This window comes from Haemaphysalis longicornis, unplaced genomic scaffold (assembly GCF_048455015.1).
Source record: "Haemaphysalis longicornis isolate Haplotype H1 unplaced genomic scaffold, Haemaphysalis longicornis Haplotype H1 scaffold_4, whole genome shotgun sequence".
NCBI classification, from domain to species: domain Eukaryota; kingdom Metazoa; phylum Arthropoda; class Arachnida; order Ixodida; family Ixodidae; genus Haemaphysalis; species Haemaphysalis longicornis.
Genome location: NW_027526361.1, coordinates 220,873,705 through 221,016,230, shown reverse-complemented (window position 1 = coordinate 221,016,230; position 142,526 = coordinate 220,873,705). Strand labels below are relative to the sequence as shown.

The 142,526-nt window shown below is 46.9% G+C and overlaps 2 protein-coding genes and 1 long non-coding RNA gene across 5 annotated transcripts; all 3 read left to right on the top strand.

Moving 5' to 3' along the window:
- The first annotated feature begins 47,354 nt into the window (after positions 1 to 47,354).
- LOC144180225 (beta-1,3-galactosyltransferase 5-like) lies at positions 47,355 to 53,811 on the top strand. Its single transcript, XM_077708605.1, has 3 exons — positions 47,355 to 47,378; positions 49,357 to 49,790; positions 52,898 to 53,811. The coding sequence occupies exons 1-3, from the start codon at positions 47,355 to 47,357 to the stop codon at positions 53,571 to 53,573; spliced, it is 1,134 nt and encodes a 377-aa protein (XP_077564731.1). The 3' UTR covers positions 53,574 to 53,811.
- An 8,834-nt stretch (positions 53,812 to 62,645) lies between these two features.
- Positions 62,646 to 67,004, top strand: LOC144179646 (uncharacterized). 2 transcript variants are annotated; one of them, XR_013324319.1, is made up of 5 exons: positions 62,646 to 62,781; positions 64,002 to 64,143; positions 64,332 to 64,491; positions 64,575 to 64,697; positions 66,983 to 67,004. It is a non-coding gene; the product is annotated as an uncharacterized LOC144179646 (long non-coding RNA). The 2 variants fall into 2 exon arrangements; XR_013324318.1 differs by lacking the exon at positions 66,983 to 67,004 and adding an exon at positions 65,186 to 66,913.
- Positions 67,005 to 79,846: 12,842 nt separating this feature from the next.
- On the top strand, positions 79,847 to 123,997 carry LOC144179644 (ATP-binding cassette sub-family G member 1-like). 2 transcript variants are annotated; one of them, XM_077708077.1, is made up of 13 exons: positions 79,847 to 80,209; positions 83,001 to 83,142; positions 84,170 to 84,287; positions 85,944 to 86,130; positions 86,419 to 86,564; positions 90,534 to 90,657; positions 93,898 to 94,012; positions 95,000 to 95,148; positions 97,029 to 97,130; positions 107,457 to 107,625; positions 109,491 to 109,591; positions 120,130 to 120,285; positions 123,523 to 123,997. In XM_077708077.1, exons 2-13 carry the CDS (start codon positions 83,010 to 83,012, stop codon positions 123,877 to 123,879), a joined length of 1,857 nt encoding a protein of 618 aa, XP_077564203.1. In that variant the 5' UTR covers positions 79,847 to 80,209; positions 83,001 to 83,009; the 3' UTR covers positions 123,880 to 123,997. The 2 variants fall into 2 exon arrangements, with proteins under 2 accessions (XP_077564203.1, XP_077564204.1); XM_077708078.1 differs by lacking the exons at positions 79,847 to 80,209; positions 84,170 to 84,287.
- The last annotated feature ends 18,529 nt before the right edge of the window (positions 123,998 to 142,526 follow it).

Sequence of the window (142,526 nt, the reverse complement as noted above, 5' to 3'; positions counted from 1 at the left end):
CGCCACCTGCTTGTTGTCGGCGAGCCTCACGTCAGCCTTCCAAGGGAGGGCAACTTCGTATCTGCCATTCGACTGAGTGATGCTGGCTTCAAAGTTTCGCCTAACATGTTCCCCCGGAGGGTCGTCATCCAAGGCGTCGGTGACTCCCACACTTTCGAGTTCCCAAAAGCTCCTTAGAAGCGAGGAAGACTCGAGATCTGGCGCCGTTGCCTTCAGCACGATCGCTTGGGAACAATTCATTCTGCTTGTGCGTGACCCCGTTCGTCCCTGGACTGCCCATCCGAATACGGATTCCACCGCAGTCAAACTTTCCGTCAGTCGGTGGATCCGTCCGGTCATCGCAGTCCAGTAGTGGTCGGATCCCAGCAGCAAGTCAACGTCTCGATCGCTCTGTCCACTCAAATCGTCCCCAACTGAGAGGCCAATCTCATCTAACTTGATCAGAATGCTTTCATCAGGGCTGGGAAGGTCGTGCTCACAGATCTTGGGCGTTTCTAGCGCGTCGATCTCAATTTTTTTTGTCATTCAGTCGGCTTCTCAAGGTTACCAGAACCCTCCGAAAGGTGCGTTCTTTGCTTTCACCTCCGAACACGCCAACCGCCAGAATCTCTGTTCCGAGGAGTTTGCAGTTGAGTTCCCGTGACAGCTTTTCCGTTATGAAGGTGCGTTGGCTGCCGCTGTCAAACATTAGCCTGGCCAACTTCATCTGCCTGCCACTCTCAACCCATGCTGTTACGGTTTGCAATAGAACGGCTGGTCTCACGCTGCCCTTTTCTGTAGTCTGGAGACTGACGGGCTCGTTCGGATTCTTCTCTTTTTTCGCGTCGTCCGATCGGTCAGAGATCCGTTTAGGCGGAGTGTAATGCGGGTCACACATGCTGGTAGCGTGCCGGCCGTGACACTTGCCGCAACTCAGTACGCACGTGCACATTCTCGCTGTATGATGCGGCATTGTGCACCTAAAACACCTCCTGCCTTGCTGCAACATGCGTTTCTTCTCTGTCAGAGGGATTTCTTCGGTGCAGTCTTTTGTGGCATGCCTTTTGGAGTTGCACAGAAAGCATTCCATCCCTTTAACTGTGCCGTGCAGCGCGGCCGCTGATGGTTGTCGTGACTTCACAATCTGCTGTGGCTTCTTGTCACGTTCATGCGTAGGGAAGCGAGATGGAGGCTTACCAGTTCCGTCAGGTCGCTCCATGATGGACTTTTCCAGGGTCTCTACCTCGATGCGGAGAAAGTTCAAAAGGTCGCTCAGCATGCCGAGGTGCACCGGTTTTTTTGAAGTCTCGGAGCTGGTATCGCTGCTCGATGTTCCCGCAGAGCTGACCTCTTCCGCATTCCTCGATGTCACCTTTCTGTTGTAATCCAGGCTCAGGTCGGATGGAAGTGCGCGAAGTAGGCCGAGATACAGCATGGCGCAGTACGACTCCTCTCCCACACCCAACGCCTTCAGGCCTCGGAGGTGAGCTTGGACGTTGTCGTACATGCGGCGCAGTGCTCGGACGTTCCGTGGTGACGAGACCGGTGTTAGGTTCATTAGGCTGTCGATGTGGTCTTGGATGAGCGCCGCCTGGTTTCCAAACCTCTGCTGCAGGATGTCGATGGCGTCATCGTAGCACTCCGATGTTGGCTGCAGACCCGCAATTGCCGCTGCTCCGTCTCCGATCAGTGCAGCCCTCAGATAATTGAACTTTTCTGATGGCACCAAGTCCGAATTTTTATGAATGGAGGTCTCGAACTGCTCCCAAAAAGGCTGCCAATTCCTTCGGTTTCCGTTGAATTTGAGAAGCTCCAATTTTGGGAGTTTGACTTTTGCCGCCGTTGCTGTCCTTGTTATTGTTGCGTTGCTGTCTTGTTCGGAGTTGCCACCACCTGAGTTATTGTTGCAACTTCGTTTGACCCGGCCTTTCAGTCTCGCCAGGCAGGTTACGATCTTGTCACTGTACTCGATGGCATGAGTGAACTCGTCTTCTGCGTCTTCATCGGTCAGTAAAGGCTCAATTGCCGCGTTGACATCTTTCAGCTGAGCCTCCACAAGCAGCAGACGTTCGATCAGGACTTCAAGTTCTTCGACACTTGGCATAGGCAGCGGTAGCAGCTTTTCTGCCTCGCCAATGAGTCGACTTACTTGAGCCCGCAGAGTCTTTCGTTTCTTCTTCTGCAGCTCCATGTCGATCGTCGTCCACGTTCAACAGAGCAGTCGATCCCTGTTGCTCGCCGATGCACTCACAGTTCGGTCATCTTTCAAGATCCCGGGTTTCGGCACCAAAATTTTGTAGTAGCGAATATCTGTAGTTCCTTTCGGTCGCTGTCGTTAAATAAACACCACTACTCGTTCGAGTGCAAAGGAAAACAACAGGATTTCTTTATACAGAAGTACAGAAGGTTACACCGTTCCGTCTTACATGCTTTTCACGAACCCACTGGCCCCCCCGCTCCCCGCCGCCGCGGTCCCTTCTTTCGAGGGAGAGAGGGCCACGTTCCCTGGTAAACAAGAACCATATGTGGCGCGCGCGCGGACCCCGCCGGTGGTCCCAGTTGACAGCCCCCGGCGGCGGCGGCGCGCGCTTTGCTTCGTCCATTCTCCCGCTTCTGCGGGGTTTCTTTCGTCTTCGCGTTCTGCGACTGAATCCGTCGCAACATCCACCATTCTTCATTGACAAATGTTATAAATGTTGCCCGTCGGCGCTGCACGAAGTATTTTTGAAGTTTAAATAAATTAAATTGAATAGTAATGGGAACGAATGATTTTGACCGCGCTAGGGTAGAACGAGTATATAACTTTATTGTGGTCAGAACAAGTGCCGTGAGTGAAGCCCCCAGTACAGGGTGCCGTTCTAGCGACAGCCGCTGACTTCGCCCGTTCGATTAGCTGTAGCTGTCCACCGTGGCAGGAGATGGCGAGTTCTCTCTCCCACTGCTCTTGGGAGGGGGTTCGGGGCAGGGTGGATGTCGCGAAGTGGGGCGTTTTTCTGACATTTCCGTGTCACGCGGTGTGGCGTGACCGGAATGCTGCTGTAGCGGACAGGGATGTACACTTTGCGTGTGGCCTCATTTGGTGGGGGAACGCATTGGTCCGAAGTTGACGAATACCATTTTCTTTGGAAATGATAAGCTCCTCTAAATGTTGAAGATGTCGCCTGCGTGGCTGCGCCCTATGACCTGTGATGCTACGTGATTCCAACGTATGCGAAAACGCGGTAGACTGCCCTTTGCTCTTTTCTTGGACTCTTTTCGCAACAATAGCTCTCGAACAACTCGCGTTTTAACAAAGCTGTTTAGCGAATCGTCATTTTTCGTGTTCGCAGTTAAAAATACAGTAGAATCTCGATAAACGGAAATCGCTTAAACGGAATTGCCGCTTAAACAGTACAGTTGCCTGGAATTTGGTTGGTTTTGTATTCAGATAACGTAAAAAGAAAACTCTCGGTAATCGGAACTAAAATTTCCGCATCACCGTGTAAACGGAACCAGAAATGGAACTTCTTGTGAAATCTACTGGCATGAGAATCAGCTTTTTATGGTACCGGCTGTTTCGTTTATGTTTTTTTTTTCTTCCTCCATGCTTTTTTAGCCTTGTTGGCCTCGTAAGCCTCGTTTCGTAAGTGGCTACCCGTATTAGCGCAACGAATGCAACATCGCAGTTCTTGTTCCAGTCGTTCGGTCTCGATTCTAGACGCCGAGGCTGCAGGGCTCACCTCCTGTCGCCTCGTTCGTGCCATCGTCGTGCTATTCGTCCTTCATTACCACGTTGCCGCCTTCTAAATTCGGTGGCTCGTAAGCACTCGCGACGTTGAGGCCTCTAGCCTCCGTGAAGATGCAGTTGCAAGGACTCAAACAACAATAATCGACGAATTTTGTAGTGCACATCGCGACTCATTGTTGCCAAATCAACTTTGTGAATGCTGTACCTACGCTTCTTGTAGTTTTCTTGCTTTCTGAAAACTATCAGCTACGGTCACTTTCTAGTGGTTAGAGTTCCATGAAATGCCCTTAGAAGTGTGTACGCACATAAATTTGCACCTTAGAACATCTCTCTCAGTAAACGGAACTCCTGTTAAACGGAACTAATTTTTCCGGTCCCTTGAAGTTCCGTTTATCGAGAGTCTACTGTACCAAGAAATTGCCGAGCGCGTGCACGTGAGCGCGGGCCTCGCGGTGGCCGCCCGGGAGTTAACACACACAAAAAAATGCCCTTATAGTTTGTGCGTGCCTAGCGACGACCGCCCAGCGTCCCCTGCGCATGTTTGTCAAGCCCAGCATACCCACTTAGGGAGATTGACCAAGATTGCGCCGACCGCCCAGCAGTTAAAAAAAAAAAACAAGAAAATGCCTAGCGCTCTTAGGTGCGTGCTACGCGGCGACATCCAAGCGTCTTCGGCACATGTTTGTCATGCCAAACGTACCCAGAGAGGTTGACCAAGATTAGCAAAAAAAAAAAAAAAAAACTTCAGCGTTCGCCGTAATCGTGGCAACACTTGCTCGGAGCGAGAAAGACACGTCATAGCGTACGCCTTTCCAATGTGATGTCCAATGATTATCCCTTTCAAAAAAAAAAAAAAGGAAGTGAAGGAAGCTCGCATTAATACAGCAACAATGATGGAGTATAGGTCGTTGCGGCAGCGAAAAAGACGCAAATCGGTTGCAATCGTGGAAACGTTCGTGATAGTCGTGGAGGTTGCGTAGAGCTTCGCTACCTTTAAATCTTGCGCGTGAGCTTTCTTCATTTTTTGACATCCGTCTGGCGGTTACCAGTCAATCCTAGCTCTCCGCGAACGGCTTACGTTTTTTCGGTAACCATAGGAGATAGCCCAAAGCGGTCAACGTGACCGAGTCGCTCTGTATGGGTGTACGGGCGGCAACTGCATGGGACAGGCATGCTCTGTGCGCGCAAAAGCGCCGTGTCAAATGTTTTGTGTCGGCATTCTAGTTGCCCGGTGTTCGGAAAGCGCGCACTGATATTCCCATTTCTACCGCGCGAAAAGTTTCTAAAATCTTCTTTGTTCCTATCTGTATTGGTGGCGTAATCAACGTTAATACGGTGTGGGTGTGAGCACTGACGTACGCGACAAAAGAAGGGAGTAGGAATCACCCCCTACCCGAGTGGCCGAGCTCGGCTGGGAGTGGACAAGGCCGCTAACTCCGCCAAATATAAAAGAGCGACTACGATTAGGTATTTCTCTGTAGCAAGCTACTTGCCAACCATACGTGGTTTCAATGCCTCATCTCACCACGGTGATCATACATTTTGCAGTGCACATTAAAGGGACCCTGCAACACTTTCGATAAGTGGTTTCACTTTTTCCTTTGCGTCTGGAAGCACTGCGAAAGCTATAGTTATCGCAAGCACGGAGCGGCACTGCGTGATTTGCCCGTCGCGCCACATACGCCTTCCATTTCGGCTTTGTTTTTGTGGCTTTTTTTTTAAAGTTGCCATGGAAAACCGTTCATTGCTGCGAATGAAGGAAATACACACTGAGAACAGCCAGTTGGGCTTTATACGTTCATAATTGAAAAAGTGCTACTTAAACACGCGTCTTCTGTCTCTTCATTCGTCTTCGTGTTTATGTAGCGCTTTTTCAATCATGAAGTGAAGGAAAACCGGCCAATTAAAAGCCGCTACATGGCCTTAATGACGTAATTCGAGCCGTCGAAGAACGTCAAGACCGGGAAAGAAAGAGAAATCTGAGCTAGCTCACAAGTTATCTGATGGGCATAGAGCAGTAATTTTTGGCTGAGGTACATTGCGACCCCCTCAGTCTAAGTACTGGCTGTGTTGGGTGACTACGTTCTGCAAGCATTTATGATTTCAAATAAAGTTGAACAAAGTGTTTGATGGTCCCTTTAAGAGGAGTAAAAACGAACAAAACAATCGAGAGGTCATGTGGAGTAAACCTGCGCCATTATAAAGTTTTTTTTTAACATTTAATTTAAACTTGATTCCCAGTTTTAGCTTTCTTGTTTTTGATTGCATTTTTTCCCCTTTGATCTCCTTTCCTGTTCGCTCTCCCGTTCGGGAGGTACGCCCTCCTCCCTGAAACCAAATCCTACTAGGCCCACTGGGTTTGGAAAAGTTTGTAATAAACGCTACACCCTCCACAGCCCGAATCAGAGAGAGGGCAAGAAAGGGGACTCGGTGGAAGCCCTGATTCGACAGAGCGCTTGCACTGCGTCGCGTTTCTGTGTCCTTGTTTGTTCTTTGCGGTGCTCAGGGCTGATTAGTGGCAAACGTTGTCATTATTTTGATTTTATTCCTACCACACAAGTAGAGCGAGCGAGTGAGAGAGAAAAAAAAAACCTACTGAAATTCAGAGAGTTGTGTACCACGTCGATGTTCCAGAGTGGTACGTTGGCTGCATCGGGGGAAGTTGGGACACGGGAAAGTGGAGGGGTCAATGTGGTGTACACGAGTTCTTCGAGAAAAAAAAAATCCGTTTGGAAGAGTCGGCTTCAGGAAAAAGTTAGAAACCCCATCGGCGAACCACTCCGCGGCAATTGGGTCGAACCGCCGTACATAAGTTTCCTGCGTTAGGGATCATCACCGTGAAACAATGTTGTCCAATCGTAACGTGACGGTACCAGACTTTCGCATGTGGCGGGAGCCCACGACACATTTGCAAGCTCGACCAGGGGCGTCAGCTGAAAAAAAGGCATGCAGTAAAGGGGAAGAACGGGTGACGTGGGGTCAAACAACGTTTGGATCAACAGAATCCTCTGCTCACCAACTGGAACCCTTGTTTGTGCACTGTCATTCTTCTGGCCTAACAGCGCACTTTATTGGATACATGTTGTTGGGTATACAGAACCTGTGCCTTGCTTCTGATTTGTCCCGTCGGGTCGCGCTGTAATTTACGTAGACCCACCGCGTTCCTCTGACACTTCAGAGGCTAAAGGCAACGGCCTAATCTCGGAAGGAGTTTACGAAACGCTGATGATCATGTTATGGCGCAAGGGCTTCTAGGCCAAAGAGCGCCATAAAAAGGAGGGGGAGGAGATAGCCTTTATTACATCAGGAAGACGCTAGGTCAAGTGGGGGAAGTGGGTGTAGAAGGTGGGATATTCGTAGCTTGAGACATCTTGAAAATAAACCGTTCAAGTTGAAGCTGGTTGGCTCCTTACGAAGGCGGAAGAGGCCACGTGGAGTGAGGAGAGCAGGCTCACGGCTATAACAGGTGAGTTAAATGCATGGTTTCGTTAAAAGATGGTGATGTAAAATTGGTGTATAGGGCAATGATTAATCATAAAAAAATGAATAAAACTGCTGCGAGCGCAGAAAAAGATTTGGGCTTGAAATCAGGGTGCCTCGCGGAGAGGTTTTGCCTACCAAAAAGGGATAGAGTGTTAATACAGTGATAAAGTGATAAAATGGATAAAGGATAAAGTGTCGCGGGAACTACCTCAGCACTGTCCTCATTACTGATGGACAAACTGTGGCTATGTGTGCTAAGAAATTTTCCTTGAAAAAATCAACCTCAGCCAACTAGTCTCAAACGTTTTTGTAATTGATTATTCCTTCATCAGAGAGAAAGTGCGCCCGGTGTAGTGCTATGTGCTGTGCGTATATACTGGCGAAGTGCCTCTTTCTGATTGTTTCGACTGACTTAAATTCAACTAGGATATGGAGCACAGAAAGATCTCCTCCACATTTGTCACATGTTGGTCGTGGTGTTCTATTCGAAAGGTGTTCATGTGTGCCATGTGTGTGCCCTATTCTTAAACTACAAAGAGCAACTTCTACAGACCTGTGTTGTTTTTCTGTTATGTGTCTAGCTATTCGTGGTTTAATTGCATAAAGCTTGTTTTCTGTTTGCGTGTCCCAGTGTTTGTGCCAGCGTTCCCGGAGTAATCTTTTAATGAGCGATTTCAGGTCACAGTAAGTCACAGACATAATGTCCACATTTGTCTGTGCCTTACCACATAATGTCCACGAAACGTGTAACGAAAGGAACATTGATGCACGAGGAAGGAATGAGCAGTCTAAGCAGTGCTCATAAAGGCACAAGCCCGAAGTTCGGGCCACCGTCGGGTGCAAAACCGGACAGCTCAGTTCACGGCAGAAGCGCAATACGCAGGTAAGAGCCATTGGCATAAAGCGGTTATGAAGACAGAACACAAGTTGGAGTCATTAAAGGGACTCCTGTGTCCCGGCAACAGTGATACCGATTTAATCGCAAACTTCAAACAAATAGCGGAGATATCAAGGAAAACACATAAGCAGGGCCTGTTCCGCAGCCATTTTCCGACAATTTCTCTATGTCGTCAATGTAGTGTCTTGGCCGCCGCCGACACGAGCCACCGCCGAGAAACATGACTGGACGTTTGTATGGGGCCTGTAGTCCCGTTCGATCGCATCACCTGCATAACGGTCGTAATCACGCATCACGGTCCTGATGTTCAGTTCCCGCGCTTATAACTGTGTTTTTTAGTGCTGGCCGATATCGCGTCACTCGTGTCCATATTACGTATCTTTAGCACGAAATCTGAAAGTTTTTTTCAATATTTCTTCCTTTTTTAAAACGTATTTAATCTTTAAATGTCTTTAAGACGTCTTTATTAATAAAAAAAATACCTCATTCTGCTCTGTAAGGGAACAGAGTGAGTTACGAAAGGCTAGTTCTTTCAAACTGAACAAGGTGGCATTTTGATGATGATTGTAGGGTATAACGTGCCGACGCAACGAAGGCGATGAGGCGCGCCGTATAGTAGAGTGCTCCGGATTAATTTCGACCACCCGGGGATCTTTGACGTGCGCCGAAATCTCGTACGCACGGGCGTTTTTGCTTTTCGCCTCCATCGGAAAAGCGGCCTCCACGACCAGGAATCGAACCTGCGACCTCGTGCTCAGCAGCGCAACGCCTTAGCCACTGAGCCACCGCGGCTATACAAGGTTGCATTTCGTATTCGTGCCCCTTTACGCGTAGAAGCCTACGCTTGAGGAAACGATAGGGAGCGGTGGGAGTACGGCACACCCATTAAAGGTGTGGGAGCACTGAAAGCGGCGAGGAAGGCCAAGGGCGCAATTTGCTAACGGCTGAAGAGAAATACAGGTAGCTGGCGCAACCAGGAAATTACGAAGGCCGCAGAGCGGTGCAGGAAAGCGTTAGATAATGATTGTAAGGAAACAAAGATTGACGTGCAAAAGCTTGCATTGCAAGAGAAAATAAAAAAGTTAAAGGGAACGCTTCTAGTCGGAGATAGGTGAGAGTGATTGCGGCGTGGCGAATAATAATGGCAGTCTTTTGAAACAAAAGGACTGAGTGAAAAAAAAAAGGGAACCCAGCAGACTAGAGGGTGACCTTGAGGAATACCAAGCCAGCTTCCAGCGAAGGTGCTATACTTCTGCTACTATGGTCTCATCCGTTCGGTATAAAACGGCCGTAACTGCTCCTGCAAGCAACTCCGAGTGTTGTGCACACAACTGATAACGCGGACACCAGTCCTTGCGAATGAAAACTTGAGGCCACATACAATCCGATCACAGTTCCTGCAACCAATGAAGAACTTTTTCGAACGCTTGCATTTGTGTTTTTTCGAAAGGCATTCATGCAGGTCAGAAATTTTAAACTTTGCCCGCGCATCACCGATGACATCTTGCACGTTCCTTACGCATTTGATCTCGCTGCTACACTTAGTTTTTTAATAGTGTGGGGAAACGTTTAACATGCATTGTATAATTGTATAAAGTTGGACAGGCGCATTCGGCATTAAAAAAATACCGAGTGCGCTACAAAATTGAAACGTTTTCGACACATACAACCCCTGACGCTCTTGAAATACACACTCAGGACAAGGTATACCTTTTCAGGACACTGGGAGAACAGGCCTACAACGGTTGTGTAACCCGCTCAAGTGCTCCATTACAAATTTTTGGCAAAGCTGATAATTTACCCTCACACCTTATTCTTTTTTCTGTTCAGAACACATAACACGGCCACAATATCTTGTAAACTTAAGCTTCGTGCCACCTCAAGTTCTTCCACATCAAAGGGGCGAACAGACCACCCGCTACTGACTTTTTTGATTGAACGCCTGTATGAACTTAAAGGGGCCCTGCAACACGTTTTCAACTTTTCGGAAATCTTGAATGCTTGCAGAGCGTAGTCAACCAACACGTCCAGTACTTAGGTTAGGGGGTCGCAAAGTACCTCTACCAAATATTACTTATGATTAATTAAAACAATGATTAAACCAATTAGATATAATTAATCTAATGAAATATGAATAAATTATTTAATTAATGTGTTATGAACAAAAGTGACTGCTGTATGCCCATCGGATAACAGAAACTTGCTCAAAAGACTATTCTCTCTTTTACGGCCTTGGCGTTCTTCTACCGCTGGAATTGCGTCATTACAGCGGTTCAGCGATTTGGCCGGCTCTTCTTCAGTTGAAGCAATGAACTCATTCAGTAGCCACTTTAAAAAGGAAGCCGCAAAAGCAAAGCAGAAACGGGGGCGTATCTGCTGCGAAGAGCAAATCCCACAGTGCCGCTCCGCGCTGCGTTAGCAGTGCTTCCAGACGCTAAGGAAAGAGTGAAAGCGTTTATCGTAAGTGCTGCAGAGCCATTTAATACTGAAACTTTGCCCATGCATCAACCCTGAAACGCCGATTCCCGCCAAACTAAAACTCTCAGCATCATTTGGTTTTCCAGCGTGCCGGAAAGTAAGGGCACACGGCTGTGTAGGAAACGAAGGTTAGATTCAAAGAGACAGCAGGAATTGACTTATAAGAAGACGCATCGACTTCTCCGAAAAATTGCGGCCGTGGTCACAGCCAAGTAAACAGAAAAGTATGCAAAATCATACTGCCCACAATGGACGTTTGCATGAACGCGCGAAATGTTCGAGATCACTATTCCACGCAACTACTGCTGCTTCTATTTATATAAAAAAATAACGCGAAACACACGCACATGCACGCACGGACGGACGTTTTCTGACTCACTTGCGATGCGAGTTTCCTGCTGGCTTGAACGCTTCCGACTATATATATCGTCATATATAGTTTCTGGCTAAGGCCAAGTGATCCTACTTAGGCCAAGTTGTGACCCCGAATCTTAACCATGAGGCAGAGATAATTAGAAGGATAAAAATGGGGTGGAGTGCATTCGGCAAGCATTTTCAGATAATGAATTGCAGCCTACCATTGTCCCTGAAGAAGAAAGTCTATGACAGCCGCATCTTACCGGTACTCACCTACGGGGCAGAAACCTGGAGGCTCACTAAGAGGGTTCAACTTAAATTCAGGATGACTCAGCGAGCAATGGAACGGAAGATGATACATGTAACATTAAGGGACAAGAAGAGAAAGGAGTGGGTCAGGAAACAAACGCGTGTTAAGGACACATTAGTAGAAATTAGGAAGAAGAAATGGACGTGGGCAGGGCATGTAATGCGAATGCAAGATAACCGTTGGTCATTAAGGGTAACAGAGTGGATGCCTAGAGAAGGCAAGCGTGGCAGGGGGCGGCAGAAAGTTAGATGGGAAGATGAGATCAAGAAGTTTGCAAGAATAAATTGATCTTTGGGAACAGCGCGAACTAACAGGGACACAAATACGAAAAAAGTGAACAGGACAAGCGCTGACTTTCAACTCGATTTAATGGAAAAGACGTCGTAACTACTTATACATACACAGATTCATCCTCCCCCACGCCACAAGCCCACACCAGCCAATGACATACTAAAATGACCAAAACATTCCACTGTTGATAACTCACCCTTCTTAACACTGGAACACCTTATCGCAACGACCGCTCCAAATAAACAAATTGTTTTTCGTGCAGGACAACTGATGATTCACTGATACAATCACTCCCCCATTTTCTGATGTATGATTCCAGCAACTCTCTAGTACGCCTGTCTTTGTGCTTATACAGGATTTCAGTCTCGCGGAAAAACGGATAGCAACAGTGTCCCTGTTAGTTCGCGCTGTTCCCCAAGATGCAAGTACTCCAACTAGCCCAACTCGCCACCCTGGTACGATAAATTGGTCGCAGTTAGCTCAGGACCGGGTAATTGGTGAATAATGGGAGGGCCCTTTGCCCTGCAGTGGGTGTAGATAGGCTGGTGATGATGATGATAGTTTCTGGCACAGCGACCTGTTCTGCAGTAGTTGCGAGCAGTAAATTGGAAACGTGCCCGTGCCCCGCCGCGCTGTTCCGGCTGGATCTCCGGAAGTTCAATACCCTTTGGTGTCGCATTTTGATCCAAGCATCTCTCATCGCTTGTATCGGCCAGCATCGGGACGCACGCCTGGAAACAAAAGCGTGGCCTTTATATTATTTATCACGACGATGTCGGGATAGGTGATAAGTCGGTCCCTCGCGGATCGAGCACCATGGTAGGGGGTGATGCTAGCCCCGGCACGGATAGTAAGCCCTCGTGCCACATTGTGGGCCGCCTCGTTCCCTCCCAGACCAGTGTGCGCCGGGGTCCAAATGAGTTCGACCGGTGAGGTCGGGGGATTTCTACAGAGGATTTTGGATGCCACGAGGGAAATTGACCCACGGGCGAAATTTTGAATGGTCGTTTTCGAATCTGTGATTATAATTGTTGGGGTAGGCCGGGTCGTTAGCGCAAGTGCAATTGCAGCCTCCTCCGCCGCCGCTGGGGAGGTGGTACGCACGGTAAGAGAGGTAACAGGGGGGCTATCCGGGCTGTTGATTGCCGCGAGGGCATAGCCTTCGTGATGGCGGTATTCTGCCGCGTCGACATACATGATGTCTGGTCGGATGGGCAATTTCCTCGCCAGTGCTCGCGCTCGCTCCTCCCTGCGAGCCCTATGGTACTCGGGGTGCATGTTGCGTGGGAGGGGACGAACGCGGAGACAGGCATGGGTGGTTCTTGGGATGGTGACCTTCGGGTCGGAGATCTCTGGTGCGCGGATACCCAAACGTTTTAGAATGTGCTCACCAGTGGATGTAGTGGAAAGTCGTCGGAGTTGGTTGATGTGATGGGCTTCAATCAGCTCCTGAGCCGTATTGTGGAGGCCTAGGCGTTCAAGTGCGGCAGTGGGTGCATTCTGGGGAATTCGCAGTGCTGCTCTGTATGCCTTTCTAATTAGATTATTAACTTTCGCCAGACCCGCATTGGTGACTCTAAGGTATGGGAGGGAATAAGTAATCCGGCTGATGACAAACGCCTGTACGAGCCGTAGCCTCTCCTGTTCTTCGAGCCCATGATTTCGACCGGAAATTCGTTTAAGGAGTCCAATCGTTTGATTTACATGGGAGCTTAATTTTGAGATGTATTGTGTGTTGCCTCGGTTGCGTTGTATTACCAGCCCTAGCACTTTAAGGGCAGGCACCTCTGGGATCAGGTGACCATCTAAGAAAACTGCGATGTTTGGGGGGCTTCGCGATCCGAATTTAGATGGTAGAAGGAGCAGTTCGGATTTGGCGGGTGAGCACGCAAGGCCTGCCAGCAAAGCTTCTTCGGCAACTGCTTGGGCCCCTTGCTGCAAGGTGTCCTCGATTTGTGCGTCACTACCGCCTGTTACCCATAGCGTTATATCGTCCGCATAGAGACTGTAGTGAAGGTGGGGTATTACTTCCAGGCGTTTGGGAATATTAAGAATGGCCAAATTAAAGAGTAGGGGTGATAATACGGCCCCTTGCGGGGTACCAATGGAAGGAAGAGTGAGAATTTTCGATTTGAGATCTCCTACTTGGAGAAACGCCGTGCGCGACGTGAGGAACGCACGCACGTAGTTGTAAGTGCGTTCCCCAGGGGCCATCGATTCTAGACCGCGCATGATGGCGGCGTGCGAGACCCGATCGAAGGCTTTTGTAAGGTCCAGAGCCAATATTGCTGCTGTGTCGCGCTTGGTAGTAGGTGTTATTACGTCTCGAGATAATTGGAGCAGGACGTCCTGGGTGGATAACCCGGGCCTAAAGCCAATCATTGAATGCGGAAGAGCATCAGTAGAAGTAAGGTAGAGCGTGAGGCGAGAGAGGATGATGTGCTCCATGACTTTACCTATGCATGAGGTGAGTGAGATGGTCTGACTTGGGAAAAATGACCAGATCCGCGTTTTCATCCATGTTTAGAGCAGTGTAGTACGTAACGGCGTTCATGGAACTAGTTCCTTTTTGGAGGAACGAAGGAACGCCACCGTTCCATTAAGGGTCGGTGGAACTGTAATGATAACTCGTTAGGTTTTGAAGGAACGGCAGGAACGGTGTTCCTGCTGCAAACGTTACATTCGTAGAAATTGGCTGTTTTTGATGCCAAGGCCCGAGTACGAAAATCATCGAGTCGCTGCTGTGTTTCTCTTCCTATAAGCTGGGCAATTTGGTTTATTGGTGCCAAAAGAATCGCTCATACCCACTCAGGGGGATTGGCCAGGAAATGGGCGCTAACTGAGAGAAAAATAAAAAACTGGACTTTGGATTAAAAGAAATAAAGTGAATTCACGAAGTACTCGGTTAGGAAAAAAGGTGTGTATAAGCGGGAATAAAAAAGATAACTGCCAGAAAATGAGATGCGGCAGCAGATAGGACGCACCCACTGTCACGTGAACGGATGGTGGGGTGGTCTTAACCAGCTCGGAGCAATGGACACGGGGAGGCCGTTGGCGAGTTTGACATAACACACATTTATTGTACACACAAAACAACCCTCACGCAAAGTACTCAATGATTAAACTACACACAAACGATAAACAATCAAACCTCAAACTAAATGTCACAAATACAAGTTCAAAGCAAAACACCAAAAGATTCTACAGTAAAGTCCTACACCATTATCTCAAATAGACTCATTCTATCACCTTCAAGGTTATCTGTCTACACCTACAACTATGTCCCTATAATGGACTGGCCTACCCCGGTCGTCGGCGCTGACGTGTCGCACCCTTGCTTGGCCGCGACTCGGTGGTAGCCGTCGTCGTCTCGCTTCGTCGGTGCCGGCGTGCGATGCGCGCGGTCACTCCTTGGACGGCGTGGGCTCCGCGCGTCCTGACGTTCCTCTGCGGCTACTTCCTGGTAGCCGCTCCCGCTGGATGTCCTTGATGCCGGCGTTCGATGCGCGCGGTCATCCCTTCGGTGGCGTGCTTCCTCGGTGGCTACCCCCTGGTAGCCGCTGCCGCTGGAGGTCTCAGGTAGGCTCGGCACGAACGTCGCCTTTCGGGGCCGTCGAGACGAACGTCGACGGAGCGTGGACGCTGGCCGCTGGTGCCCGACCGATGCCGCTGGGGCCACGAAGACACAGGTTCGTGGTGCACCGAGGATGACGGTGCCGATGCGCAGTCGGCCCGCTCCCGCCCAGGCTCAGATGGCGTGGTCGATGGCCTGGCCGCGTCCCCCTGGCTCGTTCGTTGAAGCGCACGTGCTCCGGCCGCCTCCTGGTTTCTTCGGTTTCTTGCCTCCCCCTTCTCTTTGTGCGCCCCGCTTTTATACCCTCTGGGCTCTCCCGTGGCGCACTCCCATTGGCTTCTTGCTTCCTCCCTGTCCTTATATGGCCATCTCGCCACTTGTCACCTGCGTGGCCTTCCCCGATTGACCGACCAGTGTGCTGCCACCTTTTCCCAGGATTCCTTGGTGCGTCGGCGCTGGCGCTTGCTGATTGGCGCGCTCCTGGCGCGCACTTCAAAATTCTCGTTCCTTTGTTCTTTTCTTCCTTTATTCGGGGGTTTTCATGCATCCCCTCTCGGGGGGTGCCCTGACACATGACACCCACTATAAAATCAACACTAATGAAGAAGGAAAGGATAGGCAGAAGGACAGCCGTGAAAAGTACGTAAAGAAATAAAGCAAGAAGATACAGGCACAGACAGGCGCAGGCGCAGACATGTTGGGTACAGGCGCCGACATGTTTTATAGAGCAGCCCGCCATCTTGATCTAGCGGCTAGCACGGTAGACGGCGAGATTCAGAGATGAATGAATGTACAATGCGGCAAAGATCCCCCCGGCAAAAACCCAGGACTTTCGTCCCGAATGATAATATTAGAGGAACAGAGATTGAGTGGGCCAATTGATTAAAAGTGATTTCCAGATATCTTTTTCGTATAGAAATGAACCGTCGGCAGGAGAGGAAAAAATGCTGTATTGTCTCTAATTCATTGCAAAATGCACAATAGGTGAAGGGGCAGATCAAAGTGGTGCAAATAATACTTTAAATTTGGTACGCCACAGCGAAAGCTAATTAGGCTAACTTCGCATTCGCGTGATTGACTAATCCGGCACTTCCATGAGAACCGTAGGTGCTCAAGCTCTGAACCCACGCACGCAGTTTCAGCCATGCTTTGTAGGAGGCCTAATCTACGAAAACGTGCCGAGGTGAAAAAATGTATGGGCGGCAGGATTTCCACCACTGGGCCATCCAATGCAAGTCCCGCCAACGTATCTGCGGATTCGTTAATCCAGATGCCAGCGTGTCCAGGCACCCACACCAAACGAAGTTCTCGTAATGATGTAGGCAATAAATAATTAAGGGCTCGATGTAGAGGAGATCTATCTGGGGACGAAAGAGCAGTGCAAACTTAAAGAGAGTGCCAGTAATCCCTATTACATGTTGTTTAGCAGAATCTAACTTTCGAAGGGCTAAGATAATTGCCAAGTATTCTGCATGAAAAGAACTAGTGAAGTCAGGTAGTCGGAGGGAAAAGGCCCAGTCTAAATCGGGAGAAACAATACCCACGTCTGCCGTCTCATTACGGACGGAGGCATCAGTGGCGATAATGACATGAGAAGGAAAACCTGTAAGGTGATCCTGCAAAAGGCCGGATAAGAGATTCGACGGGAGCAATTTAGGATTCCTGGGGAAAATTTCATCGAAAACTAAATCTAAGGATGAGACATGACGATTAGGCACGGTAACAGATAATAGGGCCACACGTAACGGGTCTAGTAAGGATTGTGCCAATATCACTTGTAGGCGTTTGTACCGGGGCCATGGGCGGCTGAAAAACAACGACGGCCATGTTACAAAGGCAATCTGCGGTCTGGATATGAGCGACGCCATAACTCTTAGGAATGCATCAACAGCAAGGGAGTGCAGGCGTGGGATTTCGAGCTTCCATGTATAAAACGTTTATTGGCACATATCGTTGGAGACACAGACGTAGTCTGAGAGCTTGCCGTTCTAGCGTTACCAGCTGCCAAAGTTTGTAATGTCCGCTTCCTGAGAACAGAACACATCCAAATTCAAGGATTGGTCGGACGTACATTCAGTAAATCATTAATAAGGTGTCACGGCGCATACCAAATTTCTTGTGACTAATGCTTCTCAATAGTGAAACAGACCGCGCACCCTTGGAAGCAATATATTGAATGTGCGGACGCCAATTTAAAGCGTATTCGTATATTATTCCTAGGTATTTTAGGGAATTGACCCAGGGAATGGTTTGCTGACGGTAAATAAGAGAAATGGAGACTGGGCCGGAAAGAGAAGGAGAGCACATTTGTCCACATTTAAGTTCAAGCATAGGCCATCTAGCCAAGCCTCTAGGGCGCATAGATAGGTCTGAAGACGTTGGTACAGTATGTGAATGTCTTTGGCTGACTCAAAGAAAGCGATGTTGTCAGCGTAAACGTACAGCTGAACGTCTGGGTGTATTGGAATGGAGCTCACCAAAACGTTAAAAAGCATTGGGGACAAAACAGAGCCCTGAGGAACACCGCGGGTCTGACTGTATACTGGGGAGGACATACCTTGCTGTGAACAAAAAAAATTCTATTAGGCAGAAAATTGATAATCCATGAGATGATGTATTTCGGGAAAGGATAACGCTTAAACGTATTAAAAAGAATTTGGTACTCAACGCTGTCGTAAGCCTTGGCGACAACCAACGTGACCAGGGCTGCAGCTTCTCTTCGTGAGTGCGCCAAATGAATACGGCTCTCCAAATCAATGTGGCCAGACCAAATTGAACAGCCCGGCCTGAAACCTACCTGTTTGGGGCTTAAGATGTTGTGACATTCCCGGGTATTTTTTATTCGGGTGAGTAGAATTCTTTCAACCAGTTTTACTAAATTCGACATGAGGGCAATGGGTCTAATATTATCAATTGCAAAACTCAAACCTTGTTTTTTAAGGAGGGGAACAATCTTAGCCAGCCGCCACTCCGGTGGGACCCACGAACGCCGTAAACAGTGATTAACCACGTGTAGTAGGCAGGCGGGGGATGCGCTGAAGAGGAGTTTCAGCATGCTAACTGTAATGTTATTAGGTCCTGGAGCCGAGTTAGGGGCTAGACGCTATCCCTTCTCAAGATCTTCCATAGTGGCTTCCTCAAAGTCATCCTGACCATATCCCATGAGGATTGATGGCACTACTGATGTAAAACGCGTGTGCAATCCTAGAGCGATCCAGTTAAGAAAATCTTGTGTTTCATCCGGGGAATCGATAATTGAATCAACATTCTGATCGGGAGGAGCCACTTTTCAACTGCGTAACAATTTAAACAGGGTGCTTCTTTTCCGTGGGTCTGATAGAAGAGAAAACCGATGCGACTTACATTCCTCTTTAGCCTTAGCAATAGTTCGTTTAAAAATTCCGCGAATAATTTTGCAATTACTCCAATTCTCAGGGCATTGATTGCGAATCAGCCTTTTCCACGCGGCATTTCTACGTCTGTACTCTCGCGTGCACTCATCATTCCACCAGAAACTGCAAGGACCATCTCTAACTGACGAGGCTGTGAATTTAGATCGTACTGCTGTATCGGTAATCACATTTAAGACCTCCGTAGCCACACGGTCTTCGTTAACGTGGGTTACTGAAGAAAGAGCACTGCATAATTGTTTTATAAACCAAGTCATGTTTACGAAAGATTGGACTCTGCGGCTTGGAGTTAGGTCAGAGCATACTACTTAAAAAAAGGGAAGGAACCTGATAACTGTTGGTTACATCGGGGACCGTATCCAATTTGCCCGCCCTTCAGCGGAACGTGCTTCTTCGAAGGTCAAAGGCAGAAGAATGCCCACGCAGCGGGGCGCAGCTTTTGCTTACTTTCATGCCGGTTGAGCTTACGCGGCATTCGACGGGTGAATAGCGCAGCCGCGAGAATTCTTTTGACCTTTCATCGTTTTTCCGGGGAGGCCAGGATGCGCGTCTGGCCGATAGAATGTTCCCTGCGGGAAAGGTTCCAAGGTCACAGCGGCGCTGCAGCTGCCTCGTGAAACAACAGTATATTGTCAGGGGTAATTACCGCATTAGACGCGCGAGCCGCGGGTGCGTTGTTGTCGAGGGAGCTGCTCTCGCTGTGAGGTCATTCGAAGGGTCACTGGGATTGCCGAAGGAAGGGTCACCGGAAATCGTTCGGGATTGCAGGTTTGGACCCCTCAAAGGAAAGCGCAAGCTCGTTGTCTCCAGTTGCTTAATCCCAAGGTTTAAGCTATCATGGATCCCAGACAGTTCTATGTTAGACAAGGCGGCCAACGACATAAAGACAGCTGGGTGCGGTGACCGAGCCATCCAGCGCAGAATTTGCCACCTCATCCGCGCCCGAGGATTTCTTTTCCTTTGGGCAGCAAACCCTTTTAGCCGAGGCACAGGATGACCAGTCGCGCTATATGGTGGTACCAGTTGACTACCCGCTGTCGCAAATGAAGAACTTCGAGGGGCTGAACCAACGTTTCTTCACATACAACACCCCAGTACCCTCAAGCGCTTCCGTGGAACGGCTCTTCAACATTGCCAAAGAAGTGTTGAGGAAAAAACGGGTTCGTCTGTCTGACTCCAACATCGAGGTACAACTTTTGTTGAGTTCAAAAAAGGGACTCTACTTAGTTGCGACTATACATTCGGGCATTTTTTCTCACTAATTGTTTTCATATTTTTTTCATTCATTCTACATTTTTTTTTCTCTTCTGCCTTATCCTGTAACTTTGTTATGTACTTAACTTTTTTTCTGCTTGAAAAAGCAAAGAATCTGTCGTTTATGTACCACGGCACGTGTTTTCTTGTTTTCTTATTACTTTTTATTTATTTGTGGTCGTTTCTTTTACATTATAATGTCACAATTTATGCCCGATTACATTTTCTATAGTGTAAATGTTTTTTACGCGCGTGATTAGGCTCCGCGTTATTTTCTGTGTTTTTCCCTTATGCGTATTTCTAACCACCGCAACTGCTTTGTGCGTCGCGTCCACATACTTGGCTATCTTTGGTTGTTTCCTTTATCTACTACCCTGATTGTGTTCGGCATACTTTGTAATTCTTGCGCGTAGATTTCGTGTGTGACTACGCTGTTGGCTTATTTTTTGTTGTTGCTATAGTCTTCCGACAAATTTTGAATTGCGAACCTCGTAGTCATTACTTGTTCTGCTGTGTTTTGTTACTCGCAAATTTGTGCTGTATGATCCGCGAAGCTTCACTTTTATAACCCCTTCACTAAATTCCCTGCAACGGGGCCTGTAAGGTATTTTAAATAAACTGTAATATTAAATCAGCATTCATTAAAGGCCTATGTATTGTTCCTTTCGACGCGGTTTCTAATGCAAAACATTTAATTACGCTCCTGCATGTGAGTAACTTTCTATTCGCATATCTGAAGCGCAGTAATTTTAGTGCGCATTCGTAAGACCGAAGTGGGAAGTGTCATATGTGTTGCACCTATAATAGATGAGCACCAAAATCTCAGTTAGGCATTTCTGGAGTTTGTCCGGTGCTCCCTGGAAAAAATCATCTAGGAGCGTTTCTTTGGATTCTTTTTATGCCCAGATAAACTGCGGCCGGAGGTGTTCATATTCTTATAAGATAGGTAGGTCCATGTGAGTATAAAATTTCTCACTTTATGTCACCTCAGGAATATCCGACACCATTTTTTAATTTAAAAAATGAGATGTAACGTTAATCTAACGAGACGTTCCAATGTTGTAAGTGGAAGTGGAACGCGTTCCTTGGCCCCCTGCTCGTCTCAATCGTTCGTTGCAACAGAGACAGCAGGACAATTTCGCAAAGAAAGCAGTGCGCTGCGAGTCATTGCACGGCAAATACAGGTAGGCCAAACACTCTGGAATTACTCTAAAAAATACTCTCATCGCTTACTTTGACTCTTTGTTACCAGAACGAGAAGAAACATTTAGAGACACCCCCGCACTTGCTTTACTTTTATTACATCACCTAAACGAGTCGAGGGAACGAGCAAGAGTTCAAAACGAAGCTCTGCGAGCCAGTTAAGGAATATACTACTATTTCGACAACTTCGACTATGAAGCTGAGCTTTGGCGTCGATCGTGAAAGAACGCGGACTTCAGTAAATACCAGGTGGATTTCGTGGCATTCGCTGTGAGAATACATGCCGATATCAGTCGTACTCTGAAAACGGCCGTCATAGTCCCCGCGAGGACGTGTTGTTCCGATAGTTTTCAGTTAACGTGTTTCGGCGTGTTAACACGTGGCTTCGTTCGACGGTGTCCGACAGCCGTCTGTCTCGACTCGGCATGCTTCAGATGCGTCGTGGAAGTACTTGGACAGGCAGAACACTCGCAGAGATAACCACTTTGTCATGTGCGGGCCTGTAGACGCATTGTATTTATATTTATGGATTAATGAACATAAGAATGGGTTTTCACATTGTAAATATCAATTTTTCTTAGTCTTGCCTTACATCAGTCATTTTACTTGGTTATGGGATCAGTGAAAGACAATTGCTTCAAAATAAGTGTATTCGCTCGTTCTGTTTAAAGGAAATGTTGCCGTGATGTAATTAATAAGCGGTTTGTTGTTGTGGTGTTTGAGCGCTAACAAAATTTCGAAACGTATTTATTAAAATGTCGAATTCTTAAAAACTACGTTTTCTCGTTATATCCCGTGGATGATTGGGGAATTTTTATTAAAATATTTTTACTACCCCCCCCCCCCTCCCAACGGCTGCGCAAACGGGTTTGCCCCCCTCAAGACAAAGTCCTGCCAACGCCCATGCAGCGTGCCGAAAAATGTGTGTAGGGACGGCGCGCTCCATCAGTTGGGGCTTAGTGTAATCCTCAAACTCTCCAGCTTCGCTTCGCTTGCTGTGCGGCCTGCGACTGCTCGCATAAAAAGTAGCGGTCACACTCCGACGGGGCTCCGTCAGGGTGGCTTACAAGCCCAACAAATGACAAACTTGGGTATGGCAGCCAGCCGTCCCGGCCAATGCTTGCGTTGAGAACCTTGTTATCTTCGGGATACCCGCCGCGGTGGCTCAGTGGCTAAGGCGTTGCGCTGCTGAGCACGAGGTCGCGGGTTCGATTCCCGGCCGCGGCGGCCGCTTTTCAGATAAAGGCTAAAAGCAAAAACGCCCGTGTGTACGAGATTTCGGCGCACGATAAAGATCCCCAGGTGTTCAAAATTAATCCGGAGCCCTCCACTACGGCGCGGCTCATCTCCTGCGTAGCGTCGACGCGTTAAACCCTACAATCAATCAATCTTCGGGATATCTTTTTGGACCACTGCCCCACGGGCCGAAGCTATCGGAACCGGGTGAAAAATTGTCTTTGCCTGGCCCCTGCCGGGCTTGCTAGTGGTACAAAACAATGCCATCGCGTGAGATATGTTCACTAAAAGTACGATGCAAAAATATTGCGCGATCTATCGGCATATTCTTTCACGAAAGCGTTTCTTTTGGCTAGGTTTGTCGTCGAGCCTCTTGCCTAAGCCGGCTATAACCTACAACTTCGGCATCAGGCTCAATGTAGCTACTTTTTTTTGAAATATTATTCATGCTGCTGCTACACTGCTTACACGGAAGCTGAATGTCAACCAAGACTGCGCGGGAAATTGCTGACGCACTTTAGTTTTTTTACTTATACTCATGCTCTGCGTCGTAATCCAACGGGAATTGATTTGATTGATTGATTTTTGGGTTTAAAGCGCCGATGCAACAGGCGATGAGGCGGAGTGGAGGGTTCCCGATTAATTTTGAACACCTGGGGATTTTCAACGCGCGCCAAAATCTCGTACACATGGACGTTATAGCTTTTCGCATTTATCAGAAAAGCGGCTGCCGCGGCCAGGAATCGAACCGGCGTCCTCTGCTCAGCAGCTCAACGCCTTAGCCACTGAGCCACCGCGGCGGGTCCAATGGGAATGGACCGCGCGCCGAGTGTTTCTTCCCTTTTTTTTCTTTTTTCTTCTGATGCACTATGTGAAACAGTGCGCGCACAGTGTTTCTGCCTGTTAATTTTTCTGTAGAAATTTTTCTGTTCTGTTGAAACGCGCTGAATATTCTTTGGGGTTTAATACTTTCTGATGTACGCGAGCTATCGAACGCGTGGAACGCCATGGAACGCGTTATCAAAGGGTTAGCAGCTGTGGACAATTTTTAGCGGACGAAATTCGGGTGGTTGCGCGTTCGGTGGACGCCTGCGGGTTGCGTGCTTTCGCTAGCATAGCCATGCAACAATTCCGAGTTAAAAAACTGGCTACAATTCACGCTGTGAAGGCAGAGATTCTACCAGGGATTCGCGGAGGCGCCGAACGCAGCGGCATAGGGCACGGCCGGGCTAGAGCGGCGGACGCCGCCGCTCTAGCCCGACTAGAGTGTACTAGAAGTTTTAGAGTGGCCGGAGATGCGGCCTCTCCCATTGTTCCGCCAGGTCGACTTTCGCGCAGAAAATAAAACCGGTATAGCCGGTATTCAATGGCGTGGAATGCATGCAGGCAACCATGCGAGTGCGCCGCCATATCTGTGGCCAAGCGTCTGTTGCTAGGCGACGTTGTGCGCATGGCCTGCAGATCAGGCACCCCTCTTCTCCTCCGTGCAACCGTGTGAGTGCGCCCACGGCCGGGCTAGAGCCCTAGAGCAGCTGCGTGCGCGCGTTGGCGGCGGAACTTTACGTCGAGACTGGGCTGCATTGTTCTCGCCGCCGCTACGAAGTCCGTATCAACACATCGCGCGCCGCCGCTCAAGCCCGGCCGTGGTGCGCCGCACGGCCGGACTGGAGGAGCGGCGAGCGCGCACTTTCATGCCCGCCACTCCTCCAGCCCGGACGTGGTGCGCCGTCACTCGTTACGTCGGGCTCCGCGGGATGGCGGTACTTGTCCATGCTACGACTGTGAAACACATGACTGTGTTTCACGTTAGAAACTCTACCTCACCTCACCGAACGCAAAGTATTGCCTGGAGTTTAATGTGAGCGATTAATAACATCTCTGTTGACACTACCGTTTAGAATCGGATTGGAACGGAGCAGATGACGGACGCCGGTGTTTTCTTCGGTGTGCGGGCGCAGTGGCCCAAGCCGCGCCGTGTCCGTGGCGCATCGGCCATGTCTGTGGCTGTTTCCAGTGTTGCCAAGCGAAGAAATTGTCCGCTAAACTTTTCAACGAATACCGCCTATAGCGGCGGCGCTGCTGTCGTCGACCACTGAACACCCGGCGCTCCCCGGCACCAGCTCCCAGCCTGCGCGCGGCAAGATTTGCGTTACTCGCTGCGGTGTTTCGCGTTTGCGCAGCTGATTTATTTTGGATTATGTGGTTTAACACTCCGGCGCTACACAGGTGATGAGGCAAGCGGCAGTGGAGGGCTCCGGATTAATTTTGACCACCTGGGAACCTTTAACGTGCGTCTAAATCTCCCTTAGAAAAAACAGCGCCAAAAAACGATACGACAGGGAGTAAAGAGAAACAATGCGCTGAACTGCCAACTGAGGTTTATTTAGAAGAACAATGAATATATATTTGAATCAAAAACAAGGAGGAGAGAAGGAAATCCATAACGCAAACACACACACACACACAAAAATTCCCCCGCACCTCCCCGAAGGGAATCGTGCAGAAATGCGATTGCATTGGGTGCACCGATGAGTGTGTTGCAAGTAATGGCGTAATTAATGACGAGAGTGTGAACGTAATCAATTATTCATCAGCACCTGTTTGTGTTATCGTTGTACCTGACGGCCACAATCACTGCCTTGTGATCGCTAAAGTGCACGGTCAAAGGGCCTTTGAGAAGCATACGCGCGTCACAGTTTCGCGTAAAGACCAGATCAATGCAACTCCCGTGAATGGTAGTGGGGCACGTGTCGAAGCCGGCAGAGAGACAATGCATAGAGTGCCTGGTCTGCATGTACTCGACCAGCCACTCGCCACTCTCCCTTGCGCACGTCAACGTTGAAGTCGCCAACCAAGACTATGGGGTCAGAGGGTTTGGAGCGCACGCGCACACTTTCCATAGCCGCGTCCAGCTGCGCGGCAACGGCGTCTCGAGCGAGGTTGGGCGCGAGGTACACGGTCACCACAAAGACTCCGTCTCCGGTGTAGGCAAGGGTGTACAAGTCCTTGTACGGAGACGTGTCTCGAACGGGAGACGTGGCAACGGCGTGCGATATCAAGTTCCCATACACGTTAGACACGAGACTAACACCGCAGTACTCGCCGTCCTTGCCGCTTCGAGCAAACTAGTACAGCTCGCTTCAAGCGCATGCGTTCGGCATTGAGCGCGGAGAGATAACACCTGCGGGCGCACGCCGACGGAGCACGACAACCCCCGACTAAGAAATGCATTCGCATTTACGACGACGACGACGACGAAGGCAGAACTACGAGGCGCGCGCTCACGTGCGCTCGCGCTGGAGGAATGCAGGCGCACGCCGCTCGATGGACGCAAGACAACCCCCGACTAATAAATGCATTCGCATTTAAAACCCTTGCTGTGGTCTAGAAAGCCATCGACGGGTTTGGCGCAGTCCGCTTCCAGAACGCTTGCGGGACCAGCACCAGTGGCTTTATGGAGCTGCTTCACTTTTACCTGCGCTCCTCTTTGGTGGAGCTTTCTGGCGAACATTACGTTCAGAAGTCAGGTGTGTGTATCGGGTCTTGCCTGGCACCCGTGTTAAGTGACCTCCTGCTGGCTTGGTATGACCACGCCCTCTTGAACAGCCTGGATGAAACTAACATTGTACGCGTATTTCGATACGTGGATGACTTTCTAATCTTATTTCGTCCCAAACTAGGCGAGTCACGAGTGCTGTCATGCGACATAGTGACCACCTTCGAGACCACCGTTCGCGACTTCACCTTAACCTATGAGCTCCCATCAGAAAACAGCCTTAGGTTTCTTGATCTAGTGCTGTACTTTAGCCATGATCATGTTTGCTGGAAATACGCGCCTGGTTCAAAGAAGAGCCTGCTGCCGTACACATCAGCCCATTCCAAGTCAGTGAAGCGTGGCATTGCTCTCTCGGCAATGCGGAATGCTTTAGAGAGGTCGTGCCCTCATAGTGTGCAGGACAGCTTTGGGGACCAGATAGCAAGGCCGACCGATGCAGGTTTTCCGCGTGAGCTGCTCAGCCCGCTAGCGGAGACTTTGATTTCGCAGACCCACAAGCAACGCACACCATGCACAAGGGAAGAAGGGGCCCCAAGAATTTCGGTGATACCGTATGTCCATAGCGTGTCCCATCGGATTAAGAAGGCGGGTGCTCGCGCGGGCGTGCGTGTTGTTTTTTCGGCGCCTATAAAACCTAGCGGTTTGCGAACGCCAGGGTACGTGTATAGTAGCGGGTAGGTGAAGTAGTAGAGTCAAATAAACAAGTTAAGCGCAATTAAGGGACGCGAAACAATCACCAAATCGCCCATTGGCTGCCGGCTTAGAAAGCTGCTAACATGTACCCCACAACGGTTTCATCTCCGTTGACAAAAACGCCAAGGCGCCAAGAATACGCTTATACACTGCATGCTTCGCCCCTCACCAGGTTTCACGTTAGTGGAGATGGCCCGGGATTTTTGTATCGCGGAGACAAGGTCAGAAAACTCCCACCTCCCCTCGCGGGAACCCCTGTGTAGATGCGACGCATAGGGGGTTCACGTTGCAGCGTTGGACAGCGGAGGAACGGCGCTGGAACGATGGAGCGGAGCGGCGCAGGCACCGCGTTTTATAGCGCGCATAACGGTGAGGGGACGCGCCGGCGCCAGTGCGTCTGCCGCGGCTATGACGAAAGACAATCCAACACAATCCACTTTATTCCAATCCAATCCAATCCAAATCCAAGCCAAGCCAAGCCAAGCCAATCCATTCGAATCCAATCCAATGCCCCTCGCCAGAGAGGGTGCGTTCCAATTTACCATGGAATTTACCGTTTATACAGCTTCGTTGTCGTCTTCGCGTACACGACAGCATCGAAGTCGGCAACGATGCAGGCTACCTTCCTGTCTAAACTAATAAGTGACGCCAGCGCCGCCTTTTTGTGTAAAAATGTTAAAACAAAAACCCTTGATTCTTTATTTAAATATTTAGTATAAATTACTAATGTATAAAATGACTTTGTTTAATTTTTAAATTATGTAACGTTTGTAACAACAACGGTAATATTACTTACAAAACTTGCGGCTTGCGCAACTCAACATGTCTGCTACGACGCTGTCGTCTGCGCTGGTGTTGCGTTTGCGACCGCGACGCCGTTCCAATTTTGTTCCTTTAGACGTCTAGTTAGACTGCTTCGTAGACTGTCCACCAAGCTGTCCGCGAATTGGAACGCAGCCAGAGTGTTCGCTATCGGAGAGGAGAGGGGGTGAGCGGCGGAGAGCGCAGCTCACGCGGCGAGGAGAATGGGGGAGGAGAGGAGGAGGACGCCGACAACAACCCCGACGCCGGATGCAGGGACAAGGCGAGTGAATGAGATGCAGTCGCACCTAAAAAAAATTGGGCCCATCTCCCCGCGAGGGGGACTCGAGTAAATGCGTCACATAGGGGGTGGGTGTATTGCGTTTACGTTTAGTGTTTGGGGAGTTCGTGGTAGTTAATGCGTTGTATCAGCAGCTTCTTGACGTAGTTTGAATGAGTCAAGGATATAAGGCGCGTTCGTAGCCTCCCATTCTGTGTTGGCTTTGTGGCGCAGTGGGTAGAGTACCATGTACATTGCGTTCCGGCCGCAGGGTCGAGGGATCGAAACCAGGCGCCGGATAGTATTTTTTTATATAGTGTAGGGGAGGGGTGCGGACTACGACTACGGACGTCAACGCGGGTGACATCGTGAGTTACTGAAATGCTCTGCATTTAAAAGGCCAGCCAGAGCTGCACCACGTATTCCTAACAGCGGCGCAAACCAGCAGTGTTAATGAAAGTCCACGCAGAAGTGCACAGGTGCGCAAAAGCGCGGCGCACCGCAGCAGACGAGCCTGCGGTTCGCCGGACTCTCGCTGGCTAGCACGCACGATCATAGCCGTTTTTTTTAAATGCAGAGCATTTCAGTAACTCACGATGTCACCCGCGTTGACGTCCGTAGTCCGCACCGCACCCCTTCCTACTATATAAAAAAAAATACCATCCGGCGCCCGGTTTCGATTCCTCGACCCTGCGGGCGGAACGCAATGTACATGGTGCTCTACCCACTGCGCCACAAAGCCGACACAGAATGGGACGCTACGAACGCGCCTTATATCGTTGACTCATTCAAATTACTGCTGACGAGCGCTCTCTCGTCAGCACTTGCCACAAGTACAACAACATTAACGTAACGCAAACTACTTAACGTCGTGCTCCCCCGGAAATGCTCTGCATTTGATCGTGCCCCTCGCGAGGGGGATGTTTCACTGCGTCTTCTCTCGGTCGCGGGACCCGTGGCGCCATCTGGCGGAGGCGCGGCACAACTCGTAGCACTTTCTTTGAAAAAGCGCCTCGAAAGCGCGGCAAATATGAAATAGGGATGACGCGCTTTCGAGGCAATCCGCCGACGCGGCTGCTTTGTGTACAGACTCGGCGGCGAGCGTCCCGGGATTCTGGTGCCGACCGAACCCCATTTCGCTTTGCAGAAGTTCATGATAAGCTGAGTCTGTGTTGTTCTTCTTTCAGTTTTTGTAAAATAAATACAGCCTTATCGCCCATATAAACGATGAAAAGTGTGTTTATTTGTTATTGTTTACTAGCGCCAGAGGGAATTCCGCGTCCGGGTCCACACCGGTGGCAAATGCACGCAAGTGCTGTTGTGTTACGGTGAGCAGGCGGTGGTTCTCGAGGCGCCGAAACTCGTCCATCATGTTCTTGTCGATGTTGTCTCTGTGGTAGAATCGGTAGTCTCCGTCAGCTTTGGTGAGGTAAAGGTTGTTGACATTGGTGCACCGGCTGAGAGCAATGTACGCGCCCTCCTCGTCGCAGATTTGTCTTCTCGTTCTTCTTCTTCTTCGGCGGTTCCCCTACGGGAAGATGACGACGGTGGTTGAACGCGAACCTATCTCGTGATGGATTCTTTGGTTGGCCAATCCCTAGGGGCATCCTGCCACAATCAGCATCAGAGGCGCTGCGGACGGGGCTGGTTGAGCTGCAAGGCGCGTGGTGCTTCCCGCCACAGCTTTCTCATGGGAAATTCAGCATCCCGTCTAAAGTTTTCAGTTCGTCGTTTCCGTTGACGTTCAGCTTCGCGTGCTTTCGTTGTATCAGTAGCTTTTTGACGTAGTTTGAATGAGTCGAGGACATAAGGCGCGTTCGTAGCACTTGCTCCTGTCCCGGATTTGTAGCGTAGTGGGAAGAGCACCGCGTACCTCCCGTTGCGGCCAGAGAGTCGTGGGATCGAAAGCGGGCGCCGCTAACTATTTCTTTTTTTTGGATCGGCTGTTGTTCAAAAGTCCTTTTCACCAACTGCATTGGTTTAAGCAAGAAGTTCTCCCTTTATATTCTACTTCATACGACCATCGATCGGTGAACCTGGAAGTGGCAGAGCGCCGTCACCGTCCCAGCAGTTTCCTCGAAGCTGTAAACATATTTTGCGCTGCAAAGCTTTCCTCTTGTGCCAATTTGATTGCCGGAAGAGATCGGACGCGCCAGGCATGGGCTGGGGACCATGTCGCAAAACAATCGGGAGTACCGAGCTCATTTTGCTTCTGTCAACACGGGATCCTATGCAACCCCCGCAGCCAGCTTTGTTCTACCCGGAAGTCGGCTTGGCTTCCTCCCATACAGTGCCGCCTTGGCAGCGCAGTACCCCTATCTATGTAGCCGGTTGTGTTTTATGCTACACTGGAATAACTCACAATGTACCTTATTTGTGTCAGAAGTTTCCAGGATACGCCAAAAATTTCCAAGTCACGAAAAATTCGGAGAAAAAGATCAGCGTTCGAAATACCGAAATATTTCCTGCGAGTAAAAAAAAAAAAAAAAAAAAAACGGAGTGTCCTTTGCAGCTTTCTGGCGTATATTAATCAAGAGGTAAGCTTCCATGTTAAGTTACTTAGGTCCGAAAAATTGTTGGAACGGCCTAGAAATTTTCGGAAAAGAACACAGATGACCATTTGTTTATATCGTGTGCGTGACAAAATATTCATTAGGCTATTTTTTGTTAACTTACTGCTGCACTTCTTATGTAATGTGGATTGCTTTGTATGAGCGAAATTGTGAAATGCAAGCTATTTACACGCAGTGTCATAATTGTACTTTAATGCCCTACAGGAATGCAGTGGTTCTAGTATACTAGCTCCAACAAAGGTTTATTGGTTTCTGGATCTGAGATAAGATATTGAATAACACCGAGTCCGCCTTCTATCCTCCCCTCACCCCAAAAATCAACGCCGGAAATACCCTCCTTTATACTGGAGGAAAAATACACACCGAAAACAAAACGCCAGTTCTGCCTCATTGTGTGGAAAGCGCTGAAGTATTGCGTAATGATATTAGAGATAACAAAATGTTTAGCGTTCCTGTGGCGTCGCTGCCTTGAATGCGTTGCCCAGAGGGAGATTTTAATCGAAGAAATGTCCTGCTAGTCTTCCGTAAAGAGCGATAATTGCTCACAATTGGCACAACTAAGCAGGCGTAAACGGCAACCGATCAAATAAGGGCGTCCTGTTAAATAACCTTTGTATCAATAAAGAAAACGTGAAGGTAACCACGGACACTTCAAACCTTCATCGATAGTGATGTGGCTCAGCGCATAAAATTGTTGCCCCAAGGTTAATGACATGTGCGCCATAATTACAGCATCTCGCATTTACCGCACGAAGGACGGTAAATGCGAATGACGGGGATAGCAGTGCACGGTAAAACGTGCACTGCTACCACTTCTCGTTGCCCCCTCTCTGCGAGCTTTGTTTTTTAATTCCTGTCTTAGAGACAGGGTCGAACGACACGTGTGCTACTGCGCTCTCGTCTGCGATAACATCACCGGCCGATTAATTCTGAACGACTTTCCGTGCCCTCGGATGAATGCAGCTTCTTCTGAGAACGTTTTTCCGCTTTCGATAAGTATCGCATACTATAGCGACTTGGTGCGCTGTCTCCCGTACTAATGTTGGTTTCTTTTTCGAATGAGTTACAAACTGCGCTGCAACACTACGATGGGAAGATCCCACAAACACGGCGCCGTGTTTGTGTGATGCTCCCATCGTTCTGTTCCTGCGCTGTTTGTGATTTAGTTATGTACCAAGTGGCCCGCCTACACTCTGTGTTGCAGTCAATTCTTTTTGCGACTCTGTGACCGTGAGACGTAAGAATTGTAACTTTTCCGTCGAGACCCACTGCGATAGCCTTGTTCAATAAGCGCTAGAATACCGATATGTTCGTATGACGATGTTCTTCCCCATTTAAATCTTCGTGAACGAAATCACCTTGAGTTAACGAAATCAAGCTGAACAAGTTCCGTGGGCCCTCTGTAGGCGCAGAGGTCAACACGCGACAAAATAAAATCTCAGGTTTGCGTTTGCCTCCCCTACATAGCTGCCGTGGTACGAACTGTGTTGTGGGTGATAATTTAGGTCCCACGTGGTTGTTTAAGCCGCTCGAGCCCAAATATCATTTACATGGTCCTTTTTTTTTTTCGTTCAGGAGTACATCAGAACACCAGAAGAAAGGAGTAAGAGGCACATAGTAAGTACCGCAATCGTTCAAAACCGCGAATCAATCATGCGGAGTAAGAGGTACATCAGTGCATAAGAGAAACATCAGAAGTGCTGTGTCCCAACGTCTGGGCAGGCCCTCGGTTTAGTTGTTGGGGCGTCCTACATCGCGGTTTCCCGTTTCCCCGCCGGAACGGCTATTTTTGGTCGCTCTTTCCTCCCCTCCCGCACCTGAGTGAACTCGTATTTTAACAGTGGAGCTGTTTGAGCTCTGGGGTGCACCTTCGATAAATAAAAAAAGAACAAGAAAATGCCGAACGCACGTGAGCGTGCGTCTCGTGAGAGTGCCCGGCGGCCGGTACCCACGGGGGGGATTGGCAAAGAATCTGGCATAAGGAAGGCAAACGCGCCCGCTACACAAAACAATAAATTAAAAACTTAAAGGGACCCTGCAACACTTTTGTCAACTTTTTTGTAACCTTAAATGCTTGAAGAAGGTAGTCAACCAACACAGCCAGCACTTAGATTAAGAGGGTCGCAAAGTACCTCAGCCAAAAATTACTGCTCCATGCCCATGTGATAACTTGGAAACTCGCTCAAAAGATTTTAGATGCGAAGCATCTCATGCTCGGGGCTTTGTCCCTCTCTCCCTTGTTGTTGTTGTCCACCGTCCGCACTCTACTGCGCATGCGCGTCTCTTCAGCCCCGTCAGTGTTTGGCCCAACGTCAGCGCAGTCCACTATATATAAAAGGAATAGTTAGGCGGCGCCCGGTATCGAACCCACGACTCTCTGGCCGCAGCGGGAGGTACGTGGCGCTCTTCTCACTGCGCTACAAACCGAGACGGGAGCATGTGCTACAAACGCGCCTTATGTCCTTCACTCATTCAAACTACGTCAAGAAGGTACTGATACAACGAAGGCACGCGAAGCTGAACGTCAACGGAAACGACGAACTGAAAACTTTAGAGGAGGATGTTGAATTTCCCGTGGGAAAGCTATGGCGGGAAGCGCCACGCGCCTTGCAGCTCAACCAGAGAGGAGGACAAAGAGGGCGGGCAGCGGGGTTAGCACGCAATAAAGAAAGGCGAGAACCAGGAGGTGTTCGATCAGGTAAGGCGGGTGTCGGTCTCTTCGCTGTCTCTACATTTCTCTACATTTCTCTGTCTCTACATGGGGGTTCACACTACGTTCCCATTCGTGCTCCGATAAATAAAACAACATAACGGAAACACAATGGAACCTATAAGAAACCCCCATGATGCTTCGCATCCTCCTCATGGTTCCCCACAGGAAGATGGTGTAATTTTTTCTCTCTTTCTCGGTCTTGACGTTCTTCGACTGCTCGAATTACGTCCTTAAGGTCATGTAGCGGCGGCTGTTGGCCGGTTTTCCTTTATTTGTAGCAATAAACGCTTTTCGATAGCAACTTCAAAAATAAAGAAACCAAAACAAGCAGAAACGGAAGGCGTATCTGTGCCGACGAGCAAATCACGCCGTGCCGCTCCGTGCTGGTGATAACTATAGCTTTTGCAGTGCTTCCAGACACGAAGGAAAGAGTGAAAAAATTTATAGAAAGTGTTGCAGGGTCCCTTTAAGCATTTGAATGGAGAAAGAGCATATAAAAACAAGCGATTGAGCAAACAGCGTCGTCGACGAAACGGCTCTCGTCTGCTCCTGACTTCACTCACTCCGCGTTGCTAGTGGCAACCACCTGCGCTCATAAAACTCGGACCAACCGCGGCGGCAGCGGTACAACTATCTCCGACTCTGTGCCGCGCACATGGGGCGACCAAAGAAGATCCGGTCGCCTGAGGAAGAGGCGCCGAGCTGCCAGGCGAGAATGCAATCGCCCTGAAGAACAAGAAGAGGAAAAAGTAGTGCAGGTCTTTAATGGCGAGCCAGCACTGGACGAAGCCTTCGCGGCGGCGGACGATGAAGTACACGAAGACTGAAGAGGGCACTGCATAAATGAGGCACTTGTACACTTTACTTTGCGTTTAATTTGTATTCCGCTGACGAGCTCCATATATATACACAGGGTAAACGGTACGGAGTGACTTATAAGGCGCTCGTCGAGTTTAGCCTAGTGAGACCAGAGTCCCTCGATACATTTGAAGGACTCTGGTGAGACTAACAAAACTCTGCTGAGACATCAGGCTTGCACCGTTGCCCAAGCTGGCTTTGATTTTTTTAGTATGTTTTTCTTTCTTTCCTTCGTCGTCGCTCCGAAAGGGGTATTGTGACGGGGCCGCGGGGAAGCCTGATGCACGCGCGGAGAGCTCGTTCACGGGAAGGCGACGTCAGCGAGCCAGGAAGGCGAGACCGTTAACCGTTAATCTTCCGTGTTTGATAAACATTTTCGAATTTAGTTTAAAAGGATAGGGTGGCTGTGAGGATGACGTACTGTGTGAGCGAGCGTTTTCACACGTGCAACTTACGCATTATCTGTTATGTCACAAGTGCAACAAAACTAATGTTTATAGCAGCGAAAGAACACGGGACACAACACTACCCACCAGTGGCGCTTGATTAGGAAAACCAAGAACTCATGCAAGTAGCACCAGGCAATACCAGCTTATAATTCGAAGCAAATTTCCCTTTAATAATAAAAACACCAATATCACATCCTAATAGATGTACCTTCAAACAAAGGAGACCACACATTTCACAGGTGGGTGCGTATAAAAAGGATGGAATGTTTATGCCTCCCGCTTCTGTCATGATCAGCTTTCATTAAACCGTTTCTTTATTCTCGCCTTTGTGCTTGAAAGGTGTCAGGGGGAGTCACTGTAAACGAAACAACCGTACTAAGCAGAAAAAGAGATCTGGAAGATGATGACAGTAAGAATGTCATTGTTGAAAACAATTTTACGCTCATTTTAACTTACCCTCGAACAACGACCATCCTTGCTACGGCGGATTAGTCTACATGCCAGCGGCAACAAGCACAGCAGACACTTGCAGCGGAGCACGTGTTTTGGAGCACAGCTTTTGTTGTGGAAGAACATCTCTAAATCTTGAAGTCGCATCGGCAGATCTACGCACACACTTGGGGACTGATAACACTCAAAACGCCGTTTTTTAGCGTGCAAAAAATTTTTTGCAGCCTTCAGTTGTGTTAGTATTGAGGAAGGTGACATTTTTTGTTTTAAGCCCTTAAATCACAAAATGGAGGTTCTGGGCCGTGTCGGGAAGACAGGAGAGGGGGAATGTGGGATGAGTTTGTATTTTTTAGAACTGAATTTTTTGGGTTTTTATTGTAGACCTTAGGCAATCCGCAGATGCCATACGGCTCGAAGTGATTAGTACGCCTTGACGTGTCACATCTCAGACCACTTTAAATTTGAATTCAGCTATGGCGAGTAGGGTGGGGCTGTCGAGAGAGAGTGGGTCCCCACGAGTGTTGTGATCGGAGGAGAGTGGCAGGAAGAATATTGTCACGTGCCGAACTGTGGGAGGACAGCATTATCAAGTAGGACGGACATGCTAATCCCCCGCGTGGGTACGCGCCATGTGATGCGGCTCAGCAGAGGACGACGAAGGAGCGCGTTAGCTAGCGGCTCGTGTGCTTGGTTTTTGTTCGCCATATTGCTAACCACCAACCGATGCTCTTTGTCTGTTTCACATGGCAAGTTAGGCACCTCGCCTAATAAATACTTTGTGCCTGCGTCTTCGTGAAGACAACTTTCCTGTGTCCCGGTTTGACAGGGCGCAACAATATATATTGCGTGGTTTTGGGGCAGCACCAAAGACTACCCAAAATTTACAAGAAATAAAGTATAATAGTTGTAGCATGACAACGCCAAAAATGTTCCTTCAAATGTTATTACTGAAACCCTGCAGAGATAGCTTAGTGAATATTTCTGCGACAGCAGAGATTGTAGAGCAAGTAGGCAAAACGGCAATTCAAGGACGTGGGGTGATGCGCTGTCGGTTAGTCTGCCGCAGCGGCCCGCGGGCGTTCATGGAACGCGGGCAATTTATTCCTGCGAGAGGTCGCATACAGGCAGCCCCGCCCGTTTCAAGTGAACTCCAAGGTCAACGAGACGTAGGCCGGGCATATGCAAGTATATATGCATACACAGCTGCTTACACAAGTCCAAGGTCAACGAGATGTAGGCAAATATATATGCATACGCAGCTGCTTACACAGCGGCGGGCGGCGCGCCACGGCAGATGACAGTTGGGAGAGTGATACATTGCGACAAACTTGCTGTGCCAGCTTTGTTAATTTTTACGAAAGCATGCCCTGAAGAGACCCATGAGCGCGAGACTGACGTGCAGATAAAAGAGCAGTTGCCCGCTATAGAGCGGAATAGGCTGGTTAGAGCCTGATGTATATCAGGAATGCGAAACATGTGACATCGCGGGAGTGTTTTATTTAGCGCGGAGCTCAAGGAAAACGTTTTTTACTCATAATAAAAATATTGTTTTTCACACCAAAATAGTGATATCACAGCTGGGTATTTTACTACAGATGAAAAGTAAATGGAAAGCTTGTAAGGAGTGAACCAACCGCTTTCTGGTGCATATAAGCAAGACAGTCAATGAACTATGCGAAAAAACATGAAATTACATTTATAGTTGTGCATTTTGAAAACCAGAGAGACCAGACAAATCGCAGGGATATAAAGAAATGCTTACTGCAGAAAAAAAGCATCGTCCACTGTCAGGAACTAAACATTATTTAAATTTAGAGGATCTTCATTTGCAGTATCCGAAGTGGTACTGTTTTATTGTCGTATCTTAATTTAAAAGGCTCCGACTTAGCGGCTCAACTGAGAAATCTGGTCCGGACCAATAGTTAAATTCCTCACTGTGTGCGTATATGCAAATTAACTTGCCTGGACGTATGCATCCATCAGAGATGGTTTCTTAAAACAGCTGAAAAGAGCGGCATCAGTTTACGATCTTTTTTTTTTGGATGAGAGCCTCTGAATTACAGGTAACGCTAAGTTCCTTGGGTACATGAAGGGCGGAAACAAATACCAAAGGCGAGAACAGATGGAACGTATGTGATGTATACAGGGTGTCCCAGCTATCATGGACCAAGGTTTTAAAAAAGTGCAATGGCGTTACGGGAAGAAAACCTAGTGCACAATGCTTCCAGTACTGTGGAGAAGCGGATCGTAATTTTTGGAGTATTTGATTTTTAAAATTTTTTATTTCTTTGCAAAACCAAGGGGAAGCTGAGACTAAAGGCGGACGTGGCCTGACAGGGGCCTCAGCCACCCGATTTACAGCGTACATAATAACACGTCTGTTCACAAATTTAAGCATAATAGCACAATCGTAATAGAGAAGTAGCACAAAGCAAAGTCATTACTACATTTCCTATGTATTATACAAAGCATAGGTCTAAAATTCACCGAAGGATCGTAGTGTACACATAAAAGCAGTAATTCGTACCCGTGAAGTTTCATCAGTTACACTAGTATGTCACAATTACGCATGAATGTATTTTTGTTAGTAATTGTTTTTAATTTCGACCTTTAGGGGAACATGTAGACATATATTTCAAACCCTTATCATATATATATCAGTATTGCAAGCGTTTTGCTTAAGTAACACTTCTTTGACCTGTTTTTTAGACGTAAGTTCACTGGCGTCGAAGTTTAATTTTTTCCCAATTTATTTAATATTTCAGTTGACTGGTACAGGAAAGATTGCTCACCATAGTTCGTTCTTACTTTTGGAGTGTGCCGTATTGTATGCCTGAGATGGTAGCCAGAAGATTTATTGTTAACTTGATTGTGGGTCTTTTGCTTATAAATGGTGTGTAGAACCTTTATGTAATAGATTTGGTCAACTCGAAGCATTGAATATTCAGTAAATAAAGGACTTGTCCTCAAATCTGCGTAACAGCTATGATAATCTAAATATATGCGCACAATTTTTTTTGCAACACAATGAGCCTGTTATAATTAGTTTTAGTTGTGGTCCCCCATACCAAAATCCCGTAGCATAGTTTCGAATAAATGAGAGCATTGTATAAGTTTGTTTCAACCATAGTGGTATCAAATGGTCGATTCTATATATGAAACCTATACTTTTAGAGAGTTTGGTGGACAGGTGAGCAATATGCGTATTCCACGAAAGTTGTTCTTGAAACCAAACACCTAAAAACTTCTGTTCTGTCACTCGGTTTGACTTGGTTCCGTTGAATATAATCGGGATTTCTTTCTCGACCTTTTTATTGTACGGCCTAAATATCATGTAAGGTGTCTTTGTAGCGTTAAGTTGCAATTTATTATCTAATAACCAGGGTGTCGAACCGGAACCGAACCGAACCGAAAACCGGAACTGAACCGGTTTTTTTGCCGCAACTGAACCCGAACCCGAACCGTTATTTTTTGAGCACGCTGAACCCGAACTGGAACTGAACCGAAAAAAGAAATAACGGTTACCGGTCCATGCCGAAACGGTTCGACCCTCCGTTCTTGATATTGCACAGTCAATGCAATTCAGGTCTTTTTTCTTTCACGTACCATCAACTTCGTAAACGCTCGCGCACATTCCACGCCAGACAGTTGAACACTATCACGCTCTATGAAACAATGTAGCAATGGTCTGTTGCTGCTAAAACCGCGAGCATAGTGCAAGCTGACCAAACGAAATTTCATTCTCGGCAGCTTGCAGGGGATATAAAACGACTTTGCCCTTCCCTAGCTGCGACTTTATCGGACCAATCGGGCTGCAGGAGTGCTCCACTGCGCAACAGCGAAAGCACGCACCCGATGTGTGCAAATCTTTTGCATTTCATAATTTGTTTAAAAGGTCCGACACCTGCAACTTGTTAATACTTGGCAAGTGTGACCGCAGGAGCTGCTCAGTGGCTAAGCCGTTTGCTGCTGACCACAAGTGGCCTCGATCTCCCTTCCCCACGACCGTTTTTCTGAAGTAGATGGAAATAGAGAACGTCGGTGTATCAAGATTTTGATCCATGTTTAATATCACCAGCTGGTTAAAATAAGTCTGCTGGCCTGCAACATAAGCTACGCCTCGAAGCAGAAATATAGCACGGGGCATCAAATGCGCCAGTTTTTTTTAATGTGTTTACACGGAAAACAACAAAAAGGAAAAGGCGAATCACGTTGTACTAAAATATTAAGCAAAAAGTAAGTAATACCGAATATGTAAAAAAAACCTCCAAAACGTGGATATTGCTCAATACTTTTCTTTGCCCTGCCTTTCACAACCAAACGTGTCATCAATGCGAAGGAAGTGAGTTCCGTGGTCAGTTTTTGGGGACAGTACAGTGGACAAGTTCCGTTTTTTACAGATACAAATAACAACAGATATGTCAGGGAAAACTGTTGAGGTGCGCACTTAATCCCTTGGCAAGAAACTGCAGCCCTCGACCTTGTCTTGGAAGCAGAAACAGTAACAAAGCAGATGACACGTACAGAAAGGCAGGCCGGTACCTCACACTGTCCCATTCGCCCAGCGATCATCTTTTCTGCTTGTTCTGCAGTTTTGTCTCTTTAAGATCTGCTTTTTTCGAAGGTGCACTTATACTGACTGCCCAACTCGCTACATTACTTCTACTGCTACTCGTTCCGGAGGGGAGTACTGCTGTGCGCGAATTAAAGAGCGCCTAACCAAAAAAGTTCCATCTCATACTCCGCGCGTCAAATTTCCCTTTCATTTTGTAACAGCATAATCTGTTATAAGATTCCGCAATGTAGCACACGGAACGATGGCCGGGGTCAGGCGATACGATGACATACAGACTGTAATGCGCGCATCCGGTATAGCTATCGCAAAAAGAATTGCAGTGGTCAGAGCAATAATGCAGTGACTGAGCGTTAACTAAAGCTTACTTTTAACAAAAGTGTGGCTAACACATTCGATAAGGTGACAGCTAGCAAATTATTCAGGGTGACCAAATAATCTAATTCATTAGTAGTATTTACGTGCCTGTTGTAGGATTTTTCTGTTTTGTTAGAAATATAAAAAAAATGTGCGTCATTGGTATTAAGCACGCACTGGCATTTGAACGAACCAGTACGCAGGCCTAAATTTAAGGCTTCAAGGTTAGCGTGATGGGCGGTTTCATAGTGACGATTGCGATTTCAACAAAAAAGGAAACGGCAGAAAATATATCCCCCCGTCATATCTCTTGGCGGTGGCCTTATGAATAGTCGCAAGGACAACATAAAGTCTGAGCGAGAAAGTAGGGGGTGAATCGTCGCCGCTTCATCTTTTAAAGACGATAGTCTTTCTTGGGTTACTTAAACCCAGAAATTTTAGTCTGTCTGCATGTCTGTCTGTCTCTCCGTCTGTCTCTCTGTGACTCGATTCAGCCACCCGGCCAAAGTAAAACAATGCCTGCCGAATTGTCTTATATAGTCACAGCTAAATCTACCCGTCTAAGTACAGTGTAATGTTCATACCTGTCAACATTGTTGAAGAAGAACAAGACATTACGCAAATATAAGACAACAAATTAATACAGAAGTGATGTATGGAGTGTTCCTTTATAAAAAATTATACATGCTTGACTTTGGCGAAATTAAATACTTCATCAACTCCAGAAAACAAATTCACTTCGCTGTCGCCTGTTGTCGCCCGCGCCAATATAGCTTCTTGCGGCATTTTAAGGAATCAACTGGCAAGAGTTACGAAAGGTTCCACTAGATAGGTTCCACGTTCTGCTTTCAACGCACGTGGAGTAGGGAAACGCGGTTCTATAAAAGTTGAAGTAGGGCGCCTCGATTCACGCGTGTCTTCGCCGTACGGCAGCGTTGGCATCGAGACACCCGGTTTGGAGCAGTAGAACGCGGCAAATTTAAAATGATTTAAGCAAACCTTTGGCGTCTTTACCTTGGGAGGAGCGCGACGCAAGAGGAACAACATGAGAGGTGAGCGGGAAAGCGAAGGGAGGCATTTACTTGGCAAAAGTTAATAAAGACTACCGTCTTCTGACGATATTTGCAACGAAAGAAGCAGATACGCGGCCAATTTTTTTTTCTAATATATCGTGATTGTTTAAAGTTTGCTTTGCGATTGCGCCACTGCCTTTGGGGAACAGAAGAATTTTGAATTTTTGTTTGTGTTTTGATTTGACTGTCGTTTTAAACTACTAAGTGATTTTTTCTAATTTCAATGATAATTCAACTCATCGAACCGGTTCGCGAACCGGTTCAAGCTCCCGAACCGGTTCGCGAACCGGTTCGGTACGTGATTTTGTCGAACCGAAACTGAACCGGAACGAAATTATTTCACCCGAACCCGAACCGTAACCGAACCGGTATTTTTTTCGGTTCGACACCCTGCTAATAACCAATTTGATAATTGTTCGAAGTAAACATTTACCATTGAGTGAAGTTTAATTATATTATCAGATGTAAAGAATACGTTAGTATCATCCGCATACATTACAGGTTCTTGCGTACCTTCTATATTTATGACGTCATTTACATAAACTATAAACAGTAACGGGCCTAACTTGGAGCCTTGCGGGACACCTTGTTTTAGCTCTAATATGTCTGATGCAATGGAGTTTAGTTGAACAAACTGCTTTCTTTGAGTCAAATATCTTTTTAAAAGGTTACCTGCCGTGCCACGTATTCCATATCTCTCCAATTTATTTAGCAAAATATTATGATCTATCGAATCAAATGCTTCTTCAGGCCTAAAAATAGTCCAATTGTGAACTGCTGTTTTCAATGTTTGCAATTAGTTTATCTTTAATGTACAGTAATGCTTGCTCTGTTGATTTAGATTTTTGGAAACCATATTGATACTTCGAAATTACGTTGTGTTTAAGAAAGAAAGTCGATAGTCTATTATAGTTTACTCCCTCAAATACCTTGGAAAAAATTACGCCCATCTTCCCGCGAGGGAACCCTGATGTGATGCGACGCATCGGGGGATTCAATTGGCGTTTCCATTGGGTTAATTCTCTAAATCGGGTGAAACGTGTTGTGAATGCGATAATGCATTCCATCACATGCGGGTGTTCTCATTTCAGCATCGGCCGCTCGCTTTAACCGCTTGCGTTCGGCATCACGTGCCCGTCGCTTCGCAGGCTTGCCTTCGGTGGTCGTAACGTTGCCTTGAGCGTTTGCGCTGACGCTGGTATTGGATTGTGTCAGCCCACTCGCTGAAGGGACCGTCGCTTCCATCACGTCGTCATCGGAAGAATCAAGTCAAGCACGGAGTCGTCAAGCAAAGGCACGCGGCGTCGAACGAGAGCGAGCGCTGACTGAACCGCCGCAGCACGCTACCCGCTTTATATTCACAGCGCCTGAAGGAGAGGAGACGGCGGAGGAGGGTCGCGCATGCGCGCACTTGCGCGCCGGAGCAGACGCGAGCGGAGCGAAGCGCGCGCGCACAGCTGTTGTTCATGATAATGAGATGCAGTGAGAGTGTTGTGCCATCTGTCGGTGAGAAGAACGGAGGAGAGTTGCACATGCGCACGTGGCGTGCGGACAACGCCGACGCCAACGACGCAGAGGACATGCCCCAGAGCAAGAGATGCGTCGCATCTAAAAACTGTCAGGACAGATACATTGTCGTGTGCTCCCCCTTTATGAATCGGCGCCACACTAGCAACTTTAAGTTCCTCAGGAAAAAACACTGATGGACAGACATGGATTAATAATGTGCGCTAACACGTCACTTAATTCTAGTGCCAAGCGCTTAATCACACTCGATAAAAACCCAACTCCTGCCGCTGCATAATTAGTTATTTTTCCGATAAGGTCCCGTAATTTGGTATCATTCATAGGTTCGAGAAAGATAGAGCTGGACAATCGTGGAATGCCAGTCGCGTCGCGGCCGCCGTTATCAGTGTGTGTTGGGTGCGCACCAGCATAAAAAAAATGAGTATTCATACAGTTGGCTAGTAGTTGAAGGCTCTCTACCAGTTCTCCATCTAAATGCGTGAATTGCGGCTGTGCTATTGTTTTTCTACTTGTTATTTTGTTGACAGTGTCCCATATCTTTTTAGGCTGGCCTCGTATGTGAAAAAAGCCGTTAGTAATATTTTGCTTTCGCTCTCTTTAAATCGCTCTGTAGCTTCTTTCTAAACTTGTTGTACGCCTTGCGTATTTCGGGATCCTTCGTTTTTATAAAATTGTGTAACATAGAATTTTTCTTTTTTGTGCGTTTATACAGATCTGGATCCACCAAGGGTTTCCGCACCTTTTTAGTTTTTTTTACTTGCAGGTTGTAGCGGAAAGGCTGCATCGTAGCATTCTCCAATAGATTGCAGGAAAACATTGCAAGCGATATTTTCATCGCTCTCCCGATAGACGATTTCCCAATCTAACGATTCCACTAATTCTCGGAAACGTTCGATTGTGTGGTTGTTGACCTTACGGAAGAAGCGTGGTTGAGGGGATAGATCATCTATAACAGAATTAGTCTCGATAAAAAAGAAAACTGGGAAATGATCACTGATATCCACGGTCAGAGCTCCTGTCGATATATCACAATCACAAAAATTCGAAATACAGACATCTAAAAGTGTGGCACTGTTAGTGTCAATTATAGTTGGTAGCATTATGTGATTAACACAACCATGACAAGATAACGATGTTTTCAGTTCAAGAGACGCTCCTTCTTCCAAGGTCATATCGATGTTCAAATCACCCATTATAGTGCACGATTCATTGCGCGAACAAGCATATGTCAATAACCGCTCCAAGAAGGTGTAAAATGTTCTTTTGTTACCCGCAGGAGGTCTGTAGATTACACACATAGTCATTTTCCGTACGTGAAAAGCCAAACATTCGAAATCACCGGTAATTTCCGAATTCTTCAATACCCATGAAACTAATGTGTCCTTTATGTATACACTGATGCCTCCGCCTCTTTTCTTTTCCCTTCTCAGGTGCCTTGAACGGTACCCGTCTAGCAGTGGTATCGGGTCACTCCCAGTCAACCAAGTTTCAGTAAGAATTAAGATGTCTAATTCACATGTAATTGAGTGTAATAATATATCCAGTTCATCTATCTTATTTCTAAGGCTTCTCATATTCATGTGCATACGAGAAAATGAGTTATGGTTGGGAAAGTCTGCGTTGAAACTCTTAATGTCATAATAATTACCGGTTTCTTTTGAGCTTGTCATACCAGATTGTGGAATCAGATGCTTAGCTAGAAATGCCGGGAATTGATTTTGGACTAAGAACTATACGTATTAAAGGCACCAGTATTAACATAGGGCAGAAGTTCGGCGACAGTTATTCCTACAAAACAGTTGGAATATCCTACGAAACCAAGTTTGGAAGGATCGCTTTGTAACAAAACGAACATTTCCAAGTACTGCAACGTACGTAGGTTATTCCTTTAGATAGGTGTGCACAGGTGAATATGAGCACTTGAGGTGGGTTTCATAGCTAGTTCTAGTCAGTTCTTCGCTAGGGGTGCTCCATTTGAACCAGAATGCGCTGAAGAATCTCTTTCTTCTTCTGGAGGTACACCAGGCACTAAAAAGACATCATGGTATGGTAGGCGTCCTCTTCGGTCACATCCGGCAGCTCAATGCAGGAGGCACAGCACTCTTCCGCTGCGTTGCAGTGTTTATAGTAGTGTCTCCTTGGGCACTGCACACAGCGAAACTCTGCCTTGTCGGCCGGGCAGTGGATTTCCGTGTGTCCGATCCTTGCAAACTTCACACACCTTGGTACAAACGTATTATCGAAGACTGGACAGCGTGTGCAACCGACGTAGAGATGCTTCCTTTCTTTCGTTTGCTCGTATGCTTTCTTTCCAATTTTGATGACCGCTGTTTTTCCGGCTTTTCCCTTCCACGTCTTCACGAGTTGGATGTCTTCTTTTCCAGCATTGATGTTGTTTTGTCCCACTATCCTTTCGACGATTTCTTCGTCTTCGATGTTATCCTCGATGCCGACGATCTTGGATTCCGGTAGTTGCATCCGTGGCTTTCTTGCTGCTACGTCTCTTAAGTTCTTGTCCTTGGTTATGTGCTCTTCAAGTCGTTTCAGCCCTTCTGCGGATGTAGAGGACACAATCACTCCTTCCTTGCTCTGGCGGAGCTTGACATTCCTGAGACCAAGCTGGCAAGGGTCGACGTTCTTTTTAATCAAGTTTTCTAGTGCAGCTGGTTTTAGGTTGGCTGCCGTTAAAATTAGTGCTCCTGTGGGTTGCACTTCTGTCGTTTTCGCTGTTTCGAAATATTCAACTGTGGGGGCCTTCTGTAATGCCTTGCTGTAGTCCACAATGTGTCTTTGACATTGTGTTGCCAGTGCCTCAGTAAGTCCTTCCACTTTGCCTCGAAGTCGACAGTTCTCCTCCACAATGTCGAGATACACCTTTCTCATGCTGAGGAAGTCATCTAATAACGAGTCTGTTAAAGATGACATTCTTGTGTTTTTGTTGCATTGGACTCCAAGATCCTTTGTGACTCTCCTTTCTACTTCTTGAAGTCGTTCCCTGAGAGTGGAAACCTCTTCCCCCTCTCCTGAGCTGTCCAAAGGTGGGTAGTCCTCTGCCGTGTTTGGTCCACCGTCCTGGTTCTGCTAGCCCTGGGCCGTGGCCGTAGCACAGTGAGACAGCTCGTTCATTTTTAATGTCGTTTTGTATTTCGAGCAGTTGGTTTTCTGTCCCGCATCTTCTCCATCTGTTGTGCCTCCGTTGATCTTGCTTGGGGTGTCGAAGCATGATGGAGTGGACTCACTGCTCCCGTCCTCGTAATCTATGTCTGTTGGCATCGTCATTTCTTCACTTACTTGGTGGTCTTCTTTTCCCTTGTTTTTTCTTTTGCTTCTTTTCATTTTGCAAAGTCTTCCTCGTTTCCTTCAGTTTCCTTCAGGCAGGTTTCCTTCAGGCAGGTTAATTTCTGCCTCTTTGGCGCTTTTTTCCTTTTCCTGCCAAATTTGGCGGAACCGTATTTCTGGTCTCGCCACGCTATTTCTCAGAAATGGCTGCGCCCATGTTTGTTTATTTTTTGTTTTTCTCTCAAGCATGCATGACGACTTTTTGGGCTTTTTCTCGATTTATGAGGCCGTTTTTCTTGCAACAAACGTCCACAGACTGTCATCGAGCTCTACAATTCCTCATTCGACCATTTCGAAACGTTTGCATGCAGTTCTTAGCTTCGAAAATACGTTCTTTGTCGCGTAGACGGAGGTATGACACAGAACCTAGGTTGATTTTGCTGTTCATGCAATATTCCACTCCACTGAGGGAAAATTGCCGCTCACCGCCTGCTGTTCTTGTATTCTTCATTTTTGGAGAGTCTTCTTCTCCCGGGTTGTCGTCGTTGTTTCCTTGTTCCGCAGGCGATTTGTGGTCTCTTGTTGTACGCGAATCGCCCGCGGCTGTCAAGTCCTTCGATGCTTTAATTAATGAGACCTAATGAATGAATTGTAATTAATTATCTAACTCCAGATGTACTCTCCTAATCATTAAAGTGTCAATGAGGCACATATAGGTTCCCACGAGAGGCATCTAACTGCGGTATTTTCAGCGACGAACTGATTGCGTACTCATTTATACTGAATGATATGGAAACCCTGCGAAGAATGAAAAATTACTCCCACCTCCCCTCGCGGGAACCCCTGTTTAGATGCGACGCATAGGGGGTTCCGTTGTTGTTTCCGTTAGGTTGATTCTCCCATCGCGTGAAACGTGCCGTGAACCCCCTGCCGCGGCTATGACGCAACGTTGCGCGACTATGACGCAACACAATCCAACACAATCAACTTTAATCCAATCCAAATCCAATCCAATCCAAGCCAAGCCAAGCCAAGCCAAGCCAAGCCAATCCCATCGAATCCAATCCAATGCCCCTCGCGAGAGAGTGTTCGCTATCGGAGAGGAGAGGGGGTGAGCGGCGGAAAGCGCAGCTCGCGCGGCGAGGAGAATGGGGGAGGGGTGGGGACGGACAACGACAACGCCGTATGGAGGGACAAGGCGAGTGAATGAGATGCCGTCGCATTTAAAATACCACGTGGCGGCGCTCCCGCCCGCCTTGTAAAGCAACGCCACCAAACAGGCTGCATCTGAGTTAGCCGAAATGAAATAAAGAAAAGAAAGAAAGAAGAAATCACGACTGTTAGTGCCTTATCTGCCATAGACTCCCCGCTAAGCTATGCTAATAGGTTTTGAGGGAGGGGGAAGAGGGGGAGAAAAGGGCCCGAAACTGTCTGGCGTGGGGTGCCGACACCTTATCTGGCCCTACACTCCCTGCGAAACTTGCTGTTGGTGCACCTTCCTTGGATGCCGTTATCAACGGGAATGCGCTGTCTCTTTGGGCGGGTGACAGGCGAAACAGTTGCTTTCATTCAGCTTATTTTGGGGCGCTGCTTTATGAGGCCGGCGGGAGCGCCGTCACATGGTATTTTGCATATTTCGCGGGGAATCTTTATCAGTCAGAATAAATCAGCACGGAATTAGTTTGTTGCTGAAAATACCGCATTTAGATGCCTCTCGTGGGTAACATCAAGTGCCTCATTGACACTTTAAAGATTAGGACAGTACTTCTCAAGTTAGATAATTATTTACCCTTAATTAAGTCCCATAACGAAAAAAAATTACTGTTCGCTTCTCCACAGTACTACAAACATTATGTACTAAGTTTTCTTCAAGTAGCGGCATTGTCTTTTATAAATCTTGGGGCATGACAGCTGGGAACCCTGTATAATGAAGGTACTTAGGCTTCGTAAAGATCTTGTATGTGTCGAGACCATGATAGAGAAAGCATCCTTTGTCGTAAGTTCCAAGTCCACATTTGCGTGAAATTAAGACCGCTTGTGATGATAGCCCTCGGTGTATTCTATTTAATCTGCCTGATTTTTACTGGGGTACCATGAAGAAATATTCAGCAGCCTTTGCAGCACTGATTAATCTAGTGAGTAAATTCAGGTTTTACTGGAGTTTGTTTCATCCGACCTTCAAACTAAACACAACCAGTAACTACAGTTAATTCTTTTTTACCTATTCATAACAGTCAACAATCTCACCCAATTTTAAAAACGCAAACGACAGAAGAATTGATCTTACGTTGCGCATGAGTAGTGGAACTTTTGGGATATACAAGCAGCTTTTTACTTTCCCACCTATGTGGGTAACTTTTGGATTCAGTCGGGTAACGTGATATCCTTTTACAATATAAGTATACATCCCTAACTTCCTTCCAGTGAAAGATAAACGAGAGCAGAGGCACAACCTGTAGACCAAGAGCGATGTGATGTAAGCTAAACGTCCACTTAAAAATATTACGACGACCAATAAAAACGGGTACGAAAAGCCCAGCACGACCATTGAAGTTATCAGGTACGTTAACAGAGCTTTAACAAAAGCTAAAGACACTAAAAAGGCCGAAGTCTTCTACTTCAATTAACCTTTGGAGAATTATTACTAAGAGTACGGACAGGTTGTGTACGCATATTTGTAGATCCGATTCGCCGATTTCAGCTTCATCGTGAGAAATTTCTACACAGATTCTCTGGCCACCTACGTCCATTGATTTTTCTCTTTATATTTGTTCTTGCTTTTATTTTTTGTTATAGATTTCATACGCGTATTGTTTATTTGTTTTTGCAGCGAAGCTGTGTTGCGCTACATTCGAACCAAAATTGCATGCGCCTATCTGGTAATGTCCACAAAGAATCGCACTTGCTCAGGGTAAATGCTGTGTAGCTTTCAGTACAATGTAGGTATCTTAGATAAAAAAAACAAAAAACTTACTGAGGCTGGCCGCTAAGAGACTCTCAATAAGCCAAGATTTACGTATACTGTCGCAGTTAGATAGTTCACAGTGGAGTTGTAAACGCTACAAAATTACCGTCTGCTGTCTACGGAGGGAGTATGGTTATAGAAAACCAGTGCAACTATAGTTTTATATAAAAAAAAACTATCGTGAAAAATATTCCACGAAAATAGGCCGCTAAGACCTCTCTATAATTACGTCAAGTTTCAGTGCTTGCAATAATTATATCATTGTGATGTTTGTAAACGTCACAGAATTTCCGTATGCTGTAAATACATCTCCGTCTGGGTAGGGGGTACGGTTACAGAAAACGACTAACTCTTTTTTTATCGAAACTATATCAAGAAACAAATTATATTGAGAGACGGCGTTTCGCAAGAAGACCTTTATTCGGTCGCCGAGCCCAGGCCGTCATCAGTATAGTCGGAGCGAGGTAATGATGATGATCATTTACAGATAATGGGCCTCCTCGATTTTCAGTCCCGGATCGTCCGCGGACTGTCCGAGACCCGATCCGGCGCTCGATTTTTTCATGCATTCTTATGGGACTACCGGTCCGAGGGCAGTCCTCGAATTGCCCGCGGACCGTCCAGGACTGGTAAATCGAGGATGCCCAATAATGGCGGCGGGTGCACGGATACGACTAACAGCGAGAAGCACATCCCTTGGTGTTCACAGTGCAACTGATGATGGTGATGGGCATTCATGGGTGATGGGTGATGGTACGGGCATTCATGTCCGACTATAACGTCCATATGCTCCAAATATCTGCATAATTTAGGATTACATCTATAACAGTTGCGTGTCTCTGTCTTTACTCGATCCTCATAGTAACAACACAATGTATGTACTCATCAATACAGATTTTGTGGTCTTCCATCTCCCCATGCAGTATTGAAAGAACCCTAAATTTTTGCATCACTTTCATCTCCTTATTGTGTCATTTTGAGCGTTGCCCTCTCTCTCTTTTTGACCTAGAGTGGGTATGAACCATGCCTTTCCTGCTGCACCACATTCGACGACACCGTCACCATGATCATCGTCATCAGCATGAACTGGGCAGTCCGTGTGTGTGCCGCCTGCATTTTCTGCCTGCTGGTCGGCACAGCCATTCTTCACCAGATGCTGGTCCGCATGCTTCCGGACTGGGAATGGCAGCTACGCCAGCGGGACGTCCACTTGTTGGTGCAGGCTGGCAACCGTTCCTTCCCCTTGCTTCCCCGGCAGCCGTGCCCGCGGCACCTGGCCATAGTGGTGCTGTCAGCAGTGGGACACTTCGTCGAGCGCCGAGCCATCCGCTCCACTTGGGCGGGAGACGCCGTGCGGCCCACCGCCCGAGTCTTTTTCCTCTTGGGAACGACCGCCAACGGGTCCCTCCAGCGACGAGTGGAGGAAGAGAGCATCGCACACAGGTAGGCACGGCTTGTAAAAGTGCAACGAAAAGAGTCACCATCCACTCACCGAAAGACATCGCAATTAGATCGTAGAATTCATCACGACAGATATCACCGTTTGATACGCGAGAGGAAGACACTTGTGGGGACGCAGGGGAAGCATGCAAAAGAACAGATGTCATTCCTGGTTGCGTCGCAGGAGCCCAGTCAGTGACATGGAGGAGGTCTGCATCCAGAGGCTAACGACGGCCAGAAGATCGGACATGCAGCCTTGCCAGAGGCTCGTTATCGGTAACCTGATTATGGAGCCAGGGCGGTCTAGCGGCGGAAAAAGGCTGGATTAGTACCTGGAGGATTGCCCAAGTACGTGCAATGCTAGAGCTGCAAAAAAAAAAAAAAAATGTCAGACCATACAGTCCCCACTTCATGCCCACCTGTCCTAACCTAAGCTTGCTATTATGTTAAAAACTGTGAGAGGGTTAACGAAAAGCAGGAAGAAGATGGCAACGATGGGACAGGTGCTTGGCTTGAAATGGCTGTTATAAAAGAATCGCCCTAAGCAGGGTGTTGCGGGCGAAAGGGGACGTACGGTTGTGAAAGGCAGGGGTAAGGACACGAAGTTAGCATGCGTTTAATTCAACAGAAGGTAGAAAGATGAACTAATCATCAAGCGGAATAATATATGAGCTTTAATGCAGTTTCAATATAATCGGTTCAAAGCATCTGGGAAAGCTTTCAGGCCGTAGTGCTGCGGTACTGCATAGATATCTTATGCAGTGAACAAACACTACCATTTGCTTTTTTTTCTCAGTGCGTCGTTAAATTCGCACAGATGGAAAATTTCCGGCGAACTGTTGCTAATCTAAATTGCATTAGCCTAGGCCAGATATTTTGCAGGTAGAATGCATGAGTTCACCCACCGTGGTGGCTCAGTGTCTAAGGCGTTGCGCAGCTGAGCACGAGGTTGCGGGTTCGATTCCCGGCCGCGGCGGCCGCTTTTCTGATGGAGGCGAAAAGCAAAATTTCCCCACGATAAAGATTCCCAAGTGGTCAAAATTGATTTGGAACCCGCCACTACGGCGCGCCTCATCGCCTGCGTTGCGTCGGCGCGTTAAACCCTACAATCAATCAATCAATCAATCAATCAATCAATCAATCAATCAATCAATCAATCAATCAATCAATCAATCAATCAATCAATCAATCAATCAATCAATCAATCAATCGATCAATTGATCAATCAATCGATCAATCAATCAATCAATCGATCAATCAATCAATCAATCAATCAATCAATCAATCAATCAATCAATCAATCAATCAATCAATCAATCAATCAATCAATCAATCAACCAATCAATCAATCAACCAATCAATCAATCAATCAATCAATCAATCAATCAATCAATCAATCAATCAATCAATCAATCAACCAATCAATCAATCAATCAATCAATCAATCAATCAATCAATCAATCAATCAATCAATCAATCAGGATGGATGAGTTAAATGTCTTTGTTTCTCAAGGGCTGCATAGGTACTAGCCGCATTTGGACCACCGCCTATACGTGCAGTCTGTTGAACTTGTTAAACGTCCTTATACCAACAATAACGCTCGTGGAGCGCCAGTATAGTCGTATGCTGTCATAAGTTGAGGGCGATGCAATCGTTACGGGAGTTACCCTAACACCGAAATATTGATATCATGATCCTCAGGCAAATGCAATAATCAGGTCCCGATGCACCAATGCCTACACTCTTTCCTTCTTGCGCGCAGAATAATAAAAGGAGCTACATTTATTTGCAAACATTCTGGCTTTCTGCCTTACTGATGGCCAAATGACTCCAGTAAAAAACCGTTGTGCCATGCTGCATCTGCTTAGTGCCGCGCACGTGGCGTGGTGGCGTGCCACCAGATGGCATGGCGAACACAAAAGCGGAAATAAAACGGGAACTGCCCAGAAACATTTTAATACAACGTCATAGTAGCATCATAAGCGGGAATGGACGTGAGGAAAATATCCCGCTTCTTGTAAAGACAGGGTTTTGGTATTACGAACCAGAAAGTGAGCCTTAAAGCCATAAACGTGAATAGGGCGGGACTAGTTTTGCAGAGAAAAAAGCAGACGATATGATAAAGTAGACCGAGTAACATGGTATGAAGAAAAGCAAATGGCCTTAATCGTGTTACTGTAGCAGCGCAAGGAGAAGGATGGCTGAAACTTGAGTTTGGGCCAGTTGATTGCATGACATATGGGGACATATGTACTGTCTTTTCCTCTTTCTTTCGTCCCCGTCTCTGCGCTGTTTTTACCGAGAAGGATGGCAGCCGAATGTAACAATAATTTGTAATTTTTTTCCGATACCATGCTTGGTTCCTATTACACTCCGGGCCCTCCTCCAGCATCATCCTCTTCGCCAAGCACGATTACTCTGCTCCATGAACAACGCAGTTTCTCCAGCTACTAAAAAAGGCATTTTCATCAAAAAAATTTCACCATCTTCCCGTAGGGGAACCCTGAGTAGTATGCGAAGCAGCCATGAGGTTGACTCAAGTACCCATTAGTTTTCAGTTCGATCGCGGCGTTGCGGGAAGAGAATGAGGGGAGCGGAGCACGCGCGCGCGTCATTTATACCGCGGGGCTACAGTGGCGCCCCCCAGCGGAGTATCCAGCGGCTACCGTCGCGCCTCTAACCCGAAGCTGCTCCGCATTATCGCGCGCTGCGCCGCAGGTGTTCCCATTCGTTGCGCAATCCCGGAGAGGAGAGGAGGAATGCCGGAGAGGAGGGGAGCGTTGGAGAGGAGCGTCGGAAAGGAGAGAAGGAATGCCGAAGAGGAGAGTAGATGAGATGAGACAAGGAGAGGAGGGGAGCGGGAGGAGGATGCGCATGCGCAGTGGGGGTGTGGACGCCGCAGAACGGCGGCCGCACGACGGCGGAGGGAACAGGCGCGACCATAAGCTGCTCCGCATCTAAAACTTACGGCTGATTTTAGATGGTTGACTTCGCTCACAATCTCCTCCTTCCGGCGTCTCCCTGGGCGTCGAGAACGGTTCTGATCCCGGTGTCGAATAGGGCTTCTAGGCTAAAATGTATCTAATTTCGCCTTCCGTAAACTTTCCAGGGACATCATTCAGGGCGAATTCCTGGACAGCTACTACAACTTGACGCTCAAGACCATACATTTGCTGAAGTGGGCCAGCGAGCGCTGTCCCCAGACTCGTTACGTCGTGAAGACGGACGACGACATATACGTGAACGTCCCGAATCTCATCGCCTACCTCCGTGAAAGCGCAAGCGACTCCCGATTTCTGGCCGGCAAGCTCGTGACCGGCGAAAAGCCCGCGCGAAATCCCTTCATCAAGTTCTACGTCCACCCCAGGCTGTACCCGGCCGACGAGTTCCCGGACTACCTCTCGGGCTCCGGCTACGTCATGTCCATCGATGTGGCCGCGGCCTTGCTGCGCACAGCGATGCGCATGCGGCTGTTATACTTCGAGGACGTCTTCACCACCGGGCTGGTGGCTGAGAAGCTGGGGATCGCGCGCGTAGACTCATCGTGCTTCACGTACTGGGAGCAGGAAGATCAGTGTTGCCAACGGCGGCTCGTCACGATCAACTTAATGACTCCAGAGCGCATGCGCAGGACGTGGCGAGTCGTGCACGACGCAGATCTGCCCTGCGACGACTCGGCGAGTGTAGAGGAGAAAACAAGACATGGAGAGGATGGGTCAACGGAGGAACAGTGTGAGCGCTGTCGCAACATCGCGGTTCCCGTTAATGCACGCTACGAGATTTGATATTCCGGAATATCCCAGCAATATTTGTGTATGATCAAGAAGATGTGTCGGTCCAGTGGTTTTCCAGGTTCATGAGAAGGCCAGTACTCGAAATGTCATTAATTGAGCTTACGTTGTAAACTTCAGGTTGAGCACGATGAAAATGAAAGTAATGTGGACATATCGAGGGTTTGTGCGTAATTGCGTTGAATGTGTTGAAAGTGTAGTGTTTTCTCGCTTTCGGCTGTTATGTGTTACTCATGCCACAATAGTATCCACATTAAAGTCTATGGGGACGTATCAATGAACTGTTGAGTAACATTGTATGAACATTGTAACATTGTATCATTGTATTTCGCCTGAAGTCGCAGTTAAGCTCAATTGTAACATCTGAGCAAGATGCATCTATGACAGTCATGGTTGAAAGCGGGCGAACTATGAGTGAGTGTGGCACTCCAAGTAGCGCTACCGGTCTTATATATTAGTCTATAAGGACAAATATTTGATTGACAGGGTCAACACACAACACGGGAGCTTGGGTGAAAGTATGGTATAGCTTGTATTCACTGGCGAGGCACGCATGCAGGCAACCATGTGAGTGCACCGTCACTGGTTACGTCGGGCTCCGCAGGATGGCGGCACTTGTCCGTGCTAAGCACACGATTTGTGTCGGACGTCCCAACGTTCCAAACTCTACCCTACCGAACGCAAAGTAATGCCTCGGCCTCAATGTGAGTGCGATTAATAACATCTCTGTTGACACCACCGTTGGGAATCGGTTTGAAACGAAGCAGACGACGCACCCGGTGCTTTTTTTTCTTTGGCGTGCGGGCGCAGTGGCCCAAGCCGCGCCATGTCAGCGGCGCATCGGCCATGTTCATGACCGTTTCCAGTGTTGCCAAGCGAAGAAATTGACAACTAAACTTTTCAATGAATACCACCTATACGCGACGTGAGCAGCACAACGACGTTACCGCAAGGAACCATTTTTGGAGGAAGTGCTAGGAGTCTCTAGCACTTCTGCAGGAAGTGCTAGGGGCTTTTGTTTAAGAAAATAAATAAACAGCGGTTTATCTGGCTGGCTGTATGGAATGTCCTTGTTCATAAATCGACTCTTCAGGCTTTGTTCGGACCACCAGTTCATTTCAGGTCACGCACGCTTTTAAAAAGGTGCTCGGTTGAATTTTCATCCCCATTCTTTGCTGCGTTTTTCATAGCCTCATTATTGCACTTTCTTTCATACGTACAGTGCGCGTCAGGCTTGTCTAAGGCAAGCGAGTACACTGCTCCGGAGCATGCTGGCGACATCTGCTGATAGCTGCTGGGTTGGAGATAGCTTGACATTGCGCATGCTTGGAACTGGGAAATGCTCGGGCTGGTCGTCATTTAGCTTGGAGGAGCAGGAATAAACATATAGTGATTCCTATAAAAGCTTGGGCCTTTGAAATTTTCAGACGCCACGACTCGCGAGGGGCATTCTGTTGTTATGCAGTGCGAGCCGTAAGCGGTGACACCGGAGATAAATGCGTATTTGACGCTGTGCATTACCACCCCAGAATGTTACGTAATCTCACAAAACGTTCGACGGAAAGAGCTGCAGTGCATTCTTTTTGCGTGCTTGTTCGTTTGGTATGCGTGCAATTCAGAAGATTTGCGCACGTCGTTTGCGCGATTACGTAACCGCCTGTGGTGATGGTACACCACATCGAACTACGCGTCTATCTGGCCAGACACCACTCATGGCTGGCACTGTAGAAGACCAGCGCCCCCCGTTGGTGGTGGCGTCTGAAAATTAGAGTGGCCTATGCGATAGGACGAACGGCCCGACCCTGCCCAAGATCCGCGCACGCTCAATGGCAAGCTATCTCTAACCCAGCACCTATCAGCAGACGTCACCAGCACGCTCGGGAGCCGTTCGCTCCATAGAGTTTCTTAGTAAGTATACCAGAGAGGAAACTGCGCCTCGTAAGCCATGTCGTCGTGGGGGTTCATGGGAAGACGTCCCTTTTTGTCTTGGGCTTGGCATGACAATTGGATTCTTAAGCGATTTTTGGGATTTGCTTTGTTCGCTATGCATTAACACGTTTACGAGCTACAAGGAAGCCGACATCCTCCCTGTTCTGTCGTAGCCGTGTTCGGTGAAACAGCAGGCAGTGCGTAATCGCACCTGACGTTGCTCATGCCGCAGTCGAAGGACGTATGGCTGAGCTGTTAATATGCCGCCGCGAAATTTGTAGCCGACGAAAAGAAGAAACAAAACGTACTTCGACGAAGAAAAGATACGACAGATACGGGCGTTTGTATGCGTCCTATCTTGTCATCGTCCACGAATGTTTAACGCCACGTTTTCTTTTTTTTTTTGTTAAACTAGCTGGCGGTCGGTGCACCGGTTCACAAGGAAGGCAACGTTTTAATAGGCACGCTGAAAACACTTTCCAAACTTTCCAAGCAACTTAATATTTGCAATAATGGTACAATTAATAAAATCAGAGTTTCTAATGAGTTTCCCCACCAAATATTAACCTTGGCCCTCGCGAATAGCAGGCACAATTGTTCCGGCAAAAATACGCTATACTTTCTTTTTCCTTAGTTTTAAAACAGCCTGTTTATATTTTCCGCTTACATAATTGCACACTATTCTTCGCGTTTTTGTGGCACTTTGTTTAAATTTACAGTCACTAAAATGTTTCAATCCAAGCCAATGATGAAACTAAGGCGAGCGCGATGTATAATGGCGGCCCATGACGACACAGACGGCCTTGATGTGAGCCGCGTAGACGCTAGCCCCAGATTCCGCTCTAGTGTATATTGTAAGAAAATCTATGGTGCGCTCGCTTGCCCTAGACAAGCCTGTACACACGAAAATCTTCGCTTAGTGTTCTGGATGAACAGCGAGCTTAAAGGAGCCATGAAGACAAAACACAAGTTTGTCTTATTCGAAAGATTTGGCGTTTTGTAATGCCCCCAGCGCTTGTCCGAATGCAAACGATGCTTTATTCACTGAGAAATTAGTTTAAGTTAAATTTTGATTTTCTCGCTAAATCGTGCGTTTTGTGATCCGCAATTGCATCACAGGGCCTTGTTTACCGTTAGTGAACCTCGATGGCGCCACCATACCGCGGCAAGCCGTTTTCTGCCTTTGGTTTTCTTGTGAACGTATTTGTCCCCGGCTTGTTTTGTTCATGGAGACAATCGTTTCGTGAAACATGGTGCTCGCTCAACAACTACGGTCACGCAAGACATCGTCGTTTGCGTCAATCGGCCAATGTCACCTGAGGCTACCCCAAAGCTCCGCAGTCCTGTGCAGCTAAACCAAGCATAGTGCGCGCAGTACAACCAGCAGCACACATCGGTACTTCTATGTTTAAGTGTGCTTTCATAACTTCCACTGTTTTTCCCACCATTCTTAGGACTTTAAAAAGAATTTGCCCTAAATTTAAGCGCAAATAGCTCGTTCGGCAAGCTTATAAGCCCTGCCTAATTTGCGTTTGCTTTTGCCGGCATCCGCCAATCGCAGAGCTGTCTGGTATGACATCATAGGTTCTCTTGCGGGAAATGAGCTAGTGGGTCGCATGGGCATTCCATTTTTTCCTTTTACGTTGAAAGTGGTGTCAGTATGATTCTAACGAGGCGATCTTTTGAATGAACCAAACTTGTGTTTTCTCTTCATGGCTCCTCTAAGTGGCTGTTGCTGGTGGGGAGAGAGACGTTTGAAATAGCTTCGCCTATATTTATTCTTGTTTTCAGCAGAAGAAGCGACAAGCACAACACAGTGCAGGCTGCAGCGCTTTTGCCAGAGCCCCTACCTAAAAAGGGAGAGTAACCTGTGAACACCCTATGGGACTTACCTCTTCATGACCCACGGGCTTATAAACCATCATGCACCAATACGAAAAGTTGTACAAATACATAAAGACTTTCGTAGCGGCATAGTTTGCTTACTATAGAAATATGTCACTTCTTTACTGAAATAAAAAAAAATAAATCTGTTGCTTGCTAGTCAGCTAGTGCCATCTATAGTGAAAACGAAATAAACCAAATCGTGTTTCTTGTGTATGCTTTATCTCAGTGAAGAAGTGATATATTTCTAAATGAAGCAAACTACACCGGTAGAAACATTTATATATATTTGTAGAACTTTTCTTATTGGTACACGATGACTCCTAAGCCCGTGGGCGATGAATTAGTAGCTCCCATAGGAATGTGATCAGACGAGTCCCCCTTAAAAAAATGACACCATTTTCCCGTAGGGGAAGCCTGAGTAGCATGCGAAGCAGCCATGGGGACTACTCAAGTTCCCATTAGTTTTCAGTTCGTCGTTTCCGTGAGGTTGAGGTACGTAGCTACCGTTATATTTACAGTTTGGTTTCCATCGTAACTACCACACTTTTCACGTACCGGAACTACGAAATGGGAAACTGCATGGCGCCCATGACTGTTTCGCATACTACTCAGGGTTCCCCTACGGGAAGATGGTGTAATTTTATTGGAGGGGAGGGGGGGGGGTATTAGAGTGGAGAGGCATTAAATAGATAGATAGATAGATAGATAGATAGATAGATAGATAGATAGATAGATAGATAGATAGATAGATAGAGAGAGAGAGAGACGTTGTACGCGGTATGAGTGTCTTTATTTAAGCGTCATCATCATCATGTTCAACGTCGGTGACGTCCAGCTGTGGTTGGTGTTCCGCTGTGATTATGACCGCCTTATGGTCTGTGAAATGTAAAGTCAAGGGCTTTTGTAGTGGATGAACCCTAAAGTTGCTGAAGATTAGGTCGATGCACGTTCCCCGGATGGCTGTGGGCTGCTTGTAATCAAGGGCCGCCGAGACTCGTCGACGCAAGCCGCTGCCGACGACGATGAAACGTCGAAGGCGCGTGAAGCGTGCTCGTCTCGTGCCGGCCCAGGAAGACACCGGCAACACTGTCGCTCCAGGAGCCATAGAAAGGACCGGGCGTACAGCAAGCCGAGCATGCGCAGTGGGGGTGTGGACGGCGCAACAACGACAACGACAAGGGAGGGACATACCAACGACCATGAGATGCTTAGCATCTAAAACTGCAAAAGCGACCAGCTTCAGCAAGATGCCCATAGCGAGCACAGTGGCGGAGTAAGCGAACAAATAACTTTTAGGGCGTCCGACACGTCCAGAGTAGAAGTAGAAAAAGCTTTATTTCGCCCTGAATGGATTGATTTCATTGATTGTAGGGTTTAATGCGCCGACGCAACGCAGGCGATGAGGCGCGCAATAGTGGAGGGCTCCGGATTAATTTTGACCACCTGGGGATCTTTAACATGCGCCGAAATCACGTACACATGGGCGTTTTTGCTGTTCGCCTTCATCAGAAAAGCGGCCGCCGCGACCGCGAATCGAACCCGCGTCCTACACTCTTAATCTGGTTCCATGTAAGTTCCAGTTAAACGGGGCGATCCACATATTTCTATCTGGATCCAAACGAAGAATAACTGGAACGAGAGATATAAGTGGATCTTATCTGGAACTGTCCATTTGTTTTCTTTAGGTTTGTGTTTATTATGTGGAACCGAATAAATGAGGGGATGCGCTGTCGGCCGTTCCAGTTACTGTTCCACTTATGTCCCAGTAAAAATTTTGGACAGTGCTTTTGTATATTTTTTGCTCGTGTCTTGTTCCACATAACTTGTGCGCTGCAGTGAAGTATGCACTGAATCGTGCATTAACTGGAACAATGAACCACATATACAGGGTGTCCCAGCTATCATGCACCAAGATTTAAAAAAAGAGTAAAGGCGTAACTCGAAGAAAACCTAGTGCATAATGTTCGCAGTACTGTGAAGAAGCGGAGAGTAATTTTTTCGTTAACGAGACTTAATTAACTAATTGTAATTAATTATCTAACTCGAGAAATACTGTCCTAATCACTAAAGTGTCAATGAGGCACTTGTAGGTAACCACGAGGGGCATCTAACTGCGGTATTTTCAGCGATGAACTAATTGTGTACACATTTATTCTGACTGATAAAGAAAACCCGCGAAATATGAAAAATACCACGTGACGGCGCCTCCGCGCGCACCGTAAAGCAACACCCTCAAACAGGCTGCCTCTGAGTTAGCCAGAATGAAATAGACAAAAGAAAGAAAGAAGAAATCGCGACCGAGTTTGTTCCTTATCTGCACACGCGTCCCGCGAATCTTGCTGCTGCTGCTCCTTCCATGCATGCTATTATCAAGGTGATGCGCTGTCTCTTCGGGCGGGTAACACGCAAAGCAGTTGCTTTCAATCAGCTTTGTTTGGGGACGCTGCTTCACAATGCGCGCGTAAGCGTCGTCACGTGGTATTTTTCATATTTCGCGGGTTTCCTTTATCAGTCAGAATAAATGAGTACGCAATTAGTTCGTCGCTGAAAATAGCGCAGTTAGATGCCCCTCATGGTTACCTACAAGTGCCTCATTGACACTTTAGTGATTAGGACAGTATTTTTCGAATTAGATATTTAATTACAATTAATTAATTAAGTCTCATTAACGAAAAAATTACTCTCCGCTTCTTCACAGTACTGCAAACATTATGCACTAGGTTTTTTTCGAGTTACACGACTTCTCTTTTTTTAAATCTTGGTGCATGATAGCTGGGACACCCTGTATATTTGACGCGCTTTGGCGCACAAGCGCACGCACAAGCACTTGCACGCACACGCCCACAGACATAGATACAGACACGAACGCACACCCGCGCACCCACACATACACACACGCATGCATGCAGTCACACACGCACACACGCACGCACCACATAAAATTTAATAAACTTCGTCGATATCTATGGAACTGTCTTAGAGCAGTTTACTTATATAAGACGGCTAAGACGTATTTTTAGTGACGTTATTTGACAGAAAACAATATGTCCACTGCTATAACAACACCGTAGAAAGCATGAAAGGTGCGAGAAAAGGGTATCTTAGCAAAAATAGAAATTTCACGAACCCCTTTCAGGTTGTCTGCGGCGCTCAGACCGCTTTAGTGAATATCGTCTTTTGCTAATTGCAGACGCGCAGTACGTTTGAAATCACCAATGACTTGAATTTCAGAAGGACCAGATGTCCCCAGGTTCTCCTTCTGCGTTTGGGATAGAGCTGTGGTAGTGCTGAAGAATTCATTGGGCTTTTGTGGATACCTCATAAAGAAATATATATAGTTGTTGAGACTATTGCAAGTTCTGCATTTGGTTCACAAAGCGTCGCAGAAACATTGTTTTTTGCTCAATGCTCAGCCATCATCTCGCTGTGTTGTAGTACGTGCACAATTTTAAGTGCTTTACAGGAACGTATGAATGGCTACAATCTGCTGTAAAATAGGTACTTAGTCCACTTTATTTATGCCCTGATGCGGTATATACATTGTGTTAACCGACTGTGCCGCATTTTACACTGCACGCAGCATGTCACGAATGCAGTTATATATGCTTGGATGTTCGTTAGCATTTTTCGTCTCGTGCATGCTATTAAGGGTGACTCACCTGATCCAATTCATATGGGACTCACTAATTCATGACGCAAATTCATGAGACTTACTAATTCAAAAGCACCATGTACCGATACAAGAAGTTTTACAAATTCACAGAAATGACACTAACGACCTGGTTTGCTTCTTCTAGAAATACAGTAGACCCTCGTTAAGACGAACTTGGTTAAAACGAACACTGATTAAGAACCACAACATTTTTCTCTTGTAACGTCCACAATGCAATACACCTCCGCTTAAGACGAATTTCGGATAATACGCATACATTTTTACGGTCCGTTCGGGTTCGTCTTAACGGGAGTCTGCTGTATATCATTTCTTTGCAGAGATAAAAAAAAACAAGAAACGCATTTTGGTTTATCCAGTCTTCACTGGAAGGTGCTAGCGGTCTCACCATGCGAGAGTTTTATTTCTTGTTTCAGTAGAGAAGCGACATAGATCTAAAATAAGCAAACTAGGCCGTTGTGAATATCGGTATGTATTTGTAAAACTATTCGTATTGGTGCACGATGGTTTTTAAGTCCGTTGGTCATGACGTAGTAAGTCCGATAGGAATGCTAACATGTGAGTCCCTTTTAATTTCCACAAGCAAAAACAAGAGCCTCTTTGCAAAGAGCGGTTGACTGGGTGAACGGAACTAAACCTAGATATTCCACGTGATACCTGCATTATTTTGTATGTATTAATGCTGAAATGACATTGTAATTCCTAATTATGCTGTGCAGTAACGGCAAAAATACGCAGAGTTAAATTGCTGTTGTTGTGTCTTGTCATAGTAATTGAAGTTCATTGAATGACCCGCCTTCTCCAGCTGCTTCCCCAGTTGCTGTTTTCCTGTAGTATTGGTGTTCAGGAGGGAAAAGGGCTGGGAAACGGGCCGATGTATTATTACTTACTAATTAGCTGTAAGTAGCTTTATATAACGTGGGTATCTAAGAGCGTCGCAGTATATTTTATTGACTACGGAAAGGCTTGTTGCCAAGAAAAGCAGTAAATGAAGCCACGCCCTTTTGCATTCATTGTAAACAGTAACGGAGAAATTGTCATCCAAAGTTAAGCTCGGATATCGCACGCACTCACGGCCCTCCGCGAGAAACAACTTTAGACAGTACTAACGCGCTAACGCGGCTATTATCTGAGCTTTGTTTCGGCCTCAGCGGGCGTAAACATCCGCTTATACGCATACGCCCGTTTTCCGAATCCAATAAAAGCCATCACGTGTGCCGAGTTTGTGTGAGTTCTTATGCGGGCGCATCGCCAAAGCCTCCGCGAGAACGAAAGTACGCCGAAGCCATGAGGAAAAGACCGCCACTCCAGTAGCGCATTCAATGCGCATGCGTCAGCAGCAGCACGGCAGAGCTGTTTTTGCGTTGATTCACGGTACAGTGGGGCTGCAACGGGTACGATGACGACGGATGAAAATCGGGACTGCGTCAACACTTTAAACAACAGCAGCGCTCCCATCTTCCAGGATTCCCTCCGCTAATTTTACGGTCTTCCGTATGCAGCGCCACCAGTGGCACTCCCAAGCGGGTTTCTCAATTGCTCGCGCGATGCGCCTGATATTTACTAAAGAAATTCTCGGTCGCGCTGGCGAGAACCGTTAGCGCCGTTAGCAGTTTAAATTGGGTTGATTGCGGCGTGCAACTGCGAATTTTTTCATATCCCTGGGCTGTATTTCCTGCTCGACGATGTGGAGTTTTGCCAGGAGGCGCAAAAAAGGTCAGTGCTGCTTATTTATGTGCTGGTAACGGTTGTTGTTCAGTGACATCCTTGTTAACTGCGTCCGATAAACATACCGCGTCTATGCCCGTTGTTCGTGTGTCGTTCATGCTTGTGGTCGCGGCGTGTAACATTTTGTGTTGGAGAAACGTTTGCAGCCGTAATTTACCAAAACTCCCATGTTCGTGGGTCAGAGTCGGCTGGACATTTCTGACTGCGTACGTCAGAAGTTCCTGGTTTGCGCGTTTCATGAGTGGATGTTCCCTTACTGTGTGGCTTTGCTTAGTTGTATATTGACGGTAGCTGTGTATGTCTGCGGTAGCGAATCTTCTCGGGTTAGTCGCTCGCGATAATCGCGCGTGCACACGTGTACAACTTCGAAGCAAGTTTGTCGGAGCGTCCGTCCTTAGATTTATTGGTATTTTTAAACCTTGCGTGGTAATTGCGGCGTTGTGTTAGTCTGATGAGTAGAATGCCATTTACTGTGCTTACCAGACCGGGAGTCTTCGACCTTGCCCGTTGCGCGCAAGGTAGACGCTATTTCGAGTTGTGTTGATGTGCTTTCAAGGCGTCAGCTTACGTTTATCTGTGCAGTGTGTTATGCAGTTCCATGTTTCTTCCAATTCCTTTGACCAATTGAGATGATCTATTTTACATTGCCTGAAGTGTAGAGAAATGGAAGGGACAGTGGTTGTCTTAGCAGTACCGCAGTAACAAACGTTTCTTTTGTAGAGAGGAAGAAATATGTGGAAACACGCAGCGGGTATATAGAAAGTGTGCTGCCGTTTCTATGCTGTTAATGTCAGTGGTAACTTGAGACTTCAGGATGATTATCCAATATCCATAATTAGTGGTTGCTACTTCACGAACCGCGTTAGAAATAAGCCACTCTTGCATTTTTATGCCGTCAATGTCGGTGGCAACCCGAGAGTCGAAATAATTTCCGACAACGCGCCGGTGATAAGTTCTTGCATCACTATGTGCACCCAACATTAACCCATTTCTGTGCTTCCTTGAACTTAGAAAATATACTGCGAAAGCAGATTGCTACATTCTGTATTCGATCTGTGTAACCTGTCCAGATGCAGACTATGGCTGACTGTGGAGAAATTTGTCTCTACACTGGTAGTTTGCGACAATTGTTTTCCTTTGTCTGAAGAACAAAAATTAAAACGAATTATTTCCATTCCTTACATATACCTGTGAAATCGTGGCTGAAGACATCTTCGGCACGCCGAGGCGTCGTCGTGACAAGTGTGACAGATTGTGAATGCATTGTGGAAGTCATAAAGCCACGAAAGAGTGCCTCTTGAGTGTTGCGTATTATACAGACGTTCACCACTCCGCATGGAGCAATGACAGGTGAGCCTAAAAATGTTCAAATATTTTTATAATTAAAATTGTTTCGCCTGAAAACGTTACCAGGGTTCGTGATGCAAAATAAATTTTAGCACAACTAATCAGGCCTTGTACGAGATCTTGTAGTACTCCCTTTTTAGAGGGAAGCGTAAATTTATGCTTCGATATTTTTATACTGTTTTTATTTCTAGGAAATAGGGCGGACCGGGACTTAAAACAATGGAACAAGGAATGCATACTGCCATTTTCCTGGTTCTTGAAGGCGTGTGTTCACCGTTCTTGAAGTCGTGTGTTCACAAAAAGGAAACACGTGAAAGCCGTTGTACGGGATGAAATCATTGCATTCTACAAGTACGCACTCCCAGTTCTGGAACTTTGATGGTCCCTTTTTAGGTAGTTGCATTATACGTAATGGCTTCGGAACACCATTTCAGTGACAACTTGACCTGTAGGTGAAAACGACAGTAAGAGCTTTTGGGAACACGTTGGCAAAACTTTCCTGGAAAATCACTCCGAGGAGGCCCTGCCAGGAACGCCTGCATCTTAATTTTAGTTGGGTAAGTTGGCATTTTATTTTTGTGGGACTCAATTTATGGTAGTGTTTATTGAAGCTGGCATTTTATTTTTGCAGGACTGAATTTGTGGTAGTTTTCTTTGTAGCAAAATCTTACTGTTAAGAATAAATCGTGAACTTCAAATTGGGAAATACCTTCACATTCAGCCTGTTTCGGATGCTGCAACATGTGGACAAAAAGTCTATTATTTTGCATTCAAGTTTTGCAAACATTTTGCTTTCACATTGAGAGTTGCTGCTGTGATAATACGGCGCCACGGCCACGCCCAATGCGGTTGCTTTCCAAAATTAGAGAGCTGCCATTGACAGTCTGTGCTAATATTTTTTGTACATTGTTAGCAGCATTCCCAGAAAAGAAACCAAGAAATCGCTGATATTTCAATCAATTACTGTGCTATAAAAGGGGTATCCTAAGCAACTCACTCATTTAAAGCCATCGTCTAACAAAATTTTCTTGTTCCTTCCTTAAAGGTACATGACGTGGTCCAGTTATTCTCGACGTCCAGGTATTTTGATAGAAGAGAATGGCAGCGTAAATATTGTCTGCAAGAAACACGTCATGGATTTTCCGCCTGCATTGTCGCATCAAGATGTGGTCATCCTCCTCGCCGTATATTTCATCTTAATCTCCTGAAACTTATGCGACTTTGGAGAGTTCTTGGGACTTTTGCAGAGAGTTCTTGGCCATTTAACAGTGGCCTGGTGTCATTTAAGTTTAAAGCTCTGTTGAAAGACTTGATGTGGTCACTCTACTTGGAGTTTTAAATTATTGTTAGACGTTTAAGCCTATTCGGAAAGATATGTCGTGGTTCAAATGATTGGTAGATGCAAGCGGCATGTCAACTGCAAAAGTGAAGTCGTGCTTTCCTTTGCAATTTTTCATGATTGGCACAAAGCGCAGGCTGCCTTTGCCGCTGCTCTGTTACTCTGTTAATGTAGCTAATGGCACTGCACTGTAACGTTTTTATTATTCAAGTGCAGCTCGAACTTTTTTTCCATGGCAGTGCTGCTGTTGATGGATGCAAACGTGAGAGTAATTATTTACACAGACGGTTTGGGGTTTTATTAATCAATTTTTGTACTGTATCTTAGCTGACACCTAAGCCCTAGAAGAATGCGAAATATACATATTTGGCTTGAAAAAGTTGTTTACTTTGGACAAAGTTGCATTTCTCGCTTGTTAGAGGCAGTGCTTTGGTCACAAGCATACTGCCGTCTTGATAGTAGGGTTTGTATAGCACGCAACTGAATTTTACCTCAGATAAATGTTTCGGCTGGAAAAATGCTTCCAAGTTCGCTTGGTAAAATTGGTCACCTGTATGTTTCAACGCTACCTGGCTTGGTTATTTGGGATGTCTGAATTGTTCTTGAGGGAACTAATAACGTCTTTAGAGTTAGGCTGCTTGATAAATTTTAAAATGCGTAACATGCTCCGAGCTATCTGGTTTGTAAAATTTTGTAAGATTCACACTGGGTGCTATGAGCGTTTTTTGGATAAGTTATTTTAAATAGCTACAAATTGTCGGGGAAAGAACGCGGCTTCAGTGAAAGGCTTTTTCAGGGCGCGTATATAGTCGGTTTTGGCTACAGTTAGCTTGATATTACAGTTAGCTTGATATTGATATATGATGTATGTTTTAGTTGTACAATAGTGCCACATGCTTCCGGTAATTTTTTCTGTGCAAATGTTAAATTGTTAGTATTGGCTCCGGTGTTCTTTTCCTACACTCTTGCAGGTCTTGTGATAATCCAACCGTGTATGGCTTGTATTTTTGGCTTTTCCCTACAATTTAATAGCAAACTGCATTTTTTGGAACCGGGATGCGTAAACATGGTATGGCAAGCGCTGTGGGTACTTCCGCATTTGCGGTACCTGATTTCATGTCATAAAACAGCATATTTTATGCTCACTGTTGTGTAATGCTTTTTGAGTTACTGCGAGGGTAGATGTACAAGTCTGTTTGTGACGCTGTTGCGCTTAAAGCCATCTTTATTACCCACGTGTTTTTAGCAAAAAAGAATAGTAAATATTAGCAAAAATAGGAAAATGCCACTTAGATCGTTTTGGCCACTTGATATCGTTTTGGTATTTGATCCTGTACGCTGGTCATTTTCTGCCCAAGTGGAAACAGATATGTCTCCGTATCTCAAATGTACGCAATAATACGAGCGAATAAAATTTCCTTAGTGTTTTTAAAAGCATTGTATCAGTGCTAATAGTTGGTTTGGTGTGTATTTTAATGCGAGTCTTGTTTCTTTTACATGCAGCCAAAACCCAGAACAGGATTCGGCGGATGAAGCCAAAGTCTCTGTGTGCCGCTCCAGGTATCTCAGACCAACTTTTATATAGAACTGTGCTCCGATAGGCAACTGTTTGGAACTGTCAGGGACCACACTGCTGCGGCGGTTTCTGTTTTCCAATTGTTGGTATCACTGTGGGCCATATGTCAAGGCTGCGTTAGAATGGTGCTTGCGGTTTCCTTCTGATACCAATGCATCCGCCAGCCTGGCAAATGACCTCAGTTTATACCAACAGGAAAGCAGATATGTTGGAAAAGTGGAGTCCCATAGACAGCTTCTCAACGTCTATCGGAACACCGTTTTATATAAACAGCTGGTCTGAAGGTACCTGGAACGGCGCACCGGATAAATCCATAATCATTTTACGTGGATCAGTGTTCCAGTAACTTACACTACCAGTTTATTTGGAACAGTGATCCGTATATTTTTATTTGGAACGCCGATCCAGATAATATAGCTGCAAAAATATGTGGTGCACTGTTCCACTTACATTTTCAGGATATGTGGAACACGGTTCCAAATATATAAGTGGAACTTTTTTGCAAAAAAGTTCCAGTTACTAAGTGGATCTTATGTGGATCCAGATTAAGAGTGTATACTCAGCCGCACAACGCCTTAGCCACTGAGCCTCTGCTGCGGGGAACAGAACGGAGTCAAGGGAAGGAGAATAGTGGGGAGATCCTGTCTCCTTTTCCGCCCTTCTTATTTTCATGCCCAGCACGTCGTCCTCGACGATACGAAGGCAGGCGAAGTCGGCGTGGCGCTCGCCGCAATCGGACTGGCCGCGACCTCGGCCTAACAAAGCGAACAAGGTCGGGTCTCCTTGTGGACGGGAAACCCGAGAGATGTGCACGTCAACCTCGAGACGGCTGGCCGCATTTTGCGAAACTGCGCGAAGTAGACGCTCGCAGACGAAAAACGAGGGTTCGATTTACGGCGAGGCCAGGGAAGAAGCCGTATGCTTGGAGGCAGGGAGTGGTTTTGCGTCCGGATGTGAGAAGATGTTCCTTTTTGCCTAAGAAAGAAAGGGGGGGGGGGGGGGTTGTATAGCTTATACTCAACAACATGCCGCGTACGCTGACTGTAACTAGGGGTGTTAATTGAGAGCAAATGTCGCAGGCACCGTGTGAGCAGATAGCTCAGTTCTTATTACGAACAATGGTTAGAATCCTTTTTGGAAAAAAAAAAACTGTAGGTCACCTGATCAATTATTTTGATGCAGCGAATGCAAAGGCAATAACATTCAATTGCCTAAAGCATATGAAAAATTGTCTTTCTTTGCGGCTTCCCGCCGCCCCACTGCGTATCGCAGAATTACCGTGGCCGACCACGTTTCGCTGCTGCAATTGGATGGAGTATAACACAAGATGGCACGATATAATTCAAAGGGCAAGTGTCGCGGCGTGCAGCGCAGCGCGCTCATTTCATGCGAAGTCGTTACGAGGTGCATGCAGTGGCGCCAACTTCTTCATGTTGGATGGACGACACATGTCCACTTGTGCGTCTGTGTCCTCTCATCATCATCATTGTCGTCATCACCACTACCACCACCATTCTTTTTCCTCTGGGTCATTTTCTTTTCTCGGTTACTGTGACTGAAAGGCTTGTTAGGCTTCATGTACAAGTGCCGTCATATAATTGGAACAAGGATTTGCGAATATCGCCAAATATCTCTCTTACTGGCTTTATGACAGTCGTAAGCGGTTTACAGGAAACTTTTTTAAAAGGGAGGACTCTCTTAAACGCACACCAATGAACCACGCTGTTTCTGGAAGAAGAAATTCCTGTAAATGTACGAGACCATGCTCCAATTACTTTTGACGGCCCCTGTACGCTTTGGCACGAGCGCACTCTACTGCTTACGTAATTAGACTGCTCAAATTATTTCTGTAGGTACACCAGGGCATGCCTCGAACACATGTCCCTATGTCGACGGGGAAAAGGTGGGCTCGCATCCGTAGGTCTTATCGACTCGATTACTTTAATTTTATTCTCATCGCACCATTGGCCATTCTTCGAGCAATTTTTAGGTGACGCGGATGACGCCGCCGGATTTTAGGCTTATCGAGGGAAAACGAGAAAAAGAAGGCTCATTTGTTAGAAGATGATTGTCTGCGGGGATGGGGACTAAACATAATTTGTACTACCTTATCGTGCCGCAACACAACAGCACGCTACAAAACAGCACGGCGCAAGGGTACCTATCCAAACAGCGTTTCATCAAGGCGGTCGTCCGGTATGCGAGCAGTCGGCCTTCATTTTTACCCAGCCGGCCAAAGCGATTCCCCTCAGTGACAGCAACTACTGGCATCTAGGGCATCGGTCGCCCGGTCATCACCTGCATTCCCGGACTAGAGAACCGCTCCTACTTTATGGCTCATTAAAGTTTCGTACTACTGCTACTACTAGCCAGAGTCTATTAATAATTAGCGTTGCCTCTTGCTCGGAAGTGAGTGCCAGTCGTTTGGCCAGTTGATTTAAAATAAAAGCAGAGTGCTGCAACTTGCAAGGGAGCAGTCTGACTTGAGTTGTACCTAACCGTCCAAGCCGCTTCCACTCACTGGATGGTCGGTGTCTCTGTTAACCATTGATAGTGAGCACGTTCAAAATGTAAATAATTTCCCCTTAAGGCGTTACATGAAAACGTGCTGTTTTGTTCGTGCTGTTTTATCGTTTTGCTGTTTTGTCGCGTGCTGTTTTGACGCGGCCCCCCACCTTACGCCAAAATGGTTTTGCTGGGAACGTCGCGAAGCATTTTCCCCCGCACTTTTAGCTTTGGCGACGTTAATTTGGCTGATTTCTGCAGTCAAAAGGAATCCTGGCAAAAGTGGCGCTCAACTGAGATGCAGCCTGCCGTATTTTTGTGTGATTGGGAAATGTGACGCCAGGTAACCCAGCCATGCAATTCACATTTTTAGGATTCTCGGCTCAGTTCGCTTCACGCGTTCGCTCATTGCGGCGACAGAGCATTCTACCCGTTCTACCAGAAACCATGTTATTAAACCGACGGAAAAGTTAGAGGTATACGTGAAAGCTGCCTATTATTCCACTCCCACGCACTCAGCTACATAACCTGAGTTATAGTTTATACCAAAGGGCGCCCAACTCACCGCGAAGGAAGCGACAAAAGGCGCCGGGGCCTTGCGGTGCCACTTGCCGAGGGGGGAGAAGGGAATGTTCTTTCAGGACCCCCTTCACGGCGAGTTAGGCGCCCTCCGTGGGCGCCCTATTGATAACAATGTAGCCTCCACAGTGCTGCAGCTAGCTTGTGGTATGAATTATAGATGGCCAGGGATTCGGAACTGTCAAATACGTTTTGTTAGATGTGTGCTGGGTGGCACATACGCCGTGATACCCGTGCCACAAATACACGCCGAGCTACTGGCGACGCACACACGGCGGCGGGCACCTCACACCCGTCCGCGGGGACAAAAAACCCGAACCACCCCCCCCCCCCCCCGATAAAAATCCATCGGGACGCTTAAGTCTGCCTAAATGCTTCGGCAGTGAAAGCATTGCGTCTTTCTCTGGCGACACCAACACAGGATTTCTTTAATGATACATTGTGCTTGCGCCTCATGCGTGGAGTTCTTTGCAGGGTGTCCTCACAGCGCGAACCGCGTAACGAGAATTGGCTCAAGAATGCATCATTGGTGGAGATAACAAAGTTATTTGTTCTAGTAACGCAAAGAGAGATAATTGGGGGAAGAGAATAAAAAAAAGAAAAAATGCAAATGTTACAAAAATGAACTAACGAAATAAAAAGTACGCACCGTGCACACATCACCATCAAAATAGAGACGAAAATCAAAATCTGTGAAAAGAATTACGGACGCAAGAATAAAAAAATCAAAAGAACGAACCAGCCGTGTAACGCCGTGTCTTAGAACAAAAATATATATACAGTCGAACCTCGTAATAGCTAAGTATTATTGGGGCAGTAAATTAGTTCGTTATATCCGATATTCGTTGTAACCTTAGAGGTAAAAATCGGCTGTAATAAATCGGCAATCTGGCGTACGCAACAATCCTAGATAACAAACGCGTTGTTCTAGGCTTCGAACCCACTATAAACGAGGTAGTTCTTATCGGTCTCCTTGTGGCATTTCAAACTAAACAGACCGCAACGTGAGGTCGCGAAATTACAGCAGAACGAAATTCGTACGGCAAAACAGGCCTGCATTCTTATTTTTCTTGAAGGACGATGGGGCCTACACCTGATGACTTTTCACAGTCTGAACAGAATGAAGTTTTTCACAGTGTCCACACAATAAAGGGCCTTTTTCACTTGTGCAATTTTTCAAGCTACTAAAAAATGGTTCTTTTGTCCAACTTTTTTTTTTTAATTTTGCCTTCAATATCCTAGATTCGCCGCCAGGGGGCCGACACCGGCGCCCGCGCCCCGTTTCGACTCCCGTTTTTTGCCTCCAACGTGCGATTCCTCGATGCGGACGAGACACCTTGCACCACCAAACGCTTCCTGAGCACCCAAGGAACCGCCTGACATCTCGTTCAACCTTCTCGGACCAACGGCAGCGACAACACGTCAGCTTGAAAGTCCGACCATGCCGGCGCCGCAGCTAGGCCTACTCCCCTGGCCAAGCGCGAGCGGCGGCTCTCCAGCCATGGCGCAGCAGGACGCACACCTGGGCGCGTCGGCCAGCGCGAAGCCCGACCACTCGCCACTGACAACCGCTGCCTCCGATGACATGGAAACGAGCTCCGAACCCAGTGGCGCGCCTACGCTCGTAGGCGCCTCAGTCACGACCATGGAAACTCACCCTGAAAGCCCCGCCGCCCCAACCACCAACACCACAGCCAACCAAATGGAGTACGATCCCCTCAGTGGACGGACCATTCCGCCCGCCCGCTAACCCGTGGATTGAAGCCATCTACGCCCGACGCAAGAAACAACTTGACTCAGCACAAGGGAAGCCCCAGGCTGCTGACACAACCCCCGCCGCGGTGCGTACTATCCCCCCACCACGTTTCCCGCCAAGCCATTACATCACCGTTATTCGCCCACATGACGGTCTACGTATAAGCGAATGGCAAACTCACGAATTAGCCCGAAGCATCGCTGCCGCCAGCCACATCCCTGAACAACAATTTCGGACTCTCATCACGATCCAGGCACAACCGATGACCAACCTTATCGTTGCCGGCACACCCGATCTACACGTTGCAGACCGGCTTTCACAACTAACGTCCCTCACTCTCCGAAACTCTACCTACCACATAACGGCCTACATGAAGCCTCCCCCCGGCACCTCAAGAGGAGTGATACACGGCATTCCAGATAATATCACGCAAGCCCAACTTCTGGAACTAACAGCCACAAACCGCCCATATCTGATCCATGCACGTATAATGGGCAAAACGTGGTCAGCCCTTCTGGCTTTCGGTGGAACCCGGGTCCCCTATTACATCAAGTTTGACTGCGAAATGCTCCGTTGCCGAACGTACCGTCGCACGCTCCAGACCTGCAAGTGCTGCGGAGATGTTGGGCATCGCCAAGACGTATGCCCCCAAGCCGACAAACCACGCTGCCCGAATTGCGGATTCTCCAACCCTACACAAGACCACGACTGTGTCCCCCATTGCCAACTGTGCAACGGACCCCATCCCACTGCCAACCGGGACTGCCCTAAACGCTTCCGCGCAACCCCGACCCCATATGAGACGCGCCCTAACAACCAGACTAACAACCACGGCAAGCTTCAGGTTCCAGCTGAAGACTACCCGCCACTCTCCCCTCCAACAACGGTCATCAGCAAGGAGACACCAAAAGCTACCCCAACAAAGGTGAGCTGGTCAGCCAAACTCACGAATGCTCCCACTGCTCAAATCCCTTTTGCCCCTACCCACCCCCTACCCCCTCAGCACAACTACACCTTCACTGTCATGCTTGAAGAGTTCAGACAGCAGCAACAACGATTCCAGAAACAGCTGGACGACCTCACAAACAAAATAGAAAAGCTGGTGCAAACCCCACTCCCCTCAACCCTTTCACAACCAACTACCCCTCCGGAACAAATTTCTGCCCTCATCGAAACTACGTTCACACAAATAATCGAAACAAAACTAGCGCAAGCCCTTAAGCAACTCATCGACACACAGGCTGAAAATCTCAACACTCTATGCAGAAATCTTCAAACACTCACGGATCGTCAAAACAAGATTAAACTGGCCATGCAAGGAATAAAGGAAACCCTATCGAATGCCCACCCCCCTAAAAAAACCAAGCACCACCCATACTATGACTAAAGCCATGGCCGACACCATCATAGTGTACCAGTGGAATTGCCGCTCTTTCAACAGCAAACGGCACGAACTATCTCTCTTCATACAGACTGAGCCCCCGGACGTAATAGCCCTGCAAGAAACTAACACCTCCACCCCCCGTCTGCCTCAGTATACTGCATTCACGCAGGACCCTCAATACCGCACCGCCATACTAGTACATAACACCCACCCAGCCCAGCCCCACTACCTCAACCAGACCATCCCGCACACCTTTGTAGAACTCATCCCGACCCGCCCGTCAAGCCCAAGCGTTTACATCCTGAACATCTACAGTCCGCCATCCGAAAACCTGAAAACCATAGACAACCTCATACATGAAGCCACACGGAAGGCCTGCAATAATCCATTACTTATCCTTGGCGACTTCAATGCCCCCCACCCAGCATGGGGTTATCATTTCGCATCAAAAAAGGGCACTTCTTTACTCCATGCTGCCCAAAACAATCAACTGGTCTTCCAAAACGACCTTACTACCCCTACGAGAATCGGAAATAGCGTTGCCCGCGACACTATAGCGGACCTCACCTTCTCAAAAAACTGCCCCAACACCACCTGGCTCTGCCTAAGCGAAACACTTGGCAGTGATCACCATATAATATCGACGACCATACCCTTCGAAAGAAAACCGCGCAGAAAAGGCGCTGCCCATCTTACCAACTGGCCAGCCTTTCGCAAGGACGACTCAGACCTCCCACCCATCGGCGAAAACCTGGAAGATTGGACCCAAGCCCTTGAGCAACGGGTCGGGAAACACACCCAACTCATTGCCCTCACGGAAGACATACGTGCGGTAGACCCCCACCTTATGCATATTTGGGATGCTCGGCGGAGCCTCACAAAGCGGTGGAAACGCCAAAAACACAATCGAACCCTAAAAAAGCGCATTGCCATTTTGACCCAGAAAGCCCACACATATGCAGCCCAACTCCAAACCCAGAACTGGCACGATTTTTGTAACCAACTGCAAGGAACCCTACACACTAAGAAAACGTGGCACTTACTGCGATCTCTCCTGGACAATAGCTCGACTCACAAACAAACGAATCACCGGATACAACAACTCATACGAAATAGTGCCCTCCCCCCAAGAGACCTCCTGCAATCCATAAAGATACACCTCTTCGGAGATCCTGCAACTTACCCCTCCACACCGGATATTCAATACACCGGACCAACTAACGAAGCCCTTGACACTCCCTTCACCCTGGCCGAACTCCGAGCCATCCTGGCACGGCTAACCAGCAACACCACGCCGGGTAAGGACCGCATCACTTATCGCACCATCCGCAACCTAAGCGAAGATACCCTCCAAGTTCTCCTTGACTACTACAGTCATCACTGGCAACAGGGCACCTATCCAGAACAGTGGCGGCATTCCGACATCACGCTAATCCCGAAACCTAACTAGCCTCTATCACCCACCACCCTCCGACCTATCTCCCTGACATCATGCCTCGGAAAAATCTACGAACATTTAGCACATCAACGCCTAACTACCCACCTAGAAGAAAAACACCTGTACCCCCTAACAAAGTTCGGCTTTCGCCAGCACCTCTCTATGCAGGACATCCTTATACAAATCAAAGAGCAAATACTAGACCACCTCAGTCGTGACGCTCCAAAGGCCCTACTCACATTAGATGTTAAGGGCGCCTTTGATAACGTAACACACCAAGCCATTCTCGAAAACCTCAACCATACCGAATGCGGCCACCGAATCTTTTACTTCGTCAAGGCGTTCCTGGGAAACCGCACAGCCACGTTGCGACTCGGACCCATACAATCCCCAACTTTCGAAACACCGGCCAAAGGCACCCCGCAAGGGTCCGTAATTTCGTCCCTGCTATTTAACATCGCACTCCTCCAATTACCAAGCAAACTAGACAATATCCCCGGCATTCGTCATGCCCTATACGCGGACGATTTAACGATTTGGACGACACATGGCTCGAGCGGAGAACAAGAAGACGCACTCCAGCAAGCCATCGACACCACCATTGCTTATCTCCAACCCAGGGGCCTCACAGCAGAACCTAACAAATCGGCCCTGTTGATTCTACGTTCCCGCACAAGAGGCCGACCCCCTCCCACTACCCCATATCCCCAAGTCGTCATTCAAGGATCCCCCATCCCACAAGTTACCACGCTCCGCGTGCTCGGCGTACCTTTCCACTACGATGGCTCCGGAGCGGCCCTTCTACCACAACTCCAAAAAACAGTCACACAGCTAACACACCTCATCCGAAGAATACGAGGCTCTACATACGGACTTAAAGAACACGATACCTGCAAGCTAATCCAAGCCCTGATAGTCAGCCGCATCACCTATGGCACCCCATTTGTCAACCTGAAACCGCAGGAAATCAACAAACTGGACACCCTCATCAGAAAAGCCTACAAAGCAGCCCTCGGCCTCCCAACCTACACATCTAACGATCGTCTACTCAAACTCGGCCTGCATAATACCTTAAGTGAACTGTTGGAAGCACAGCGCGCATCACACCTCCAGAGACTCATATTGACACCAGCAGGAAGAAAAGTTATCCAGGACATCAGACGCACTACCCCTTCTTCACAGCAAGCACCGCAACGTATTCCTCTCACCATCCGTCAACGCCTCAAGGTCCATCCTGTTCCAAAACACATGCATCCTACCTACAACCGGGGACGCCGAGAGGCCAGGGTGAGGCTCCTTGAAAAACGACACAGCTCAGACCCTCACACACGGTACACAGACATTGCTCGATCTACAGACCACAAGCACACAACCCTGGTAGTCCTCGACTCAACTGGTAAATTAGCAACTGGAGCCTCCTATCGGAACCTACCTGTAGCAACGGCCGAAGCGCTAGCCATCGCTCACGCCACCACTACCCACCAACAAAAACCCGACTTGACCATCATATCGGATTCCCAACAAGCCTGCCGCCTATACCAAGCCGGCCTCACACCCCCTCAAGCCATCCAGATCCTACAACACCTCCCCGCAGACATCGACATCTCTATCATCTGGACACCAGGCCACACCGGCCTTGCAGGGAATGAGGCGGCCCACGCCGTAGCTTGCGACCTCCTCAACCTTGCACTCCCAACAGCAAGGCCAGGAAGAACCGGACAAGCCCCACCTGTCCCACAGGCACTGACCCCACTCGACCTCACATACAGCTCCATTCTCTCTCATTACACAAACACAAGAAGGATATACCCACCTCCTCATCACACTCTTTCCAACCATCAAGCGTATATCTACCGGCGACTGCAAACCGAGACATACTACAACCACACCATCCTGTCCCACATCTCCCCATCTCTGTTCCCCTACAATTGCCCACAGTGTGACATCCCACTCTCAACTTACCACCTAGTGTACTCCTGTCCCCACCACCCTCACCCCATCCCATCCCCATCCCCTGAGCAGTGGGAGTCTGCGTTGACCAGCTCGGCGCCGGAGCGTCAACTCGCGCTGGTGCAACGAGCCACGGATGCAGCGCAGGCCCGCGGCCTCCTGGACGAAGGAGGCTGACCACACCCCTTTCCCTACCCCTTGAGCTCAGTAAAGAAAGTTTTTCACCACCGCCTTCAATATCCTAGCTTTCGAGTTTTGAGCCTCGCAGAAACCAAATATTTCTTTGTTATAACCGATATCGCGCGGCTCTTCAGGTTCCGGTTTCGTTATAAAATAATAGGTGTAATTAAAGTGAAGCGTCACCAAACTAACTTCGTATTTAATTCGCTATTTCCGAAAATTCCCTATTTCAGTGTTCGCTATACGAGGTTCGACTGTAGTTGGCAATGATGAGGCACTTAACCGCTTTGATAGTGTAAATGTACATTCTTTGCGAAAACGAAAAAAAGGGAAGCTATAAAACAAGACTCGATGAATTTGGCTACTAATGTCCACATCTGGATATAAACCCCTCTGAATGAAGATAAGTGGCATTCTCCACCTTTTCCTTGAATTTGGAAGACGCCTATTATAGACGCGTTATTTTGTATTGACTCGGAAGAACTTTTCTACTCAGTCCCAAAACGTGGAACGCTGGGCGCTGTTCAGGAAAGCATAGATTTTAAAAAAAATTTTATTACCATTCTCACTTTCTTAAGTACAGCAAACTAAAGGAACAGGAACAGAAACAAAAGAGGCCAAACTGCACCTGTCGGTGTTCCTGACTCCATGCATTCTGGATAACAGGGAAACAGAAACAAGCTCAATTACAATAAAAACACACAGGGAACGTACACATGGTGTGTATAGGTACTAGGGATTATAAAAAAAATGGGTATGATGTACAAAAAAGCGGTTACACTGCAAAACATGAACAAATAAGCAGTCAGCATCACACAGAAAATACAAACGAAGTCAATGCTTTCTTCAAACAAATAAGACATGGGCACTGATCAATTATGTCCATTAAGTCCTTGTTTTTAGTTAAGAGGCATTAGGTGCTGTAAACTTTGAAAGCCGTAATTGGTTCGGATCTTCGGCGTTTTGTAGTTACTAGTTCTAAATTCTAAAAACTGATTTCTGGCAAGATATGCATGTTGAAAAGCCTTCCGACTTTTCGTTATTTGTGAATACATGCGCATAGCAAGCTTCCGCTTGTGAAGCTGGAATGCACCGATCTGACCGTATTTGGCGTAAACATCTGCACAATATCCGTATACCTTAAGTTTTCTAACGTTGCGAGTGGTGTTGTGTCGTTCCAAAATTTCTTGGGAATGTATGTTAGTAGCTTTATGGCAATATTACACTTATCTCTAATCTACTTTGGTCAGGCTTGGAGATAGGCTGGAGGCGCAAAAAAAAGGTGTTTACATAGGACCGTGTGTTGCCCCAGTTCTGAGTGGCTTGTTCTTGGCCAAGCGTGGCCGGGAGATTTCTTGTCGCCCTGAGGGCAGCTCGGTTGTCAAGGCGGATGATTTCCTTGTTTTTGTGGATCAAGTTGTGCCCGGTGATAGAGATAACATCGTGGCCCAAGTGGTAAGCATTTTCTTTGAGTGTGCCGGCGGTGCGAGGTTTACGCCCGAGCTGCCTGATGTGGGTGTTCTGCAGTTTTTGGGTGTGCGCCTGCACCTGGGTGGTGATAAGCCGTTTTGGCAGTATGCGCCTCACAGTAAAAAAGGGCATCCTACCCTACCTGTCAGCCCATTCAAAGCTTGGGAAGCGACGCATATCGAAGAACGCTATGAGGGTGGCTAGCTGGCTAGCTTCCTTGAGCAAGCTGAAACACTGGAAACGGCAGGCTTCCCACCAGAAACGGTGGCTGGCCTCTGTGGCGGACAGCCTTGTGAAGGTCTTCAAGAGTGACCACATGCCCGGTTAGGAGTGCTAAAAGAAGAAACTTCCTGTGGTGGCTCTGCCGTATTTGTACCAGGGGTTCCACTGCCCGGGCAAGGTCAGTGGGAAGTGCGGTGTGCAGGTGGTGTTCTCGGCACCTGAGAGGCACTCAAAGATGGTGCGTAAAGTAAATGACCTTTGTACCAAGCCCAGCTGTGTCATAAAGCACACAAGTGGCTTTGTGGACTGTGCTACGGGGGCGGTCAACTGGATCCTCCTGTCGGGTTAAAGTACTAAGTTGGACAAACAGGTAGGTGGCTCGATGTAAGACTCAGAGAGCACCACGCGGCTGTGAACGCGCTCATGGGGGCTGGCCACCTGGATGATCATTGCTGTAGGTACACTGCGTGCACTCTAATGTTTTCGCAGACACACATCGTGTGCAGATCACTCTTACAAATAGACATGAAAATTGTTGAGGCCTTCACGATAAACCGGGAAGGGGAAAGGTGAGTGTCAGCCCACCGCCCCTGCGCGGTTTGCTAAGCAAACCAATTTTTTGGAGAGGGAAAGGTGGTTGCGCATGGGCGACGGGCGATTGGCATACACACGTGTCGGATTAATTCACGCCCTGTGATATGGGCTGCCATTGTGCCGAGGTTTTGATATGAGCAAACGTGACTCTTGCGGTACTGCTTTGTTTGTTTTTCACTGTGATTGCCTTTCCCGGTGTTTTCCGTGGCATAAACTGAGTTGAGGTGGCAGCGTGCGTTTCGTCTCTTTAGCTTTGTCCATGCGTCTTTGTCTTTGTCCATGTTCGCTAGTATGACAAATTACCTAGTTAGCAACAAACTCGCCCAACGTTTCGCTTTCAAAGATAAAGCCTTTCGACAACGCGAGGCTAAAGCAAGGAGGCTCAGGCGTTCAACTGGACATTCGTGCTTTCGCGTTCATAGCCAATTAGACGTGACTCATATTGCCTAGTGATTTGTCTAGGGACTGAAAAACGTACAGAGAACAATGGACTATGCATGTCTGTGTGCGCATGGTCAATTTAAAAGACATTTGTTGAAAGCCGCGGCATCGCGGGGCTCATTTTATCTTAGCCTGGGGTTGTTTCGCGTTCATGCTTTGGGAAAACCCTCAGGCGTTATGCTTATACATGTTTTTATTTTGCGAATAATACAGTTTTTGTTAGCAGTGGGCTCATGCCGTTATTTAAAGCCTTAAAACCGCTACTTGGATATCGCGCAGCAGGCGTCACAGACGAAAATCTGGAACCCACGTGCGCCCCAGTTCAAAGATAACTTCGCAAACCCGAGAAGGCTGAAAGATAACTTCGTAATCGCAACCCTTGGGTGACGCACGTACGGATCTTCCAAACAAGCCAGTATGAAGGCCAAGTAAGTAGGTTACTTGTATTAAGCCCCCTTGACCACGTCGGAATAAGGAGAAGGAGCAAACAGATAATAGTAAACATAGCCTCGAGAAGCCGGCCAATTCTGAGGGGGACCTTTACTGGCTGTAAGTGCGACGGGAGTAATCAACTTTCTTTTAAAATAAACTGTGCTGGCCGTCGTCTTGAAGTCATCGCAGTAGCTCGAGAGCGGGTATGTCAATTTGGAGTTATATTCATCTTTTTTTCTGGCAATACCACCTTTGATCGGTACTAAGTTGAACGTAAAACGTCAGGCGACAATGACACGGTTTGCGTCGAAAATATTAGAGAATCGTTTATGGGGGCTGGCAGTTTTATCGTCTATGGACACTTCATCGACTGAGAGGATACTAAAAGGTGTCAAGAAACGTCACCCTTTAAATTTTTGCCAATTCTATTACGTCTTATTCTGACCCTACCTACGTATTATATACTCAATTAGTTGAGCGAGAGCTGTTATTTTGGGCTTTGAGGTATCGAGGAAAAATTTATGGTGTTACAAGTGCAGCAAATCTAAAGTGCGTAGGTACATCTCATGTGGCTGTTCAAGAAAGTAATACCGTCAAAAAGAGACGATTTTCTAAGCTTAGGCTGATTAACTGGCCTTTGGGAGGTTGTGATGGTTTCACGGGGATTTCTTTTTACGATTTCATGCTTCGCGTTGACATGTGTATGCTCACTTAGAGTGGAGCATACAATGAGCTGAAAACAGCTGCAGCATATTCGACGGCGCCCATAGGCTAGCTTAGGTCAACTGTAGTTTGAACCATACCTGCGATACTTTAATGCTGCAGGCAGGCAGCCTTTTTTCCTCTCAGATTCTGTAGTGTGAACCAGTAACAGCCTTTGTTTTGCCGGCTACGCTTTCCGGGCAACTTCCAGTGTGGTCTCGGAGGAGTTTTTCTACGACACATAGAATTCCATAGTGCTGATAGCGGTCAGCCTTTAAGGCGTTTACTTGGAAACACTTTTTAATGGGTAGTTCCCTGAAGTGGCGTCGTGTTGTTTTTTCCACTGGAACAATTCCAACCCATAAAAGGACAGATCGTGTTACATTGGATTAGGTACATTGTTCGTGAGTCACATCCTCAATACATATTGAGACGTATTCTGCCCCTGCTAAAGATCGGTCCTTGTGTAAAGGCTGCAGTCCATTCCTGCCGTGCGACCATTGCCGAGCTTACCACCCATGCCACCATGCCACAGTTAAAAAGTGTGTTCCTTTTTTTCGCCTAGAAACCTACGATTCCACTCCAATGAGTTTACGCCGCAAATAAAGGACTTGTCAAGCGTGAGCAGGGAGGGGTGGATGAATCTAGGCGTGATGAATCTAAGCATGAATCCTGAGGGATGAATCTAGGCGTGAATCCTGCTAGAGAAAGTGCGTGATAATGTTTGGGAAGACATCTTGAGGGGTAGCGTAGTAGACGAACACACGCGAAAAAAGGGAGAGGACAGAACGAATTTGCACTCAAATAATTTTATTGAAAATACAACACACACATAAATACTACGACCAAACACACGGGTCCCTACATCATGACGCCATACTTCGATTACAAACGCATCCGAAAGTACGCTTTGCACGCAAAGCTAGAAGGAGTTGAAACTGATACTCATTCATGGAACAGTTCAAGAACGGAAATTCTTTACCGTGCGGAACTATCGACGGCACGCTTACACACACGCTACGTTTTATACTAATCAGAAAAGCCTAAACAACTTCCGCCGGAAACTGATTTCCGCGGGCAGATATGAAGATAGTATTGGGAAATACCGGAAGACACCTGTGCACGCAACAAGGATTTGGGGCATGTGAATATGTATTGTTTTTGTAGTGAGCTCTTGGGTTCGAATAATCTAATAGTTACTCACTAACGGGTTTGGCCGGTGTATACCTGAACAAATTCAAAATGTCTCAATTTCTTCGCGTTTATTCGTCTACTACGCTGACCCTTATGATGTAAACTGCCAACTTGCCGAAAGGTCGACTCGTTTGCGGTGTGAAAGAAGGCCGGCTATGGTATATTTTTTTAAAATGGGGTTGCCAACACACTGGTAAAAAATTCTTTTGGGCTGTACTTTGAAGCTATCATTATCAGGTGCTGTCACTGCTCACAGATTATTTCCTTTCTCACCTGTTTTTGTTTCTAACGTTTGGCGCGCTCAGCGTCTGCGGTTGCGGGACTGGGAAGTCTATGAATACTCTTTTTTCTTATGGCACGAGCCTGAATAACGACTGAATAAGCCTGTCTTCGTTCACAGTAGGAGTAATACTGCGATTGATTCTTCGCGGAAAAACAACCGTTCGTTTTTAGATGCAACGCATCTCTTTAACTCGCCTTGTCCCGCGTTGTCGCGGCGTAGTCCGCATCCCTCCCCCATTCTCCTCGCCGCGGCAGCTGCGCGCTCCGCCGCTCTCACCGCAGCGCCATCTGTGCGTCAGCGCGGTCAGCGCGCAGCTTGCGCTCGGCTGCGCTCGCTCCCGTCACCGTGCCAGCTGTGCGTTAGCGCGCAGCTTGCGCTCAGTTAAAAATTTACACCATCTTACCGCGAGGGGAACCATGGGGTAGATGCGACGCATCGGGGGTGAGCATGCTGCGTAAATAGGATACACAACAACAGCAATCCACACGCTGACATCGCTAACATAACGAAAACGCAACGGCAACCCCCGATGCGTCGCATCTACCCCATGGTTCCCCTCGCGGGAAGATGGTGTAAATTTTTCTCATGTACACAATTCTTCATTGGCTTTACATCAGATTGCTTCGTTTGATTGAACTTAATTCAAAGTAAGCTGAAAAGATTATTAGAGCGAGTGCTTTAAATAACTAATTTATAGAGCAACCGAACGAACAGCAAAATGGGGCTCACCGGTATTTGTATCTGGGTCAAAACTTTCCGGTAAAAATTATGCTGCATTTTATGAGGCATTAAACTCATTTGTTGTTATGTTACAGCAAGCCTACATGAAACACGGAAGCCAAACACTCGTCAAGTTGGACGTGGCTGTGAACGGGGGAGAGGTTCTTCGACCGCAGAGATGCCCTGAAGTAACCGTCGTATGGAAGAACATTGGATTTTGCGTTCAAAATGGGAAAGGTAAAGGGAGTTTATTTTATTTGAAGCACAGCGTTTTTCAACGAAAGCCGATAATTTTGATTTTAGAGGAAATTTTCTCAAAGACATCGTGGTACAGGATTATTGGTCCGACTAGTTTTCGGCGGCGCAATTTAATTCTGCATTTGAAGATCAATCAATCAATCAATCAATCAATCAATCAATCAATCAATCAATCAATCAATCAATCAATCAATCAATCAATCAATCTTTCCGAACACGAAATATGATTATGGGTGGACAAAAAATCAAGTATAGCATCCAGGGTCTAGACGACTTTCTGCTACCAGTATTGTGCGCCTACGGAATTTTTGTAACTCATGCGTACGAATTTGTTTTTTTATTCAAGTGGTTATTGTATTCGACCTTTCGCATTCTTAATTCTCAGTGACAATAGATTATGAGAGGTTGTACGGGATAACCGGTCATAATGTACTCGCAGAAGCATGACTATAAATGTTGCTGCTGCTTTTAAAACTGACTGATCTTTCAACACAATGAGCGAGCAAGATTTACCTTCAGCGCGTAGTCTTTGATATAACCCTATCACCAAATTTTGACTTGAACCGGCAGTCATGGGACGTAATCTCAGCCATGCCTTCCAAATGAAATTTTCTGTTAAGGAACAAATCAAACTGCACTTGCCATTTCATGTTGCATTTGAACCGTAAATGAGATTCTCCTTGAGGCTTTCACACGGGCTGTTCGTCGCTAATGTCAAGAGGTAAACTGTGGCTTGTATCTATCATGCAGGTAGTGACAGGACCCGTTGCCGCATCGGACAGCAACGTTTTTACTTGACATTACGCTTTTAAAATCCTATAGTATACACAAAACGACAACACGTACGCAGTCAATGTTTTAATTTACTACAGCATGCTTAATGTGAAATATGCCCGCAGAGAAGGTATAGGCTGCAGTATAGTTACTGCCCGCAAAATTGTCGGTTACGTTTTATCAAGGGTGCTTGCAGCAACGGGCTTCCCAAGTGTTTCTTAAATCTTTGCAGGGAAGAAAAAAGTGCTGTCCCGGCTTTATGGGGAAGCAGCTCCCGGAACCCTCACGGCTGTCATGGGACCTTCGGGAGCTGGGAAAACTACTTTGCTAAATATTGTGTCCGGCCACATGTGAGATGATCTTGTTGTTCTAACTATTTTATGCCATTCCTTACAACGCACGCAACTGTAAAGCTGCTTTACTTCTATAGAGCTCACAAAATGGGATGAATATTGTGCGAAAAACTGATAGCTGAAAATTGCGTACATTTTACTCGTGCTTCAAAGCCTCCAGCGTTGGTCGTGACTGTGTGGGACGAATCTACTTTTGTTTTCTCAAACGCCATACTCTAATATGGTGTGACTAGTGTCACTAGATAAGATACAGAGTGCTGTCACTGAGGCACGCAAGTGAGCAACGGCGGCCATTTTGGTGTTTGTCAGTGTCGCCAGATGCCGCTTCTGCGGCTTCACCGCCAACTTAATCGAGGTCGTTTGTAAACCGATTTCCGAATACGAAGTAACACGACATCTTGGGACATACTTCAGCAGCTGAAATGCTGCGAAGCGCGTTATCTTTGACTCGCATTCGGAAAGACGCCATTTGCACGCAGCCGCAGAGCAGGGAGGAAAAGCTGAGACTACCCTAGTTGACGGAGAGAAAACGCATGAACAACAATATGGAGGCGCCCATGTACCGTCGCAGTGCAAACAGGTGTCACGTGATGCAAACTGTTCAATGATCACGGCAACGGCATGGAACAATGGGAGAAAAGAGTACTGATACTCTGTAACCTTATCTTGTGACACTAGCCCTTTCGGCCCTGGCATCGTCAAACGACGACACAACTCATAATATCTTCGAGCGCCTTAAGAACAAAAGAAAAACTGCTAGTTTTGTGTGAGGGTTGTTGAAGGGTGCTTCTGGCGATAGACATCCCCATTGTTGAGCTTTCGCGGGGCTGGACGATATGAAACAGGAGAAGCTTCAGTGTACGCATGGTGTGACGACGGGGCGAGTGAGGAAAAGGAAATTCCTGTTTGTCAAAATGTTTGTAAATCTGTAAATACTTGGATTACCAGCTTTATACTTTTTCTGCAATATCGGGATGTCATAGGTTTTATGGCAAAAAAAAATTTTACAAGAAAGAAAACCTTTATTGCCTAATCACCTAATTAATTGTCAGGCCTGTAAATTAATAAATAGTTGCACTGTTAGCGTAATTTTTCATTGCTGTGCTTCTGAGATTTAAAGCTGTACGGAAACATGCAGCAAAATAATTTTTGCTTGAAATAAAAAATCCAGTGCTGAAAGGGCTAGGCGTGACACTACAGAAAATGAGTAGAGCAAAAGTAAAATTGTTGAGCAAACCGCTGCGGACTGTGAACTCCCCGAAAGCTTCGAAATGTTTGCTATGGGTCAAAGCCAATGTGTGCAAAATATAAAAGCTACAAAAATGTGAAAAAGATCCATATACTGAAATTCGTAATAACTTTTAAAATGAAATGTACTGGCAGAAAGCGGGCCCTTCGCTGTCCAAGATCTTTGTCTTTGTTGGAATCTCTGTCCGACACATTTGGAATATTTGTCTAATGCATATTTGGGTGCCGTCAGTACTTTCGCAATGGGCGCATGGTCGCGCTTGCCGATGATAGAAATAGAAGGTCATATTTTAGCGCTACGTCGTGCGTTGGTTCTTCTCGCAGTGAGAAGGGCTACGAAGGCAAGGTCCAGAAGAAATAGAAGATCAGCTTTTACGCTACGTTGTGCTTTGGTTTGTTTCGCAGTGACAAAGGCTACGAAGGCGAGGTCCAGGTCAACGGTTACGTGCGAGACAGCAAGCTGTTCAACATGCAGAGCTGCTACGTCATGCAAGACGACTGCTTGCTGCAGCACCTGACAGTAAGGGAAGCCCTGACCATGAGCGCCGAGCTCCGCCTCCCAACACTTGAACACCAAGAATTGCTCAATCTTGTGAGTCTCTCTCTGTCTCTCTCGTCAATGCACAAATGTATCAGCAGCCGTTTGGGAGATATTTCTGGGGATGCAAAGACATCTAGCGCCCCCCTTTGCCTTCCGTACTTCCTCGGCACCGACCGCTGGCCACCAACTGGGTTGTGGCGCCTGTATAGCTAATTTGCTTTAGTCGAACTGGCGACAATTTTTTGAAGGTAAGCGAAAACAAGATTGAATAGAAGTATGCAATGAATATGGTTGACTCTAAAGCACAATGTTTGGATATCTCTATGTTCATGCATGCAGGTAGACGACACAATCTCTCGTTGGGGTCTGGGCCACTGCGCAGGAACATTAACGAATAGTCTGTCGGGTGGAGAAAAGAGACGGCTGGCAATATCTCAAGAACTTATCAGCAGAGCTCCGGTCATGCTTCTGGACGAACCAACGAGGTGAGTTTGGCTGCACTAAAAAATTGTTTCTACTATGATTTAGCAGTGCAAGAGAATCTGAAGGTTGCCGAACAATAAAGCAAAGCACAAGAAAAACAAAGTCATTTAAATGGGAATTCTCTAGCTTCAATATAACTTAGTTTTAACCCATGAAAAAGGTGCCCCCTGGTAACAATGTTGTCTCGTCTTAAGCGTGAATACTATAAACTGCTTTACTGTACCTTATGTATGCAGATTGTTTTGTTGGAATTTTCGCCAGTAAATATGATAGCAATCATATTGTGATAAAAACATCAGATTCCGATGTTTCCAAAGAACTTCACAACTGCCGAATGGACACAATGCCGATTGCGCCAATTACTTATAGTGTGGGGACCATTGTTTCCCTACGCCTCGTCTGCACATGTTTTGGCGACCTCGGAACCGCCATTTTGGGCAGCCGCCACATCACGTGAGTCGTGACCTCGTCGTGATCTCATGCGACTCGCCCAACCGGCTCGCCGCGAACGCCTGCGGAGGGCACGGGGGAAGAAGGACCAGTTTGTCGCCCTCCTTCGTGTCACTCACTCCCCGACCCGGGGGAGACCTCTTCTTCCCTCTAACCGACCTGCTGGACGCGCGAGCGTTCCGGAGGGGAGTCGTCTGGGTGATTTGGTCGGAATCGGTTGATTCGGGAGTGCTTACACCTAATTCCCCGATGACTGAGAACCCAGATAGCTCCACAAAGACTCTTCACAGAGATTCGGTATTGACCGGTAGCAAGGGAGGACCCTCTCTTCCCGCAGCTGCGATGACAGAAGTCGGTGTCAGAGTCCCCGCGGCTTGAGCGAGCGAACGGAGCCGTTGTCCCTCCGCGAGCGACAGTCGTGTTGTCTGGGATATGCCCTGTATCTGCCAGGCAGTACAGCCTTACTTTGGATAGCCGGTGTCTGTTTACCGCGTGCGAGTACTCGAACCCACGCGTGAGTCTTCGGATTCCGCTGGGGCTAGTGTACGGCGGGTAGGCTGTAGCACTTTCTCTAGCGAAGCTAGCCGGGGTCCTCCGCTATCCCGTGCGTTAGCTCACAATAGTGAAATGGAAGAAATAACGACTTAACTGGTATCAAGTGATGTCGAAAGTGAAGGTTGTAGCTACATATTAAGAGCGATAACATTCGGTTGGTCTGATTTCCTTATAACACGGTCTTTCCTAAGGCACGATTCGAGTTTTTAAGTGCGAATGCACTTTATAAGCGACCCTGAATTCGGTTGACCGCCGTCCGTCCACATAGCAACAGCTGCGGGTGCGCGCGCTCCTCGTCTTCCTTGGCAACGGGGGGAGATGGGCGCGCGCTGCCTGGCCGCTGACATGGCACATACCCACGTGGGGGATTTGCCAGGAATCTCCTCGTCTTCCTTGGCAACGGGGGGAGATGGGCGCGCGCTGCCTGGCCGCTGACATGGCACATACCCACGTGGGGGATTGGCCAGGAATCGGGCGTGAGAAGGGCTAATGCACCCGCTTAAAGGAGTACTGACACGAAATTTCAAAGCTGAGATCCGCTCTAGCAATCAAGTACAACAACAACACAAATAGGTGTCTGTGCATGGCACATACCCACGTGGGGGATTGGCCAGGAATCGGGCGTGAGAAGGGCTAATGCACCCGCTTAAAGGAGTACTGACACGAAATTTCAAAGCTGAGATCCGCTCTAGCAATCAAGTACAACGACAACACAAATAGGTGTCGGTGAATAAATGCATCTTTCTTTCTTTGTAGTTGTGTGTGTGTGTGTGTGATCTCTCTTTCGCGAACATTACCGAACCGCGCAAATTCAACTCCTGCATTCGCACTTTCACATTCTTCTCCTCGGGGAAATGCGGGGAAATTTTCTAATTCTGACCCTCTGTAATGGTATTGCGTAGTTCAGGCGTTTCGATTAAACTTTCCGCTGTGAAAAAAGGCTAAAGAAGAATGACTCAAGGCAGATTTCGTTTCCAAACGGGGAAAATAATCCCGTATGACAAAATGATATTCTGTGAAAAGGATTATTTAATGAACTGCATAAAAGTACACGGCATGTCCCGTCCTTGAGGGGGATATCAGATAACGTTCTTATGGCCTCCAGTGCTTGGCCGCAGTTTCATTACGTACAGTGGTTCACATTTCTCAACACGTAAAGGGAAAACTAAGGCGGCAGATCATACACCTCCAATAATAGAAGCCTACGATCTGTTATCCTGGTACAGCCCCGAAATAGGACACATGTCTGACCCTGTGCCCGCTAATTTGGCTACTGGCGCCGATTTACAACCAAGAGAACCGACTGCAGCCTGTTCCTGCGTGCACCGTTGGTGCTCTTCCCTGTCAGCATTGTGTTCCATGTGCCCTGTTGAACTTATCTTTTTTTTTACGAATTCCACAATCGGTTATGTTTCATTTAATGGCTGGTAACTTGTAACGTTTTTTATTCCTAGAGGAAAAGCGGCTGGGCGGAGGCCCATCCTTCAGGGTAGTTTTCAGATTTCTTGACGGAAGTTCGCTTGCCGCTGTAACCAAACGAAGAGAAAGAGCTGGCGGGACCAGTTTTGGAACTATGCTCCTCCCTTGAGCGTGTGGTAGAGAGTGGCTGCAGTCTGCTATTCAATAAAAACTCGTTAATTCGAACTCCAAGGGGACACCACCTGAGTTCGAATTAATGAACGCTCAAATGAAAGGGACAAATAGCAACAGTACACAATAGTACGGCATGTAAACAATTTGATGTTTGAACTAGTTTGGGTTTCCAGACTGCTTTTCGCCCTTAAAGACGACAGCCAGCGCTTTGCTCTAACTAGCTAGTGTGGCGAAAAACCACCTCTTCCGCCTCTTTAAAAAGTGAACAACAGCCGGTCCGCATTCATAGAGGAAGGACGAGCGGGATTCAATAAGGCCATGACTTCCGAGTGGGCAGCCGCTTTGGTGTACAGTCCTCCTTCACCTCCTCGTAGTAAAAGGCACCGTCAGGTTCTGCGTTTTTGACATAGAAATGATAACTGCATCTGCCAAAGCACCATACAGCACTGCACTGGCGTTTAAACTGACGTAGTCCGCAAAGAATACGTCTTAGCAAACGTCCGCCATGGGAGTATTAATTAGTTTTACACGGTTTTCTGCCACCTTTTTTCGTTTTTCTCTACCTTCCGAAGACGACGCAGCGTCGTGTGTGAGCAGCGGGCACATTTCTCTGGCCGTACGGCAGGACCCAAGCCGCCGGCGTAGTGCCGCAGAGTTCGAATTATCCGCGGAGTTTGAATTACCTCCCTCGTGTTCGAATTACCGGGCTTTTAGTGGCGAAGCCCTATAGGGGCTTGGGCTGTCGGCGTCTCCTGTCATCGTCGTCGTCATCGTCGTTCGTCGTCGTTCGCCGTCGTCGCAGTCACGGTACTAAAACACCAACGCCTCGCACTTGAACGTAACGCGTACTAATAGAACACACCGGGAAACTCGTTTTCCAACGCCTCGCACTAGAACGCTTTGTGCTTCAAGCAAAGCTGCATATCTCTACCCCCTAAATGTTCCATCTCCGTGGGCAAAAACGACAAGGCGCCAAGGATATATTTATAAGCTGGATGCTTCGCCCCACTGCAGGTTTCACGTTACTGGAGATGGCCCGGGATTTTTGTACATACACTTCTATTGAGCTTGGCCGGACCAAATTGTAGAGTTACAATTATGCATAAATTCGAATAATTGAAGTTAGAATTAAAGAGATTTGCTGATATACACTTTTGCTTTTACTTTTACTTTACTTACTTTCTTATACCTTTACTGTATATACAGACTTCGTGTGGCTGTATATTTGTGTGGCTGTTATTAAATTTGTGCAAGTTGTTTGAGTGAATTGTGCTTCACGATTTTACGCCGATAAGTGACAAGCGCGGGTTCCCGTGCGTGACCTTTATGCGGCTATCCTAAAACTTTAGTGACAATATTGATTCCATATGCAGTGGCCTCGACAGTTGCTCGGCGCTTCGTTGTGCGCGGGTGCTGAAGTCCCTGGCTGGTTCAGGACACACAGTGATCTGTTCAATCCATAACCCTAGCGCCACCCTCTTCTCGCACTTTGACAGGGTGAGTGCACGAATGAGGAATTTATCGTGAATGAGGAATTAGGATTTGTGAAATATGTATCCTTTTGTCTCTGAGTTTATTTGGTGCAGGACTAATTCTTCTCTGCTTAAGAGGACATTGTTTGAAGATGAGAGGAAGATGAAATTAAGAAGCCGTAACAAAATATAGCAGGCGTGCATTTTTAAAGCAAAGCTGTCTATCTCTACAGCCAACGGTTCTTTCGCGGCGTGCGGGACAATAAAGTCCCAACGTGGCGGAGGCGGCGGGGGCGGGGGAGGGGGGTGGGGGTTCACTCACGGAGCACGCTGTAGATGGGGCGGCGAATTTACCCAGCGTTCCCCGCGTGGAGATGCCTCCTCGCCGGTGGGTGCGTCGGCGGTACGATCTTGTCGTCTGCTTTAGCGACGGTCGTTTTGGGCCTGTTTTGGCGCATCTTCGCGTTCATTGCGCGCTTCCTTTATACGGCTTGATTAACTTGTTCAACTGCACCTCCTGGGTAACCCGGACCCGACGGAATTAAGTGGTCGTACGGCAAAGGTACGTTAAGGATTGGTTTGAGGGCGCGAAAACAAAATGTAGAGACCACATACAGACATCTGGCCGCTAGAGAAACGCTACCTTTAGCGCACTGCTTGCCACGAATGGGACTCCGTTTTCTAAATTGGTGAATACAAATTCGGTTGCGCTTTAAGAGGTATTACAAAAGGAGAAAGGAGTAACTGGTTCTGATAAACAGTGTTTATAAAAGTTTCCTCAGCTTTCGCGCAGTTCTCAAACTTACAAAACTAACTAGTTTAGATCGGTATAAATATGAATCACCAAGATCACATGCCGAATTGTATCGGTGTCTACGCTTGTGTCGCGTGGTGGTGTAGCCCCAAGCAACCACATCAGGATGGCTAGGTTCCGCTGTCTCACCCTTCGAAAGACGCTCCTCTCCGTTTTCTTTCTCCCGACTCACGGCCGGGCTACAGCGGCGGCGTCCGCCGCTCTAGCCCGGCCGTGGCCGACGCTGCTAAGTTCGGGACGCCGTCCCCGCGAATTCCAGGTAACGGCTGGCAGAATCTTTGGCTTCGCTCTTTGTAGAGCCACGTGTGTGAATTCAAGTGACGTCGCATGGGAAATGGTTGTGGGTGTTGTTTAAAGCTTTAATTTCCAACCACCTTGACAGCGGGCATTGGGGCCAATTTTTTATGTAATCTTATTAGTTAGGTAGTTTTTATGGTATTCGTACACCTTGCCCAGCCAAACTAAACTCATGCTGTCGACATAACCGAAAAAGGATTGTTGCAGAAAATGCCAGCGTGTATGAAGAACACTTTGGGAACGGCAGTAAAATATGGTGGGACTACTTGTTGGCCTCTCCGCTGTGGGTTCGATAACGTGCAGCGATAACGTTAGAAAACGAGGATCGACATTATAGATGAAAGAAAATACAAAAAAGTATATAAAAAAGGCATAGTCAAAACAGCCAACAGTCCAATAACGTTGTTATTCGGGCAATTTGGTGCATACTTTGAAGGGTGGACAACCGCTGCGGAAATGCAAGAGACAAAACACAAGACACACAAGAGACAAGAGAAAACAAGAGACAAGACACACAATGCCATGTGTGTCTCTCCGTGGTTTTTTCTTCGTTTTTCTGCAGCAATTTTAAACGCTTCAAAGGTCAAGAGTGAGAAACATTCTGCTATGGGTATGAAATTCATGTTCACAGTGCGTAATAGACGCTAGAAACAGATGAACGCAAGACAAAGGACCCGTATTGTGTTATTTTGTAAAGCAGATAAATGTCTTTTGTGATTTTTGCTCTGTCGAACTGCTAATGGGAGATCTTTCCGTGATAAAGTCGTCGTGTGCGTGAAAGGCGAAAATCAGGCCTCTGCTCGTGCGAACTTTTAAGCAAGCTAATTAACCAGCAAGCAGGGAAGCAAGCGAGCAAGCGAACAGGCAAACAGGCAAGCAAGCAGGCAAGCAAGCAAGCAAGCAAGGAAGCAGGCAAGCACGCCAGAATTCCTGATTTAATCTATGGGTGGACAATCTCCAGCGTAGTTGGTGGCCAGGTGTAGCTATTTGCTGTGGTCAGGGCTTCGGGCGGGTATGTATCCATGACACCATATGACACTTTTTAGGGGCGAAGTCCCTTTGGGGCTGGGGCTATTGACATATCCTGTCGTTGTCGTAATCGTCGTCTCATGCAGTCACGGTACTAAAACGCCGGGAAACTCGTTTATGCCTCGCGCTAGAATGTAATGCGTATTAAAAAAAAAAAAAAAACACCGGCACACCCGCTTAGACCTCCCGCTGGAGCACTTGGTAACGCGTACTAAGAAAACACCGAGACACTCGTTTACGCCTCGCGCTAGAGAGCTTCGTGCTTCAAAGACAACAGACTTTTACAGCAAAGCTGGATACCGACACCCCCCAACGGTTTCCTTTCCGTTGACAAAAACGCCAAGGCGCCAAGAATACACTTATACACTGCATGCTTCGCCCTCTCCAGGTTTCGCAATAGTGGAGATGTCCCGGGGTTTTTCTTTCGTCCTCCGAAAGAAATAAAAAAACGCATGTTTCTTTATGCGTTTTTGTCCAAATGAATATTAAGGATACGTATTTCGATTGGTTTTCGTAACAGGTAAAGATACTATTATTATTATAATAAATTTTATTAAATATTAGTGCCGTTGTTTAACGTATACGAATTTTATTGCGTTCACAATTCAAACACTTCGCCTGCTCCTAACACAACAAACAAAGCGCGCGGACGCAACTGTAAGTAGAGAGAAAACCAAACGAACTCTCAGTTGAAAAAATTTTTCCAACCATACATGCTTCAGGGCAACATTTAAACACTCATACGTTTTCTTGGGGAAATTTTGGCTGAAAATTTTTATGATGCCGCATCCTACCTATGAAGATTTCACTCATTGGCGACACGGTGGCTTGTTGCCTGAGTCTCGTGGTACTATTAGGGGCACGTAGAATGGCTGGGTTGCGTGCAGAATATCGCACCTTTGAACAAATTAAAACTATGCCTTTGATACGTTGTACTGGTAATATTCAATATTTGCGTTGACACCCCTGTCGAGAATGTAAATTATCGGTCAGTTTAATGGTAAACCTCGCAAAAATACGCAGTGTTGTTAAAACGACTTCGTTTGAGATCTTTTATACGCCATGATAAAGTATCAAATGCATGATTACCAAACTTTGGCGGTTTTTTGACATTTTGTATCGTAGCTTTACATGCTTTCTGGCGGAATGTGCATTTACAACGACTCAGTGGACCAGCTGCTGCCGTTCCTTGGCTCTCAGAACCTTCACTGCCCCATTTTCCACAACCCGTCTGATTTCAGTGAGTATCGATATTTAAAAGTTTATTCATTCAACAATATAGTTTAATACGGCAACAAAAATTGTGTTTTAGAGTATTTATACTTAGGATATTTTTATTTGGTTGCAAAACTGAGTACCAGCCTATTTAGGTACAGGTGCCCCAAAAAGTAAACGGAGCATTGCTTCGTGAAATTAGAATAATTTATATTTTTTGCGGCTGCCAGCACAAATAGAATATGTGCGGCCCGATTTTATTCTAGAATGAATTTCTAGAAAAGTCACTCCGAGGTTTCTGGCTAGGCACATTGCGGAGAAATACCCTCGAAACCTCCAAGCCGTGCTCCGTTTACTGTTTGGGGCACGCGTAAAGTTATTATGACCTGAGGCTGGAGATGAAAAATGTTTGACAGGGACAACTTGCGTTGATTGGAACGTGACTTTAACGAGCTTTCACACAATAAGAATAGTTCACATCCCATGTCACCTGTCTAAGACTCTTCTTGCCCGTAAAGAGGCTAGTCGTAAGGAAATGCAAAGAATCCCGTGTAACATCAGGTTGCTTCGCGTGGACTAGTAAACAGCAAAGAAAATGATTTGCTAATGCTGATGACATAAGAGGGAACACCTCAACTTCTTATGGCGTACGGGAGTATCACTGGCCAGGCACTGAGAGTTAGACCGAAGTAGACTGTATGATGGTGAAACACACATTTGCCCCGCTCAACGATAAATTTGTAGTTAGGCTACTTCAGACACTTTTGAAGTCACTGCTTCTAAACCATGCTGATTAGGCGGTTTTATGATGTACGCGCGAAACACAGTACTCGCATACCCGAAGTTGTCAGCTCTATATGAACCTTCGGTACTCGAAATTTACTTGGAACCCGTAATTGCCTGCGCATGATATCCCTCTGTACCTAGCGTATGAAGTATAAATTATTTATTTTAAATCACTCGAAATTTCCCCTCGCAGTGTTGATCGAATGTTGTATCCCTAATTTCCCAGTTACAGAAATTGCATCCGGCGAGTACGGGAATTTGACAACGAAATTGTCGAGGCCATTCACACCTGACGACTTCGTGAACCACGTGGGAAAGAAAGGCACAGATTCATGCCACGAAACCGTTTATGGCGGAAGGCTTATGAGCAAGAAGGTAACGTTTGTTATGCACGTCATTTGCGAGAAAATAATTTGTCTTGCATATAAAGGACAGACAGAGGAATCTTGTTTTCTAGCAGGTGCAATTTTGCTCAAGCGGGGGAAGGGGGTGTAGGTGGGATGTCTGGGATGTTTTAAACGTTCGTTGATGTTCTAGAGGAGAGAGTGGTGGTCTCCTTCCTCCTTTTAAGAAGTTCCTCGTTCAAGCGCTGACAAACATGCAGGTTGGGGGTGCGCTCCACGCAGTTGGGTAAAGGTGGCACGTGTAAACTCAATTTCGCTTACCTGTCAGCTTAGTGTCGTTTATGTTAAACCTGGTTTGTGGTGGAACTCCACCTTCTCAGTAACTTCACCAACTTCAGTAACTTCTCAGTAACTTCACCAAGATAAAGAACTGCAACATTTTAGCAACACAATGTTTTTAGCCTCCCTTTAAAAAATATAGTCCCTGCATTTGTACAAATGCCTGAAAAGTCTTTAGTGCACCCGAATCTTCACGTAAGACCTGTTATATATTACCGCTTTCAAGCCTCCCGAGATTTTCGAGTTAACTCTTCGATACACGTCATTCGTCGGCGCGGAAGCTACCCTTGGGCCGAATATATGGAATAGATCTACAGAAGGTTTCTGGATACGCAAACTCAAAACATTTTTTACTACTGTGCACAGGGAGGGTTGTATATATAATATATTTAAAACAATAAATTGACAATATTGTTTAGAATAAAATGTTGGTGATGCAAAAGTTTGTGGGTATTATTTGAAGAGTGTGTCGAAGTTACACATGCCTTTGTGACAGAATAGTGAAATCGGGCCCAGACGCACACAAAAAAGAATTAGCGACGGATTATGACCCTAGAGAAAGGCAAATAACTTCTGTCGAAAAAACATCAAACAGCCATCAAAATAGTAGCTGAAACAATTGGAAGCAGTTTAAAAAATTAAGAATTTGTGTAGAGAAATTTAACTAACAGCAGCTAATAAACAAATTTTGTGAAACGATAATATTTGTGATGACTGATTTAAAGAGATACTAAGTGGCGACTCATACGGTATGAAAACTCGTGACTCGTGCATTAATCGCCACTCAGCCCTATATACCGAATAAGGCACTAAGTGACATAGGCTTTGACTATATCGGACTAAATGGAAGCAACCATTTCCTCTTTGATTGACAGTTATGAAACAAATGCTCCTTTCGGAGAAGATTGCGTCTATGCTGTAAATAATTTTCAGTGAATGGATGAAAATTGCAGCATTTCCACTCCGTGGATGATGGCGAGGGTGGGGAGTACGGGGACTCGAAATAACATCCATGTTGCGCCCGAGTGACATCCGATTTGCGCCCTTACCGTCATTGGAGTTGAGCCGGGAGTTGCACCTTGATTGTTCTCTAAATGAAACTGCAACTCACGGCTCAAATCGAATTTCGCTTGATTTTCGCGTGATGGTGGTGTGCGCACGGATGGACGCGGACGGACATTGGGAGGCCCTAAGGTACTCCGCACAGTTACAGGCGAGGGAGTAAGCCGTTTGACTATCGGGTACTAACTCACAATCGTAGCCCAATAATAAAGAAAAAAAAAATCGTAGCCCAGTAGGTAAAACCACTGACACTAACTCTGTCTGGTCTACCAGACACAGGCTCGAATCCTGCCGGTGCCTGTGCGATGTTTTGCGTTTGTGAATGCTATACGCACGGACGCGGACGAACATTGTGCGGTCCTAAGGTACTCCGCATCTAAAACACAATAAGAGAAGAAAACTGAATATTCTCCGAACCTACAGTTTGTGCGTCTCGGTTCGGCACCTAACATTTGGCAAACTTAATTTTCCCGTTTAGAGACCGCTCAGCTATGTTTCTTTTTTAACTAGGAAAAGAACGAAGTGAAGCGGCTGTATGCAGTCAAATTCAGCCCCCATCAACAGATGAAGGTGCTGCTGAAAAGATGCTTCTTGTGTATCACTCGAAATAAGGTGAGTTCTTAAGCGGCTTAGGCGTGCCAGCAGGGGGATGATCCTAAGCACAAAAACACAAAGAGAACAAAAACTTCTCAAGGTAAAATGAACGCTGAAGATGTGACTTGTCATTTGCCAGTCAACCTTAAGGGGCAAACACCCCATCAAGCTGCAGCTTTGCAGCTTTTTGCGTTTATCCTAGAATTTCTATGTATGAAATGCTCAATAAAGTTGAAGTTGAAGGGGTAAAGGAAGATACCAAAATTGGCTGCGAATTGAGTATCGAGCTATCACGGCAGTACAGTGTATACGTTCTTCGCGCATACACACGAGGCCTACGGACAAAAGCACAACAGTTCTTTGATAATGTGGTTCTTTTCGATCACGACGTATACTGCATTACTGAGACGTGGCTCTCAGACCAAATTGCTTCTACAGATTACTTCCCGGACGAGTACGCTGTCTTTCGCCATGACAGAGACTACGAACGCACCGGTCAAAAGTACGGTGGAGGAGCTTTAATCGCCCTGCGAAAGTCCATGGTTGCGTTTCGCCGAGCTGATCTTGAATTGGGAAATGAATGCGTTTGGGTCGAAACAAAGACAAACCGCGGAAAAAACCTGCTCATTGGCGTGTTTTATATGCATCCAACTCTAGACTTCCCCGCATTCGCGTCCGTTTTTCAGCACCTCTCAGAAAGTATAGACCCTGGAAAGTACAACATTCTTTTATTCGGTGATTTCAACGTGCCCGGCCAGTGGTGGAATCCCGGGGAAAATGTTGGCAATTCTACCAAAGCCGCTCACTTGTTTAACTTTTTCTCATTCGCTGGATTGGCATATGCTGCACTTCCTCCTAACCCCGCAGGAAATGTCCTTGACATCGTCTTCTCCAACTTGACCTCCCTAGACCTTAAACACGCTCGAGAAGACCTTGTTCCGGTCGACCCGTGGCATGAACCATTCACTGTCACGGCTTTACTACCGGTTGCCTATGAGCGGCGCATGGAGACCCCATTCTTTGATTTTCCCTGTGGCGATTACAATGCCCTCTACATAACGCTCCAGGAGACGAATTGGGAGCCAGTCTACACATCGCATAATGCAGACGCAGCGGTGCAGCTGCTCACAAAAACTGTCCAAAAAGCAATGGACGAACACATACCAAAAAAGTCTAAGCGCCCTCATCAATTCCCTTTCTGGTTCAGCAAAGAACTCCGCAGCGCGCTGCGCAGTAAGCGTCGATTCCACAAACTAAGGAAAGCTAAAAACGACACGTCCGCCGACACTAACTTCAAAGAACAGCGCTCACTTGTGAAAGTGCTGCTCGCTCGCGACAAAAAACATTTTTCGGACTTCACAGAATCTTCGCTTACCCGATCCCCGAGCGACTTCTGGCGGATCTTTAGCACGCGCACAAGAAAGGCCCCTGAGCGGATTACTCTGCAGGATGGCGACACCATCGTTTCCGACCCAGCCAGCATTGTTGAAATATTCACAAAACACTTCTCGTCCGCGTACTCCTCGTCACGCGACAGCGGCTTCCCGCTTCGGCTCGCGCAGATAGGTGATGTCATACACACGCCCAACATAACCGTTGAGGATGTCACGGCTGCTATCCGCAGCCTACCTTCGAAGGAATCCTCAGGCCATGATAACATCCCATGCTTCATTGTAAAAGGCTGCTCTGCCATTTTCGCGCCGTTGCTCTGCCACACTTTTTGTCTCTCGCTTGAAGAGCGGCACTTTCCGACAAATTGGAAACCCGGCGTTGTTTTTCCTCTCCATAAGTCCGGAAATGCGTCGGTGCCTGGGAACTACCGACCAATATCTCTCCTTTGTTCTTTCTCAAAAGTTTTCGAAAAAGTAGTACACCGTTATCTCTTGTCCAAAATCCGGCCCCTCATTCATAGTAATCAGCACGGTTTTATACCTGCCCGGTCCGTCGAATCAAACCTTGCCTGCTTTCTGAGTGACGCCAGCAAGTACATACTTTCACGTCAACAAATGGATGCCATCTACTTCGACTGCAGCAAGGCCTTCGACCGCGTAAACCATGATTTGCTCCTTCGCAAACTGTCTTCTTATGGCTTGGCTCCTGCTTTCTGCGAGTGGTTTGCAACCTACCTCAAACAGTGAACAAACTTTGTTCAGTACGCTGGTGCTAAGTCTCGCAGCTTCACTGTACCGTCCGGGGTTCCCCAGGGCTCTATTCTCGGTCCTTTATTGTTTAACTTATTTGTGAATGATGTGCAGTTAATTATAAAGCATTCATCTCTATTGCAGTTTGCAGACGACATGAAACTCTATCGCGCAGTGGGATCACAGGCGGACTGCGCCCAGCTTCAACGCGACGTACAAGCAATCTCCCTCTGGTGCAAAACTAACTACTTAGATTTGAATCCATTGAAGACCGTTACAATTTCATACACTCGAAAAACCTCTCCTTTAACCTTCCCATACCACCTCGACTCTCTGACGATAAGAAGAGTAAGCGAAACACGTGATTTGGGCGTTCTGATGGATTCGAAACTACGATTCACACCGCATGTAAACTACCTCGCACGCTCATCTCTTCGGACTTTCGGCGCTATCTCTCCTGCAACAAGGGACTTCTCAGGAGGTTCGTGTTTCCTTGCTCTGTACAAAGCCCTTGTACTCCCAAAGCTGGAGTTTGCATCGGCAGTCTGGAACTGCATGAGTGCGTCGTCGTCTTTGCGCTTGGAAAGGGTTCAGAAAAGGTTCACGCGCATCTTCTCTCGCCGCTACACCCTACACGAGAAATACGCTTACGAGGATGTCATCAAGCGGCTGAAGCTCGAAGAACTGCAATCTAGACGCACAAACCGCGATTTAGTGTTTTTGTTCAAGTGTATCCACTCCAGATTCGACAGCCCGAAATTAGTGAGCTCTGTTCGGCTAAGGGCACCAATTCGAGCTCTCCGCCCCCACCTTTGCTTTGATGTGACCACCTCAGAGATGCTGTCTCCAGTGTGCCGTGTGCAACGTGTGTACAATGATGACTTTCGTGCATCTTTGGACGTCTTTTCCGGCAATGTTAACTCTTTTAAACGCGCCCTGAAAAATGCATGCATTTGAAGCCGCTGTTGCCCATTCAGTATGGTATAGAAGTTATCTCGTGTTCGTGTTTTCCGTTCCCTTCCCATTTTCTACACTTGCACCGTTTGCCGTACACATACTCCCGTGCACCTATGTATGTGTGTCCGCAGGTGTGTGTGCATGCATGCACGTGCGCATTTGCCTGCACTTGTTCACCTTCACATGCACCCGCGTGGGCATGCGTGTATGTATGTTTTGTTTGCACTCACGAGCGTATGTGCCGTGCATACATATAAATTTTGCTTTATATGTACTTATACCAGTATCCACGTTCCCCAGTAAGTTACGACGGTGGATTGTACTGAACTTGCGTGTATGCCAATGTACTTTGTAGTATACCTTGTCACAAGCCCTGTCTCAGCGCGTGCTAATGTACCTGACTGTAATCTCAATTCCTTAAATGTATAAATTGAGTGTGTGTGTGTGTGTGTGTGTGTGTGTGTGTGTGTGTGTGTGTGTGTGTGTGTGTGTGTGTGTGTGTGTGTGTGTGTGTGTGTGTGTGTGTGTGTGTGTGCGTGCGTGCGTGCGTGCGTGTGTGTGTGTGAGTGCGTGTGCGTGCCTGCGAGCACGCGCGTGTGCGGTGGTACTATGTACTTTGTGACCCCTGCACTTCATAACCAGTCTCCATGTTTTACCGTTTGTTTATCTGTGTGTCGCCCTGTCCTTTTTGTGTGCACCACCCAAGAAGGCCTAGTGCTGTTGGTGGGCACCACCCAATAAACAATAAACAATAAACAATAGGCAAATGTCAAGGCTACCATTGTGGCTGTAGCGACTTTTTTCTTCTATAGAACCAATTGTCAAACGTTTCCGGGGAAAGCAACCGTCGGAAGTGATAGAATGTTTGAAAGAAGGAGCGTGGAAATTGTAGGTTGCACTCTCAATGAAGAAGGGTGCTTCCGACGTAGAGAGACTGGAAAAGACTCGAATACTCAAAGTGTTGTAAATGTAGTTCGCACCGCCATTTCTGTGAGCTTGTCTAGTCGCTAGATACTCTGGGTGAACTAGCACCTTTCTTTCATGCGTTAGAGCTGCAGGTCACGGATGTTCAGGTGCCATTTATTAAGGAAGCCAACTTGTGTATGGAAATAAGAGCGGCACACAGAGCTACGAAACGTGCGATATTTTTGTTAGTTAAAGCAAAAAGGCATCTTTAATGCAACGAGACGAAGATATGGATGAAAGTGCGTGACCCCAGAACTCTATTAAAACAAACTCCTTGTGCGTTAAACTTGCAACCGAAAAGGTTTAGGAATGGTGGCAAACTTGACGCTATGAATAACCTGGGGCCCCATTCTCAACTCCACAAATTCTTCGTGAATTGCGAATTCGCGGGAAACTTTGTATGATTGGCTTTAAAAGTTTGGTCAGTGCTTCTGGCTGACAAAACGGCTGTGTTAGCCTTCATCATTTTGACGTTTCTTGACGTTTACTGGCACCAGTTCTAAAGTTTACCTTTTGTCTCACTTCTGAAGGTGCATATTTCTTAGCTGGCATTGAAGAACTAGACGAAATGCAACAGGTATGGCAACGTAGGCCTGTCTCTACTATGCGACAACAATATTGGCTTGTACACAGTGCCCTCTCTATGGTAGACAGAGATGACGCGGCGTAATATAAACAGTTGGCGGGGACGTAAACGTCACACATTGGCAGCTTCAGCACCCGTAAAAGTTTCGTAAGGTTACGTAACAGCTTGCAAATGGCGGCTGCCGTCGCCGTGAAATAGGGCAAAAAATTTCACTACCCTTAAGCGTCGTGAAATCCCCGTGAATTTGCAACAGGTGCAGTTTCGCGCGACGCGCGGTTTTAGGGTGTTTTTTAGCAAAAGAATTATAGTTCTCTCTCTTTACAAGTCAGGAATAACCGAGCATGAAAACAACGTCCCGTTTTTTTGTAACGTTCAGCAATAGCACAGCAAATATTTGCTTGGCGTGACAGGAACACTAGAGGGCAGTGCAAGCCTCTCCATTACAAATAACCGAACGCATTGCATTTTTCCATACTCCTCTTAGTAAGCTGGTGGGTCACATTATCGAATTCCAGAGAAACAAAACAAAGGAGACTCACTGTTTTATTCATTACTGCGCTGATTGAGTTCCAGCTTGACGAATGATCGAATCGGCGGCTTCAGTACGCTCTGCGCTTATTTGACGTAGTGTTTGGGTGTCTTTACCGCGTCATGCAACCGATGGTCACGGCAGTGTTTTTCTGTTATCGCACCATAAGCTTGCAGCATAGCAGCAGACAATAGCGTGGCGGCGGTGATAGTCGGGAAGGTGATAACGCAACAAAGCTTGCGCTGAAGCGGAGAACTGATCGATTGATTGTAGGGTTTAACGCGCCGACGCAACGCAGGCGATGAGGCGCGCCGTAGTGGAGGGCTCCGGATTAATTTTGACCACCTGGGGATCTTTAACGTGCGCCGAAATCTTGTACACACGGTCGTTTTTGCTTTTCACCTCCATCAGAAAAGCGGCCGCCGCGGCCGGGAATCGAACCCACGACCTCGTGCTCAACAGCGCAACGCCTTAGCCACTGAGCCACCGCGGCGGGTACTGAAGCGGAAAACTCAAGTATATTACTAAAAGAGATTGAAAGAAATAGATACGGCTAAAAAGATTGTGAAATGTTCTTTAGCTTAACACACGCCTTTCGCTTGCTTTTGGATCAACAATACTTTATTGCCTTGGGCCGTTGTTTTTCTTGCAGGCTGAGCTGGCGTCTTAATTTTTATAATGCATGATAAGTGTTTTTATATAATTTATGTACAATATCTGATAATTTCGTAGTTATCTTTGTAAGCTAAGCGTCAAATTACACTGCATATGATCAGAGCTATATGGGCACACGTGACTGGTTGCTTACGTTTTGCTAACGCAAAAAAAAAAAAAACATTACGGATTCAAGGATAATTCACGAAGTCGAGAATGGAGCTCCAAGGTTACAATTGCTGTTTCAGCTATGCATATCTGCACCGGTACACAGCTGGTTATGGGTAGCTTGTTGCACTGCTCAGTTGTTGTGGGCCATTTATTGCCTTGGGAACAGTTTTTTCCGCGATGCGGAGAACTATTTGCGGTTGTGATTTATTTATTGATTGATTGATTGATTGATTGATTGATTGATTGATTGATTGATTGATTGATTGGGAGGTTTGACGCGCCGACGCTACACAGTCGATAGGTGGGCTTCGGATTAATTTTGACTACCTGAGGATCAGGAGCGTAGCCAGGAGGAAGGGGGGGGGGCACACCGAACCCGTGCCCCCCCCCCCCCCCCCCCCCCCCTTCCGAAATGTTTCGTGCCAGGCTGGGGTGCGGTTCAAGTAGCCTAAAGAACCACCTGAAGTCGCGTGAAAGTGCGGAACCTGCAGTTTTAAGGACATTCTTGTTTATATAAAGCTGAAAACAAGAGCTACGTCAACGTCTGACACCTCTGCCCACTCCAGATGCTGTACATGTCAACATATACAGCCCGGCTGCATTTCGCGGCGGATACCCCGAGCTGCGCCGGGCACTTCCCGCGAGCCGATCGAGGCAGCCCCGCTGTTTCGCTGGCAGAACAGCACGGCCGGGAAATGGAGGAACAGCAGGAAAAGCCTCATATAGGCATACATGTGGTCTGGACTTTAGCGTGTCATTCCTTGTCTTTACACTGGTAGAAAGTGTAATAACAGGACAGTGCATGTCACTGTATTTTGTTCAGTCAACTATCAATCCTCGACATCTTTATTTTTCTACCAATAACGCATTTCATTGACTATTGCGGTTCCATAATTCCTGCTGTATGAAAAGCATTGCTCTCCCCATCTTGTATTTCCACCACATCAACAAAACTGCACAATTCTCTTTATTGCAGGGCTTTGTCTTTTTGTCCCTATTCCATTGTTTCCTTGACTTCCCTCTTGGTTAGAATCAGCATTCCGTATTTGCTTAACCGGAATTTTTCTGAAGCCATGTCTGTTCAATTTAACGGCTAGAAATAGAATGAAATTTAAGAAACGTGCAATAAGGAGGGTTTGTAACTGGGCTAGTTGATTTATTGCATAAAGTTGAACAGCGCAGGGACGGGGCTGAGTGCAGAGGCGACAGCGCCCGTGTTTGTCACCTCTGCACTCAGTCCCGTCCCTGCGCTGTTCAACTTCGTGCAACAAGCTCAGCATTCAACAGCAGTGCAGTAAGGTTTTCCGCTAAGCGTAAATTTACTATTCACGTTACTAGCACAAAAAAATAACGAAAAGGCGATTACTTAAGGACGAAGACGCACGTGTGTTAGCTTCACTTCCATAATATACGAATGCGCCGCACGTACAGTCCAGTGCGATTCGAAGGTTATCGCGGAAAAGGTACTCTTTCAAATGAAGCCCAAAGAACACCAGCTTTAGCAAACCTTCCATGCCACTGATGCAAGTTTCGTAATCGTCAGCGTAGATAAAAGGCAACCAAGTCTGTGCTTGATAACAACGAATGTTAAGCTTGAAACCTAAAGGGTGGCAAGTCAGTCGTGCGGGCCATTGTTGTAGCATGGAACAGCCAACATGGGAGAGAAGAGTGCGAAATCTTGATTTTCAAGGTTCTGAAACGAAACCGTAGTCAGGTAGCACGCTTGGTTGCTCGATGCTCGCGCGATAACCTTCAAATCGTGCTCGACTGTACCTCATAGCTGATAAGAAAACTTATTAGTCCCTTTCATAAAGGAAAATCTAAACACGCGAACCTTGATAGTAAACACCCAGTGTTGGCCTCCATTTCCGCTTGACGAAATTCGGGGACTGCGCGCTACTCACGAGCACACTCATGATCACGCTCACGACCGTGTGCCCGCATAACCGCCTGCTCTATGAACGAACGAATCACCCGTGGCCTACCCATAGACCGGTGAACGGGAATTTAGGTCGTCATAGTCATCATCATCTAAGTTCATTAAGGTGGGATTTACTGTTAGCGTTCAGCATACACAAATCGCATATTTAAGTCGGTTATTTCAAGATTCGTTTGAAAAACAACGCGAGCCTTGCCTACATATTTCCTCCTCCCATATTTTTGTCGACCGCGCCCCCCCCCCCCTCTCCCTGAGAAAAATCCCTGGCTACGCCCCTGCTGAGGATCGTTTACGTGCGCCGAAATCTCGTACACGTGAACACTTTCGCTTATCGCCCTATTTGTGGTTGTGCTGTACTTTTATCCTTGAGGGCGTTTAAAAAGGCAATTAAGACAAACTATTTCATTTAATTTGAGGAAACTTAGCACTGGTATGCCACTCAACGCAATTCCAGTTACGAAAGATGTTTTTTTTTTCAGAAAAAATACAAGCGTTTTAGATACATCCAAATTTTGCACTACATGATGTTGGATATGGCATTTTTAGTAGTCGAATTAAAAAAAAACAGTTATCAGTGTGTTAGGTTAACAGGTTTCGATTTAAGGGATACGATAAAAAAAAAACTAAAGGCACTTTTAAAAATGCACAGTAGTTTCTTGGCGGTGTGTATCGTTGGCGATAGGTGATCACACAAACAAATTTGGTGAGGCGTCATCAGGACCAAACAAGAAAGTGACCGGTGAAAGGTCACTTCCTGAGCTATTTTCATTGGTATCTAGCACAGTTGTTGAAAGTTTGCGTCGGAAGTTTGCGACAGTATTGTTATGTGGTCAACGCAGTCTTGAATAAACCAGATTGTGTTGTCTTCATGGCCCCTGTAAAGACTCTTAGAGTTGTCTTCATGGCCCCTATAAAAGCTCTTAGAAAAAAATAGTGTGCTTTGGGAAGGCCCGTGTTCAACTGCACCTTCAGTGGAAGCCTAATGTACTACAAGTTTTTATAGATGAAAGGCCGAGAAAGCAGATCCCGTTCGCATTTTTTCAGTTGAGCTTGCGAATGTTTCGTTCCGCCTTACAAATTTCTTTTAAGGTAAAACGATGCACTCTTAAAAAAAGGTCGTGGCAGTTACAAACAGAACACTAACCAGTTACGTGCCCCAGTATCCACTAGGCACTTAGTGCTTTTACTAACTGGCCACGCATAACCAAGTGAAAAGCCACGCGTGACAATGTGGATCGGCTGAGAGTGTAGCACAACATAGGCACATTCAACGCACACATGTCACACTTCGGCAACAAATAAATTGAGCAAGAAAACCAGGGGGGTGCATGAATAGAGCGAGTATCACTTATTCACCTTAGACATACATCTGCTCTTCTTGTTTTTATAGCGAGCAGTGGAAAGTCCTCTGATAGTCAGTGGGCTTGTCGCAAAAATCAAATGTATTAGCGATAATTATAGAATTCTGCATATTGATGTGAGTATATAAAAGTCAGGTCGTGGATTTGTAAAAAATTTTAATCGTGATTTGAAGTGCAAAAAGTGCTGTAGTTGTTATGTTCAATAATTCACAGAATTTCGTTACTCTCAGTGAAAGTTAGTATCAAACAAGCAGCAGTTACTAAGTAGGCGGTTTATACAAGTAATGATGGGCATTTAGGTTGCATACTTAGTGGCAGGACCTACGTACTGTTATGGGGGTAGTGAGGTTTGTAAGAAGTTAGTAAATACAAACCGTTACAATCTTTTTACTAGCATTTTTGTTGAGAGCGCGCTTTTTACTAAGACTGAGTTGAGTGATCTCTTACATTAGATCTCCAGCCACCAGTGGCATTGGTGGCTGGAAATCTTTTACATGCCTTCTAACTTTGCTTCCTACGCCTCCGACTGAATGACAGGTGCAGAGGTGGCGGGCCTAAGATATCTGTTAGGTACGCATGAAGAACCTGAAAAGAAACACACGCTTCCGGGTAATGTTATGCCTAGAAAACGTCATATAAAGACTGCTTTTCGTTTTCAATCATTGCTTCAATTAGCTTCTAAATGTTTCAATTCATACCCTGAAGGTCGCATTTTGTGTGCCAAGAAAAGCAAAAAAGAGCAAAGAAATTAAAATAAAGACAGCGAGGGAAATCGATAGAGACAATTTAAGACAGGGGTGAAAACTTCCATTTGTTCACTTTGCCACACCTTTAACAGCTGCTGGGGACAGAGAGTGAGAGCAGGGAGTGAGAGACCCACGAGGAACCTTACCTTGTGGGTGCTTATAGAGCACTCGAGGTGGGGGATCACGGGTAGAGTTCCTGAAAAATTCATGGTACAAGGCCGAAAACGGCCTTGTATTTGTGCCTCGCAGTGAAAATAACTGAATCACCCTGTACTTATCTTTTCACGGGAACAGACTGCCTCACTTCTGCGAATCGGCGTCAGCCTGTTCTTCGCACTGCTGCTGACCGGCATGTACTACGGTTCTGGCAACCGGGCTGCGCAAACACAGGACATTGCAACCATGTACATGCTCTCCATTGCCATGTTGATGTTTCAGTCCGTCGGCCCCAACGTTCTGACATGTAAGCAAAAAAAAAATTCCCGCGCCTTCCCGCGAGGGGAACACGAGTAAATGCAGAGCATTAGGGGTCGTTAACGCCGCGTAAAGTCGCGTTAGGGTGGGTAGTTGGGTCGTAGTTGCGTTGGTGTTGGTTTGGGGTAGAGAGAGGAGAGTAAAGTCGCGTTAGGGTGGAGCGAGCGTCAACCAAGGAAGGAAGGAGCAACGCAGTGACTGAAGCACGAGCGACCGCTAGCCGCTTTATATTTGCAGCGCGCGCCCTTCCATGCCCCACCGCGCTGCTATCATGCACCTGTTACGCCGAGACCGCGACGGAGCGAACGGGCTGACTACGACGCATGCGCGCGCCAGCTGCTGTTGAGAAAGAGGAGGGAAGGAGGAGAGGCGCACATGCTGCGGACGCGGAGCTGTGGACGCCGTCCGACGCAGGAAGAGGCGAGGCTAAGAAATGCTCTGCATTTAAAAGCCGCGCACTGCGCAGACAGCAAGTATGCTTGGGAGTCAATTAAGTGAACGTATTTCAAGAGGAAGAGGAAGGGGGGGGGGTGGGGAGGGAGTGGCGGAAAATCGCATCGTGACCCCCAGAACCAGCGTTTTATTTCGGCAAGATTATTATGTGTCAAGGAAAACTTCGGAAAGATTAGATTACATGCCACGCCTCAACAATTTTGGCGTGAATGAAATCATCGAATTCATATATTTAACAAATGGTACTGAGCATCCGCCAGGTAATCACCGTATGGAAGGTATACTGCTGAGAGGTGGGCAGTACAAAGAATAGCCAAGAAATGTAAGCGCGAACACAGCTATAGACACTTAAAGGGAGAGACAACTGATTTTTGTGGAGTGCATGTCCTCAAGCTCATATCATATAAGCCAGCGTTTTATATACTGGGGTAACCGCAAGGAATTTCGAAATGATGATGATGATGATGATTCCTATTGGTTTCCCCTTTGAAGCGGGGTGATGACATGTCATCTTACCGTAAAGGACTAATATAACCATGTTTTACACTCTTGGTTTAATACTAGCGCTGCTTAGGGCAGACAGTAAAGCTTATTAGGCCCGAAATACTTTCTTTTCCCTGTTACAGGTGGTAACTGTCCTAGGCATTATTCCCCTCTCTGCTTTTCGTCCACCAGCATTCTAATCTTATAATGAACAGGAGGAAATACTTTTAATTTTGTGATAAAATTTCCGAAGTCTGAAAAGTGGCGACATGAAGTGTCTAAAAGTGACACTACGTTCCGTGTCCGAATAACTCCTTCGTTTTCAATGCGTGATTCAAAAACCGCATGAAGGAATTGGAACGGTTGCGCATTATGCTTGTTTTTATTTTTGTTGCCGGGGGCACGTTTTTAATTAGCTCTTTTAATTTCACGTGCATTTAAAAGCGTATTGCTGCACGGCTCACTGCCATGCTTGCCAGCATTCCTTCTGCCGGGACAGGTATGGCTGGTTGATCTAAAAATTAAGATCCCGAAAGCTCTAGGGCGCTATCAGCAAAACCGTTTCGGGCCAAGGTGCTTTAAATGATGCCCTTTCGTTTGGGGTAAAGAAAATATATTCGACAAAAATCGGTTGTCTGTCCCTTTAAAGTTTGGTATTGCAAGTGTCCCGTTTTATTGCCTCTCATTTAGCCCGCGACTTCGCTCACACAAGAGCAGGCCTTTCACTGATGCAGTTGATGGTAAACGCACCCCAGCAACCACAACAATCAATTGTTAAATTGCCGTCCCTGTCCTGTAAAACGGCCTGCCGCTGTTATTGTTCATTGTGGTGTCTGTGCCTCGGTGACGTCTGTTTTTAATTAGCGTAGTCTAAAATACGATTAACTGCTTTAACCTTCACAAATGTTTTCCTTCCAGTTCCGCTGGATATCAGCGTTGTTTTGAGGGAACAGAGGAACTGTTGGTACAGTCCAAGCTTGTACTACGTGTCGAGGATAATCACAGAAGTGCCTCTTACGGTACGTACAAGAAAATGTCAGAATTTTCCAGAAGGTAGCACAGTTAGTTGTGAAATTTATAACAGTGGGCCGCAATAATATATTACGACCACGCTGAAACTCGATTATGATATCAAGAACAGGGAAATTGAAGCGGCTTTCACGCCAGGATTCGTTATTGCCTCTGTCATTACGTAAACTTTGCGAAAATAAGATAAGCAGTAATTTCTTCGCTCTAGACTACCGCAATAAAGTCCGTCATTTAAATGTTACCAAGGTACATCAACGGGCATGAAAAGAATTGGGGGTTGTGTCTGAAGCCGGGACAGGACTGTCAAAGATGACTCGGGGTATAAAGGTTTAACGGAGTGCTGAGAAATTTCAGAGCTTGCAAATAAAAGCTTCATTGTATGTGGAGGTATCTCCCAGGAAGTTTCAACCACACTGGTTCAGTGCGAAATATTTAATCAATTTTTATATTTACACACGCAAGAAAGGTCAGAACGGATACCCTTTCGACATTGGCATCAGTGTGATGCGTTGAGCGCTTTGCCCCGAACTGCCGGCATAAGGGCCTTCTTCACGTAGACAAGGTCGTGGATGCTGCTAGTTCCCGCTTCTCCGCTTTGTTGCTCACGTCACGATTTCGGGACTGCGTCATCCTGCCCGGGTGCGTGCGACAAGAAGGGACGTCATGAGCCCCCTTTTGTTATGGAGGCCTTCTGGGTGCTAGCTGCCGTTGAAACGGAGACTTACGGGAATAAATGAGGCTGCAAATAATCATTTACGCTGCGATAGACCATCCAATCTGCTATCCTTTGATTACTTGGCTGGTAGGCCCACATAGCAGCAGAAAAAAAAAAACTAACGCAGAAATTTTGTGTCAATACTTCTTAAAATTACCCGTCGATCGCAAACGGAAGAAAATGTGTATAAGCAGCGGTACATATTGATTAAGTGGTATGGGTAAAACATAATTTAGGCCACTCTTGTTTGAAGACGTGACTTAGCTATAAAAAACATAGTGTGAAAGGGCCTTCATCTGTAATGATTTTAAAGCAAAGCTTTCTATATTTCACTGATGGCGATGTAGTTGTGCCAAAACGCACTGCAAGAAAGCCATTTTTACCCAAGGGGCTTCCACAAAGGCACCTAAATCATACCACACACGTGTAGACAATGCCATGTCTTTACGCACAAAACATGATGTGGTCTAGCACAGAAAGACACATTCAGATTGTAATAGAATCGCTGACGATAATCATGAATGTTCCATAATCGCATTCGGCTCACTCAGCATTTCCCTTGATTTCATTGCGCGGGCGTTGGCTTTGGACTTCGGCTGAGTTGCAATGGACTTTGGCTTTGTACTCTGGCAGCTTGGAGTTTATACTTCGGGAACATAGATTTCGGACTTTCATTTGACTCAGCCTGCATGTAAAAAGCTTCGCTTTTAAGCATATTTTTCTTAAGAAAGGGGCTTTGATTTTTTACATTTTATTGCATAACATAAATGACTCATTGTCAGTGCCCTGTGCCGTTCGTGCGTAGCAGCAAACCAGCCTCTAAAATGGTCGATGGGGCAGCTTGCTTCTAAAATGGTCTTTCAGTTAAGGAAAATGCGGGACTGAATGGGAATTTAAACCAAAGTACCCGGAAGGCAAATTCAGCCAAATAATGTACTATATTGGGTTAATGGGTGACTAGACGTTGAAGATTGAACAGCTCACATTTTTAACAAGGACGAAGAAAATGTGTGACGAAGAAATTGTCAAGGAAAGTTCGCTGTTCAATTTTCAGAATCAATCCCGAATAACCGACGCTGGCTTTAAAAAGAAACGACGCAACCTGCGCTCATTGTCTTTAGCTGACGAGCGGGGGCCCTGGTAAATGCGTTTCGGCCTTTGACTTAGAAAGCACCGACTATGGGTGCATAGAGCTGGACGTTCAAGGAGTTTTGCGTTGCTCATAACGTAATTGGGCTTAACTTCGAGGTAACCACACGTTTAAGCTGAAAAACACAGGCATGACAACGTACCCACTAGGGTGGATTGGGTGACATTTCTAACTGGCGGCGTTTCGTTTCATAGTGCATGCAAACCATTGAATTCCCAACTAATGAGAAGTGCTGTGGTGTCTTTGCAGAAAAAAGGGCGCTGCAAGGTAACGAGGTGCGCGCACATCGGCTTTCGTTGAGCTTTGTAAGCTCAAAATTGGGCTTTGTAAGCCTTCAGTATTGAATAGATGAAATTATTCGTCCTATACAGAGTGAATCAAATTCTGCTAGGCAACAGCCTCGAGCACGCCCGGCCGCTCGGCAGTACATACAGTCGTACACAGCCTTAGCTGGAACATCAGATTGGACTTTAGCGCAGAATACCTCCGAAATTATAACTAAAAATTGTTCAAACAAATGTGTAGGACTTAAGCGCCCCATTAAACTTGAAATGAATGACGGCGTTGTCACTAAATTATCTTACACCAAAGCAAGAGGAACCAATACGTGTGTAAAGCGTTGCTCCAGCTAAGACAGTGAACGGCTGTACTACACCGTCATGCAGTCAAGCATGAACATCTTCGGCAGAAGCGAAACGTGGCCCTCGAGGTACACCGGAGATGAAGTAACGGAGCACATTAGCGCAGCGATGCAAGCCAACAGGCAGGCAGTCAAATCAACCGTAGAGCCCTTGCGGAATAAATCGATTTCAGTTCCTGAGTAACAGAGCCCAAATGATTACGCAACTAAGCCAATCTGCACACATAAAGGGGTGGCTCAGTGGCTAAGGCGTTGCACTGCTGAGAACGAGGTCGCGGGTTCGATTCCCGGCCGCGGCGGCCGCTTTTCTGATGGAGGCGAAAAGCAAAAACGCCCCTGTGTACGAGATTTCGGCGCACGTTAAAGATCCCCAGGTGGTCAAAACTAATCCGGAGCGCCCCACTACGGCGCAGGCCGCATCGCCTGCGTTGCGTCGGCGCGTTAAACCGTACACAATTAATCTGCACACATAAAACCCCTGGAAAGTGTCCCTCACCGATTCAGTCACCGGGCTTGAGATACAACCTGCAGCACAACTAGAAAAGGATCCTCACATAGCGAGACTCAATGAAGCACTCAGCAGTGTTCAATTAGCCGCTAATTTTTTGGCAACCACAACTCATCAGAAATGCTTAGGGGTCATTCGATTTGATGTTCAGGTTGGAAAAGTTATACGGACGCTATGAGGTCGATGGTCAGTAGATCCGTTTTCCTTTAGTAAGCCTGACTGTGAGCCGAGTGATCTGTGTAGCGGCCGATCGCTCACCAGCTTCGGAGGAGGCAGCTTGCGTGACGAAATTGAGAGGAACGGCAGAGTGGCAAGGAACGCAGCTGCCTCTATTAAGTCGTGTGACCAAGGTTATGACACCGAACACAAAGGCTGACCCATAGCGCGTGCACGGTAATTGAAGCCTAATGTTGTTTACCCTCTTATGTTGGTGTTCGGTGGAAAATAATGCTGCTCTATCTGAGTTACTTCCCAATGCAAAGAAGCATTTGTGACCACCCCTTCCCTGACAATGTTCCGTAGCGCAACAAAGGTAGCCCCAGAGGACAGGTACAGAGTTAAGCAACTCCAACTATAAAAGGCCGGTCCGACAGGAAACCGAAGCACAAGCTTTCGTGGGAGAAATTTTAAACCTTACCGTCAAAATCACTTGTCCAGCAAAACAATTGCGGGCGTCAGTTGTATTTAGTACTAGGAAGTTCGAGCCCACGAGATCAAACGGACAGAATTCGATAATTCAAGCCAAAAAAACGAGTGAAGTGTCTATTGCATGTTGGCAGTAGCTTGGCGACTGCAAAGCCCTAAAAAACAAAATCTTCCAGTCGTCAGGGTCCCTCCGATGTGCCGCTGACTTGGTATTAGGTTTCTATTAGTATGTAGGTGCAGCGTCATCCAAACAAGCATAGTTTCTTAACAACTTCTGCTGTGGAGCTATCTTTGACAGCTAGATAATTGAAAAGCGGGTATTGTGTATTTAGAGCAGAAATATTTTGTTTTTGAAGCAATCATTTTCAGTTTGCGGTTTCTATAGTGTCTATCAATCGCTTAGGTTGGCGCATGTAACCCCTCTGGAAGCTAGCGTCACCGCCCTTTATTCTGTTTTTGCAACTATTTGGCTATATAATAAAAACTTACACTTCACTCGGCACAGTTCGTGCCTAAACATTGGAAAATTTTGAATGAGGAGAGGTGCATGTTGTTTTCCTGATCCCTAAAGCCACTCTGGTGTGCACGCTGAGTCTCAGTGAAAACAATTCCTGGTACAGAGTAGTGGAGAACTCTTCCACCAATTCTAAAGAGTTTTAACGCAACTTTTTGAAAAAAAGTGTAGTAGCTGTATAGACTTTGTAATTGGCTGTTTCTTACTTACTCCACCTTGGAGAAGTTCCCCTATAATCTGGTCGATTAACACCTGTCCTTCCCTTCGAGTTGTTGATCAATTCGCTCTCGCGCTACAAATGACTAGCCTCCTGGTTAGCTCAGTTGGTAGAGTGACTGCTCCGGTTAAGCGGTGGTCCCGGGTTAGAATCCTGGACCAGGACGAATTTTTCTTCAACTGCGATGTTTCTGAGGAAGCTCTATAGCTTTCCTTTGTAGCCGTACGGCTGCATTCAGGTAGATGTTAAGCTTTCCTTGGTAGAAACTTACTCCACCTTGGGGATTTCCCCTAAATCTGGTCGATTAACAGGTGCCCTAAGTGTAAAATGCAAAAGTATCAAATCTTTTATTACGCGAAATTCCTGGGTCCAGTGTCTAGCTGGCCGAATAATGATCCGGAAATGGGCGACGGTGCAGCCGGACTAAAATTAAAGAAGAAAAAACTTGATGGTCTGGGATACGAACCCGTGCCTTCGGGAAGCGAGTCTAACCCAAATTCTCTGTGCCACACGACCTTTTTAGTTCCATGCTTGCGCTTTCCCCAATAGTGGGAAGGCCGCCGATCCGACGACGGCTGAAATCGTTTTAAAGGAGGTTTTAGCATTAACAATGTCTAGATACTCACTAACTGTGACGGCACGCACTCATGTGTTTTCTGTCATTTCTCTACTCTGAAATGTATTCGCCGAAGTACCTCCTTGTCGGCCGATAGTCTGCGTCACTATAGACAGCCAAGCGTGTTCGACAAAACGTTCTCCAACGTCTAAACAAAATGCCAGTACCACCAGAGGGGATTTCATTCTTCTTCAAACGCTCCACTTACACATTAATCACTAAGACCCGGGTGGAGGAAAAGGGTAGCTTGTTCCTTTGGGGTCGCACCGTAACACTGTACACCACCATAAACTATTGTCCATGTTTTAGATGCAAAGCAGCTTAAGGTCGAGCCTGTCCCCTCCGCCGTTGTGTGGGTGCCGTTGTGTGGCGTCCAACCCCCCCCCCCCCCCCTGCGCATGCCTGGCCAGGCACCGCTGATGATGATTGTGGCAGGATGCCCCAAGGGATTGGCCAACGAAAGATTCCATCACGAGATAGCTTCGCGTTCAACCACCGTCGTCATCTTCCCGTAGGGGAACTCTGAGTACCACACCTCACTGCGCATGCCTGGCCAGAAACCACTGATGATCATTGTGGCAGGATTCCCCTAGAGATTGGCCAACCAAAGAATCCATCACGAGATAGCTTCGCTTTTATGTGGTGGTGGTGGTGGTAAACTTTATTCACAACAAAGGTAGAAGAGGAGGGGGTGGAGTCAAGGGTGGAGTCCTATTTCCAGGACTTCAGTGGCGAAAACACCTAACTTGGCTCTTTCCAGCAGTTCTCGCTGGCTGGAGAGGTCCGAGCTGGACAGTGCCGCTTCCCAGGACTCTATTGATGTATTGTAGTTGTTCTGTTGCCATATGGTCGAGCAGTTCCATATAGTGTGGAAGAGTTCTGCCTTCTGATGGCATTTATGGCATTCTTCGTTATACTTATCCGGAAACATGAGTACTAATCTAGACTTATGTGGGTAGGTATTTGTCTGAATTTTCTTAAGATTTCTGGCCTCCTCTGCGTCTAGTAGAAGATGAGGTGTCGGCATTGTTTTTCTGGTTAGTCGGCATAACCGGGGTCGGTCGGTAGCCGCACTGTATGGAGGAAGGGCGTATGAATGCTCAGACTCCCCGCGGTCCATGATTTGCCTCGCGAGGGAGTCCGCTTTTTCATTTCCTTCCAGTCCCTGATGGGCCGGGGTCCATATTATTTCGTGTTTGCCTTTCGGTGTCAGAGGCATTATATTCTTTGCTGTTTTAGGAATTATTCCGCAAATTAGGTTTCTAATTGCTCTCGTGGAGTCAGTAATTATGGTGAGATTTTTCTTTTTGTGCTCGCCCCACCTTATGGCCATTAGGATGGCGGTGGTTTCGGCTTCTTGCATGTTCTGTTTGTTGCTCATTAGGAAGTCTAGGTGGTTTAACTGGTTTATTGAGTGGAGAGGTTGGAAGCGGATCTGCTCCCGGCTACTCCATTTCACCAATACAGGGTCGTAGACCCGGCTATACTATTCCACTGTGCACCACACTTTCGTGAGTGCTAAAAGTTGTCTGTAAAATGTCCTCCTGGGTTGGTGGTCCCTGAGTCACGACAAAAATCTAATATGTCACCTAATACTTTGTCACTATTCCTGTTGAGGTAAAAAACACATTCAGGGCACGAACAACCTTATTTTGAAGCCCCGCATCAGGCCATGGTCCTAGTAAAGATTCTAAACACACCACACGACGGTTCTCTAATGGGAGTTTGTGTAAAAGTTCACGTCTTTGCCGTGAGTATAATGGGCAGTCTAGCATCACGTGGGAAACATCTTCCTCGGGCGCTCCGCATGCGCAGGATGGTGAGGTTGCACAGTGAATTCGGTACAAAAACGACTTTGTATAAGCCACCCCGAGTCGCAAACGGTGAAGCAGAGTTTCTACATTTCGTGACAGCTTCACATTCACACGGAACTGTAAAGCTGGGTCTATTGCGTACAGCAATGACCGCTTCGTGTCTTCATCAAACCACGCCTCTGCAGACCGTTGCTCACTTAGTTTCCGTATGATGCTCCTTATATCATCAGCGAGGAGAGGAAGGGTGAGCTCGTCGCCGTCGTCGTGCCCCTGTTTGGCGAGTCTGTCGGCTGCCTCGTTGCCTTTTAGGCCACTGTGGCTGGGTACCCATTGGAAGTCTACGACATGCCCTTTATCACGGGCTGCTTGAAGATGTTCAGCAATCGTAAGGGTCATTATTCGGTACCCGTTTCTAGCCTGAACATTTGATAGGAGCAGAAGTGCTGGCTTAGAGTCTGAGCAGACAACCCACCTAGCACTTTGCTGCCTTGTGGCAATAAACTTGACAGCCTCCACAATGGCACAGAGTTCAGCAGTTGTCGAGGATGTTCTGTGTGACAATCGGAACATCTGCTGCACACCTAGTGCAGGCACTGCGAACGCGCAAGCGGAGCTACGTGTATTGCAAGATCCATCCGTGTACACATGTAGCTTGTCCGCGTGCGCGTTATACATATGCATCAACACTAACTGGACCAACGCCGGTACAGGAACATTTGCCTTCTTGTCGATACCTGGTATTCTAGCAGTGATGTTAGGCTGTGGAAGAAGCCAGGGAGGGCAGGTATAGAGCTTTCCTGTCGCAGTTGACTACCACCGCTGAGGCGTTGCCACGGCTGTTAGTTGCCGCGTCGGTGTAGACTGCGTCCGGGTCTTTGCCGTATGTCTTCCTTATGTATCTTGTTCGTGCTAGTCTTCTTCCTTTGTTGTATATGGGATTCATTTTTCGGGGAATCGGTGCAATTTTGAGGCTTGCTCTTTGTTGAGGAGAAAGTTCTATCGTTCTCTGTATGTACTCTGAGTGGACTGAGTACCCGGCTCTTCTCAGTATTTCTCTTCCAGTCTTGGTATTCAGTAGTCGTTTTTTCTGGGCTTCTAGGAGAGTCTCTGTGACCTCCCGAAAGGTGTTGCACACTCCCAACTTGTAGGATTTCTCATTTGAGGTGTATATGGGAAGGCCGAGAGCTGCCTTGTAGGCAGTTCTGATGAGTGCGTCGACCCTCTCATGTTGGTTTGCGTCGATGTGGTGGTACGGTAAGCTGTAAGTAATTCTACTCATGATTAATGCTTGCACCAGCTTGAGAGTGTATTCTTCTCTCATTCCTTTTCTTGTTCTTGTGATTCTTCGGATGACTCTAGCTAGTTGTTGTGTTGTTTTCTTTAGCTTGTCCAAGGTGGTGGTGGCCTTGTTGTCGTTTTGTATGTGCATGCCTAATATTCTTATCGTCGGTTTGAAGAGAATGTTTTGGTTGTCAATTACTATGCTTCCAGAGGGAATTTCCTCTTTGGAGGGTCTTATTCTAATGAGTTCAGTTTTTTCCGGGGCACATTTTAGGCCATTTCTTCGTATTGGTTCTTGTAGCTCGTTGATGGTTTCTTGTAGGATCAGTAGTTTTTCTGAGAGGGTTCCACTTTAGGTCCATATGGTGATGTCATCTGCGTAGATTGATTTGCCGATGTGTTCTTTCTCCTCTAATTTCTTGGCTATTTCAATCATTGTCAGGTTGAACAGCACTGGGGAGATGATGGCCCCTTGTGGAGTTCCCCTGTTAGGCATTTCGAAAGGTTCGGATCTAGTGTTTCCAATGCCAACCGTGGCTGTTCTGTTTGACAGGAAGTTTCTGATGTAATCATAAACTTTCTTGCCGCATCCTGCCTTTTCAGCGGCCTTGAATATTGCCTCATGCGATACGTAGTCAAATGCCCCTTTCAGATCCAGGGCTAATACAATTTGATCGTAGTCGTCATTGCGATTGAGGATGTCGTGTCTCAGCTGTAGAAAGGCATCTTGAGTGGATAGTTCACTGCGAAAACCAATCATACAGTGTGGAAACATGTTGTTTTCCTCCAAGTGTTTTCAACCACCATCGTCATCTTGCCGTAGGGGAATCCTGAGTAGTATGCGAGGTATTCTTCCTCTCTTCTCCGACGCTCCTCTCCTCTCCGGCATTCCTCCTCTCCTCTCGGAAGCTCCTCTCCTCTCCGGGATTGCGCAACGAATGGCAACAACTGCGGCTCCACGCTCGATAATGCGAAGCAGCTTAGGGTTATAGACGCGACGGTAGCCGCTGCATACTCCGCTGGGGGCGCCACTGTAGCTCCGCGGTATAAATGACGCGCGCGCGCGCTCCGCTCCCCTCATTCTCCTCCTGCAACGCCGCGATCGAACTGAAAACTAATGGGAACTTGAGTCGACCCCATGGCTGCTTTACATACTACTCAGGGTTCCCCTACAGGGAGATAGTGAATTTTTTGTACAGGGCACTCGTTACCTGGCTGTAGAAAATTAGGAGGGTATACCACTGGATATGGTAATGTCTGCACCACAGACGATTCGTGATTACAGCTGACAATGGTGGATCTAGTTAAGGCGTTGGGGCCTTCTATTAGGAAACATACGCTGGATGGTGGTGGTGCTGATGATGTTTATTGACGGGTGGGTCTAGCCTTGCGTGATATGCCGGATATTTCTCCCCCGACCAACACCTTCTTGCAGCTATATACGCGGGAAATCACCAAGACTCACTGAGACGTGGGTCACTTAAAAACCCGAGGATCAGGCGCAAAATCGCTCCTGGCTACACAATGTCCTATAGGATAAATGATATCATCCAAAGAGTCATGCGGAGCGGCTCTTCTCCGAAGTTCCTTAAACAAAGCTAACCTCTCCGTCGCATGCTCTCGGCAGTCCATAAGAAAATGTCTGGTAGAAATGTACTGCAGCCTGCAAGATTAAGCTGTGCACGCCTGTTACCCAAGAAAGCGCGTTTACGCTAATAATGCAAACGGCCTCTTAACTGGGGCACTTGGCCATGTCCCTAATTAATTTACCTGAGAAAAGAAAAACTCCAAAGGGTGTAAGATCAGGACGATGAAGATGAGCGAACGCGATTCTTAAATCTGTGATGGGTCCTTGGCAATGTACTCACGACACTGCGTCATGATTGTATAAAGGCCAAGCGAGCAAAATGAACAACACTTCGTTTTACCAGTCTTGGATACATTTTCGTAATGCGTAAACGAAGCACGATTCGGATCGCGAAGTATTTTCTGTATGGTGGTTTGTGGGAATTGTCTCAGAAATACGCGTATTACAGAGCGATTTTAATACAGAACTAGACACAAGTGCTTGTCTAATGGCACATCATACCCAATGCCCTTTAGTAATGGCCGCGCAATGCAGTAATTCCAAACGCAAACGATAGCAGTTGTAGAAGCGTTTATTGTGGGGGGAGGGCAGAAGATTCAATTGAGAGGGGAGTGGTAACGGGTATGGGTATGGTTAAGAAAGGGCAGTAATTGCTAGTCATAGTTGGAATGCTGAGTTCGAGGGCTGCGGAATATTTGACGCGACCAAACAGTAACGATAACGGCACTCAGTACGAACTGGTCTGCACGTATACTAAGAGGCTTCAGAACCTTATGTTTGTGCTAATTAATGCGCAAGGTGAGTAGGCCATTTGACGTTTTCCTGACTGTTCGTTTGCAGGTCTGCGTTCCTACTATCATGATGAGCATCGTGTACTGGACCACGTCTCAACCCATGGAGTTGTACAGAATCGCTACGGTCCTCCTTTTTAGTATATTGGTGTCCTCTGTGGGCCAAAGCCTCGCCTACGTTTGTTCCACAGCTTTCCGTCTTCAGGTAAGTACACAAGAGATAATGCCCACCACCCTTGCCAAGTTTCCATAACGGTCATTGCCTGCATGCACCGACCTACGCAAGGATGGAGCCGCGATGACTCCGTAATCTTTAACTTTATGGGTAGGACGGGAGTATCCTACAATTATTCTGTCGGAAGTGATGCAAAAAGCTCATCCAGCTTCGACATCTTCTGTAACGCTGAAAGGAAAATTTTGGAATGCCTTGGAGAAAGCAAGAAGAATGAAACAATCGGGAGGTTACGCAGACTAGCCCGCTGTACTCAGAAGTTTTCCTTTCTTTTAGATGTTGAGTGTGTTTTTTTTTACTTTTTATTTTGGTATCATGTTCTCCCCCCGTACCCCCTCCTTGTTTTGTGAGTATTGCTCCGTCTTTTCACAAACTGTTACCGTTAGCCAAAAGGTCGGGTTCGTTAATTTAACGGCTTTCACTTCTGGTTATTTGCACACTTCTCCATTTGATTAACAATATGTGATAACGTCTAGAACATTTCGAATGGGTTAGCCAAGAGAGACGCTTTAGCAGCAAGAGCTGTTTGGGGGACTTTCGGGAGGGGACGATGTAGTGTCAGATTACTGAGCAATGAGCACCCGCCGCTGCTAGTGGTTGGTTACCGAGGTTAACCGCTTACTTAATTAAAATTAGTGAAGAAAAAAAGCCCTGTTTCGGAAAGTGAGATGCCACCTCACGCTCTTGTTTACAGAGTTGCTTGCTGTATTAGAAAATCTCGCTATTCAAGCAGATTTTTCGCCCGCATACGGGCCCAGGGTGAGACGAGTGTTTCACTGCCCACATCAACAGATCCACCTTCTAATACAAAGTAAGGAAGAGGACTATCCATTTATTTATGCGTGAACGCATGCGGAGTGTTGAATCGGAAGCATATTAAAAGAAGAGTATCTCACACCGCGATTATTATTCGCGCTTTTGGCACTTGAGGGGAATCCTCGGTTTAGGGGGGAGGGGGTAGAGAACGTCCATAAAACTCCTAGCTTAGAGGCTTTAAAGCAGCAGGGTTTGTAGTTGGGCAAGTTGGTACATAACTTTAACAAAACAGCGCGAAGCACGGGACAAAGGGAAGATGAAGACTTCGTCTTCCCTTTGTCCCGTGCTTCGCGCTGTTTTGTTGAAGTTATTGTTAAAGGCTTTAAAGCTTCAACCCTACTGGTCCAACGCAAGAACATAAGACGTGCCTATTAATCTCGGCCCCTAAGCCAACGTTTTCAGTGTGGCTTTGTAGCTTTATCTGTCCAGTCGTTGAGGCTGTGTTGGAAGCACGGCCGGCTAATGGAAGTCTAGGGCTGTCCAACCAGCCGACATATGGGACAGCTTGCACCTCGTATAGTTTGGCGCCTTGTCGCTGGGAGGCGCTTTTACCAGTTGGCGGCCTCTGAGCCTTCAACCCAGCGTCCCGGATAATTGTGCGACTAGCGCCAAATCCTCCCCTGGTGAGCCTGGGCGGGCAAAAGTGTGTTGTAATTGCCATCGTCGCCGCCATCTTTAGCTTGGAGGCGTACTAATTGTCATGCCAACACAGCAGGGAGGCGCAGACCGGGGGAGGGGGGCTGATGCTTTCGTCCCCTTGCCTCTCCCCACCGCTTTGGTGCTGGCCGCGCCCCCTTCGCGCCGCCCGCTAGGCCTCGCCGAGACGGCGGGCAGCCATGCAGACGTACGCTGTTCGTACAGTAAGACGGCAGCCGAAATCGCACTTCAACACTTTATTCATGTCATGAAAATGCGACCGAGCACAAACGCAACGTGCAGCAATAAGCACTGATGCACGACACGACATAGGGACGGTTGGCATCAAACACGGCCACTGGGTTACGACACAGGCGAGCCCCGCGGTTTCTCAGCGCACCGCTGTTGTTCTGGCAGCAGCGGCGACCGTTATCCCATTGTCGCGCATGCGCGCCTCTTGTCGCGCCGGGAAGAGGCAGAGAAGGAAAAACAGTGAGATGAGGTGTGTTTTGCTTGTCCCGGGCCGCTGCCACTTCGAGCCGCTAAATCAAAGAGGAAATAGTAAAAAGTAACCTCGGACTGCTTTTACGCCCTGTTGCAGACAGCGGCGGAATCGCTGGGAGTTTGTCACACATTCTCTTATGGAGTGGTTGGCGGGGAATTTGCGCTTAGCGACATTCTAATCCAGTGATTTCGGTAACTGCGCGCCGTATGAAGCGATTGGGCATTATATTGATACGTTTTATATAGAATTCGCTCGAAAATGTGAAATTTATACCTCGGCCCTTTGAATTCAGTAAGACCAATTACCGTGGTAATCTGAGTTCCATGAAAAGAATGCTGAATAGCCTGAAAAGGGGAAGTTTGTGTTTAAAAGTTTGGGCATCCGCGTTTCAAGAAAACTGCTGCACATTTGAATTTTTACAGGAAGCGAATTTTATGGCAACAATCCAGTTCAACGTAGTACAGCACTGCCTTTGGTGAGCAGGCTCGCCCTTACAAACAGAGGGGATTGACTTTATTACAGTGTCAATTAACGCAATTGTGTAAGCAGAGATCCAAGACTACTTATCACAACAGAAGTCGGCATAGCGTTGTAATGAGCGGTTTGTAAGGAACCTACCCAAAGAAAAAAAGTTGGCTCCAATCCACGCAGTGAAGGTGGTTGGAAAGGTTTAAACGACACCCACAACAATTGCCCATACGACGTGACTTGAATTTCCACACGTGGCTCTACAAAGAGTCAAACCAGAGACTCTGGCGACCGTTACCTGGGGTTCGCGGGGGTGGCGTCCCGAACTTAGTAGCGTCGGCCACAGCTGGGCTAGAGCGGCGGACACCACCGCTCTACCCCGGCGATGCATCGCAAGAAGAAAACGGAGGAGCGTCTTTAAGGAGGGCGGCACGCGCGGCTACTGCATCATCTTTCTCACTGCCTCCCCTCACTCTCGTTTCATGCGTCGCCCCACCCCAAACAACTCCCTCCTCCTCCTTAGCCGCTGAATCAAAACCAGTGTCTCTCTCCCCGTTTCCACGTGTTCGATTACAGGTTCGATCCCTGGCGGCGCCTGTAGTTCTATTTAGCGTGGCTGGGAGTTTCTTGTGGTGCAGGCCACGACGAAACGTTGCCTGGTAGAGGTAGAAAACGTTGCTTTAAAACGGTGTTAAGTAAATTTGCGTTGTAGGAAAACAGCAACGTGCAAGTCACACTGTTCACATGGGTAAGCCGTTATTTATACGTGTATGTAATTTTTGCAGTTGGCGGTGTTCGTGGCCTTGCCGGCTGTAGCACCATGGATCCTATTCAGCGGGAGTTTCGTGCAACAACGCTACGTGTCCGCAGCCGTCTGGTGGTTCACGTACACTTCTCACGTGTACTACGGTCACCGTGCAATGATGTTTGCGGTGTTCGGTGGAGGTCGCGGGCAGCTCGAGTGCGACGAACGCGACGCAGGCATCGCCTGCCACCCTGTTGACGGGGAAGACGTACTCGACATGTTGCAAGCGCGGGACGTCAACCTGTCCGAGTACTTTAGCATCTTGCTCGCTATCGACCTTTCGCTCAAGCTAATCGCCTTTAGTTTGCTAAAGTGGAGGCTTTGGCGCAAGTACTAGTAAATTGAGTTTGTATTGGAATCATTTACAAATTTCCGAGGAAATGTTATTGAAAAGAAACTATATATTGAACCATTTCAGGGAAAAACAATAAATTAACATAGTGACAAATTCACTGAGGAAGTGTCAATTCTTCTCAAGATAACGGATGGATTTACGCCAGTGTCTCGTTATAAATAGAAAGATACGGGCATAAATACGGCGACAAACGTGCCAGCATTTGTTATCACGTTAGTACAAAGATTTCAGTGTAAAAACAAAAATGTCGAACAGGTCGCCTTCATCGTCTGTAACTCTCGAATTGCATTCGTCGGCGTCGTTCCTTTTCGGATAGATACTCCATTACCGTATACATAAAAGTGAATAAGCACGTTTCTTAAACTTCTGCACATTTAAAGGTGTACACTTTGAAATTGACCGGGAGATGTGGATCAATATTTAGCAAGACCTGATCACAAGGATTAGCCAGCTGGCAGCCGGCTAACGAGACCTGTGTTAAGTTTGCAATGACAAGGCCCACAAGTAAATTTGCGCATATGTGCGTAGTGTTTAACTTAAAACGTTACAGATCCTAGATGCAGAAAAAAAATATTGTACCTACTCTGGTCATAATGAATCTTCATCATCAGGACCCATCAGTCACTAACCGCCCTTGTCCGACTTGGGGAAGCAACCGATGACTGGTTGCTTCCCCGATGGATGTAACGACGTTACATCTTTTAAAGACAACGGAAAGCTGTCCTCGGCCTGGTAGCAAGGAGCACAAAATGTCCTCTTGCTATCTACATATTACAGCGGTTCGGCCTTGCTGCTACCGGCAAGGGACGTAAGCTGAAGCAGTGGTTCAACAACACAGCGGTTTATTCGCCGGTCACAACACTTGATGCCTGACGGTTGCAGTCCGGCGCCTGGGACGATCCTCGAAGACCGGGTGGTCCTTTCCGAAGTACCGGCGGCGGCGCGTTCACGGCCGCCGCTGGCTGCCCTCAGCTGCAGTCGTTGGTGCTTTCGTCAGGAACCGTGCGTGAAGGCGGGCGCCATCCACAGCGGCTACCACGGCTCGGCCCGTGTGGTGGTAGACCGGTGCCACAGATGGTCTCCTAAGACTCGGGGGTCCTTATAGAAGGGCCAGGTGTGGCAGGGTCCCGTCGGTAGCTCGCTCTCCGCGGGGGTGGTGTCCGGCTGGCGCAGTCGTCAGCAGCTGTCTCTGCAAGCAAGAAAAAAAAAAGCGGGACCCCGGCCAGTGCGCTCGCCGGTTATAAAGAATAACTTTAATAAAGCTGTACAGTTATAAAGACTGTCCGGGTCACCGCGCATATTGTTCTGCGCAGGGGTAATCACGTGACGCCTTCCTGGCCCGCGCGATCCACGAGATACACTGGTCGGGCGTTGCGCTGCTGAGCACGAGGTCGCGGGTTCGATTACCGACCGCGGCGGCCGCTTTTCTGATGGAGGCGAAAAGCAAAAACGCCCGTGTGTACGAGATTTCGGCGCACGATAAAGATCCCCAGGTGGTCAAAATTAATCCGGAGCCCTCCACTACGGCGCGCCTCATCGCCTGCGTTGCGTCGGCGCGTTAAACCCCACAATCAATCAATCAGATACACTGGTCGCGCTGCTTCGACGCTCGCACGTAAACGCACGCACGGGCCCAAGCGTAGATTGGCTGTGTGGCTCCCTACAATATCCACCACTTGAAAAATGTTCTAAAAGCCAGGGGACATTATTCTTGTGTTTTAACACACTGGCTTTACTCAACAGCGTTTGAAACGAAATCATAAGACGTTTCCCCACCTATGGGGGTGGCATCGTCACTAACGAACTGACGATGCTGTTACTAACGATGCCACCCGCATAGGTGGCAAAAAGCCTTACGATTTTGTTTCAAACGCTGTTGAGTAAAGCCATTGTTTTTGAAACCCAAGAATATCCACCACTATCTCTCATCACATCAGTAGCGGGATGCCTGCTCTCAGCCAAAGCAACGGCAGAAGTGGACTGTATAACAGAATGTCATGCATTCATGCGAGAACGGCATGAGGATTTCGTTGATATTGCGCTACGTAATTCATCCCTCTCCAAAAAAGATGATATTTTCCTGCAATTTTCCAAAAGGGGAATCACTGCGTTTTTGTGTAGGCGACCACTGAGTGGTCGTCACAGCTTTATCGTGTTACGAATTCCTTCAAAGGTTCAATTAGTTAAATAAAATTAAAAAAAGGAACAGAATAATATATTACAAAATTTCTTTGCATTAATCAGCCGGATGTTTTCTTAAATAAAGTAATATTAAACAACGAATATGAAATAGATGCTCCCAATGGGAATCTCTGTTGGTCTTTCGGAAGTACTTGGATTTGATTACATAGTACATATTGCTAAACACAAAACTGAAATATAGGACTGCTTACGGTATCCCACCCAATCCTCTCGCTGTTCACTTTAAACCGAGAAAATGTGAACGCAAATGGTTATTCTTGTATAAGTCTAACACGGGTCTTATAAGGAACTGTATAACAGCATTTTCCCTCGTAATGCACGATATCGATCTTCCCATATATATGTCAAAAGAATGGATTTTTTTATTCAGACGACGCTAACGTTTTCCGATGAGGGAATGTCGAGTAAGAGTTGTTTGTTAAAGCGAATGACTCCTCATGGAAAGTTTTCGTTTGACTACACTGAAACGTAAGCGAAGACGAATAAGATTCATCCCATACCATTTACGCCGACATACGAAGTTGGTGGGCACTTTTGTTAGTTTTTGTCATCCGCACACCGCGTACGGCCAGAAATGACCTGCAAAAACTATTTTGCCCCGACACAACTTTAAAAAATTCTTCATGATTTCGTTTTGTGCCCGAACGCTCTGGAAAGAAACAACGACCCTTCATTTTTTCTGTAGCATTTACCATTTACTGCATTTAAGGTGCCTGATATAGGACGCCCTATATCATTTCTTTTCAAGGATGTCCCTCTCAATGTCTGTGATTCACTGCAACGAATGGGTTATTGGCGAACCGTATGTATGGCTAGATCTTCACGTTTATGTTGAACTGCCTGCCCTCTTTTCGTTTCTTGATTGTTTAATCAGCATAATGTGCCGACACTTGCCGCGTAATTTGAACAGTGAATATGAACAGAACGTTTTGTTCAGTCTTCGGCGGCACTGCTTGTGGTGAGGTTTACCACAACCATCAAAATAGAGACCAATGCGAAAACTCATGTTTTATTTCAGGGTGCTAGCTGTGTAACACATTGCATTTGAAGGGTTGGGGCCCACTTTATTTAAATTATTCATTGTTTGGTTGAGAGAGAAAGAAATTGATTTCACCAACAGTACGATAGCAGTTTTTCTACGAGATAAAGCGAACAGATACGGAAGGTAGTGTGGCTTCATTTAAATTATGCAAGTGCAGGGCAACCAATAACCAACATACATAATATTGGCCGCGAGGGCCACCACTGGAGAGGCCGGCGCTGCGATCGTTTTGACGTCACTTGTAGGATCCCCGTTCCTACCTCGCTGCGTTGTTGGCTTGCCGCGCGTGACAATTCGTTCAGGACCCGCTTTATAAGTGCATTTCCGTGCTAATTTTCGGCGTTTCAAGTTCATTATCAGTGCGTGAAGCATAGTTTGACCTTATGGGGACTTTATAATCGTGGCAGGCTGCCGGCAAACAACTTGAGCGTGATGGTCTATGCGGACGTATGCGACCGAACCCTGTGTAAGCATAAGCTGCGGCTCGTTTCCACGATCAACATTTAGCCCGGCTACGACGATCACAGAGCTAAATTTGTAGATTTCGGTTGTCGTTCTCAAGAAATAGGTGAAGGAGGAAATCATGAAGCGTTTACTGCTCGCAGAAACGCTCCGCACACACGTCCGCCGTGCCTGCAGCCCGCCGGCGGCTCGAAACGACGTAGGTCGCGACAGCAACACCTTGTTGCCGCTTTTTAAAATCACACTGGTCGCGGGAAAAGGAGGTCCGCACTCGCGAAAGTGAATGTTCGCGTGGTGAAAAATTGTGCTGCGTAGTGTCATCAGCTGCGATTTTCAAGGCGACGCTCAAAAATCTGCCGCGATATACGGCGACCGGCCGGGGATGTCGGGCCCCGCGCCGCCGGCCCGTTAATAATAATAATCAATCAATCAATCAATCAACCTTCATTTTCGGTGCCCAGGAACAACCCTAGGGTCTTGGTACTGGTACACCATACAAAAAAAAACTACAATTAAGACAAGACAACACACAAAAACTATATGTATGACATAAACAATAAAGTAAAAATAGTTACAGAAATCTTAGAAAGCAAAAAAGGAACAAAAAAAAACAGAAAGTCAAAAAAGAAAAGACAGGCTTAGTGTTGCAAGCCATGCCACCAGGCCAGATAAACGTTCAGTAGATGTGAAAAATAGGAACTATACAAGCAAATACAACTATACAACTATAAATAAACTATAGGCCTGTCTCGCTGCTTTGTTCTGCCTCTAAAATTTTCGAGTTATCTCTTCATACGGTCTTGTCTTTCTCATTTAAACATGTCCTCATTCCTAATCAACATGGAATTATGCGTGGTCGTTCAACTTCCACGAACCTTGTATGCTTCATGGAGCAGGCTGTCCCAGCAATCGTTGGTAGAAGCCAACTGGATGTGGTCTACTGTGACATGAGCAAAGCCTTTGATGTTGTCAACCACTCGTTATTGCTTGCAAAGCTCACTCTGTTAGATGTACACGCTTCTTTGGTGGGTCTTATACGTTGTTATCTCAAGGAGCGATATTGCTATGTAAGTGTTAACGGTCAAACATCATTTAGGTACAAAGCAACCAGTGGTGTACCCCAAGGCTCCGTTCTGGGTCCCCTTCTTTTTTCCATTTTCATTAACGATGTTGCTTCTGCCATTCAAAATTCTTCTTTTTTGTTGTACGCTGATGATATGAAATCTTCAGAGAAGTGCGTAATGTTCAGGACTGTAATTCTCTTCAGGCTGATATCGTGTCATTCCATCGTTGGTGCACCAAAAACGACTTAATTTTGAACCCTTCAAAAACTAAAGTTGTCTCCTATAGTAGAAAAACTCAACAGCTGCAATACCCTTACAAGCAACATGACATAGAGTATACGTATATAACCAAGGTTTTCTAACAACATATTAGGAAGTTCCAAAAAAAAGGGGGAAAAGCTTCAGCATTACCAACACTGACACTAAAACGTACAAATATTCAAGCAACACAAAACAAGAAAAAGTGAAAAGCAAGCAAGAACAGTTTGCACATAATACATAGGGTACATAAATTTGGAATGACATAAAGGACTTAAGCTACAACAGTTTTCAACTCTTTAGAGAACAAAGTAAAGGAGCTCTGGAATATATCAAGCCGAACGAAATATTCATTATATGCACATTGTATTCGGCAGATGGACGAGCGTCGGCTATTTAAAGCAACTGGTCTGAAAGCTGGAAATTTTCTGAAAAGTTTATTTGGCAAATTGACATTGATAAGTGTAACCAAATCGTCACACAAAATATTAGCATGAAGAAGTTTATAGAGAAAGATAATATCAGCTCGCACTCGTCGACACCGAAGGGAAGGAATGCTTTTCAGAAGAGACATGATGCCGTTTGCGTCGTCTTGCACATGACGGAAGCGGTGCTTAAAGATAGAAAGGAACTTATTTTGAACCCTTTCGATACGGTCACCATTGGACTTGCAAGTTCCATTCCAGACAACAGACCCGTATTCAAGAAGAGGTAAGCAGAGAGCCGAATACAACTTTAAGAAAAGAAGCGGACCTTTAAACTCTCTAGAATACCTGCAAACAGCACCCAGACAACGAAGAGACCGACGGGTAATTTGTGCAATGTGGGAAGAGAAAGTCAGAGGAGAATCAAAAAGTACTCCCAAGTCCCGAATTTCGGTCACCCTCGGCAGTGTGGTGCCTGCAATTTCATAAGGGCATTGCAGCTGTTGAGTTTTTCTACTATAGGAGACAACTTTAGTTTTTGAAGGGTTCAAAATAAGGTCGTTTTTGGTGCACCAACGATGGAATGACACAATATCAACCTGAAGAGAATTACAGTCCTGAACCCTACGCACTTCTCTAAAGATTTTTATATCATCAGCGTACAACAAAAAAGAAGAATTTTGAATGGCAGAAGCAACATCGTTAATGAAAATGAAAAAAAGAAGGGGACCCAGAACGGAGCCTTGGGGTACACCACTGGTTGCTTTGTACCTAAATGATGTTTGACCGTTAACACTTACATAGCAATATCGCTCCTTGAGATAACAACGTATAAGACCCACCAAAGAAGCGTGTACATCTAACAGAGTGAGCTTTGCAAGCAATAACGAGTGGTTGACAACATCAAAGGCTTTGCTCATGTCACAGTAGACCACATCCAGTTGGCTTCTACCAACGATTGCTGGGACAGCCTGCTCCATGAAGCATACAAGGTTCGTGGAAGTTGAACGACCACGCATAAATCCATGTTGATTAGGAATGAGGACATGTTTAAATGAGAAAGACAAGACTGTATGAAGAGATAACTCGAAAATTTTAGAGGCAGAACAAAGCAGCGAGACAGGCCTATAGTTTATAGCATCAGTTTTTAGGCCTGACTTGAAAACAGGGAATACGCGAGAGATTTTCCATGAGCGAGGAAACGTTCCCGACCGGAGACAGTTATTAAATATTGAAGTGAACACAGGAACGAATATATTTGCATATGTTTTTAGGATTGCAGCAGGAATACCATCTGGCCCACAAGAAAGCGAGTTCTCGTTCTCGTCCAGTTGTAAACAACCGGAGTTCTCGCCCTGGTGACAAGGGGCGCTGCTGTTGTCACTACCACCGCTAATCCCAAAAAAAGAAGAAAATTGACGAGCAAAGCAGTCGGCTACCTTGACAACCTCATCGCCGTAGGAGTCTAGAAGACGAATAGAATCTTTAGTTGTACTAGATCTAGAATGAATGTATTTCCAGAAGGCTCCCGGTTGGTGAGTTGCTTTAGTTTCTACCGACGCCAGGTACGAAGTATGATCACGTTTGTGCGATATTTTACATAGGGCACGTAGGCGCCGGAATTCCTGAGCAAACTGGTTGGCACCAGAGCGCTTCATCTTTCTGTGCGCACGTTCCTTGAGCTTCAGGGCATCCCGCAATTCAGAAGAAAACCAGTGTGGAAACTTGAACCTCCTCGGTAAATATTGCGGGATGTATTCCTTCATACCCGAAAGCACAATCTCTGTGAAACGGTCGACTTGTTCATTGACATCAGTGTGGTCAATGACGGTCGACCAAGGGGCAGCGGAAAAATAGCCATACAGCCCAGCAAAACCTCCCCTGGCGAAAGCGTAATGAGGTTGCATGTTGTTGGAATTTACGGAACGGTGGAGCAATGAAGGGAGGCAACAGGAAATAGAAAGAGGAGGATGAAATCTGTCCGGTATTACTAAAGAACAATCAGAGTGCAACACACTAACGCCATCAAAGTTCGAAAAGCACAGGTCCAGAATATTTCCACTGCAATTTTTTATGCGATTACACTGTGCCATAGAAGTGAAAGCCAAAAAATCTGGCAACCTATTACCCTTCTGTTCAATGTGGTGGTTGTAGTGGGAACAAGTTAGCTGGCTCCACTCCACGCCAGGAGCATTAAAATCTCCAAGCAGGAGGACTTTGCGGTTGCCATGAGTGATAAGCACCTGTTCAATGGAGGAGATTAACTTATTGAACGCCTCAGGAGCTACATCAGGAGGAATGTAAAAAACAACAACTAGAAGTTTTTCAGTTTTAGAGAAATGAATTTCGACCCATAAAGACTCATCTGCGTTATCAATATCGCTACGTAGCACACACGGGAGAGATTTGTCAACGGCGAGAAGGACCCCGCCCCCTTTTTGCTTGCATCCCGTTAAAGCACGATCATTACGATATACATGGTAATTTTGAGGAAAATAATCACTGGATAGGATATCAGGGCACAACCAAGTTTCAGATATAGCTATTAACGGAAAGCAAGAAGCCAGAACGTTACCAAAAAATTCAGTCGCCTTAGTTCGAAGACCTCGCACATTCTGATAAAAAACATCTAAACTAGTCATGGTTGTTTTTCTTACGTGATGCGCTCAGAGCTGTGAAGCATGCCTTCGCGAAACATGCCTCGAAACTCCTTAAAGAGGCAGTCTTTCGGCCAAACAGCGGGGTCATTTAGGCGCTCGAAACACTCTTCATTCAAGGAAATATAAAAGGATGCATAGGTGTCGAATTTAGTCTTCAGTCGTCGGCAGCTCAAGGGCGAGACACCTAAAGTTGACAGACGAGCATTGAGACTGGCAGGGGTGGTGGTCGGAGAAAGCTTGGAAACAAACATAGCTTTGGGGCGCTTCGGCTGCGAAACGACGACCAGTCCAGATGTGTCTGACGCACCCACACATGCCCGGCTTCGGCGCTTCTTCTCAAAACTAGGAGGGTGACAGTCAGGCACAGACACGGAAAGCACTAGGAAAGGGGTGGACGGAGTTGGGTGCAGTGTAGGAGACGCCGGAGACACCGCCTGCAGCGGAGCCGACGTAGCCGACGAGGATGGCACTTTATTGTTAACAGCTTGGGTGAAAGAAGGCTTCCCCGAGCTGCCGCGCATTCCATTCTGCAAAGCAGCGGGACGGCGAAGCAATTCAGCTCGCAAGGAGCAAACCTCTGCACGCAGGGAAGTGACCAACTTCGCATAATGGGCGCGGTCTCCCTCCCTCTCCTGACGGAGGCAGGCAAAAGCCCGCGCGTTTTCCCGGCGCAGAAGGTCGTTGTCCTCGCGCAGCCCGGCCACTTGGTCGCTGAGAAAGGAAATTCCCTCCAGCACGTCAACGAGGAGCGCGCGAAGACCGGCAGGTTCGGCACCAAGGTCACCCGGTTGGAGCGGGGGCGCCGGGGCCTTCTTGACGACTGTCGGTGAGCCTTGACGAAGGGAGCAGGGGGAAGAAGCCCTGCTTGCGGGCGCGCCGAAGTCGTCGCTGGCTCCACTAGGCCTAGCCGCCACCTCAACCGTTTGACAGATGTTGCACTTGAACGGCCGAGCGCCATATCTCAGGAGTTGAAGCTCAGCGTCCGGCCACACAACACACTTCGCGTGCACGCGTTTTTTACAGGCAATGCAGCGGAAAAACTTTTGTTTGCCGTAAAAAACGCAAGAGCAAAGAACACAACAATCCTTGCTAGGCGCCATCTTGAAATAATAATAATAATAATAATCAATCAATCAATCAGTCAATCAATCAATCAATCAATCAATCAATCAATCATGCTTATTACGTGCCCAGGAACAGCCAGAGGCCTGAGTGCTGGCGCACGGGTAGTTACATGAAAAACAAAATACAAGAAACATATAGCAAGAAACAAACAAGCGACAAGACACACACAAGTTGAAGTAGTGAAGATGACAGAAATAAAGCACAGGCGGAGCCTGGGTACAGGTTAAAAAAAAAAAAAGATGCCTATGTTGTTCTGCCTGTCGTAAAGGCCACACGACAGGCAGAGCAACAAAGTTTGACAGTAATACACCAAAAACAACGGCAAGAGTGTAAAGACAAATGATAAAACGAACAAATGACAGTTAACAGTTTCAAAAATAGGCAACTATCAGTTGGATAGACAACCGCAGAGAAACCAAATTCCAGAAAAAAAGAACGACAGACATATATATCATAGGTTTTAACATACTGTATTCAATACCGCTGTACGGTAAATTGTAAAGGATTTCTGAAAGATGTCAAGGCGTTCAAAGAAGCGGTTGTAACAATTCTGTATTCTGCGCACAGGAGAATGATTGGAGTTGCGCGCAGCGGTCAAGAACAGGCGATGCGACCTGGTGGGCCTTTGTGGTATACTAAACTCTAAACAGTTAAGCAGGTCTGCGCAAGAAAGGTCACCATGAACAATTTTGTGGAGAAATGTAAGGTCTGCACGCATACGTCTGCAGTTCAAAGAAGGGATTGAAGGGACTATGGGTAAGTCAGAATCAGGCTGAAAACTGTGATTGTGATGACGGTGCTTAAATATGGATAAAAACTTCTTCTGCACACTTTCTATTAATTCACTACTAGATTTAGAGATGCCGTTCCAGGCAACAGAAGCATATTCTAACTGTGGTATACATATAGCATTGTATAGCATTAGAAATGGATCTGGAGAAGAGAATTCCTTTGTAATCCGACACACATTTCCAAGGCTTCGGAGTGCTCTCCGGGTGATGAGCCTAATATGAGGAGAAAAAGAGAGGGTACTGTCGAAAAGCACCCCTAGGTCCCTAATCTCTTCAACCCTTTGCAGAGGAGCTCCCTCAATACTGTAGGAAAACAGCAGACGGTGGGTTTTCCGGCTGTAGGTGACAACCTTTGTTTTAGTGGGGTTTAAAATTAGGCAGTTTTTCCTGCACCAGACCGATAATTCCGACACATCCCTCTGCAAGGCACAGCAGTCCTGAACACCGCTAATGCGCCTAAATAGTTTGACATCATCAGCATAGAGAAGAAAAGAGGAGTTTGTTAACACTGTTGACACATCATTGATAAAGACAGAAAACAATAATGAACCCAGCACGGACCCCTGGGGTACACCACTTGTTGCAGGGTAAACACTAGACTTTTTGTAGTTAACATCTACATAAAATGACCGGTCAAGGAGATAGTTGGACAACAAGGCAACAAGGCTTGCGTCTACACCGGACTTAGCAAGCTTGTTAATTAATAACTGATGGTTCACCACATCAAACGCCTTACTGAGGTCAAAATAAATAACGTCCAACTGGCCGTTTTCACAAACTGCAGCCGAAGCCTGTGTCATAAAGCTTGCAAGATTTGTGACCGTCGATCGACCCGAGAAAAAGCCGTGCTGATTTGGTATCACAACGTTCTTGACGCAGGCAGCAAGAACTTTGTGCAGAGCTGACTCAAAGAGTTTTGAGGCGACACAAAGGAGTGAGATCGGGCGATAGTTAGAAACGGCTGACTTATCACCAGACTTAAATATTGGAAAAATTCGAGCGATCTTCCATGCACGAGGAAATTTACCTAAAAGTAAGCAGTTATTATAAATGGAAGTTAAGACAGGCACAAAAATGTTGCCGTAAGCCTTCATGAGGGCTGCTGGAATTCCATCTGCACCACAGGAAAATGACGGTTTCATCCGTTGAAGGCTATCATTGACAATTTTTTCATCAAACATAACGGTGTTAAAATTAGAGTTAATAAACGATAGGCGTTCGTCGTTGCCATCTGGCAGTTGAAAGACAGAATGAAAGTACTGAGCAAAACTGGTGGCGACATCCTCAACCTCTTCACCATTGGAATTAAGCAGGCTAACGTGTTCTTTAGATGCCTTAGAACGGCCGCGTACATACCCCCAGAATTCAGCCGGTTTCTGAGACGCAGCAGCCTCTAACGATTCTATATAGAGCTGGTGGTCACGCCGGTAGAGGATTTTACAAAGTGAGCGATATCGACTAAACTCCGCTTTCCACTTGTCAAGCCCAGAACGCTTGGCCTTTTTGTGGGCGCTGTCCTTAAGTTTAAGCGAACTTCGAAGTTCTTTACAAAACCAGTGGGGAAATTTAGAAGGAACAGGCTTATAACAAGGGATGTACTTTTCCATGCCACTCCTGACAATTTCGGTAAAACGTCGAACCTGTTCGTCAACATCATTGACATCAAAAACACTAGACCATTCAGCAGAGGAATAAAAGTGATACAGCCCAGCATAATCTCCACGCTTGAAAGCGTATCGCGGGACTGCACAATTGTCAACACCGCCAGAGCGATGCTGGGTCGCGACCGAGACAGAGACAATAAGAGGGGGGTGAAACTTGTCGGGGTGCACAAGGGATATTTCGGAGGCACACACCTGTACGTTTTTAAGTTTGAGAAGCCCACATCTAGAACATTACCACAAGAGTTTTCTATGCGGCAAAACTGCTGCATGGAGGTGAACGATTGAAAATCTAATAGCATGCTGCATTTCTGCGCTGCATAATTGTTTTTGTGCTCAAAGGAAAGACTGTTCCAGCGAATACCTGGGGTGTTGAAGTCCCCAAGTATAATGAGCTTATGGTTGGAGTGTGCATTTGAGACATTTTCTATGGATGTGAGTGTTCGATTAAATTCAGAAGGTAATACATCCGGGGATATATAGAATGCACCGATAAGTAGCTTCTCGGCGTTCGTGAGGCCTACCTCAAGCCAGACTGATTCGTCTAGGGTCTCGAGGTCAGCACGCCGCATGCACTGCACTGAATGATCAACGGCAGCGAGAACCCCGACACCTTTTTGTTTAGGTCCAGTTAATTTTCTGTCGCTTCTAAAGATTTTATAGTTAGAAGACGAGATATCATCGGAAAGCCAGGTTTCAGTAATGACAACAGCAGAAAATTTAGAGCATACAATATTTCTAATAAATTCAGAGGACTTAGTTAATAATAATAATAATATAATAATAATAATAATCAATCAATCATGTGTATTTATTGTGCCCAGGAACAGCCGTGAGGCCTTAGTGCTGGTACACAGATGGATACAGGTACAAAAAAAGGAAAACAGAAATTGAAAGGAAAGAACACTTTGACAGCGTATAAAATAAAAGAGTAGAAAAAAAATAACTTCTAGAATGTATATTACAAAGTATACCGTACAAATCACTACAAAAACGTAGGTAGCGTATACACTACATGCAATGAACACAAACAAAAACTGACAGGATATAACAGAGTTGGTAATTACATCGTACTGATGAGACAGAACATCTGCACACTACAGATATCGTGTAACCTTATAACAGCAATCCATAAAATGGAAAACAACAAAAGAGTCATATAAACAGCATACTCTCTATACAGTAAGGGAAGCAGGTAAAAAGAAGTTACTATAACTAGAACAAGATCCATCCAGTATGACTCAGCAAAGAAATATTCCATATAGTTCCATGTAAGAGAATAAGAGGGAGCATATTAGCGAATGAGAATTCTGGAAGTGTCTGAACTGAACTGATTGAGGGAGCTGTTAAAAATATCTACGTCTGCAGAGTAGAAGTTACACGTGCTCTGCAGCCTGAACAGCGGGCAATGTCGGTTACAGGAGCTGAGAGACGAAAAGGATGACATTTTCTTGTGATTTTAAGAGGCACTGTTAGTTGGAGCTCAGAAAGAAGTTCCGCGCTGCTAATTTGTCCATGTATGAGCTTAAAAAGAAATAAGAGGTCAGCTGTATCGCGCCTAGCCTTTAGCTCAGGCAGCACTTGCAAGTACCGTGGTCCAGTGTCAAGACGGTGATACTCGTGAGGGAAGCGATGTCTAAGTATGGACAGCAGCTTATTCTGCACTTTATCAATGGCCCTGCTGTTAGATTTGCATGTACCATTCCAGACAACCGAGGCATATTCCAGCACGGGACGACAGACAGTGGAGTACAGTTTCAGGAAGGACTTTGCACTACGGAATTCTTTAGACATCCGGCAGACCATGCCCAAGCGGCGGAGAGCTCGCTGTTTGATGAATCGAACGTGCGGTGTAAAAGTCAGTTGGTTATCAAAGAGCACTCCAAGATCAGTTGTCGTCGAGATTTGAGGCAAAGTAACATCGTGAACTGAGTAGTGATAACGCAGGCAGTCTGTTTTACGCGTGTATGACAACACTTTGGTTTTCGCGGCGTTCACTATCAGTTCGTTCTCTTTACACCAGAGTGTAAATGCATCCACGTCTCTTTGCAAGTGCCCGCAGTCGCTAAGAGACGAAACTTCCCTAAAAATCTTGATGTCATCAGCATAAAGTAAAAAAGAAGAATGCCTTATAGCAGCTGAAACATCATTGACAAATAAAGAAAACAAAAGAGGGCCTAGAACAGACCCTTGTGGCACACCACTTGAAACGCAGTAACGATAGGATTGCTGGCCGTTAACATTTACGTAGCAGGTCCGCCCACGCAAGTAACTAATTAGGAGGTCAAGAATCGAATTATCTATGTTGAGGAGTGACAGTTTAGAAATTAACAATGGGTGACTGTCCACATCAAAAGCCTTGCTCAGGTCAAAGTACACAGTATCAAGCTGCCTCCTATGATGAACCGCTTCGGACGCTCGCTGCATGAAAGAAACGAGGTTAGTGGTTGTGGAACGTCCGGACATAAACCCGTGCTGTTCGGATATTAGTATTCCCTTAAAGGGGCCCTGAAAGGCATTTTGAGCACACTAAAAGAAGTAGCGCAATCGTTAGATTGGGTCGTCAAGGTCATCTGGGCCAAGTATTACTCTTTTACGCGCAGCGGAAAGCTCACACTTCTGTTGCAAAGTTTGTCGCTTTTTTCTCACCCTTTCCTTCGTCTTTTTGGACGCCGCCATCTTCACATGTCTACATCATCGATTCCCCGATGTTCGTCATGAGCTAGACATCCTGCTATTGGGCGGCTTTTTCACGCACTTCCGGCAAAGAGATGAGTCGTCTGCTCAGCGTCGACTCGCCGGCTGATCTGCCAGCGTAGTGCCGGAGTGCTTGGACATTTTACGACAAACGAAACAAGTGTAAACAAACGCTTAACCGTTCGTATTGAATGCAACACGGCCATAACACGACATGGATATTCTCTTACCGGAGTACGTCCCATAAAGAAAGCGTTGAAGCCCCGTGGCACTTCTTTCGTGCAATCGCAGAGAACGCCCTGAGCCGAATGCCCAGGTTTGACGGATACATTTTTTTTCACTTCAAAACAATACAGAGATGCGTTTCGAACGAACACAACGTCACAACATGCGTTGCAAGTCTGAACCGCGATTGACAGACGATGGGCTGCCTCCTCCTGCCCCTCGTAAATTCGGCACTCACCTCGCGCGCGGTTTGAGGGAACGAACAGCAAGTCACTTAACTCTGGCGCGCAAGCCGAGATGGCTTTTAGCCACGCACACTGCACATACCCCATGCGAGGTTGAGTCGTACGTCGCTCGAGAAAGATAATCCAAGCCATGGGAAGCACTATCCACCCGCAGAAGCACAACGTCGCATTTCATCGCGAAACAAAGGCGTCCACAACACACACACCAATGCCAAACGCATCTCGCACTTCCAAATGAGAGTGAGTAGTATACCTGCAGTGCCCATATGCCGCGAGGTGGGGCCCCAAGCTGAACCGGGATCACGCAACCGTAACTGACCTCTGGGGCGGTTTGTGCCTTGTTGCCAAGGCAACCGATGTTTGAGATCGTCAAAGAAAGGCGCTCGCTCCAGCGCTAGAAAGCTCAGAGCCGCGCCGGAGCATGTTTAGCCAACGTTGCCGCTCTCCACCACGCGTCGCCCCAAGCTGAACTGGTCACATGATTGAAGCGTTTTGTGCACGGGTTCTGTATCGGCTTAAAATGTCTTTTTCACATGGCGCCGGCAGGAATTACCACCACCGCAAAATAAGACCCGGCACCAGCGGGGCCACATCTGATACGGCGCTTTTTGGATAAACAGTGCGCGGTGCATGAAAGGGACCGAGCGCAAGATCCTCCCCAGCGGCTGCGAGTTCGCCGCCGATTAAAAGTCACGTGCTGCACTGCAGCAACGCACACCGCGAAAGGGCAAGGCCAGGCCACCGCACACATGCGGCCAGATTTTTCGTTCGCTTACTCATCCTTGAGCGTAGTGCGGAATTCATGGTGTCAACAAAACTTGCCCGTAGCAGACGGCAGTCGGAGGAGCGTAATGCGGAAGTACGTCACCGCTGACTAGCGCAGCATCATGGGAGGCAGTGCTCGCGCGCCGTCAACAGTTGAAAAGAGGAGGAAACGCGGCGCGACGATAATGCGCGGTTTTTGATTTACGATTTCTCAGCTAATACTCATCGCTTTAACAAAATTCTTGCGGGAGGAGATTGCTAATACATTGTCTTATTTGGTTACATGTAGATCCATGCATCGGCGGAAGGTATTTCAGGACCCCTTTAACACTGGAAGTTAAAACATCGTGCAACACAGTCTCAAAAAGCTTAGACGCCGCACGGAGTAGCGAAATAGGCCGATAGTTTCTAGCACTATCTTTAGCACCAGTTTTGAAGGCAGGGACCAAGCGTGCTAACTTCCAGGCTGCTGGAAAAGTAGCAGATTGAATTGAATTATTAAATATAGCGGTTAGTATGGGAATCAGAAGCTCCCCATAGGTTTTTAATATTGCGGGAGGAATGCCGTCAGGGCCACAGGAAAATGACGGTTTGAGGCGCTTCAGGGCTTTCCGAACGTCGCCCTCACTTATTCTGGGAACGCAGAAATTAGACGACGCAGAGGAAGAGTTGGACAAAATGTTAACTTCACCCTTTGGAAATACTGAGCTGAAATGATCCGCAAAGGCATTAGCAACGTCTCCAATCGGGTTTCCATTGTCGTCTAGAAGGTTAACGGTTTCGGCAACCTTGCCAGCAGATCGAGAGCGAACATACTGCCAGAAACTTTTCTGGTCGCGTGTAGCGCTGATTTCTACATTGGCTATGTAGTCTGACCGATCGCGATCATACAGCTCTTTACACAGGGCTCTGAAATACTTAAACTCTTTTTTCCAAGCTTCGGATTGTAGCCCGCGAATTTTCTTGTGAGCACGGGCTTTACATTTTAAAGCCTTTCGCAGTTCCGCAGAAAACCATTTCGGAAATTTAGATTTCTTTCCGGACGTTCTTGGTATAAACATTTGCATTCCTTGCTGAATAATTGTAGAAAGTTTCTCGACTTGGTCATCAACAGAGGGAAGTTTGACAAGGAGAGACCAGTCAGTGTTACATAAGTAGTTATAAAAAGCAACGTAATCTCCAGCAGCATAATTGTACGTCGGATGTGCAGAATGGCCGGAGCATCTCGATTGCCCCGACACATACGGCAGTGAGATATGAAGGACAGGATGAAATTTGTCGGGACGGACCAGCAAGGTATCCGACAAAAAAATGGTAAGGTCCGCCTGGTTGGAAAAGCAAAGGTCTAAAACATTACCACAAATGTTTTTACACCTATTGCTTTGTTCCAGACCAGTGAAAGAAATAAAGTCTAACAGACAGTAGCCCTTCTGGGAAATGTAATGATGATCGTGTCTGACAGTGCGATCATCCCAGTCTACACCGGGAACGTTGAAATCCCCGCATATAAGAAATTTAGTGTCCGGGTAGGCATTAACAACATCCTCTATTGATGTGACACAGCGCTGAAATTCGGCGTAGTTTATGGATGGAGGTATATAAAAGGTGGAAATTAGGATACTATTTTTTATACCGCCGAGAACCTCCACCCACACTGATTCTGCAGCAGTTTCGAGGTCTGACCGACGACGGCAGTTCAACGACTTGTCCACCGCAATGAGCACTCCACCACCGCAATTTTTAGAAGTGGGGCCAGTACGGTCACTTCGGAAAACAACATAATTATCGGTAAAATAATCGCTAGACAGAATTTCGGAGGATAGCCAAGTTTCGGTAAGGACGATTACATTATGTGAGGACGAAGCTATAGAGAAAAAGAACTCAGCAGATTTGGTCCGCAAACCACGGACATTTTGGTAACAAACACTGATCATGCGGGCGAGGAAAGTTCAGACAGGTGCAGCATGGACTCACGTAGTACGCCCCGGAAGGGCTTAAAAAGACACTCATTTGGCCACAGAGCTGGATCCTGCAGTAATTCATAGCACACGTTGCTTACGGCAACATAGAAGGAGGCATAGGTGTTGTACTTAGTTTTTATCCGCTTGCAAGCAAGAGGAGCAGCATCTCTGGCAGTCAGGTACGAGCACAGCTGGGCTTCCGTTGTTTCGGGCGAAAGTTTCGTGACGAACAGAGCCTTCGGCAGCCGCCGCCGCTGTACCACCGTGAGCTCAGATGAGTCCGAGGTTCCGAAGGATGCGGGTTGACGAGCCTTGCCGTTGACATCACCAATGCTGGTGTGGCGCACGGTGGATCCTCCTCCTCCAGCTGACGGCTGCGATGCGAAACACGCATCGGCACCAGTGACGACAGCATTCGGGCTGGAGCCGGTCGACGCAAGCTGCCGTTGCACACGCTGCTGTCCGTGTTCAGCCACCGGCTGGTGACGGTGGACAACGTTTTTAGGTGCACCACCAATAGTAACAGCAGGAGCAGCTGCGACGGCAGCGGCGAACGACGCTGTCACGGGGACCACAGGTGACCCACACCCAGCCATACCCGACGCCGCGGTTGACAGCATCACGCCGGGAGAAGAGGGGGCCTTGGGGGAGGCCGGCAGGGAAACCGGTTGCCGCGCGGCGAGCTCTTCTCGGAGAGTGCGTACCTCTTGCCGAAGGGAAACGACGATGGCAGTGTGGTGGGCCCGCTCCCGCTCAATCTCCCGACGAAGGCTGCCAAAACCCTGCATATTCTCCCGGCGCAGCTGATCATTGTCGTCACGCAGTCGGGCCGTTTGGTCACTCAAAAAAGAAATGCCCTCCAATGCTTCGGTGAGGAGCGCACGGAGGACAGCAGCATCAGCCCCAACGCCAACCGGTTGGGACGGCGAAACAGGGGCCTCTTCGGCCGGCGACCTCCGTCGGAGGGAAGAGGGGGAAGATCGCCTGGTGGCGGATAGGCCGGTGTCGTTGCTCGCCAGTGAAGCTCTGCTGCTAGGCCTAGCCGC

Excerpts from the sequence above, each read along its gene's own strand:
- LOC144179644 (XM_077708077.1), top strand. The coding sequence starts at position 83,010 with ATGAAACACGGAAGCCAAACACTCGTCAAGTTGGACGTGGCTGTGAAC. Across the intron at positions 94,013-94,999 it reads CCACAACCCGTCTGATTTCA|TTACAGAAATTGCATCCGGC; the intron begins GTGAGTATCGAT and ends CTAATTTCCCAG. Across the intron at positions 107,626-109,490 it reads CGGCCCCAACGTTCTGACAT|TTCCGCTGGATATCAGCGTT; the intron begins GTAAGCAAAAAA and ends TTTTCCTTCCAG.
- LOC144180225 (XM_077708605.1), top strand. The coding sequence starts at position 47,355 with ATGATAGAGAAAGCATCCTTTGTC. Across the intron at positions 47,379-49,356 it reads TAGAGAAAGCATCCTTTGTC|AGTGGGTATGAACCATGCCT; the intron begins GTAAGTTCCAAG and ends TTTTTGACCTAG. Across the intron at positions 49,791-52,897 it reads GAAGAGAGCATCGCACACAG|GGACATCATTCAGGGCGAAT; the intron begins GTAGGCACGGCT and ends TAAACTTTCCAG.